Source organism: Thamnophis elegans, chromosome Z (genome assembly GCF_009769535.1).
Source record: "Thamnophis elegans isolate rThaEle1 chromosome Z, rThaEle1.pri, whole genome shotgun sequence".
Classification (NCBI taxonomy): domain Eukaryota; kingdom Metazoa; phylum Chordata; class Lepidosauria; order Squamata; family Colubridae; genus Thamnophis; species Thamnophis elegans.
This window is the reverse complement of record NC_045558.1, coordinates 132,725,006-132,865,106: the sequence shown is the minus strand read 5'-3', so window position 1 is coordinate 132,865,106 and position 140,101 is coordinate 132,725,006. Positions and strand designations below refer to the sequence as shown.

The window sequence follows — 140,101 nt, the reverse complement described above, 5'->3', positions numbered from 1 at the left end:
CGGTAGTGGAAATCACCGGGTTTTAACCCTTGCTTAACTCTGCTCGAGTGATCATAAAGTCAGACTAGAGGAGGCACGTGGTTCTCCTGCCTCATCCTGTAGAGGGCACTTTTTAAGAGGCTTTTTTAAACAGTTAAGCACTAAGCAGAGTCATCCACTGTGACTCTGGCAGCAACTAGCTCAGCCTTTTTCCTTTTACATTTCCCCCCCCCTTTTCATGATGACAGTGGTGAGGCTCTGGTGCGGCTAGCGGTGCTGGTGCGGCTGGTGCAGCTGGCGGTGCTGTGGCTGGTGGTGCTGGTGACTGCTTTGGATCAGCTGATTCCTCAACTCTTGGGGAAGAAAGCGGTCATACTCTGTTGCCTCTTCTTCATTGTGCTAGGTAGATCTAACTGCTGCCAAAGAAATAAAACAATATTGGACTCAATTGTGGTTGTAAGCTGAGGACTCTGTAGGTAACAAGAAGGGACCTCTGCTTTCAACGAACAATGTACAGTCTTTTCAGGAAGGATGAGAAACAGGAAAGATATAAACAAACAGGAAGGATATAGTCTTTCATCCAAGAAGATAGTTCAAGAATGAATGTCCCCTGCCTCCCTTGACTTCACGCCACTGGTGCAAAGCTGGGTATATGAACGGAAGGAGCATTCATGCCCATGAAGCATGCCTGCACCTGAGAAGCAAGTGTGCGCACCAGTGGTGGGTTTCAATTTATTTTATTACCGGTTCGCTCGTGCAACACTTCTGCGCATGTGGATGAGTGGGTGGAGCCTCCTGCTACCGCCACGACCGGTTCGTCTGATCCGGGCCAAACCGGCAGAAACCCACCTCTGGTGCGCGCTCAGGTCGAACCGGCGGTAACAAAATGTGAAACCCATTGCTGTACATAATCCCTCAATTGATTGATTGGAAGTAGGGACGTTAAGAGAGATTTGAAACCAATTTCTTTGAGGAGATATAACCTTACCTGGCAGGGAAACCCGCGTGAAATAGAACCGTGTTGAAAGCTGACTCAGCGGCCTTGGACTAAGCGGCTGTTAAACATGGTTAGCTGAGCAAACCATGGTGATGGATCATACATGTAAGGCCAAGTCTACATGGGGCTGCCCCTGAAAAGTGTTCGGAGACTTCAATTGGTCCAGAATGCAGCCGCACGAGCGATATTGGGTGTACCGAGATACACCCATGTTACACCCATCCTCCGCGAGCTGCACTGGCTCCCTATTGGTCTCCGAACGCGCTTCAAGGTGCTGGTTATCACCTTTAAAGCCCTACATGGGACCTGGATATCTACGAGACCGCCTCCTGCCACATACCTCCCAGCGTCCGATAAGATCTCACAGGATGGGCCTTCTCCAGGTGCCGTCGACTAGACAATGTCGTCTGGCGGCTCCTCGGGGGAGAGCCTTCTCTGTAGCTGCCCCGGCCCTATGGAACAATCTACCCCCGGAGATCCGGACCCTCCCCACTCTCTTGGCCTTCCGAAAGTCTACTAAGACCTGGCTATTCCGGCAGGCCTGGGGCTGTTGACCCTTGATTGAGTTCCAGCCCCACTAAGGTTGAGTGCATGTTGTGTTCTTTTAACTTGCTTTGTCTTTGTATTTTAAATTTTTTTAGTATTTTTAAAACTATTTTTATGTAAGCCGCCCGGAGTCCTTCGGGATTGGGCGGCATACAAATTCATTAAATCTTAAATCTTAAGTCACAAATGAAGCTTTGGTTCCTACCTATCAGTGGGAGTCACAGCCTGGTTTCTTCTCTCTCTCCTACATCTGAACAGAACAACGGAGTGAATCCAGATGTTGTGGTTAGTTGTTGGTTTGGCAGGTTGTTCAAAAACACAGCCGCTTCTGGAGAATTGATGATGATTAAACAAGCAACAGTTTTAGCATAATTACAGAATATCAGTTTTTAAGGGCAAGCGGTTAAGCTTTGCCAACAGATTCCATCTTTTAATTTGAACTTTTCTTACCAAGCCGGGCCTCTCTTCCTGCATGCTAAAAACTACAGTATGTTTAGGTTGAAAAATGATGTCTGGTGAATTAAACCATTTCCTAGCTTGATATCACACCCAACCTCTCCAGTAAGAGGTTGTGTGATGTCTAGACACAACGACACCGAAATGAACTTTAAAGCATTCATTCGCAACGGTGTTTTGGTTGCAGAAATACAAAATTGAAATCCTTTTTTGATCATTACCAATTCATCCCACTCAGAGGTGGGTTCCTACCAGTTCGCACCAGTTCAGTAGAACCGGTTCATCAAATCTACCAAACCGGTTAGAAGAGGTTCCACCAGAAATCAGGCCACACCTACAGAAGAGGTTCTAAATTTTTTTGAAACCCACCACTGACAGAGAGAGACAGAGAGAGAGAGAGAGAGGGAGGGAGGGAGGGAGGGAGGGAGGGAGGAAGGAAGGAAGGAAGGAAGGAAGGAAGAAAAAAAGAAAAAAAGAAAGAAAAAGTGAGAGAGAGATGAAAGAAAAAAAGGAAAAAGGGACAGAGAGACAAAAGGAAGGAAAGAGAGAGAGAGAGAGAGAGAGAGAGAAAGAAAGAAAGAAAGAAAGAAAGAAAGAAAGAAAGAAAGAAAACACATGGCCGGCAAGCCACTCCCACCAGGTCACATGGCCGGCAAGCCACTCCCACAAAGGAGGCCACACCCACAGAGTAGGTTTGAAAAAATTTTGAAGCCCATCACTGATCCCACTTGAAAATGGACGATTATTATACCGTGTTTCCCCAAAAATACGACAGGGTCTTATTTTCTTTTGACACCTAATATAAGCACTTGGCCTTATTTTCAGGGAAGTCTGATTATTTTTGAGGTGCAGAAGGCGGTGAGCGTGATCACTTCATGGCTGCTGCTGTGTTGCAATATTTTTCGGGAGGGCTTATTTTAGCACATGCGCTCAAAAACCCGACTGCCTTGTTATCTGGGGAGGTCTTCTTTTCAGGGAAACGGGGTACTATATAGCTGTGATGGCAAACATGTGGCATGCGTGTCACAGGTGGCACACGGAGTCCCCTCTAGGCGTGTGAGCTGTTGCTCAGTTTTGTAGTTTTGTAGTTTTATTGGGATTTATATGCCGCCCTTTTCCCTGAGGGGACTCAGGGCGGCTTACAACCACAGGGGGGGGGAGGGGGGGTGCAAGGTCAAAAACAAAACAATATGTGAACAAAGAAAAAATAGTAAAACACAACTTTCATTCAACAATCAAACACTCGGGCGGGTGAATTGGAAGCCTATCCCCAGGCCTGCTGGGAGAGCCAGATCTTGAGGGCTGCGCGGAAGGTCTGGATAGTGGTGAGGGTACGGATCTCCATGGGGAGCTCGTTCCACAGGGTCGGAGCAGCAACAGAAAAGGCTCTCCTCCGTGTGGTCGCCAGTCGGCATTGACTGGCAGATGGGATTCGGAGGAGGCCCAGTCTGTGCGATCTAATTGGTCGATTTAGGGAAGTAATCGGCAGAAGGCGGTCTCTCAAGTACTCAGATCCACTACCATGGAGTGCTTTAAAGGTGGTCATCAGTACCCTGAAGCGCACCCGGAGACCAACAGGTAGCCAGTGCAGCTCGCGGAGGACAGGTGTAACGTGGGCGAACCGCGGTGCGCCCACTATCACTCGCGCGGCTGCATTCTGGACTAGCTGCAGTCGCCGGATGCACTTCAAGGGCAACCCCATGTAGAGCCCATTGCAGTATTCCAGTCTAGAGATCACAAGGGCTCGAGTGACTGTTGTGAGAGCCCCCCGGTCTAGGTAGGGCCGCAACTGGCGGACCAGGCGAACCTGGGCAAATGCCCCCCTGGTCACAGCTGACAGCTGGTGATCAAAAGTCAGCTGTGGGTCCAGGAGGACTCCTAAGTTGCGGACCCTATCTGAGGGGTATAAAATTTGACCCCCCAGCCTAAGCGTTGGTATATTAGCCAAATTCTTGGGGGGGAAGCACAACAGCCACTCGGTCTTGTCCGGGTTGAGTACCAGTTTGTTAGCACTCATCCAGTTCTTAACGGCCTCCAGACCCCGGTTCATCACGTCCACCGCTTCATTGAGTTGGCACGGGGCGGACAGATACAATTGCGTATCGTCCGCATATTGGTGGTATTTTATCCCGTGCCTCCGAATGATCTCGCCCAGCGGTTTCATGTATATGTTAAATAGTAGGGGGGATAAGACCGAACCCTGTGGCACCCCACACGTTAGGGGCCTCAGGGACGATCTCTGCCCCCCGACCAACACCGACTGCGACCTGTCCGAGAGGTAGGAGGAGAACCACCGCAAAACAGTGCCTCCCACTCCCACCTCTCGCAGTCGTCGCAGAAGGATACCATGGTCGATGGTATCGAAAGCCGCTGAGAGATCAAGGAGAACCAGGATGGACGCATAGCCTCCATCTCTGGCCCTCCAGAGGTCATCGGTCAATGCGACCAAAGCGGTTTCTGTGCTGTAACCAGGTCTGAAGCCGGACTGGAAGGGGTCTTCTTTTCAGGGAAACGGGGTACTATATAGCTGTGATGGCAAACATGTGGCATGCGTGTCACAGGTGGCACACGGAGTCCCCTCTAGGCGTGTGAGCTGTTGCTCAGTTCAGCTCCACAAACATCCATGGTGCAGGAAGCCGAGTAGGCCCTGCCCGGGGTGGGGGGTTTCCGTGGGGATATGCGGGGGGGGGATCCCACATTGGAATTGGGCGTGGGCACGCATGCACGCCTGATAGTGGAGGCACACACGATTTTGGCATGTGAGGAGAAAGAGGTTAGACACCCCTGCTAGAGAGGAATCATTTTATTGATGGTTAGAGAATAGATAAAATACAAACCCGAAATCTTTCTACTGGGAATAATCAAAGAGAAATATACAAAGAAAATTAAGTACATATTAACACATCTGCTAACTACAGCTAGAATAGCATTTGTCCAATGCTGGAAACAAAATAATACCCCCTCGGACGAATTAGTGATAAAAAACCCTTTGGATTGTGCAGAGATGGACAAATTAACACTGAAATTAAAAGATACAGAAGAGTCGGATTATTATGAAATTTGGAACAATTGGTACAAACGGCTGCAAAACAAGAATAAAATTAATTAAGCCGAAAAACAATAATATATAAATATATATAGAACTGTGTATAAAGGTGTGTAAATATAGAAGCGAAATATATACATGTACAGGTATGATGACATAACAATGTTGATGTAATGACTGTAAGGTGTTGTAGAAGGGAAAAAATAATTTAAAAAATCTGCTAACAAAAAAGAGAATAAATACATGAACTAGAAGTAAAAGGAGTTGTGTAAAATATAGAAAATGTATCAATAGAGTTAACATAATTAATAAGAGCTAAATAAACGATGAAGAGGATTGTTTATAGTATTAGACATTTAAGGTATTGGTATTAAGCTAGGAATAGATTAAATAATGATTATGATTATAAATTTTAATTGTTGGCACAAAATATCTGTACCCAGACATTTTGTACCCAGACACACACTGTTTAATGGAAGATGGATTGTTTATATTAAAATAAAATAAAAACTTTCAAAAAATGAATATGGGTAGTCCTGGAGTTACGGGCCCAACTGAGCCCAACATTTCTAGTGCTTAGTGTTAAGTGAGTTGCCCCCCCCCTTTTGTGACCTTTTTTGCCATTATTGTTAAACGAATCACAAGAGTTGTTAGGGGCATCATAGGGCGTCCCCCATGGATTTTGCTTGTTGGAAGCCGGCTGGGAAGGGTGATCACATGACCCTCGGAATGGTGCAACAGTCATAAGTACATGCCAGTTGCCAAGTGCCCCCAATTTTGATTATGTGACTTTGGGGATGCTGCAATAGGGATGTGAAAACTGGTCATAAGTTACAATTTTTTAGCGCTGTTGTGACGTGTAATGTTGTAACTGAGCGGTGGCTCAGTGGCTAAGACACTGAGCTTGTCGGTCAGAAAATCGGCAGTTCGGCGGTTTGAATCCCTAGTGCCGCATAACGGAGTGAGCTCCCATTCCTTGTCCCAGCTTCTGCCAAACTAGCAATTCGAAAGCATGTACAAATGCAAGTAGAAAAATAGGAACCACCGTTGGTGGGAAGGTAACAGCGTTCCGTGCGCCTTAGGCGTTTAGTCATGCCGGCCACATGACCATGGAGACATCTTCGGACAGCGCTGACTCTTCGGCTTTGAAACAGAGATGAGCACCGACCCCCTAGAGTCAGGAATGACTAGCACATATGTGTGAGGGGAACCGTTACCTTTAACTTCGACTGGTCACGAATCAAACGGTTGCAAGTTGAGGACCACCCGTATTCTCAGGCAGGGAAGGGGAGATAAAGGGGGTCCCGAAACAGAGATCTTACCGCACAGTTTTCGGGATCTTTCATTCTGTCAGCCTCTTTTTAATCAGAGAGACAGCTTGACTCAGGCCCTCAGGCCAAACAAAGGAAGTTGAGATTTGACATGCTCAAAATGGAATCCGTTCAAGCCGCCTTCAGTCCCTTGGGGAATTTGGTCACCCCACAAAGCTTGTAATTAAACTCCCGGGCTTAACAGAGCAGCTGCCTCATTGCAGTCGACTATAATTCATTCAGGATCGGGGAAACTCTGCCAGGGACGAGATAATAAGGCTGGGTTTGCCAAGAGTTTCAACCCTAATGGGTGGATCCGGGGGGGGGGGGGCTGCTGGGGGTTCGCATAGGTTTGGGCAATCCTCTAATTAGGATTCTGCCCAGTTTGATGAACCCTCAAAGGCCACCTCTGGCTGGCTGTGCCCTTCCCACTCCTCCCAGGAGTCTCATCATGCCAGATAAGTGTAGGGTCTGCCTGGAGGCTCGGGAATGGGGGGGGGAACGGGCCTACTGAGGCAGTGGTGGGTTCCTACCAGTTCGGACTGGTTCAGCTGAACCGGTATGTACTTGGCGGCCTGGGTCATGGAACCAGCAGTGACCCAGGCCTGCCATGCCCCCGAACCAGTTGTCCCAGAAGTGCCATAGTTGCCACCATCTTGTTTTTTGTTTCTGAGCAAGCGGGTAGCAGTTTTAGTTGTACTACACATGCACATGGCGAATCGCTGAGCGAATCAGCACTCATCTCTGTTAGTTGTACTACACATGTGTAGTTGTACTACACATGCGCATGGCAAATCGCTGAGCGAATCAGCAGTCGTCTCTGCCAGAACCCACCCCTGAACTAAGGGTTCTGGAAGCCCTGAAATGGGCCTTTGTCTGGCCTCCAGAGCCCAGGGGAAGCAGCTTTTGCCCTCCCAGAGGCCCGTGGAAAGCCTCTGGAGCCTGGGGAGAGCAAAAACCGGGCTTCCCAGAAGTTCCAGGCCTCTGGAGTCCAGGGGAGGCCATTTTTGCCCTCCTGGAAGCTCAAGGAAAGCCTCTGGAGTCCCCCCGCCGCGGTGCAGGAGGCCAACTAGGCCATGGCCATCACGGCCACGCCCACCCAGCAAGGGGGCAGCGAACCAGTTGCTGCAATTTTCGAAGCCCACCCGTGTGGATCCCTAGTCCTTTAGTGGTTTCCCTGCAATAGTTCACTCCTGAATCAAGCCTGTGACTCCCAGCTACACGGAGGATGTAATGGTATGTGGGGAAGATCTTGGACAACAAGGCTAAGAGATCTTGCCTAGGGAATGCAAAGTTTATTATCAAATGGAGCAAAAGCAACGGTCTTGGCAAACGGCAACGGAAAAATCTGGACTCAATTGCGGTTGTACGTCGAGGACTGCCTGTACTTACTCCAAGATATCATCCAGCTCCCTTGGTATCATCCATCCCTTAAGTGCAATCTTTAAAATTTTGCTGGCACTGTTATTACATGTTGCATGATTATCGCTGAGAATGTTGCCATTGTTCCAGCGGGCAGTCAGAGGTTGAGGACAAAGGAATGACTACCCAGTCATGTCTCAGCACCTAACTTTACGTCAACGCTCACAGGCTGGTTGGTGAGTTCCTTCTCCTGACATGAGGGCTTCATCAACTCCTGCCCTGGAGCGAGGGAACCGAGATGACGTCTTGGGAACAGGCTCTAGCTTGCCCCGTGTGGGGTGATTCATCCCTGTACACTCGGAAGGAAGTACAAATAGGAGATCCAAGTTGGAAGGCGTTGTGTTTGCAGCTTCCTTACTATGACCGTTCCCTGGGGATACAAAGGCACAAAACAACAAGGATTTACAAGGATAAGCATCACTCTAGCACCATCCAGCAGCCCATCAAAAGTGGCCTTCTTTGTGCCAGCTGAAGATCTTCAGATGAACTCCAGCGTAGAAGAAGCATGGCCAGTTTGCAGAGGACAATTCGTCTACTTGAAAGCAGAGGATTTGGCCCAAGGGCCTACCAGTCCAACCATGGAGCCTTCGACCACAGCTCGGCCAAAGTCTTTGGAAGTCTTCAACTCCTTCCAGCTAAGTCCAAAGAAAGAAGATGAGGTGGTCTTGGATTACTTAGAAGGTCATTGCAAGCCCCTCCACAGCAAAGCTTACGAGCGCTTCCTCTTCCGTATCCGTTTCCAGGAACTGCACGAGCCATTTGAAGATTTCGTGGCCGACCTACACTACAAGAGCCACTTCTGTAACTTTGGAGACCAGCGGGAGTCTATGGTGAGGGACCAGGTGATTGTGGGCTGCCGAGACAATCTAGTCAGGCAACAGTTGCTTGATCGTGACAATCTTGGCGTTGAGGAAGTGCTGGAGATTTGCCGTTGGGCAGAGAAGAGGCAACCTCAGCCGACTGAGGATTCCTGTAGACATCCCAATACGAGTTCAGATGAGGAGAGGACTTCATTCCAAAAGGGGTTTGCCAAAGAGAAGAAGCACCAGATCTCACGCAGGAAAGCACGGCGTGTCCGGAAGACGGCCAAGAAGCTAAACCAGTGCTCTCAAGAAGGGTGCAACCGCCCTAGGAAGGAGTCCTTCAAAACATACGTTTGAACCAGAGCACTAATCTGAATGAATGGAATATTGAATGAATGAAGTATTGAGTGAAACGCAGAAGCCATGGACAGTTCATTCTTCTGCCATGTAGAGATAGACCACTGAATCTTCTCTGAGCATCCGTTTTGGTGTGAAAGCAATAGATGGAAGGAAGATGGTCTTCTTTGGGTCACTGAAGGGGGCAGCCGTTGTGTAGTGTGTAAAGTACAGGCTCTTGTGCAAAGTTGGGTAAGTCTCTCAGCCTTGATTCTCTATCTAACAACCTCCAAATACAATCTCTACCGAGTAAATTGACTTCAAATGTCACGCGCTGGAATTCCAGAAGAAAATTAAGCCTGAGAAGATTATAGGGAGGCACCCTCTAAAGTTGCCTATTTATGTGATATGGTTGACTTAAACTTGGGCTGTTCCATTTTTTTAAATTCTCGTGGCATATATCTTAAAAAGCCCAGCCGCAATTTTCAAATTGGGAAATTTAGCTTCTGAATGACTAAGCCTTATGTTCATTTTGTCGGGAAAGGGGGAAGAGAGAGTGACTTTTAAAAGGAAATTAAATTGCTTGAAACATAACCTAGTTTTGCTGGGTTAAAGTTCTGGGAAACTAAGCCACAAGGTAAAGGTATAGGTTCCCCTCGCACATACGTGCTAGTCGTTCTCGACTCTAGAGGATGGTGCTCATCTCCGTTTCAAAGCCGAAGAGCCAGCGCTGTCCGAAGACGTCTCCGTGGTCATGTGGCCGGCATGACTAAACGCTGAAGGAGCACGGAATGCTGTTACCTTCCCATCAAAGGTTGTTCCTATTTTTCTACTGACATTTTTACGTGCTTTCGAACTGCTAGGTTGGCAGAAGCTGGGACAAGTAACGGGAGCTCACTTTGTTATGCGGCGCTAGGGGTTTGAACCGCCAAACTGCTGACCTTTCTGATCGACAAGCTCAGCGCCTTAGCTACCGAACCACCTCGCCGAACAGATTTCCTTCTCCCAATTCTTAGAGCAAGTAAAAGCTGTAGAGAATTATGGGTCAGTTTTCTCTTTTATAGTGTTAAATTATTCAATAAATTATTGTTTGCCCTCGTGGCTGCAAACCTACTGATGTCCACTTATATTTCTCTACCAAGTTATTTATTATCCAAAATAAAATTTTGGCTTTATTACTAGCACGGTTTGGTCCTTGGGTGTTTTAATTATTTATGTTGCCATCCTCTACCACATGCAAACACTCAGAGGAAATTAGTATTGCGTGCGCTTGGACATAATTTTCGATAAAGTAAATTAGGGTAGGATGGTTTTCTATTTCTGGCTGCATTTTTTCCCCCTGAATCCACCCTTCACAATACCCTTTTTACCTGAACAGCACAAGATGGGGTAAGTATAATTTATTAGAAAGGGATAGTTTCTCAAATAAGCAGGAGAAAATGTTCAAAAAAGTCTTCCAACATTGGGAAAAAATACACTACTGACAATATCAGAACGTAAACTTGGAGAATATTCAACAATAGCAATATGAACAGAATATGTTCGCCACAGAAGTGTAAGCGAGAATGGTTTCCATATACTGTAATACTGTATCTATCTATCTATCTATCTATCTATCTATCTATCTATCTATCTATCTATCTATCTATCTATCTATCTATCATCTATCTATCTATCTATCTATCTAATCTATCTATCTATCTATCTATCTATCTATCTATCTATCTATCTATCTATCTAACATCTATCTATCTATCATCTATCTATCTATCTATCTATCTATCTATCTATCTATCTATCTATCTATATCTATATCTGTTCATCTATCTATCTATATCTATATCTGTTTATATCTATCTATCTATCTGTCTGTCTGTCTGTCTGTCTGTCTGTCTATCTATCTATCAGCCTCTGTTTTGCTGCTTGCTTTTCAGCTGCCATTGAAATGGGGAGGGAGGGCATGGTATTTGGGTGTGGGAAATATTCTGTACCGGAGGACTGTTAATTGGGAGTTGTTCTCGCCATTTACTGCATACGTGGAAAGGAGGGAGTTTCCTGCCAAGGCCAACTGTCCGGCATACCAACCTGATGATGGGTTTTGAAGATGTCTCCCACCTGACAGCTGTGGAGATATTGAATTGGACTATGGACTGGGGTTACCAAGGGGAGGGGATTGGGTCATGTATTGATATCTAATACTTACGCGCGCTTTTGCTCAGATCCAGCTTTGCTTAGCTTCTATTTACTTATAATCAGTAAAAGTACTCTTAATTCTGCAAAATGGAGTTGAGTGGTTTCTTTCTTGGTTATTAAGTGAAACAGCCCTGACATTAAGCTGGATCTGAGCAAAAGTGCACGTAAGCATTAGATATCAATACATGACCCAATCCCCTCCCCTTGGTAACGCCAGTTCATCTGTCTGTCTGTCTGTCTGTCTGTCTGTCTGTCTGTCTGTCTGTCGGTGGGTGGGTGTTCCAGCATAACTCTGAAACGCCTTGAGCAATTTCAACCAAACTTGGTACCCAGATGACTTACTCTCTGGAAACAAATACTGTGGGGGTAAGACACATCTAAGACCATTCGGAGCCTGTGTTCTGTTAAGATGCAGCCTGTTGTGCCTTAAAATGGCTTCTACTGTACTGCCGTAAAATGGCTCCTACTGTAAAGTGCAGTGGAGTTGCCATGGTAACGGCTTCAAAGTACTCTATAAGGGGGCTCACTCTGGTAAGGGGAAAAATCCAACATTAGAAATTACGTTTAGTCTGGACATTTTCTCCCTATAAATAAATACCCGGGTAAAGCCGGGTTATCGTCTAGTAAAAAATAAAAAATGGTAATTTACAAAAAAGGTCGGCTGTACCCTTTTTATATTACACAGTCAAGGATTATATTTAGAGTACGTTTTTGAAGGGAGAAAGTAAATTAACTAAAGTGAAATCTGAAATACACAAAAGACATGGAAATGTTTAGAAATATTGTATATCAATTAAGTACAACAAAGGGGAAATTAAATTATGGTGGCCTGCTTTAAAAATGTCGTGAGTTATGACTGAAATTGTAAGCTAAATTATGGTCATAAGTTGAGGGCTGCCTGTATGCTTAGCAATTGTAGCACATTAATTCATTCTTCAGAGAATGAATAAAGTAGAGCTGGTCCTTGACTTACAACCACTTGTTTACTGACCGTTTGAAGTTACAATGTAGTGGTGGGTTCCAGATCCCATTGTAACTAGTATGCTGCAATGGGGCCCGGTGAACGCGAGTAGCGCACGCATAGCGCATGCATGCATACTTACCGCCACTGATGCTCCAGCTGCTCATCGGAGCATCACACAGGTGCCATACACTTTGTGCGCATGCACGAAAACCCCGATCAGCTCAAATAGTAGTAAGGAGGGCGGGCGGGTTCCACCACAAAACCACGTTCGACTAAACCACACTCGACGAAACCGCGTAGCTGACGTCATCAACAGGGCGACAACAGCACAGAGACAGAAGCACACTGTAAACGCTAAACCTAAAATTAACCCCTAAACCTAAACCTAACCCCCTAAACCTAATCCTAAACCTAACCCTTAACCTAACCCTAAACCTAATCCTAACCCTTAACCTAACCCTAAACCTAACCCTAAACCTAACCCTTACCTTAAGTTGAATCGGCTTGCTTTCAAAGCGCTATTTAAAGCGCCCTTCTTTCTCCGCGCTCACTGTTGTCGCCCTGTTGATGGCGTCAGCAACGCGGTTTAATCGGGCGCGGCTTAGTCGAGCGCGGTTTTGTCGTGCCACGGGGCGGATGGATGGGCCTTCCGGAGCACTGTACTGGAACGGTACCTGGTGCTCCCAGCAGGCAATGGTACCCCCGTACTGGGGCGTACCGGTCGTATCCCACCAGTGTTACAATGGCAGTGAAAAAAAATGTCTTGTCACTAATTTTCACATTTATGACTGTCACAGCATCCTCATGGTCACATGATTAAAATTCAGGTTCTTGGCAACCAGCCTGTAAATTATGACAGTTGCAGTATCCTGGGATCGTGTGATCATCCTTGGTCACCTTTGACGAGTAAAGTCAATCTGGAAAGCCAGATTCGCTTAATGACTGCATCACTCACTTAATGACTATGGTGACTTGCTTGATAAAAAGGTCGTAAAATGAGGCATACTTCAAAATCAGGAAGCCAACATAAACATTGCTTTTATTGTCGCAATGTGAATCCTTTCTCTTCACCCAAAATGTCCATTGCTAAACAAGGCAGTGGCAACTGTGAAACCTCCAAGGTGGCCTCAGCCAGGTTCCCTTCAGGGTTGTCCCTGCCTCGTTTATTTTATTTTATTTTATTTTATTTTGTCAAACATGTACAGGATAGCAGGATATAAGTATGAACATGGATATGAACAAAGGAAATGAGTACAAATAAATGGGGACAGTAGGACATGGACGGAAGGTACGCTGGTGCGCTTATGCACACCCCCTTTACGGACCTCTTAGGAATGGGGTGAGGTCCATGGTAGAAAATTTAAGGTTGAACCTGTAAGGGTTTGAGGATGTAACAACGGAATCAGGTAGAGCATTCCAGGCATTGCGTGACCCGACAAAAGCACGCACGACAAAAGCGCGCCGACAAGACCGCGTTGCTAAAACCGCGACATCATCACCGCGACGTCATCACCGTGGGGACAACAGCGCGGCGACAGAAGGGCGCTTTAGAATAGCGCGGCGACAGAAAGCCGATTTAAGTTAAGGTAAGGTTTAGGTTTAGGTTTGGGGTTAGGTTTAGGGTTAGGTTTAGGGTTAGTTTTAGGGTTAGCGTTAGGTTTAGGGTTAGGGTTAGCTTTTGAATGCTAGAAGGCGCGGATTTACCCTCCGCGGTTATGTCGGCGCGCTAGGGTCGCATTTTGCTTAGTGCTTCGGATGGCGTGGATTTGCCCTCCGCGGTTATGTCGGCGCGGAAAAGGGCTTCGTGGTTTTGTCGGTGAACCCAGGCATTGACCACTCTGTTGCTGAAGTCGTATTTTCTGCAATCGCGTTTGGAGTGGTTTACTTTGAGTTTGTATCTATTATTTGCCCGTGTATTATTGAGGTTGAAGCTGAAGTAGTTGTTGACAGTTAGGATGTTGTAGCAGACAATTTTGTGTACTATGCTTAGATCGAACGGCAGGGGGTGTAGTTCCAGATTGTCCAAGGCCAAAAATTTCAAGCCTGGTGGCAGGAGGGATTCTATCGTGAGCAGAGGAGTGGAGGACTCTTCTCGTGAAATACCTCTGGACCTGCTCGATTGTATTAATGTCAGATATACAGTGTGGGTTCCAGGCAGACGAGCTGTATTCGAGGATTGGTCTGGCAAAGGTTTTGTATGCCCCAGCTCGCAGTACAATGTTACCGGAGAAGAAGCTTTGCAAAATTAAGTTAACAACTCTTAATGACTTTTTGGCAATGCTGTTGCAGCGAGCTCTGGCACTTAGATCGTTTGAGATGTAATAGCAACGGAAATTTTGGGGGAAGAGAAAGGATTCACCCTGCGACCATAAAAGCAATGTTATCTTGGCTTCCTGATCTCCCTGCCACAACCTCTTGCACCAGACTGTTCCCACCCTATCTAGGAGTCTTTCGTTTTCTCCGCAGGTGGCTGTGAGTTCTGGGCATCTCCCTTTCCCATTTCACCTTTGGGGAAGTGCCCAGGCAGGTTGCGGAGCTGAGCTGGAGAAGGTAGAAGTTCATCCAAACCGTTGAGAAACATTGCCCGTGGGACATCTACGCATGGGAACCTGGAAACCCGCCTTCACCACTGCCTGAGCATGAAAAGACTTTGCCTGGAGCAAAAGGGGAAAATGAGAAGTGACTTATGTTAATACTCCCATGCTGAGTCTACAGGATGTGTTTAGGCACGTGCCTTCAAAATAGTATCTGGTCCTGAGAAGCTGGACAGCCGTCAAAACTGGCTTGACACAAAGGAGACCGACCCAATCATTAGCCACTTCCGACTCGTTGTCGTTACGGCTCGTGTCTGGCAATTAATTCCCAGAAGATGGATGTTTCTGATTCAACTCCCATGGAACATAGAGACAGAGAGAGAGAGAGAGAGAGGAAAAAAAGAACTCATTACGAGTAGTCCTCAACTTACAACCACAATTGAGCCCAAAATGTGTGTTGTTAAGCAAGACACTTGTCAAGTGAGCCTTACTCCATTTTACAACCTTTCTTGCCACAGTTGTTAACAACCTTAGTTGTTATGTGATACTGGCTTCCCCAGTGACTTTGCTTGCCAGAAGATCACAAAAAGGGGATCATGACCAGCAATGGTATCCTATTATCTTCACACTACTGGTTTGGTAGCAAGAGCACGCGCTCCTCGGGGCATGCACTGAAGGTCTGTGATGACATCTGGGTAGGTGGGCGGAGCCTCGTGCTGCCACGACTACGGTTCACCCAAACTGGCAGAATACCACCTCGGATCACGTCCCCCCCCCCCCCCCGGACACTGCAACCGTCATAAAAATGAACCAAGCGTCTAAATTTTGATCACATTGACTGTAGGGATACTGCAACCGTTGTATGTGTGGGAAATGGTCGTATGTTGCTTTTTTCAGTGCTGTTGTAACTTCTAACAGTCACTAAATCTATGTCGAACGGTCACTGTTGAAGTCGAGGGGTACCTGTGTTTTGCTCAGCGCCATGAAAACAGAGAGGGAGGAGAGAATTCAGCACCAGGGCTGACCTCTTTGTAGATTTACTACAAGTGTGGACCTTTTTGAGATATTTCACCCTTGGATTAAAGAACCAGAATTTCTGATAAAGCCACAGCAATGGTGTTGGCTCTTAAAAATTTGGAAAATAAGTTTGAGATGAAGATGGATTCATCCGAAAATTGCATTTAGGACCTGTGGGATTTCCCCCCTCCACAAAAAAAATTGTTTAAAATGATGGTCACCAGATCTTTTTAAAAAAATATAGAAGTATAAGGTATAAAAAAAAGGAATGGTGCTGGGCCTGCATTATATGGTCCTGTGATCATGTAGTTTCTTTTGGAGTTAATATATGAATGCATTAATTATATTAAACCTAATTAATTATGCTTATTATTTTGTTGATATTACTATAATATGTAATATTAATTTTAATATAAAATACATAATATTAATTATATTACATAATTAATATACTAAGCTGAGGTGGACTAGTTGAGACTCAGCACTTATATACAAATATAGTGTGTGTATATATAGACATACATACATACATACATACAGACAGACAGACAGACAGACAGACAGACACACACACACACACATATGCATGTTTTGGTGTATTTGGGTCTTTTCCCGTGTACGATTAGATCCGGGAAAAGACTCGAATACGCCAAAATATGCATACCTGTACCCATGAAAATCTATGAAAACAAATACATATACATACATATAGGCATACACATACACATACACACTGTGTTTCCCTGAAAATAAGATATGGTTTAACTTGCTGGAAGACTCTCTGTCCGGAAGACTCTCTGTCCGGCAGCTGGCCCACAACTATAGAGCACAGTCCTAGAGCGGCCGCTGCTGGAAGACTCGTCAGCCGAGTTTTGGAGTTTGGAAGCCGGAGAAGAAGTTATGCTCAGAGCACGGCGGCGGCGCCATGCAGTGAGAGCTGGGCCAGGGCATGGTGAGGCTGGGAGGCATGCTTGCTGGGGGCGGAACAGGGGCTCGTGCAACCCCCCTCTCCAGCCGGGTAGCGCTCCATGCACTGGCCTAGGGGGTATCCCTAAGGTGCCAAGCCGCGGGAGCTGGGGGGCGGGCAGAGCGCCACATGGCTTGGCACCTTAGAGATACCCCCTAGGTCAGTGAATGGCGCTCTGCCCGGCTGGAGAGGGAGGTTGCCAGGTGGCTGCTCGTGAGCATGGTCACTTCATGGCTGCATCACCCCTGAGGCTGTGCCCGGCTCTTCGGGAGCCTGCTCGCAAGGGAGCAGCTGCCCGGCAACCCCAAAACAATAAGCCCTCCCACTATAATAAGCCCAAGGCCATAATATGTGTGTGTGTGTGTGTGTGTGTGTGTTCTATTTGTGCTGATAAATAAATAAAGGGAGACTAGTATAGATCTATTTCAAGTTATTTAGCTCTCATCAGCTAGCCATACCCTTACTGGGATTAGAACCTGTGCTGTATTGCATCTTAGGCAGATGTGTTAACCACTAAGCCACAAGGTCCTTCTCCTTATCAGCTGAGACAGGAAGATAGGTATATATTTAAAGTCACAACCCCTGGTATGCCCAAACATACATACATACATACATACATACATACATATATTTATATTTATATTATTTATATTTATATTTATATTTTTATGTGTGTGTGTGTGTGTGTTTATGTATGTATGTATGTATATGTATGTATGTATGTATATTTATTTGTGTGTGTGTGCGCGCGTGTGCGTGCGTGCGCATGTGCGTATACACACACACACACACACACACCGTATTTTACGGCATATAAGATGACTTTTTAACCCCAAAATATATTTCAAAAATCGGGGGTTGTCTTATACGCCGGGTATAAGAAAGGCCATACCAAAAGATCAAAACAAAAGATAAAGCAATGCCGCCAAGCAAAAACCTGCACCACCACCAGCACAGACACCAGCCTTTCAATCGATAACCTCGGCGCTCCTCACCTGGGCATGTGGATGGATGAGCACTGGGATGGCTTAGTAAGGTCTGGCTTGAGGTCTGGAGTAGGAAGGCACTCAGCTCAAACTAAAAAAGCCCAGCAGCACGGAGGTCTTCAGCTGGCTCGCGGGAACCTGAAAGTAGGGGGTCGTCTTATATGCCCAGTCGCCTTATACGGCAGAATATACAGTATATATATATAAGAAATTGCATAGCCGCTGTCAAGATAAAGTGAGAGACACTAGCACCTTGTAGTCAGAGGTGGCCATCACATAATGTAATAACCAGTTCGTCCAGCACCGGAAATGTGAGCGCATCATCCGTGCATGCACACAGCTCCAAAAACATAGCGATATAGGACGAAATAGCACTGGTCAGAACTACTGGTTCACCACACTGAACTGGCAGCAGCCCACCACTGCTTGTAGTCTTTTATATGCCAGTATATATAAATCTATGTAACATTCAAATTTGCAAGAGTCTTTGTCATCATATAGAAAGGAAGAACGCAAGAGAGTCACAGGACCCGGGAATATCAGGAGGTAAATTAATAAGTGTACAGAACGTACCAAAGAAAAAGGCGGGAGAAAAGGGAAACACCCTCTTTATACTGAAGGCAACCAATCATAGCATAGATTACCTCATACATGACTCGGCACTCTTTAACTAATCAACTCCTGTGTGTTCCGACCTATTCCACACTTTAGGGTTCCAGTTACTAAATTGAAATTTAGGGTTCCAGCTACTAATTCAATATATATATAAGTGAATATATACATATATAAACACGCCCACACACACAGGCGCACACACACACACTGCTGAACTCTTTTTTGAATGTTATTTAATGGAGTCAAATTATTCTCCAAAGCACCAGAAGGCGGGGGGAAAAAAAGAAACAATAGTTGGAAACTAATCAAAGAGAGAAGCAACCTAGAATTAAGGAGAAACTTCCTAATTGTGAGGACAATTAACCAGTAGAACAGATGGCCGCCAGAAATCGTGGCTTTTAAGGAAAGACTAGACAGCCACTTATCTAAAATGGTATAGGATAGGATCCCTTGCTTGAGCTGGGGGATGGACTAGAAGACCTCAAGCAGTGGTGGGTTATGACCGGTATGCCCTGGTACGCACGTACCGGTGCCTGCTGGGATCATCAGATACCGTTCCAGTACAGTGCTCCGGAGGGCCCACCTGCCTGCCCACGCTTGGTATTGCCGGTATTTGAAGTTTTCAGGGCTTCCGCGCTTGCGCACCTAGTGTATGGCGCCTGCACGACGCTCCACCGAGCAGCTGGAGCATCACGGAGGCACCACAAAGTTTGTTCATGTGGTGGCCACCCGGCCCCATTGCAGCGTACCCTTAGCACCGGGATCCAGAACCCATCACTGCAGTGGTGGGTTTCAAAAAATTTTCGAACCTATTCTGTAGGTGTGACCTGCTTTCTGGTGAAACCTCTACTACTATCATTGATAGTTATCAACCGTTATCAACTATTAATTTTTCTTCAATATCAAGAAAACAAAAGGAAATGTTTTTATCCTGAGTCTGCCAGGAAGCATGCTCTCAAACCCCAAATATAGGTAGTCCTCAACTTACGATGGATCACGTAGGGAGCATTAGAAGTTACGACAGACCCCCCCAAAATGGGACTTACGACCTGGATTCGAAGTCCCAACATCTGCTTCCCTATCCCAGGGTCATGTGACCACATTTTGAGCGCTCATCAACTCATTTCCCCTTACGGCCATTTGCGACATCCTGACAATACGACAGCCATTTACACTGTTTTTGCCAAAAATCGGTGTTTACTTTGGGTTTCCAGCTGCCCCATGGGAAACAATCAGTTCATTTAATGAGCGTAGCATTCGCTTAATGACTGCAGTGGGGGGAAAGGTCATGAAAATTGGATGTGGTCACGTGGTGATCTGCTGTACGACCGTCGCACCCTATGACCAAAACCATGGGCTCAGTTATAATTTTAAGTTGAGGACGACCTACGGTATATCACTCTTTAAAAAATTGTTTATTACAGTTCTAAAGTGAATGCCAATCTTCGATAAAGTTAAGAGTTAAGGTAAAAAGTGTAACTATTCAGCGTCACTTCCAGACTTAACTGACCCTGCAGTTTTACTGGAAATAACATCTTTTTAAAAAAAAGGCTTCCTCAAAAACTTTCACATCCAGAGGTTTTCAAAGAAGAACTTAACTGGCTCTCTCCAAGAGCATTCTTGATTTAATATTTAGGACGATATTTTATTTATATAAATAAGGAGCACACAAATACGCAACACAGAGATATCCAAGAGCAAAAAAACTCTAGCGAAATTTATTTCTCAATTTTTATAAAAAAAAACCCGTCTTGCCTCTCTCAAGGAGGGAGCGTACAAGTAAAATGTTAGAAACATAAAAAGTTATAAAGAGGAGAAAATAGATTATACAGGTGGTCCTCGACTTACAACAGCTTGTTTAGGGTTAGGGTTCATGGCATCCGTGTGGTCACTTGATCAACATTGAGAGGTTGGCAACTGACTCATCTTTATGACGGCGGCAGTGTCCCGGGGCCATGGGATCAACTTGGGTGACCTTTTGATAAGCAAAGTGAATGGGTCAAGGGAACTGTGTCACTAATTTGACAACTGCTGCAGTGATTCATTTAACAACGGTGGGAAGAAAGGTCATAAAATGGGGCAAAAGTCAGTCGACTGAGGTCTGAAAGACAGAAATTTGGTGTTCAATTGTGATCGTAAGGCCACAATTGCCTGTCTAATCAATAACAATTTTTTTTAAAAAAAATCTTCGATTAAAATTTTAGTTAAAGAAAACGTACAAAGAGCCGCAGAGCAAAGCCGAACATTTCCTAAAAACAACCCCTCAAAAAAACCCAAAAAGTCATTCTCGACTTTTTTTACAGGGTTGGGCTGCTTGGGGTTCAATACAATACAATACAATACAATACAATACAGTACAGTACAGTACAGTACAGTACAGTACAGTACAGTACAATACAAAAGCAGAGTTGGAAGGGACCTTGGAGGTCTTCTAGTCCAACCCCCTGACTAGGCAGGAAACCCTATACCATTCCAGACAAAAGGCTAGTCAACATCTTCTTAAAGACTTCCAGGGTTGGGGCATTCACAACTTTTGGAGGCAAGCTGTTCCAGTGATTAATTATTCTAACTGTCAGAAAATTTCTCCTCAGTTCTAAGTTGCTTCTCTCCTTGATTAGTTTCCACCCATTGCTTCTTGTTCTACCCTCAGGTGCCTTGGAGAATAGTTTGACTTCCTCTTCTTTGTGGCAATCCCTGAGATATTGGAACACTGCTATCGTGTCTCTCCTAGTCCTTCTTTTCATTAAACTAGACATACCCAGTTCCTGCAACCATTCTTCATATGTTTTAGCCTCCAGTCCCCTAAACATCTTTGTTGCTCTTCTCTGCACCCTTTCTAGAGTCTAGAGTGTGGTTGGTCAGCCAGTTACGAATCCATCTGGTGGTGATGCTCTCTAACCCACATTCTTCTACTTTATCTAGTAGTAGGTTATGGTCTACCTTATCAAATGCCTTACTGAAGTCCAAATAAACTATATCGATGGCATTCCTCTGGTCCACTAATTTTGTCACTATGTCAAAGAAGGCAATAAGATTAGTCTGGAATGATCTGTTTTTGACAAACCCATGTTGGCTTTTGGCTATTACTTTGTTTACTTCTAGGTGTTCGCTAATTCGTTGCTTGATTATTTTTTCCAGAATCTTTCCTGGTATTGAGGTCAGGTTGATGGGTCTGTGGTTTCCTGGATCTATTTTTTTTCCCTTTTTTGAAGATGGGAACCACATCAGCTCTTTTCCAGTCCTCTGGTAGTTCCCCGGTTCTCCAGGATCTCTGAAAGATATAGTTCAGTGCTTCTGAGATCTTGTCTGCCAGTTCCTTCAGAACCCTGGGGTGTAATCCCTCCGGTCCTGGTGATTTGAACTCATCTAGGGTAGACAGGTACTCACTTACCATTTTCTTCCCTATTTGTAGTTTGTAGTTTGTAGTTTTATTAGAATTTGTAGGCCGCCCTTTTCCCTGAGGGGACTCAGGGCGGCTCACATAAAACTAGGGAAGGGGGAATACAGACAACAAAATAGAGACATATACTAAAAGTAGTAGGCAACATCCATACAACATTCGGGAGGGGCAACTATCCTTATCCCCAGGCCTGACGGGCGAGCCAGTTCTTCAGGGCTGTGCGGAAGGCTTGGACGGTGGAGAGGGTACGAATCTCCACAGGGAGCTCGTTCCAAAGGGCCGGGGCTACTGCTGAGAAGGCCCTCCTCCTTGTGGTTGCCAGCCGACACTGGCTGGCCGATGGAATACGGAGGAGGCCTAATCTATGTGCTCTTATTGGTCGCAGGGATGTAATTGGCAGAAGGCGGTCTCTCAAGTATCCAGATCCACTGCCATGTAGGGCTTTATGGGTGATTAATAGCACCTTGAAGCGCATCCGGAGATCGACAGGTAGCCAGCGCAGCTCGCGGAGGATAGGTGTTATGCGGGTGAATCGAGGTACACCCGCAATCACTCGCGCGGCTGCGTTCTGCACTAGCTGAAGTCACCGGATGCTCTTCAAGGGCAGCCCCATGTAGAGCACATTGCAGTATTCCAGCCTGGAGATCACTAGGGCCCGAGTGACTGTTGTGAGCGCCTCCCGATTCAGGTAGGGTCGCAACTGGCGCACCAGGCGAACCTGGGCGAATGCCCCCCTGGTCACAGCCGTTAGGTGGTGGTCAAATGACAGCTGCGGATCCAGGAGGACTCCCAAGTTGCGAACCCTCTCTGAGGGGTATACAATTTGACCCCCCAGCCTGAGTGATGGTATACTAGTCAGATCTTTGGGAGGGAAACACAACAGCCACTCGGTCTTTTCTGGGTTGAGCACAAGCTTGTTAGCCCTCATCCAGCCCATAACGGCCTCAAGACCCCGGCTCATCACATCTACCGCTTCATTGAGTTGGCACGGGGCGGACAGATACAATTGAGTATCGTCCGCATATTGATGGTATCTAATCCCGTGCCTGCGGATGATCTCTCCCAGCGGTTTCATGTAGATGTTAAATAGTAGGGGGGATAAGACCGAACCCTGAGGCACCCCATAATTTAGGGGCCTAGGGGACGATCTCTGCCCCCCCACTAACACCGACTGCGACCTGTCCGAGAGGTAGGAGGAGAACCACCGTAGCACGGTGCCTCCCACTCCCACCTCCCGCAGTCGTCGCAGAAGGATACCATGGTCGACGGTATCGAAAGCCGCTGAGAGGTCAAGGAGGACCAGGATGGAGGAATGTCCTTCATCTCTGGCTCTCCAGAGATCATCCATCAATGCGACCAAAGCGGTTTCTGTGCTGTAGCCGGGTCTGAAGCCTGACTGGAAGGGGTCTAGGTAGTTTGCTTCCTCCAAGGACCGTTGGAGCTGGAAGGCCACCACCTTCTCAACAACCTTCCCCAGGAAGGGAAGGTTGGAGACAGGGCGATAACTTTCAGTTTGTGTTCCTAATCTGATTTTTGTGGTGCTGTTTTTGATAGGTTGGACTGTTTTATCCCTTTGTGTAAAGACAGATGCAAAAAACGAGTTAAATAGTTCTGCTTTCTCCCTGTTGCTTGTCACCTTCTTGCCATTTTCTCCCAGCAATGGACCAATTGTTTCCTTAATCTTTTTCTTGTTTTTAATACGTTGGAAGAAGCTTTTTTTGTTGTTATTTTTTACTTTTGTGGCAAGCTTTTCTTCATTGTGAGCCTTAGCTTTCCTTACTTCATCTTTACAGGCTCGGCCTATTTGCTGATATTCTGCCTTAGTTATGTCCCCCTCTTTCCACTTTTTATACTTAACTTTTTTGTCTTTCAATTTGTCACAGAGTTCTTTATGCAGCCATGCTGGTTTCTTTTGAGAGCTGTTATTTTTCTTCTTCATTGGTATTGTGCTAGACTGGGCTTTTGTAATCTCCTTTTTCAAAATTTCCCAAGCTTCTTGAGTTATTTTCCCCCTGAGGATTCTCATCCATGGAATTCTTCCCAAGCTCTCTCTAAGTATTGAAATTGGCTCTCTTAAAATCCAAGACTATAGTTTGACATTGTTCTACTACTTATGTTTGCATAATGTTGAATTCCAATATTGCATGGTCACTTGCCCCCAGGGTTCCTATGACTTCAACACCTTCTATCATTTCCTCTCTGTTAGTGAGAATTAAGTCTAATATGGCTGATCCCCTTGTTCCCTTCTCTACTTTTTGGGAAACAAAGTTGTCTGCTAGGTTCATTAGGAACCTGTTGGATCTTCCACTTGGTGCAGAGTTTGCTTCCCAGTTGATGTCGGGGTAGTTAAAATCCCCCATTACTATTGTGGTGTGCTTCTTGCATACCTTAGTTAGATAACTAGCAAAAAGTTTATCTACTTTTTCTGCTTGGTTGGGTGGCCTGCAGTATAGACCTATGGCAATGTCATTTTCCCCCCAACCTTTAATATTGACCCAAATGCATTCAAGATAGTTCTCATCATTGTTGTGCTCTATTTCTGTAGAGATGTAGTTATTTCTTATATATAGTGCAACACCACCTCTTTTATTTGGTCTATTTCTTTTAAATAATTTAAATCCTTCTAGCTGTACGTTCCATTCCACCAAGTTTCTGTAATGGCAACAATATCGTATCTGCCCTCATTTACTTGAATTTCTAATTCACCCTGTTTATTCCTCATACTCTGTGCATTGGTGCATAGACATTTGAGTCCATTTTGATTGGCCCTGTGTTTACTGTCTACATAACCTGCGTTATGCCTGACTGCCCCTATTTTCTTGCCACTTGTATGATTCATGCACATGGTAAGGCACTCACTATTAAATGCTTGGTTTTGCTTGACAGCAGGAGTGATAATCTTGCCCACACAAAGATCTATGCTACATGCACTAATAACCCTATGAGTTTTAGATTGCTGGGGACATAAATGTTCTGTATCAATTAATTCTCTGTCCCCGCTGTTCAGTTTAAATGTTTATCCAGAAAATCTGTGGATTTAATGCCAAGTAACTCAGTCCCTTTCTTGGATGGGTGCAAACCATCTCTTTTGTACAGTTTTTCATTGGACCAGCTGCAGGCATCATGACTAATAAATCCAAAGCCTTCCCTTTTATACCACTCCTTTAGCCACACATTAAACTCTGCTACATGCTGGTCCTTCCCTTTTTGTTCCTTATATACTGGTAAAACCTCTGAAAAGATAAGCCTACAGCCTACACTACTAAGTTCATACCCCAAGCTCTGGAAATCATTCTTCACAGAAAGTACATCTTTTTGGGACAGATCATTTGAGCCAAGATGTATAATAGCATCAACCTCCCAAAGCCCCGTCAGATCTCACAGGGTCGGCCTCCTCCGGGTTCCATCCACCAGCCAATGCCATCTGGCTACTACCCGGGGGAGGGCCTTCTCTGTAGCAGCTCCGGCCCTTTGGAATGAACTCCCCGCGGAGATCCGGACCCTCACCTCTCTCCAGGCCTTCCGGAAAGCCGTCAAAACCTGGCTGTGCCGGCAGGCCTGGGGTTGATGAGTTCCCCTCCCCTCTCGACTGGTATGGCTGTGTGATTTTCGTGTATTTTAATTATGTGTACTGTTGTTTATGTTCCCTTTCCCCCCTGAGTTGTTCGCCGCCCTGAGTCCCTCCTGGAGAAGGGCGGCATACAAATAAACCAAATACAATACAATACAATACACAGTCCTTACTTGCATTCTTGACTATCTTAAGAATACGCCTCTTGTCTCTGCTGGCAGTAGCACCTGGCAGACACTGGAAACCTGGAGAACCTACAGCTAAGATTCTGTGCAGGTCGAGGAACCCCCAAATCCCACTCCTGGCTGGCCACGCCCAGCCCATGCCGCCCCACCCAGGAGTCCCCAGGCGACCCGTTTTGGATGCAGGTAAGTGTAGGGCGCGCATCAGTGGTGGGTTCCGGATCCTGTCACAACTGGTACGCTGCGACGGGGCTGGGCGTCCACTTTGGCCACGCACACATACACACCCAGCTGGTCACGCAGGTGCTTTACACTGCGTGCACATGCACAAATGGCCCAACTGGCTTAAATACAGGTAAGGAACGCCCTTCCAAACACTGTTCCGTGTTGTGACTCAGCAGAAGTTTGCTGTGAGTTGAGTCGGGATGCAAGATTAACAATGCAGCTGAGGCTCGTTAGTGATAAAAGGACGGATGGTGTCACGCCCTCATTGCAGGAGTCAACGTTCATTCTTTCGTTCATCATTGATCGGTCGTGGTTTGTTTGTGAGAGACACTTGGAGAAGTGATTTGCTTTCTGTAACCCTGATTCAAGGAGAAACTTGGAGAAGTGAATTGCTTTGTAAGAGTTTTGTTTTGCATTTCTGTTATCTTCTTGTCAGAGACTTTATTTATGTTTATTTTTGGGCTCGCAGCCAGTTTGAGCTGAGGACTGATAAAGTTCTTTCCTTTTAGGTTTGTCTGCCTGTCGTCTGTTAACGAGCGAAGAAGGGGGGGGGCTGAACAGTTCCGGTACGGTGGCGCTGCTCCCAGCTGCCACCGGTACGCCTGTACTGGGCCACACCAGCCGGAACTCATGGATACTCAGGGAGGACAAACAACAGGCCTACTGGAAATTTGGGAAGGCCAGAAAAGGGGCCATTTCTGGCCTCCAGAGCTTCGGGAGGCCGTTTTCATCCTCCTGGAGGCTCAAGGGAAGTCTCCAGAGCCCGGTGAGGGCAAACCCTCCATTGTGGTGCAGGAGCCATCTAGGCCACTCCCATCATGGCCACGCCCACCCAGCAACTGTGCAGAGAACCCCTTGCTAAAATTTTTGAAGCCCACCCTTGCTTACAGCTACAATTGGGAACAGAATTTCCATTGTGAAGCAAAGTGGTTGCTAAGTGATTTATACCCAATGTTATGACCACGTTTGCCACGTTTTTAAGTAATCACTTCAGTTGTTAAGCGAATCATGCCATCATTCAACAAATCTGGCTTCCTCCATTGACTTGGCTTGTTAAAAGATAGCTTGCAAATGGCTATTCAAATGGAAAACTCATTTTGATCACATGGCCATGACAATGCTGCGACCATCATAAGTGTGAGAATCGGTCATCAGTGCTGTTTTAACGTTAAATGAATGGTTATAAGATAGGGACTACCTGCAATCATCTGGATTTGAGCATAACTCAAGAATACCTTTATATTTTTAAAGGCACGATCAATTCCTAATTTAATAACCTTGGAAGAACCTTAGATTCTTTACCAATTGGAGGTTGAAACTCTGCCTCTGATTAGCCCACCTCTGTATCAGAGGCGCAGTGGTGGGTTGCAGGCGGTACGTCCCGGTACGGGCTTACCGGAGCCAGCCTGGAGCACCGGATACTGTTCTGGTACGGTGCTCCAGAGGGGCCACCTGCCCGCCTGAGCTCCTTACCGGTCTTTTAAGTCTTCTGCGTTTCTGCGCACATGCACATCGCTTACAGCGCCTGCGTGACACTCCAGAGTCACGGAGGCTCACGTAGGCAGTAAGATGCATGGTCACACTGCACACGTGTGCGCGTGTGCTGCACGCGTCTCTGTGGACGCCGCCGGGCCCGTTCCAACCGTACCGATTGGAACGGGATCCGGAACCCACCACTGCAGAGGTGGTATTCAGCCGGTCCTGACCGGTTCGGGCGAACCGGTAACGGAAATTTTAACCAGTTCGAAGAACCTGCAAATACCACCTCTGACTGGCCCCACCCCTTCTGCCCTGCCCTTTCCAGGAATCCCCAAGCATCCCATTTTGGCTCTCAGGTAAGTGCAGGGAGGGTTGCTAGACTAAAATGGGGGAGGGGGCTCCTCCACCCCCCATTATGGCTCCCAGAGGCTTTAGGGAGGCTTGCTAGCCTGAAGACAGGGGCAGGGCGCCCCCTTTTGGCTCCCAGGAGAAAAAGGAGAGGAAGGAAGGATGACAAACCCTGGCATTAGAGGCAGCTTCAGAAGATGCTTTGAAACAGCACAGCATTCCAGGGCTAGACGGGACCTCGGAGGTCACCTAATCCAACACCCCTGCTCCAGCAAGAGACCTTATATCAGCTTGCCCAAAACACACATACACACACACACAGTGTCCAGTTTTCGCCAAAAACAGTTTTCTCCAAAAATGGAACATCCAGAGGGTTTGGGAGGCCTGCAGAGTGCTCCTGGGAGCTGGGGAGGGGGAAAATGAGATGCGTGGGGGCTTCGGAACAGTGGTGCAATTCAGCCGGTTCTATCCGGTTCAGGCGAACCAGTAGCGATGGCGGCGGGAGGCTCCGCCCACCCGCCTGGACATCTTCACGTCTTGTTTTTGACGCTCTGCGCTTGTGCCGAGGTGTGTGCACATTTGCGAACCAGTAGCGAAGGTAAGTTGATGTCACCCCTGGTTCGGGAGGCCAAAAACGGGCCTGTTTTTCGCAAAAAAAGAGATGCACAAAGGGTGTGGGAGGCCTGTAGAGTCCTCCTGGGGGGCTGGGAGGGCAAAAACCAGACACACGAGAGGCCAAAAACTTTTTTTCTTGTTTTCCTCTTTGAAATCTAGGTTCGTCTTATCCTCCGGTGCGCCTTATAGTCCGAAAAATACGGTATTTTTTACTTAGGCCTTATTAGCTGACCAGAGTCATCTTATGGGAAAATAAGTGACAAAGAAGTTTAATTTTTTTTTTAATGTAGTTAAGCAGAGCCTGACTTGATGGAGTATTTGACCTCATCACCACTCATGGTTGAGATGCTGTATGTTCCGCTCTCTGCAATTCTTTTACCATCCTAGAAGACATTTGCAAATACTTGGAACCCAAGACCAAAGAGAGATTTGGAGATTTTCTTTTGTGTAAATGGTTGTGAATAAATTGCTCTGTAAGTCTTTGAAGACATATTAAAACATTCGGTGTTAAGAGTAAGTACTATTCTATGGGGTTTTATTTTTATTTTTATATATGCTAGGCACATATCTCCCACATTATTCAGTTTTAATCCTAAAATCAATTTTTCTCTCTCTCTCTGTCCCTCTCTCCCCCTCCCTCCCTATATCTATCTATATTTATATCTATATCTATACCTATCTATCTATCTATCTATCTATCTATCTATCTATCTATCATCATCATCATCTATCTATCATCTATCTATCTATCTATCTATCTATCTATCTATCAATAACCAATATCTACATCTACCTACCTACCTACCTACCTACCTACCTACCTATATCTATCAATCTATCATCAATCTATCAATCTCACATCTATCTATCTATCTATCTATCTATCTATCTATCTATCTATCTATCTATATCTATCACCATTATCTCTATCTATCTATCATCTATCTATCTATCTATCTGTCTGTCTGTCTGTCTGTCTGTCTGTCTGTCTGTCTATCTATCTATCTATCTATCTCTATCTATTTATCTATTTATCTATTTATCTATCTATCTATCTATCTATCTATCTATCTATCTATCTATATCTATCTGTCTATCAACCGCTATCAATCAATATATATCAATTATCAATCAATATCTGGCTATCTATTAATATCTATCTATCAATCAACATCTATCTATGTATCATTTATCTATCTATATCTAATTATCAACAGCTATCAATATCTATCTAGCTAGCAATAGTTATCAATCAATCAATATCCATCCATCCATTGTGGCAAACATACCTAATACTGTCCTATTTTCCCCACCCAAGAAACCTGTAAGGTGGCTTGGACCAAGAGAGAAGGGCTTGCCCAAAGTCACCCAGCCAGCCTTCATGTCCAAGGGAGGCCTAGAACTCACCATCTCCTGGTTTCTAGGCCTGCATTATGTGTTAGTTGAAGGGAGACGATTTCAGCCTTGGTGTGCAATTAGATTTCTGTCCTTGTTTAATTGTTTGGTTGCTCCTCAAATTCATGACCCCCGTGGACATCATCAGTTCATCAGGAGTGCCTGTCAGGTTTGTGCTTGTCTGAATTCTTGAACTGCTTGTGCTACCAGAGATGGTCAGTATGCCGACCTCCTTTTGTTTGATGTCTCCAACGATGTCCAACTTGTCACCCAAATATTCAAGCTTTAGCTTTTCTTACTGCTTTTGGGGTGAGTTACCCCGTTTGACTTCCTCTTGTAGTGAAAGATCTATTCTTCTTGCAAACCAAGGTATTTTCAACCATTTTTGTCCCTCCCCGCCTTAGTTTCCATGCAACATTTTCTGTGGTGGTCCCTGAGCTTGGCTGTTTTCTTGAAGACATTCAATTACCCAACATGGTAATATCATCAGTGCTAAAAGGGTGTGGGATTTGCTCTCTCTATATATGTACAAGTGGTTTTCCTTGCCAATGTTGGTGGCATGTGCTTTTCTCTTTGGTAGTTCCTTTATTAGGGAACGACTTAATTAGGGAGCTAACTATTTTAGCTGTGGGGTCCTTGGTGCTCTCTGAACTCAGCTGTTTTCTTGCAGACGTTTCATTACCCAACTAGGTAACATCATCAGTGCATGTTACCGTTGGGTAATGAAGCCTCTGCAAGAAAACCACCAAGCTCAAAATGTATCAAGGGCCATTCACTTCAACTCTGCGCTACAAATATTCCCTTCTACCAGAATATTTTATTTCGTCAGCTTTTTCTGATTATCCTGCTTAATTCTCCTTCTGCAGGAATTAAGTTCACAATTAATCATCCTGATCGTCTTCCCAAGAATCAGTGGTGAGATTCAGCCAATTCGGGCTGATTTGGGTCAATTTGGGCGAACTGGTTGTTAAATTGCTGGCTGGCCTCACCCCTTCCAGGAGTCGTCCCCCCCCCCCCCCCGGCCACGCCATGGCCATGCCCACCCAGTCATTAGGGCAGAGAACTGATTGTTAAATTATTGGAATCCCACCACTGCCAAGAATGTTTACCTGGGAAATTCTCTTTGCAGGGCCCCAGGCTGGGACACAACGTGGCCGGCTGGATGAACAGACATAAATGGATAGAAGATTTCTATCTGGGAGGCAGAAACTGCCAACTGCACTCAAATCCGACCTACAAAAGACCAACAACACAGGGGTGTGTGTGATGAACATTTCATGCCTTGGCACCCACCCAAAAGCACACGTTTTAAGGAAGGAAGGATGGCCAGCTGCCAGGGTAGTGAAAGATGCTTTTGCGGTGCCAAGCCCAGCAATGGTGCCAAGTGTCGAGTTGGCACCGGGTAGCAGACTGGTGGGCAAGATGCCCGCGCGAGTAAAACAGGACATATTGCAGACGACCATGAAAAGATCAAAAGCTGGAAGAATCACGGAACAAGCACAGAAGTCAAATCGAACAGCCAAGTGGAAATGGGTTAATATGTGATGTGGATTCCTGATGCTGTGAAAAGGGCTTTGGGGTTAGGAGGAGGCATCCTGATTAAAACTCACACATCTGGGTTGCAAGGGTAAAAAGGACCAGCAGATGGCAGCAGTGATACAGAAAATATCCAAATTTTGGTTGCCATCTAGTGAGTATCCAGATTTTTCCCCCCAGAACAATCCAGATCCATAGTGGGAATACGGCTACTAGGCCCATAATGGCGAACGGTCACCCCAGCTCTGCTTTGCCACACATGCCAGCCAGCTGATTTTTGGGTCTGTGCCACGCATGCGAGACGCATGTGGGATAAGTGAATGCATATGCGGGGGGAATGGCAGTCGCAGGGGCATGTGGGGGGGGGGGAACGCGGGGTGTGTGTGGCGCTTCCCCCCATACCCCGTTTTTTGTCCCGGAAGGCTGCAGGGAGGCCTGTTAGGCCCAAAACAGAGTGCAGTGGGGGGATTGTGTGCACATTCACAGGGGGGGGAGGTGGAGGGGGGTCATGCGTGCATGCACAGGGGGGCGGGGGCGCACAGAAGGGGTGTCGTACATTCATTGCATTGTGTGTGTGTATGTGTGTGTGTGAGAGAGAGAGAGAGAGAGAGGAGAGAGAGAGAAAGAAAGAAAGAAAGAAAGAAAGAAAGAAAGAAAGAAAGAAAGAAAGAAAGAAAGAAAGAAAGAAAGTGGCTCCTCAGGGTGGACACCGGTGTTCAATCTATAAATCCATTATTAGGTCCTCCTTTGTGTGTGTGTGTGTGAGAGAGAGAGAGAGAGACAGACAGACAGACAGACAGACAGAGACTACAATATCCATGTGGCTCCTCAGGGTGGACACCGGTGCTGAATCTATGAATCCATTATTAGGTCCTCCTTTGTGTGTGTGTGTGTGTGTGTGTGTGTGTGTGTGTGTGTGTGTGAGAGAGAGAGAGAGAGAGAGAGAGAGAGACAGACAGACAGACAGACAGACAGACAGACAGACAGACAGAGACTACAATATCCATGTGGCTCCTCTGGGTGGACACCGATGTTGAATCTATGAATCCATTATTAGGTCCTCCTTTGTGTGTGTTTGTGTGTGTGTGTGTGTGTGTGTGTGTGAGAGAGAGAGAGAGAGAGAGAGACTACAATATCCATGTGGCTCCTCAGGGCGGACACCGGCTGGATGGCAATCCATGCGCCCATCCACGAATCCCTCATCCATGATCCAAGAATCAATCCATCAATTCATCCACCCATCAATCAATCATCCGGAAATCCTGGCGCTTTCAGCTTGGCCACAATCACCCTTCGCTAAGGAATCAGAGGCGACCGGACGGCGGCTGCCCACGGAGGAAGCTTCTGCCAGGCTTCGCTCGCCGGCGCCTTCCCTCCTCTTCCTCCTCCTCCTCCTCCTCCTCCGCAGGGACCAGCCCCGGGCCAGATCAGGGCGGGGGCGCCTGCACGGGGGCGGATCTCTGAGTCAACTGCGCTGGAGAGGCGGCGGCAGGAGCAGCAGCCGGTGGCGACCGCAGCGGCGGCGGAGGGGATCGGCTTGGCGGCATGAGCCGGGCGGGACAAAGAACGGCTGGGCTCGGCGGCCACCGCGGCGGGTGAAACGACCCCCCCAAAAAACCCCAATCCCAGCCGGGATCGGCTCTCGGAGAATCTCCGCTGCCTGCTCCGGTTCCCAAAGGGGCTTCTATGGTCCGTCCGCTTGCCTGGATATCGTGAGGCTCGGCGGAGGCTCCGGATGAACGTCCAGGTGGGTTGCGGGGGGGAAATCGCTGCACCGTTGGGCTTCCCGGGAGGAAGGACGGAGGAAGGACGCGCCGCCCTTCCCCCGATCGACGCGGGGAATCGGGGGAGGTTGAGCCCGGGGGACGCTGCTAGCCTTGCCTCGAACATGTGCAGAGCGCCTGGAGGGGGAAATCGGGAATCTTGGATCCAGAAGCGGCTTTGGCTAAATCTCTGCCCAACCAGGCTTCGGGAACGTCTGGATCGGGTCAGGCCTCGCTTAGCCGAGCCGGCTTCAGACGACTCGCGAAACCCCCGAGTCGTGGGTTCGGGAGTTTCTTCCGGTTGTGTGAAGGCGAACGGCTTACTTAGCATTCCTGGAGCAGAAACGCCCCGGGAACGAGAGACGCTGAGCGGGTGGGTGAAAAGGAACCGCGTGGCATCCAGAGAAGTCTCTTTTTGAGGGGTGGGCTATCAAAGCGGATGCGGTCCCATTCATCAGCCTGGCATTTCCAAACCCGTCCTTTTTTTTGCCAGTCTTGAGGAGGGGTCCCTAGGGACGCACCATCTGTTGAATTTCAAGGCAGCCTTTCCCCCCACCCCCGGTTTTGGCTGGGGAAAGTGGTGAGCAAGGCTTTAGGGAAGCCAAGAAAATTGGTTTTAGCTTCTTGGAAACAACCTTTTTCATAAATCCTTTAAAAATAAAATGAAAAATGCAATTGCATCCTGTTGTTGGGATTCCTGTTGGACGAGAAGACCTCCAAGATCCCCTTCTGTTTGATGAAAGAAATGTCCTTCTGGGTTCAGCTCCAAGTGGGGGGAAAAAAGACACTGAAGACATGGAGGCTGCTTGGAAAGATGGTTTTAATGGTGGACAGGACCACATGGCTTGAGTCCTGAACAGAAAAGGTGATCACATGCTTCAATGTTAGTGGAGAAGAAGAGAAGGACTGAGATGCTGAGTCCCTGGTTTTATGCCCTCTCTGGCCTTTGATCTTGAGCTTGTATTCTGATTAGTTGTCAGACTCCCATGAGGCCATACAGGGGAAACTCTCTAGGCTGCGTTTTGAATCCAGGCTTGGTTGAGCTCTCAGATGCCATGTGGTGAGTTGGGTAAAGTGCCAATATTATCATGCCTTAATCCCATCCCCCTGGAGCTGAAGTGGAGAACTCTTTGTTATGTAAAGGGAAAGCTTGGCCTTCTTAATGGCCCATTAACAAAAGGGGGGGGAGGCAGGAAGCTGCAGGAAGTTTCTCTTTAAAACGTTTCTCCCTTTCATATCCAGGGAAAGTGCCAATATTATCATGCCTTAATCCCATCCCCCTGGAGCTGAAGTGGAGAACTCTTTGTTATGTAAAGGGAAGCTTGGCCTTCTTAATGGCCCATTAAAAAAAAGGGGGGGGGAGGCAGGAAGCTGCAGGAAGTTTCTCCTTAAAACGTTTCTCCCTTTCACATCCAGGGAAATATAATATTATAATATCAACATTTCCTAGGATATTTCATTTCTCTGGGAAGACGGCTGGGTGATAACTTTCCACATGTTCTTTCTAGAGTATAGAATTATTTATTCTTTCTTGGCCAAATGTGATTGGACACACAAGGAATTTGTCTTTGGTGCACAGGCTCTCAGCGTATATAAAAGAAAAACAAAATACATTCATCAAGAACCGTAAGGTAAAGAATCGTAAGCGATAGTCATAGGTTACTAATAAGCAATCCGTTCGTACTAGGAAAGAAATAAAACAATATAAATGGTACAAGATACAAGCAACATGGTTATAGTCATAAAGTGGGAAGAGATAGCTACTAGGAAGAAAGAGAAGAATAATAGCAATACAGTCTTATTAAATTATTTGGCACTTATTGGGCAAGAAATTAAAGGACGCTTGCTCCTGGGGAGGAAAGCTATGGCAAATCTAGACAGCACATTAAAAAGCAGAGACATCACACTGCCAACAAAAGTGTGCATAGTTAAAGCTACAGTATAGTTTTCCCAGTTGCAATGGATGGCTGTGAAAGTTGGACCATAAGAAAGACTGAGAGCCAAAGAATTGAGGCCTTTGAACTCTGGTGCTGGAGAAGACACCTGCGAGTCCCTTGGACTGCAAGGCGGTCAAACCGGCCAGTCCTAGAGGAGATCAACCCTGACTTCTCTTTAGAAGGCCAGATCCTTAAGAGGAAACTCAAATACTTTGGCCACCTAATGAGAAGGAAGGACTCCCTGGAGAAGAGCCTCATGCTGGGAAAGTTTGAGGGCAAAAGAAGAAGGGGACGAGAGAGAATGAGGTGGCTGGATGGAGTCACCGAAGCAGCCAGCGTGAGCTTCAATGGACTCCAGAGGATGGTAGAGGACAGGAAGGCCTGGAGGAACGTTCTCCATGGGGTCGCGATGGGTTGGACACGACTTTGCAACTAACAACAGTACTATTAAGGAATCAATTTGCACTAGGAACAAAAATAAAACAATATAAGTTGTAAAGATGCAAGCAACGTGGTTATAGTGGGAAGAGATAGGTACTAGGAAGGAAGAGAAGAATAATAGTAATACAGTCTTAGTAACTAATTTGACATTAGGGTGGGAATTAGTTGTTTAGCATGGTGATGGCATCCAGGAAAAAGCTGCCCTCGTGTCTAATTGTTCTGGTGTGCAATGCTCTAAAACGGCGTCTTGAGGATAGAAGTTGAAACAGTTGATGTCCAGGATGTGAGGGGTCTGTGGATATTTTCACAGCCCTCTTTTTGATTCATGCAGTATACAGATCCTCAGTGGAAGGCAGGTTGGTAGCAATTGTTTTTTCTACAGTTCTAATTATCTGTTGAAGTCTGTATTGTTCCAGTGTTCTGTCGGTGGTGGGAAAACCTGGATCGGTTGGATTGATTGATTGAACATTTCTAGCAGAGACCCGGATTTGCGTTGGCACGAGAGAGCCGAGCTGCTTCTTCTTGAGGGTTTCCTTGGGACAATTCCCTGGGATTTGACTCCGGAACAAGGTTTATCTAGGATGGAGTGTTTGTGTGATGTGGTGTCAGTGCAGCGAGAGGCAGTGGGCCAAAAGAAAATAAACAGTAGTGCAGAGAAACCACAGACAGCTTCGTTCTGGGGCTCACAAGAATATCTTGGTGGTCTGGTTGCTAAGTTGGATTATTTTAGTTTATTTGAAGGGTGGTTTGTTGACTGGATCGGGAAGCACTGAGTTTGCATGCGGTACTAAGCCAGGATCCGACGATGCATTTGATTTTACTGTGTTGTATCTTGGAAACAAATTCTCTAGAGTACAAATAGATGTTCGTTTAAAAATCCAGGGCTGCAAAAATCCAAATTATCGGTAGAGGTCAGCAAAGAGTTGGTTTTTTTTTTTTAAAAATTTCTTTACTGTCATCTGGTAGATCTTTCTGATTTTTTATTAAAAAATATTTTTATTAAACAGTTTTGTAAAAAGAATTTTTATTTTTACAATTTCCTTCTATCCAACATTTCCACATCGGTATACATCCATTGTCTATGCATTTCTCCCCCTCCCCTTTTCAATTTCTCTTTGTCTATAGATATAATACTAATATATCTCTTTCTCTATCTCTCTCTGTATCTATCTATCTATCTATCTATCTATCTATCTATCTATCTATCTATCTATCTATCTATCTATCTATCTATCTTCCTTAAATTACAATCCTTCATTGTGTTTCTTTTCCATTTATACATGTTTATTCATCTCTACATATACATTGCTAATTTCTAATTCCCGTGTCTTCTTCATTTAGTCTTTCCTTAAGCTTTACATCTATCCTCTAACCCAGGGGTCGGCAAATGTGAACACTCAAAGAGCCATTTGGACCCGTTTCTCACAGAAAAGAAAACACTGGGAACCACAAAGGTCCTAACTGGAAGCCCCCTGTTCAATTCTGGAGCTGACCAGAAGTTCAGTTCCCCCACCATAGAGTCTCCTCCTAGCACGGCGTACTTTTTCCTCTATCTGTCATAACCGAAAGCCCTATCAATTGTAGAGACAACTGGAAAACCCTCCTCTTGCCATAGAGTCTTCTTCTGGCGCACTGTGCTTCTCTCCCCTCCCCCACCGGAAGCTCCTCTCAAAACTGTGGTGTCGACCAGTGACGGAGCCACAGCAGAGGGAGGAAAGAGCCACATGCGGCTCCAGAGCCGCAGTTTGCTCACCCCTGCTCTAACCATTTGTACCACTCGTTCCATACCATATAATAGTCTGTTTCCTCCTTTCTTTTATTTCTTTTATGAGTCTGTCCATCTCTGCACACTCTAAAACTTTCCTTATCACATTTTCCTCTGTCGGTATGTTCAGTTTTGTGCAAATATTGTTTTCGCTACCATTACAATGTGTAAAATTAAATATTATCGTATTTCCTTGTAGGTATTCCCAATAAAAATAGTTCCAGTTTCATATCTATTTGCTGTCTAGTTATCTCTTCAAGCCATTTTCTTATTCTATTCCAATATTGTTTAACTTTTCGGCACAACCATCACATGTGGCAGTATGTTCCCTGATCTTGTCTACAGTTTCAACATCCTGGTGATGTATTTGGGTACATTTTAGCCAATCTCGCTGCGGGAAGGTGCCACCTATGGCATATTTTATACATATTTTCCTTGTAGGCTACTGCCATTGTCAATTAAGAATTCTGTTTTTATAACTCAGATCTTCTATAATTTTTACATTCAGTTGGGTCACAGGCTCACACACGAGAACCCTTTGTTAAATAAATTGCGACTTAGTGAGGTATGTCTATAGTTTAAAAGGACCCCAGAAGCCATCTAGACCAGGGGTCACCAACCTTTCGGACCTCAGGGACTACTAAATTCATAATTTTAAATCCTGCGGACCACTAATATGATTTTTTTTTAAAAAAGGACGAATGGTATTTAGTGCAATATGAAAAAATACAAATATTTTTTCTGCAGGCCACCAAAATTTTCTCACGGACCGCCAGTGGTCCACACACCACCAGTTGGCGACCATTGATCTAGAGTGACTCCTTGGCAATCTATTATTGCATCAGTGCAAGTCCTTGCTTGGAAACTGAGGAAGGCAAATCCTATTTCGAAAAACTCTTGAGTAGGTGTGATTAAAAGAGACTACCATATTTTTCGGAGTATAAGACGCACTGGAGTATAAGATGCACCAAGGTTTTGAAGAGGCAAATTAAAAAAAAAAGTTTTTGCACTCTGCAAACCTCCCCAAAACAGCCCCTTTTTTTTTCGTGAAAACGGGCCTGTTTCCCCCCCCCTCCCCAAAAGGCATGAATAGCCTTTAGGGGGCTTGTAGAGTGCTCCTGGGGAGTGGAGGAGGCCCCAAAATGAGCAAAAATAATCAGTTTTTCACAAAATCGGGCTCATTTTTTGTCAAACAAATTGCATGCATAGCCTTTAGGGGGCTTACAGAGTGCTCCTGGTGGCTGGGGGCAAAGTTGAGCACAAAATGGCCCATTTTTCACTCATTTCTGCCTTCCCCAGCCCCCAGGAGCTCTCTGAAAACCTCCTACAGGCTCTGCATGCCATTTTGGTGAAGGGGGCAGTGTTTCCGGAGGCACAAAAATGCTGTATTCAGTGTATAAGATGCATCCAGATTTCCAGCCTCTTTTTTGAGGGAAATTGTCTTATACTCCGAAAAATATGGTAATTCTCACAATATATCTTGGAATCCATGATGGATTGTAGTATTTTTCAACCTTGGCCACTTTGAACTGTAAAGACTTCAACTCCCAGAATTCCCCTTTGGCAGGAGGATTCTGGGAGTTGAAGTTCAAACAGTTAAAGTGGCCCAGGTTGAGAAACCCTCAACTGATTGTCTGTTTTGCTTGCCTAGCCTAGAAGGTTTCAGCTCCTTAAATTAGAATTTAAATCCTTTATTTATTTTCTCCTTTTCATGTCCTTTGTTCCCTGTTATCAATCTCTTTCAGCACTTCGTGTAACATGGTTTCACCTGCAAGAGAATAATGGGATGTTGGGCAGGTCTGCATGTAATTATTACTATTGTTTTGCTTTTTAATTCAACTCTCAATTAGTTGCCTTAAGGAAACTCCCAAAACTTTTTCTTTCCACAGCACCAGTGGAGATACTTAAGAGAAAATAAAATTAGGGGGGGCCAGTAAAGAGCAAAGAGAAAGGGACGCAGTGGCTCAGTGGCTAAGATGCTGAGCTTGTCGATCAGAAAGGTCAGCAGTTCGGCGGTTCGAATCCCTAGCGCTGCGTAATGGAGTGAGCTCTCGTTACAGAGTCCCGATGGGAGTGGGCGGCATACAAATTTTAATAAACCTTTAAACCTTTACTTGTCCCAGCTTCTGCCAATCTAAAAGTTCAAAAGCCCGTGGAGATGCAAGTAGAAAAATCGGAGCCACCTTTTGGGGGAAAGCAGTGGTGGGATTCAGCCAGTTCGCACCAGTTCGGGGAGAACCGGTTGTTAACTTTCTGAGCAGTTTGGTGAACTGGTTGTTGGAAGAAATCATTAGGGCAGAGAACTGGTTGTTAAATTATAGCAATAACAATAGCAGTTAGACTTATATACCGCTTCATAGGGCTTTCAGCCCCCTCTAAGCGGTTTACAGAGTCAGCATATCGCCCCCAACAATCCGGGTCTTCATTTTACCCACCTCGGAAGGATGGAAGGCTGAGTCAACCTTGAGCCGGTGAGATTTGAACAGCCGAACTGCAGAACTGCAGTCAGCTGAAGTAGCCTGCAGTGCTGCATTTAACCACCACTTCCCACCACTGGGGGAAGGTAACAGCGCTCCGTGCGCCTTCGGCGTTTAGTCATGCCAGCCACATGACCACTGGAGACATCTTCGGACAATGCTGACTTTTTGGCTTTGAAATGTAGATAAGCACCGCCCCCTAGAGTCGGGATCGACTAGCACACATGTGTGAGGGGAACCTTTACCTTTATTTTAAGTCGTGAAATGAGCTGGGGGGTCCTTGCGAAATTCATTTGTTGCTCGTCTAGTTGACAGCCAACGCTCGGGGTTCCTGAAGCTCATTTGCTGAAACTCATTTGCATCGTTTCACAACTTTACAGCTTGCTACTTCTCGTGCATGGCCTTTCTGCCAAGGAACGCCAGTAGACACACTCCAGGTGACGTTGTTTGCGAAAGGTTCTGGACAAGCTGTTGCAAGTCTCTTCCTCTAGCACAGAACGTGTATGCCTGGAGGACGGGTTTCATGCGCCGTCGAAGTGGCCTTTTTTGGTTTGGGGTGGAGAAGAAGGAAAAAAGCTCGGGGGGTGAGAGATCAGCCTGATTTGCAAGGAGATCGAAGGCTGAGTTGGGTCAACTTCAGAACCGGAGGATGTCATGAAGCCTGAAGCAAACCGGGATGACGGAGGAAACAGTCATTTGGGGCAGGGAAGATAGCGAAATAGACTACAGTGGGAGAACAGTCAGATCCGTCTTTGGATGCATTTGGTTTGGTGAAGAGGAAGTGTATCGAAATCTTTCCCAGTTGCAATGGATGGCTGTGAAGGTTGGACCCTACGAAAGGCTGAACGCCAAAGAATGGAGGCCTTTGAAACTCTGGTGCTGGAGAAGACTCCTGCGAGTCCCTTGGAGTGCAAGGTGATCCAACTGGTCAGTCCTAGAGGAGATCAACCCTGACTGCTCTTTAGAAGGCCAGATCCTGAAGAGGAAACTCAAATACTTTGGCCACCTAATGAGAAGGAAGGACTCCCTGGAGAAGAGCCTCATGCTGAGAAAGAAACACTACACCAGGACTGTCAAACTCCCCGCCCACGGGCTGGATGTGGCACGCACTGGCCACGCCCACACCCTGTTTAGCGAAGGGGGGGAAAGTCCCAATATGTCATGTGATGCTGCAGTGACAATCTGAATTTGACACCCGTGCAATATACTATTTCAGACAAGTGGCTGCACAATCTCTTTTTCAAAGTCTCTAGTGATGGAGCATCCAAAATTTCTAGAGGCAAGCAGTTCCACTGGTTAATTGTTCTCACTGTCAGGAAATTTCTCCTTAGTTCTAAATTGCTTCTCTCCTTAGAATAGAATAGAATAGAAGAGTTGGAGGTCTTCTAGTCCAACCCCCTGCCTAGGCGGGAAACCCTACACCACTTCTGACAAATGGTTATACAACATCTTCTTTAAAACTTCCAGTGTTGGGGCATTCACAACTTCTGGAGGCAAGTCGTTCCACTGATTCATTGTTCTCACTGTCAGGAAATTTCTCCCCAGTTCTAAGTTGCTTCTCTCCTTGATTAGTTTCCACCCATTGCTTCTTGTCCTACCCTCAGGTGCCTTGGAGAATAGTTTGACTCCCTCTTCTGTGATTAGTTTCTTCCTTGATTAGTTTCCATCCATTGCTTCTTTTCCTGCCTTCAGAGGCTTTAGAGAATAGTTGACCCGCTCTTCTTTGTGGCAGCCCTAAGATATTGGAAAACTGCATGTCACCACAGTCCTTCTTTGCGTTAATCTAAAAGGTAAAGATAAAGAATCCCCCGCACATGCGTGCTAGTCCTTTCCGTCTCTAGGGGGCAGTGATCATCTTCATTTCAATGCCGAAGAGCCAGCGCTGTCCGAAGGCATCTCCATGATCATGTGGCCCGCATGACTAAACGCCGAAGGAGCACAGAACACTGTTTCCTTCCCACCAAAGTGATCCCTATTTTTTCTACTTACATTTTTTACATGCTTTCGAACTGCTACGTTGGGAGAAGCTGGGACAAGTAACGGGAGCTCACTCCGTTACGCGGCCCTAGGGATTCAAGCCGATGAACTGCCAAGCTTCTGATTGACAAGCTCAGCATCTTAGTCACCCCAATTCCTGCAATTGTTCTTTGTATGGTTTAGCCTTCCGCATCCTCATCCGTTTTGTTACTCTTCTCTCCACTCTTTCTAGAATCTCAACATACAATACAATACAATACCAGAGTTGGAAGGGACCTTGGAGGTCTTCTAGTCCAACCCCCTGACTAGGCAGGAAACATACCGTTTCAGACAAATGGCTATCCAACATCTTCTTAAAGACTTCCAGTGTTGGGGCATTCACGACTTCCGGAGGCAAGCTGTTCCACTGATTAATTGTTCTCACTGTCAGGAAATTTCTCCTCAGTTCTAAGTTGCTTCTCTCCTTGATTAGTTTCCACCCATTGCTTCTTGTTCTGCCCTCAGGTGCCTTGGAGAATCGTTTGACTCCCTCTTCTTTGTGGCAACCCCTGAGATATTGGAACAATGCTATCATGTCTCCCCTAGTCCTTCTTTCTATTAAACTAGACATATCCAGTTCCTGCAACCGTTCTTCATAAGTTTTAGCCTCCAGTCCCCTAATCATCCTTGTTGCTCTTCTCTGCACTCTTTCTAGAGTCTCCATATCTTTTCTACATCGTGGCGACCAAAACTGAATGCCATATTCCAAGTGTGGCCTTACCAAGGCCTTATAAAGTGTTGTTAACACTTCACGTGATCTTGATTCCATCCCTCTGTTTATGCAGCCCAGAACTGTGTTGGCTTTTTTGGTAGCTGCTGCACACATATTTTTTTCTTTTATATTGCGATGACCAAAACCGGGTGCAATATTACAAGTTAGCCTCTTCCACCTTATAAGGTTGTTGCGTGTTGAGTGGAATGCAATGAAGGCAGATCTTTATCTAAGTTGCCTTCAGCTGCTGGAAGGAAAACAGGATACAGTCCCTTATCGTGGACCCCAAAGGGATTTTTGGTTGGCCGTGGAAAAAAAATGCCTTTGTTTTTAATTTGTTATTTTGCTCGCCTTGTCTGTCGGTTCTGTCAATACAATTGAAAAGAGAGAGATGCTCATTGTTAAGCCGCTTGGGTTGTTGACAAAAAAATTGACAGAATTAAACAGTCACATGGCGATGCTGTTGAATTTGGATCCTCCTCTTATTGGCTTCCTCTCTTGGTGCAATCCATTTTTGTTTTTTTTAAAAATCAGTTTCACTTTCTTCTTATCGGTTGCATTTTTTGGATTCAACAGCCGTTCGGTTTTGTTTACTGAAGTTGAAATTATTATTGCTGCCTAAGCCACATTAAAAGGAAAGAGAAGTTATTTCGGCTCAGTACCTCGTTTAAACACATGGTTGAAATTTACTTTAAATTACTTTCTTGTCCTGTTGAAGATTCGTAGACCTTGATAGATTGCCGGTAGTAGGAACTGCATTGAAAATCACTTTTTGATTGTTGTCAACTTCTGGAAGCAAGTTGTTCCACTGAACAATTAGGGTTTTATCTCCAGAAATTGAGGCTGTTCCATCAGTGGAGGTTTTAAGAAGAGGTTGGACAACCACTTATCCGAAATGGTATAGGGCAGTGCTGGTGAACCTTTTCAGCACTGAATGCTGAAACGGGAGCGCAGGCACCCCCAGTGTGCATGTGCGCCCTGGGAAGATTATCAGTTTCGGGCATGCGTGTACGCACCAGCCACCTGGTCTTCCGGTTTCTGCACCGGAAGCGCCCCCCCCCTCCCGTTCAATTCTGGAGCCAACCAGAAATCTGGTTCCCCCACCATAGAGTCTCCTCCTAGCACAGCATCCTTTCTGCATAGTGAGGGGAGGAGTATCCAGGATGGGTTGACCGTATCCTCTCGTTGATTGGCCTGAGTCGGATAAGCTCTTGGTATACGCCCCTGGTCCACCAGGCACCGCCCAGTTATCGACTCAGTCCCTCAACTGGATGGTTTGCCATCCTGGATCTCCGATAAATCTGAAGAAATTTAAAGAAAGCAAAAAAGATTCAATTGTTTCCCTACAACAGCAGCCGCGAGCGAGCTGGAAGCTCCCTGAGCTGCGAAAGGATTGCCAAAAGCCCCCCTCCGGGGGTGGCACGCTACCCAGGACTCTGAGTGAGACAAGTATCACTCAGAAAAGAAGTCTGCCAGGCAAGCAGGAGACAAAGGCCACAAGCCTTCCAAAGGCATGCCCTGCTGCGTAGGCACGAGCGGCGCCGCAGTGCTCCGCCGCTCCCCACAGGGTCGAGCCCCCGGGAATCCTCTATGCATACCCACCCTTGCCCCTGATTCCCAGGGTCATTCAAAGAATTCTTCGGGAGGGAGTGGAGGGGGTGCTGATTGCTCCCTACTGGCCCAGGAGGCCATGGTTTGCAGACCTCCAATCGCTCTCGATGGGCAGAGCTTGGAGGATTCCCCAGGAAAGGATCTCCCTCAGGCAGGGATCACTGGAGCACCCAGAACCCCAATGGCTCCAGTTGACCGCTTGGCGGTTGAGCGGAGCATCCTGAGGGAGGAAAGATTCTCCCCCAGGGTAATAGAAACTATCCAGGCCTCCCGAAGACCCTCCACGGAGCGCATTTACCGCACAAACTGGCAGCCCTTTTCCACATGGTGTAACTCCTGGGGACAGGACCCAGTGAGAGCCACCGTTCCCTTAGTGCTGGAATTTGTCCAGGCAGGCCTGGACAGGGGGTTACAGTAGCTCCCAACACGATTAGGAGACAAGTCTCGGCCATCTCATCCGTGCTTCTGTGCGGCAGAGCCCAGACACTCACCAACCCTTAGTCAGGCAGCTCCTGAAGGGGGTGTCCAACCTCAAACCACCCATGGTACACAGGTACCCTTCCTGGGACTTGCACAAGGTGTTGGGCCCTCTGACGGGGCCCCCGTTTGAGTCATTGCGAACAGTGTCTCTAAAGTTTTTAACCCTTAAGGTGGTGTTTCTAGTGCCCATTACATCCGCCAGACGGATATCAGAGCTGCAGGCCCTGTCCGCTAAGGAGGACCTCTACGTATTTCACCAGGACAGAGTGGTGTTGCGGTTGGACCCCTCCGTCATACCTAAGGTGTGTTCATGCTTCCACAGGCCGCAAGAGCTGATTTTGCCCAATTTTTGCCCAGAACCTTCTCACCCACTAGAGAGGAAGGGGCACACCCTAGACGTAAGGAGGGCTCTGAGGATTTACCTCAGAAGAACCCGGCCGAATAGAAGGTCCAAGGCCCTGTTTGTCTCATTCCAACCGGGGTCTCTGGGCAAGAAGGTGACCTCCACCACCATAGGCAGGTGGTTGAGAACCTGCATTGCTATGGCCTACCAGTCCCAGGGCATACAGTCACCGAGCCCCATCACAGCACACTCCACACAAAGTGCGGCCACCACTGCGGCCTGGGCAATGCAGGCCTCATTGACAGAGATATGTAGGGCTGCCACGTGGTCTTCTCCCTCACCCTTCGTGAGGAACTACAAATTGGATTCCTTTGCCTCGGCGGAGGCTTCGTTGGTCGCAGAGTATTACAGGCGGTTCATAGAGCAGGGGACACACCCCACCAGGCATAGTTTAGCCATGGGACCTCAGTATGTTACCCTCCCTAGGGACGTGTTAGCTTTGGTACATCCCATCCTGGATACTCCTCCCCTCACTATGGAGAAAGGGCATTGGTACTTACCTGATACGCCTCCTCATAGTGGGGGAGGAGTATCCAGACCCTCCCTGACATGGTAATGTAATGTGTGTTATGATGGATGTTGCACTAATATGTTCAAGTTATAATTCAATAAAAAGTTTGAAACCTTAACAAAGGTCTGGAGTGGATGGCACAATGGGTAGGATAAAGTTCTTTGCCGATAACTGGGTGATGCCTGGTGGGCCAGGGGTGTATACCAAAAGCTTATCTGACTCAGTCCAATCATCGAGAGGATAAGGTCAACCCATCCTGGATACGCCTCCCCCACTCTGAAAAGAGGTGTTACCAATGCCCTTTTTCCTCTACCTGTCCTAACTGAAAGTCCTATCAATTGTGGAGACAACTGGCGACAGGGAGCCGCAGCAGAGGAATGAAAGAGCCACATGCGGCTCCAGAGCTGCAGGTTGCTGAGGGTCCCTTCCGACTGTTATTCTGTATTCTAAAATCTCAGAGGATGCCAATTGTTGTTCAGAAACAATTAACAACAACAATTCATCTTGGAACAAGCCAAAGCATTGGTCTGGGTTCTGAAATAATGTAGGATGTTTCCAAGAAGATTTGGGCTCATGAGGCAGAAGGGAACAATGAGGACAAGCGATAAATCATCACAAATTACATAATTGTGTTTAGAAGTTGGAACTGAAGGGTGGGATTTGTGTTGTGGTGTCTCAAAGACTTGACGTGCGTGACCTTGTCTGATCCTCTCCATTTATCCTTCAGCTGTGGGATGTTCTTTCTGCAAGATGGAATGGCTTTCTTCCGATATAGGTCTAAGGTTCTAAGGTTGAGATCCAGTTTGGTTTTGGGCCAACTTAGGTTCGAATCTCCTTAAGAAAAGTTTTTAAAAAGTCGGGCAGCGGGAGAATGAGAAGGATCAGAAGATCGGCTAATGGTTAAATTGAATATTTTATTTAAAGAGAAAAATATGTTCTTATTTGGATATCATTGCTGCTTGTGAGGACAAAAAAAAAAGGAAACTTTGATTTTGCTATTGTTGATTAGAAAGATTTGCTGTTATAGAAATGGCTGGTTATATATTAATGTGTAAAAGTGAAACATTGAGGTTGGAGTGTATTTATCTTGTACTGAGCTAGGAAAAGTAGGAAGTCCCCTTTTCTTTCTTTTTCTCTTCCACCTTGTATATTTTACACCCCCATTTCCCGTTCCTTTTCCTTCCCTTAATTTCCTATTTTCTTTTCTTTTTTGTATTTTATACAATATCTACTATCATCCATCCATCTATCTATCTATCTATCTATCTATCTATCTATCTATCTATCTATCTATCTATCTATCTATCTATCTATCTATCTATCTCTATATATAATGTTATGTTATGTTATATCATATGTATATGTATGTGTATGTGTATGTATGTATATATCATATCATATATCATATCACATATCACATCACAACCACATATTATATTATATTAATTATATTATATTATATTATATTATATTATATTATATTATATTATATTATATTATATTATATTATATTATATTATATTATATTATATTATATTATATTATATTATATTATATTATATTATTATATTATATTATATTATATTATATTATATTATATTATATTATATTATATTAATTTTACATACATACATATATACACATAAAGGATGCATGTATGTATGTTCCAGCATAACTCTGAAACACCTCGAGCAATTTCAACCAAACTTGGTACAGAGATGACTTATCCTCTGTAAAAAAAATATTGTGGGAGTAAGCTACCCCTAAAATCCCTCCGGGATGTGTGTTCTATTAAGATGCAGTCTGTTGTGCCTTAAAATGTCATCTACTGTACTGTCGTAAAATGTTATGTCAGGTGTGTTGTGAGCCAAGTGCCTGTCAGTCTGAATTCTGAAGTCCCACAAGATCTTGACTTTCTCATTCTCTAAAACCTTCTCAACGTGATGTTCCCAGTGGTTTTTGCTATACTCAAATCCAAACTTTTGGCACAATTTCCAGTGAATGATCTTAACAACGCAGTCATGGCGTTGTAGGTAGTCAGTTTGTGAAATTTTGCTGCACCCACTGATCAAGTGGTCGACTGTCTCGTCTTTCTCATTACAGAGGTGACATTTGCTGTTGGTGGTAACATGTTGAATTTTTGCCTTCATGCAGTTTGTGGCTAAGGCTTGTTCTTGAGCTGCCAAAATAAAGCCTTCTGTTTCTTTTTTCAATGCTCCTGATCTTAACCAGTTCCAAGTTAGCTTTTGGTCAGCTTTGCCTTCAATACTTTTCAAATATTGGCTATGCATAGCTTTGTTAGTGTTGTTGTTGTTGTTATTATTATTTAAAATTCATCTCAGATCAATGTTGGTTTTGATGCTAGTTCTACCAAGAGTGTTTTGTTGATTGCCGTATGTTACCGCAGTGCAGAGGGAACCTGCCTCTTAATGCAACATTTTGCTTAAAATTAGCCATTACAAGACAATTATGGACAGTGATGGAAAGGAATTGTGATATGAATCTTTCCTTTTTCCTCATTGGAAAATTCTCCCTTCCCTTCCCTCCTTCTTCCCCTTCCTTCCTTTTCTTCTTTCTTTCCTCCCTTCCTTCCTCTCTTTCTTTTTCCTCCCTTCCCTTCCCTTCCCTCCCTTTCTCTTTCTTTTTTCTCCCTTCCCTTTCCTCCCTTCTCCTTCCTTCCTTCTCTTCCTCCATTCCTTTCTCTTTCTTTTTTCTCCCTTCCCTCTTGTCCTTTCTTCCCCTCCCCTTTTCCTTCCTTCCTCTCTCTTTCTTTTTTCTCCCTTCCCTTCCCTTTCCTCCCATTCCCCTCCTCTCCCTTTCCCTCCCTCCCTTCTTTCCTTCCCCTCTTTTTTCTCCCTTCCCTTCCCTCTTGTCCCCTCCCTTCCTCTTTTCCTTCCTTCCTTTCTTTTTCTTTCTTTTCTTCCTTTCTTTCTCTCTCTTTCTCCCTTTCCTTCCCCTCTCTTCCCTGCTCCTTTTCTTTCATTCCCTCCTTCCTTCCTGCCTCTCTCTTTTTCTCCCTTCCCTTTCCTCTTGTTCCCTTCCTTCCCTTTCCCCTTCCTTCCCCTCCCCCTTTCCTTCTTTTCTTTCTTCCCTTCTTCCTTCCTGCCTCTCTCTTTTTCTCCCTTCCCTTTCCTCTCATCCCCTTTCTTCTCTTCCCCTCCCCTCTCCTCCTCTTTTCCTCCCTCCCTTCCCCTACATAATGAAGAAAACGGAGGGAGCAATTTCTCTTCGGGGTCTCAGCCTCCAATTTCCACCAAGCCGGAGAGATGAAAAAGAAATCTTCTTCTGTGGGAATCATATTCCTCAATTTGCATTCAACTCCAGAGCCACTTCAAACAGAGCATAAAATCCAAGATGATGCTCAGAGAGAAACAGTGGACAATGATGAATAGGGAACAGAGATGAACAATAAATAGAGTGCTTGTGCTATGGCTTGTAAACTTCTTCAGAATTTCTATACTGGGGGGGCGGGGAATTGAGCAGGCTTTCCTTATCATGCTTCAGTTTGAAAATACCAAACATGCGCACGCACACACACCAGAGGTGGGTTCCTACCAGTTCGCACCTATTCGGTAGAAACGGTTCGTCAAATCTATCAAACCAGTTAGAAGAGGATTCACCAGTGGACCTGGAAAGCAGGCCACACCTACAGAAGAGGTTCCAAAAAATTTTGAAACCCACCACTGGCATAGAGAGACACAGAGGGAGGGAGGGAGAGAGAGAGAGAGGCAAAGACACACAGACACAGACACAAACACACACACAGAGACAGACAGACTCACACAGAGAGAGAAAGAGAAAGAGAAAGAAAGGAAGAAAGAAAGAAATAAGAAAAGAAAGAAAAAGTGAGAGAGAGATGAAAGAAAAAAAGAAAAAAGGGACAGAGAGACAAAAGGAAGGAGAGAGAGAGAGAGAGACAGAGAAAGAACACACATGGCCGGCAAGCCACTCCCACCAGGTCACATGGCCGGCAAGCCACTCCCACAAAGGAGGCCACACCCACAGAGTAGGCTCGAAAATTTTTTGAAACCCACCTCCCTCCCTCCCTCCCTCTCTCTCTCTCTCTCTCTCTCTCTCACACACACACACACACACACACACACACGCACATACACACACACACACACACACTATATTAGGGATTCTTTGTTGGAGGGTCCTAAGCTTATTGTGTGTTGGTATTGTCAAAAGTTAGCACCCACCCTTCTCCTAGAACTGTGATGGTGAACCCATGGCACGCGATGAGCTGCCCTGTCAGCTGGCCAGCCTTCCGGAGGCTTCCCTGAAGGCTCCGGAGGGCAAAAAATGGCCCTACAAGCAAACCGGAAGTGACTTCCAGTTTGTCCGTAGGTCCGTTTTTCGACCTCCGGAGCCTTCAAGGGAAGCCGGAGGTCGAAAATTGGCCTTACGGACAAACCTGAAGTCACCATTCTCGAACTTCCAGGTTCCCCGTAGGTCCGTTTTTCACCCTCTGGAGGCTTCAGGGCATCCGGGGCGGGGGAGGCTGTTTCCACCCTCCCCAGGCTCCTAGAAAGTCTCTGGAGCCTGGGGAGGTGGAAAAAAAACGCAGCAAAAGCAGGGTGTGTGTATCTCGCATGCATAGCATTATGGATGTGGCACGCCAGTGTACGACCCCCCCCCCCCCTGTGTTTCCCCAGCTTTTGGCACAGGAGCCAAAAAAGGTTCACCATCACTGTCCTAGAAGAATAAAATATTTTATGAAATATTAAAAAGGCAGAATGTTATATTTCCCTGAATGAGAAATGGAGAAACATGTTTTTTTTAGAGGCAGGAAGCAGACTCTCTCTTAATAGCCCCCACCTTTCCTAATAGTCTTCAGCAGATGTCAGCACTTAAGAGATAGCTAGCTCTATTCATAAGGAAGTACCCTCACCCAAGATCCAACAAGGGTAGGATTAGCCCTCCGCCGCAATAGGAATTGCCCAACAAGCCCCTTTATTGCATCAGCCCAAACTTCAACCAAACGTAGCTCAGACAAACTCCTAGGATGGAAGTCTGACAGCAGGCAATAGAGTACATGCCCTTGTATAGGAACAGGAAACTCAAGTGCAAAACCCAAGAGAAGGTATAAAGCGCTCCCACTCTTAGCTCCATGTGGTCAGCTGCACCAGAACCGCAACTTATGTGGACCTGTCCATCAGTAAATGGACCCTCTTTCGAATCAGCCTCCAGCCTCCATTTTTCCAGTGCCTTTCTCCCGGCTTGGACCTTGACCCATATATTTCTTCCAACGGTATCCTGTATCACACTGAATGGCACCCAGCCAACATCTGAATTGCTGTCAATTTCCCATAATGCCCTTTATTGTAGCTGTGCCAGCGGCATTGTGGGAAAGAGGCAGCACAACTAGATTCCCCACCCATCACTGCTCAATGCAATGGGTACTTCTCTTTATTTGTAATATCTGAGGACTTTACCCTCCTTCATCACCTGCTAATTCCGGCTCCAAGTTAAATAGATTTTATAATGACCACACGCTGTGAAAAAAATGAGGGGAGAAGGAAAGGGCGGGCGAGATCTCTGTGCCGTTCATCCGTTTATGGCGTTTATGGCCCCTGCATGTGTTTGAAGGAGGAAAATTGGGCAGTCATAAATCATTCTCTCTCCAATCTTCGGGCAAAAGAGCTAACAAAGGGAAATGCAGTCTTGTAAAATGGAGAAAGCTCCTCAAAGCAAACATTTTGCTAAGAAAAATAATAATAATATAAACCCATCCCTGTTGGTCACCGTTGGAAACAGTTGCCTGGACCCGCTTCCAAAACAAAGAGACAAATACTGATTTTTTAAAAATAATTTAATTATTATTTTTTTCCCATTTGGAATGAGGAAGAAGTTACCGTGTTCCCCTGAAAATAAGACCGGGTCTTGTTTTCTTTTGATTCCTCTAAATAAGCGCTTAGCCTTATTTTCGGGGAGGTCTTATTATTATTATTTTTTATTATTATTATTAATTTTTTTTATTTTGTTACATAAACAACACATGCCCACACCAGTGGGAAAAGAAAAAATCAAAACACAAAAAAGACAAAAAAAAAAAAAAAAACAAGGCAGGGGAAAAAAAAGAAGAAACAAAAGGGGGAAAAAACACAAGTATATGTTATAAAAAAGTATATCAGCTGGTTACAACATGTTTTGGTGCATCTCTTCCATTAATTCATATTAGTTCAAATATCTTGACTCAAATGTTTACCATATTGACATCATTATACCTCCACTTTTAGTTGACTACAGTTATTTAAACATCTTTCATCCTTAACTACGCCAAAGATTTAATCCATAACCACATTTCATTTACTTGTTTGTAAAATCCTCTATTAACATCAAATCCTCATATCCTGTTTTAGCTAAACATCCATAGTATTTAATACCAAAAATTCCATCTTCCATGTATATAGTTTATTATCATTCTCCTTTCTTTATGTAATTATATCGTATATCATAACATTTTCCCCATATTAGTTAACATTTAACTGTATATAGTTTTATTTTATTTTTTAATAGTGATAATTATTGTGATTAATAACCTTTGTATAAGGTCCAAAAGTATTTCTAACCTTCCCTTCTGATATCCAATTATTATTTATCATATCAGCTCCACATTATATACATTACTGTCATTATCAATTAAGGGGAGGTCTTATTATTTTTGAGGTGCAGGAGGCCCCTTAACCTCGGCCGCGGCCCATAGATCAACTGATTCAGAGAGGGCCGGAAGTTCGGTCTCTGTTTCTGGCACACTCTTGCCAGCCCTAGCGTCACTGGGCCCGTTGATCTTTTGGTGGCCGTCACTAAGAGAAGGGGCGCGGTAGCTCGGGTTTGTGGTAGTGGCCTCCACAAGGCTGTTCCACGTGGATGGTTGATGCATGTTGGGCGCGTGGAGCATATTCCTCCCTTTTCTCCCAGGAAATGGCGGAACCGGCTGCACATGCGTTGAAATGTTTTAGGGGAGGGCTTATTTTCAGGGGAAGGTGTATTTTAGCGCATGCACTCAAAAGTCTGATTGGGCTTATTATCGGGAACATCTTATTTTCGGGTAAACAGGGTAGGGACATTTAAAGTTACAATGGAACTGAAAAAAAGTGACTTGTGCCCTTTTTTCACACTTAGGGCTCTTATGGCATCTCCAAAGTGACTTGATCCAAATCCAGATGCTTGGCAATGACTCCTATTTATGACGGTTGCAATGTGATCTCTTTTTGCGAACACCTGACAAGCCAAGTCAATGGAAAAACCAGATTCACTTATCAGCCGTAATACTAGTATAACAACTGCAGTGATTCACTTGAGAGTTGTGGCAAGAAAGGTCGTAAAACAGGGCAAAATTCACTTAGTAACAGAAATTGTGGCTCAGTTGTGGTGCTAAATTGAGGACTATCTGTAATATTAGGCCTCTCTGGCAGAGTTTTGAACTGCGAATGGAATTCAGGGAGACCCTTTATTAATTCAATGACAATGTTCCTGAAGTCCTGTACAGGTAATCCTCGACTTACAACCACAATTGAGCCCAAGATTTCTGTTGTTAAGTGAGACATTTGTTAAGTGAGGTTTGTCCTCTTTTACGACCTTCCGTGCCTCAGTTGTTAAGTGAATCACTGCAGTTGATTAGTTAGTATCCCGGTTGTTAAGCGAATCGGGCTTCCTCATGGAAGCTTGGCTTGTCAGGTGGTCGCAAAAGGGGATCACATGACTCTGGGACACTCTAACTGTCATAAATATGAGTCTGTGTCCAAGCATCTGACTTTTGATCACGTGATCATGGCGATGCTGCAAAGGTCATAACTGTGAAAAGCAGACATTTTTCAGTGTCACTGTAACTTTGAATGGTCACTAAATGAATTGTTGTAAGTCGAGGACTACCTGTATGGACTTCCTGTCAGCCTCAGGGATACATCACTGATAGGGCTCTACACAATTTATCTGTGTAACCTTTGGCACTGTAGATATACCTAGGTACAGTGGTGGGTTCCAGATCCCGTTCCAACCGATACGGTTGGAACGGGCCTGGCGTTGCCCACATTGACGTGCGCGGTGCACGCATGTGTCATATCTGCCTGTGATGCCACCGCGATGCTCCAGCTGCTCAGCGGAGCATCGCACAGGTGCCATATGTGCCATGCGCATGCGCTGAAGCTCCAAAAGCTTAAAGGACAGGTAAGGAGCTCGGGCAGGTGGGTGGGCCCTCTCGAGCACCGTACCGGAACGGTACCTGGTACTCCGGGCAGGCTCCGGTATTCCCATACCGAGGCGTACCGGCTGCAACCCACCACTGCCTAGGTACCAATACCAAGAGCCGAGGTGGCACCGTGGTTAGGGTGCAGTACTGCAGGCCACTTTAGCTGACTGTGATCTGCAGTTCAGCGGTTCAAATCTCACTGGCTCAAGGTGACTCAGCCTTCCATCCTTGCGAGGTGGGTGAAATGAGGACCCGGACTGTGGGGGCAAGTTGCTGACTCAATTTGCTAAAAAAAATTGTAAACCGCTTAGAGAGGGCTGAAAGCCCTATGAAGCGGTATATAAGTCTAATTAATAAATACATATATAATGTAACCTGTAACCACAGAATGTAGCCAGTCCTTGATTTATGACCGCAATTTGGATCAGATTTCTGTTTGTGTTACAGTGTCGTAAGTCAAAGCCCCCACGGGACCTGTTTTAATGACATTTTTGTGGCAGTCATTAAGTGAATCCCCACAGTTGTTAAGCGAGTCTCTTTGCTGTTAATGAAACCCTGCAGTTGTCAGTGTAAAGGCCATTCTTCTGAATTGGCGTTTTTTTTGTGTTTTTTTTTTGCCAGAAACGGGTAAAAACTCGTCACAAATCGTGTTTTGTGTGACTTCAGGACGTTGCTCACAGGTTGCAAAGCCGAGTACTTGAAATTGGACCATGGGGCCGTGTGTGTAGCATGACAGTGTATGGATGAATAGCTGCAAAAACGGAGGGAGTTGCAGAGATGGCTAAATTGGCTGTTTTGATCGAAGAAAAAAAATACAAATACTTTTATTTCTACTTGGAAACCACTTCTGGACTTTGTGCTTGTGGTGGGGAGAAAAAAATGAAACTTTGATTTGGGGTTTTACCAGTTAGATAGATTCATTGTTATAGAAATGGCTAGACTATTACCACTACTGCTATACCCCCACCCCCCCACCACTTTACTACTACTTTACTACTAGTAGTATGTAAAAGTAAAAAGTTGAGGTATGATGTTGGTGCCTTATTCTACTGCACTAAAGGGGGACGGAAGTCAATGCCTTTTCTTTCTTCTTTTCCCCTTGCTTTCCCCCACTCTTCTCTTACTTATTCCCTTTCCTAATTTTCCTACTATTTACTTCTGTATTTTCTTTGTATGCTATTGATGAAAGAAATGTCCTTCTGGGTTCGGCTCCAAGTGGGGAAAAAGACACTGGAGACATGGAGGCTGCTTGGAAAGATGGTTTATTGGTGGACAGGACCACATGGCTTGAGCCCTGAACAGAAAAGGTGATCACATGCTTCAATGTTGGTGGAGAAGAAGAGAAGGGCTGAAGGAGGGGCTTGCTAGGCTTTTTATAACCTGTTCAGTCCCACCTCTCTGTTTCCTGTTCCTGTGTAAGAAATGTATTCTGATTGGTTGTCAGACTCCCACGGGGACATGCAGGGGCAACTCTCTCTAGGCTGCATTTTGAATCCAGGTTTGGTTGAGTTCTCAGATGCCATGTGGTCAGTTGGGGCCAATATTATCATGCTTTCCTGTAGCTGAAGTGGAGAAGTCTTTATTATGTAAAGTGGACTAGCTTGGCCTTCTTAATGGCCCATTAACAAAGTGGGGATGGGCAGGAAGCTACAGGCAGCTATTCTGTCTTTTAAAACGTGTTTCTTTCTTTTCACATCCAGAGAAATATTCTGCCATTTCAATATTTCCTAGGATATTTCATTTTTCTGGGAGAGGGCTGGGTGATAACTTCCTGCACTATATTATAAAGTAATAAAATTGTTTAAATTGACATTATGTGCTGACGAGCCATAAAGCCCTTATCCTGGGCCTGCTCTAATTTTGAGCGCTCAATTAAGCAATCAGTTATGAGTTAAGGACTTCCTCTACGATAACTAAAATACGTAATCACATACTTTCTCCTTGCTTATCCGTGTCTCTGTTCCCCCATTCTTCAGTTTCACTTCTGCAGGGTTTTCGATTGTAAATTCTATGGGCAGGGACTTCTCTTCCAGTAGTCTGTGAATTGTATGTCTGCTGATACAACATCAGGAGCAGTTCGAATCAAACACCGATCAACAACAAATTGTAAATTCATCCTGTGTCTTCATTCAACTCTATGAACGCATGGACATGTCTATCCGGTTTCTTTGGTGTTTTTCTCTTCCTCTTTCCAAGCGGCGGCTCAGTGGCTAAGATGCTGAGCTTGTCGATCAGAAAGGTCGGCGGTTCGAATCCCTAGCACCGCGTAACGGAGTGAGCTCCCGTTACTTGCCAACCTAGCAGTTCGAAAGCATGTAAAAATGCAAGTAGAAAAATAGGAACCACTTTTGGTGGGAAGGTAACAGCGTTCCGTGCGCCTTCGGTGTTTAGTCATGCCAGCCACATGACCACGGAGACGTCTTCGGAGAGCGCTGGCTCTTTGGCTTTGAGACGGAGATGAGCCCCGCCCCCTAGAGTCGGGAACGACCAGCACATATGTACTAGTTAGCCTTACCTTCCAAATTGAGTTTAGGATTCCTTCATTTAATCTTGGCCTTGGAATGTCCTTTACCTTACCTTCCAAGTTGAATTTAGAAGTTCCAAGTTGAATTTAGGACTTCTTCATTTAATCTTAGCCTTGGAATGTCTTGATCACCTAGTGGTCTCCTTTCCTTACTGATTCCTCCGCTGATGTATTTTTAATTCAGCCAAGGTTGCCTTGGTGCCACAACGGACCAATAACAGAAGTAAGCCACACAAAGGCCCAGTCCCCTGTAATATGTGTTGGCCCCCCCCGCAGATTTGTGTGCAGGAATTATATTAAGCAACAGGAAGCAGAAAATATTAAACATGACTGAGCCAAGGGCAAAGTATTGATATTAGATGAATGCAATTAATTTTAGCCACGTCACTGCTTCGCTAGAATTTTTATAGCCTGCTTCAAAGTCTCCACGGCCATAAGGAAGTGTTTTTTTAATCATTGGCACTTTCTGATATTAAAATAAAATAAAGTATATTACTTCGTTGCTTTTTCTACCTTCCTGGTCAAATCTGCAGCTTTGGGATTTTCTAATGGGGGGGGCTGGACTAGAAGACCTCCAAGCTCCCTTCCAGCTCTATTCTGTCTTAATGGGGCCCTATCCAGTCCAGGTAGTCCTCAATTTACGCTCACAATTGAGTCCAACGTTTCTGTGGCTAAGTGAGACATTTCTTAAATAAGTCCTGCCCGTGATTGCAACCTTTCTTGCCACGCGTCTTAAGTGAATCACGACAGTCGTTAAGTGAGCAAGACGGTTGTTAAGTGAGTCAGCCTTCCCCATTTTTTCTTTGCTTGTCAGAAGGTCGTCAAAGCGGATCGGGAGACCCCAGGATAAATATGAGTCAGTTGCCAAGTGGCTATAAATTTTAATCATCCTGGAGATACTGCAACAGTCATAAGTGTAAAACATGACCATAACTCACTGTTTTTCAGTGCCGTTGTAACTGTGAACGGTCCCTAAACCGTTGTAAGTTGAGGACTACCTGCATTATCTGGGCCCTACCCTGCTGAGTTTCTAAATCTAATCCATCTACAGTTTTTAGATTGATGTAAACAAAACAAAACAGAAGCCTTGGACAGAGGCCTCTGCCAACAAACTATTCTCCAAGGCACCTGAGGGTAGAACAAGAAGCAATGGGTGGAAACTAATCAAGGAGAGAAGCAATTTAGAACTGAGGAGAAACTTCCTGACAGTTAGAACAATTAATCAGTGGAACAGAAATTGCCTCCAGAAGTTGTGAATGCCCCAACACTGGAAGTCTTTAAGAAGATGTTGGACAGCCTTTTGTCTGAAACGGGACAGGGTTTCCTGCCTAGGCAGGGGGTTGGACTAGAAGACCTCCAAGGTCCCTTCCAACTCTGCTATTGTATTGTATTATATTGCATTGTAATTAAATCATTACCTGTGTGTTTTAGGCCAATTTACGAGGATTAAGCAGATCGCTTTCTAGGCTTAGGAAAGAGTGGTTGAAATCTTAGGCGGATTGGTTTCCAGGACAAGAGACATTAATGGCATTGAACCGAACATCAGTTGAGATATTTACTTACAGATTCGTGCTTCGATTGCATAAATTGTGAGGTCTGGATTTTGCTATTATAGCCAGAATCATAGACTCTGCAAGGGACCTTGGAGACCTCCAGTGATGGCGAACATTTTTTTGACAACAAGCGCCTAAATTGGAAGGTATGTGCACATGCGAGTGTCGGAAACCCGAAGATGAGGTGATGACGGCACGCATGTGCAGAGAGAGGGCTCTGCCTGCCACCTCTGACACAGGTGTCATAGGTTCGCAATCATGGTATCTAGTCTAACGCAAGGATGGATAGATATAGATGATAGATAGATGATAGATGATAGATAGATAGATAGATAGATAGATAGATAGATAGATAGATAGATAGATATAGATGATGATAGAGAAAAAGATAGATAGATATACTGTAGATGATAGAGAGAGAAAGAGATAGATATAGATGATAGATAGATATAAATAGAAAAATAGAAAGAGAGATAGATAGCTAATGATGATAGAGTTAGATATAGATGGTAGGTAGGTAGGTAGATATAAAGATATAGAGATATAGATGGAGATGGAGATAGATAGATAGATAGATAGATAGATAGATAGATAGATAGATAGATAGATAGATAGATAGACTGTAGATGATAGAGAAAGAAAGATTTTGTGGATTTAGAATATTCTTGATATTTAACAAAAGAGATAGATATAGATGATGATAGATAGATAGATAGATAGATAGATAGATAGATAGATAGATAGATAGATATAAATAGATAGATAGAGAGAGAGAGAGAGAGAGAGAGAGAGATAATGATGATAGAGTAAGATATAGATGGTTGGTAGGTAGGTAGGTAGATAGATATAAAGATATAGAGATATAGATGTAGATAGATAGATAGATAGATAGATAGATAGATAGAAAGAAAGATAGAGAGATAGAGAGAGATATATAGATGATGGAGAGAGAAAGATAGATAGATATACTGTAGATGACAGAGAGAGAGAGAGAGAAAGAGATAGATATAGATGATGATAGATAGATATAAATAGAGAGAGAGAGAGAGAGAGATAATGATGATAGTGTTAGATATAGATGGTAGGTAGGTAGATAGATATAAAGATATAGAGATATAGAGATATAGATGTAGATAGAGATAGATAGATAGATAGATAGATAGATAGATGATAGATAGATAGATAGATAGATAGATAGATGATAGAGAGAGAGAAAGATAGATAGATATACTGTAGATGATAGAGAGAGAAAGAAAGAGATAGATATAGATGATATAAATAGATAGATAGATAGAAAGATAGAAAGAGAGATAGATAGATAATGATGATAGTTAGATATAGATGGTAGGTAGGTAGATAGATATAAAGATATAGAGATATAGAGATAGAGATATAGATGTAGATAGAGATAGATAGATAGATAGAAAGAAAGATAGAAAGATAGAAAGGGAAAGATAGAAAGATAGAAAGATAGAAAGATAGATATAGATGATGATAGAGAGAGAGAAAGATAGATAGATATACTGTAGATGATAGAGATAGAAAGAAAGAGATAGCTATAGATGATGATAGATATAGATAGATAGATAGAAAGAGAGAGAGATAGATAATGATGATAGATATAGATCGTAGGTAGGTAGATAGATATAAAGATATAGAGATATAGATGTAGATAGAGATAGATAGATAGATAGATAGATAGAAAGATAGAAAGATAGAAAGATAGAAAGATAGAAAGATAGAGAGATAGAGAGATAGATATAGATGATGATAGAGAGAGAGAGAGAAAGACAGATATACTGTAGATGATAGATGTGCCTCCGACACAGAGCCCTCATCGGAGCCTTCCCCAGACTCCAGGCCTGGCCCATGTTCCTCCCCAACCTCCTCACTGTCCGAATCTGTTGCCAGCTCCGCAGACTGCTGGTGCGCCACAACGAACAATTTTAGCAAACCAGCCATCTAAGGTTACTCTAGTCTCTGATTTTCCCTCTCTCTCTCCAACCAGCCTATGGCTCACGGGAGTTGTAGTCCTGCACCTATCGTGGGTTTGGGGAAAGCTTTTTTGATCAGAAGAGGAGGAAAAGTGGACAAGAGCAAAGCTCAGAAGATGCAGAAGATGTCCTTGCCCTCCCCACCCCACATTTATAAAATAGCCACAAACCATTCAATTTTGAATCAATTGTGAATTTGTGGGCATCGAATCTGTCCAGAATAAAAATAAACCTTGCCACCTCAGCCCCCTTTCGATTTCACGTCCTTCTTGTGGTTTGTTGGCGCCTGCTTCATGTGGGATGACTCATCCCAGCCGCTGGATTTTTCAAACGAGAGGGGAAAAAAACTTGTGGAAAAGGCACTGGGAAAGGGTGGGGCATCCGATACAAGCTGGGAACTGGGAGGAATTGTTCTGGCGATGAAAGGACGGGGAAGTGTGCTGCGCGTGGCTGGGCTCATGTAAGGCTTGCATGACTCAGTGGCCTGCAGTAGCATGAGAATTGAGAGTGCCGCTTTACAAATGCCCTGGTAAGACCCCACACCAATTTTGGTCCCCACCATACGAAAAAGATGTCAAGGCTATGGAAAGAATGCAGAAGAAAAAAGAGTGACAAAGATGATTGGCAGGTGGGTTGAAGGCTAAAACATACAAGAACGCTTGCAGGAACTGGGTGCGTCTAGTGAAAAGAAGGACCAGGGGGAGACATGATAGCAGTGTTCCAATATCTCAGGGGCTGCCACAGAGAAGAGGGAGTCAAGCTATTCTCCAAAGCACCAGAGGGTAGAACAAGAATCAATGGGCGGAAACCAATCAAGGAGAGAAGCAACTTAGAGCTAAGGAAAATATTTTTGACAGTTAGAACAATGAATCAGTGAAACAACTTGCCTCCAGAAGTTGTGAATGCTCCAACACTGGAAGTTTTTAAAGAGAGATTGGATAACCATTTGTCTGAAGTGGTGTAGGGTTTCCTGCCTAGGCAGGGGGTTGGACTAGAAGACCTCCAAGGTCCCTTCCAACTCTGTTATTCTATTCCTATTCCATTCTATTCCATTCTATTCTATTCTATTCCATTCCAAAAGAGGGGCGGGTGCTACAGTGGAATAATTTGCCTCCAGAAGTTGTGGGTGCTGCAACACTGAAAGTTTTTAAGAAGATGCTGGATAACCATTTGTCTGAAATGGTATAAGGTTTCCTGCCTAGGCAGGGGGTTAGACTAGAAGACCTCCAAGGTCCCTTCCAACTCTGTTATTCTATTCCTGTTCCTATTCCCATTCCCATTTCATTCCATTCTGTTCTGTTGTGTTCTATTCTATTCTATTCTATTCTGTTCTATTTCAGGAGAGGGGTGGGTGCTACAGTGGAATAATTTGCCTCCAGAAGTTGCTCCATCACTGGGTTTTTTTAAAGAAGAGATGGGACAACTATTTGTTGAAAATGGTGCTTGAGCAGAGGGTTGGACTAGGATAGCGGTGGGCCACGAGAAAATTTGGGTGGGCCACAGAAAAACTATGTGCATTTTTTATATTGCACTAAATCAGGGGTCCTCAAACTACAGCCCCTGGGCTGGATATGTACAATGAATGCTTGTGTTGCTGCAGAGAGTTTCCCCCTTCGGGTGTCTTTTTGTGCGGGTCGGAGGGGGGCAGCAATTCCATCTTGGGGTCTGCTTCAGCTCCCTGGTGTGAGGCTTTGGGCGAAGGCTGGAGGGAAGCACCGCTGGTGGCGAAGAGCCGGAGGGCCTTCTTCCAATGGGACTGCATCATGGCCTGGAACCGGCTGACCATTTCAGCCCGCTGAGCCACCAGACCCCAGCACCTGGCCTTGCACTCGCACAGGTCTTCCCTCTGCTTGGAAAGCCTATGCTCCTAGTCCTCAGTGAGGTGCTTCTGCTGAGCCTCCTTCTCGCTCAGATCCAATTTGAACCGCGCCAGCTGTTTTGCCAACTCTTTCTCACGGTGGCTGCTTAGCTCCAACAACTGCTTTCTTTTGGCGGGGTCCCAAGGAGCCTAGGAGGGCAGGCGAGGAGTGGGCTTAAGAGCCAAGGTGGCGAAGTGGTTAGGGTGCAGAACTGCAGGCCACTTCAGCTGACTGTTATTTGCAGTTCAGCGGTTCTAATCTCACCGGCTCAAGGTTGACTCAGCCTTCCATCCTTTCGAGGTGGGTGAAATGAGGACCCAGACTGTGGGGGCGATATGCTGACTCTGTAAACCGCTTAGAGAGGGCTGAAAGCCTTATGAAGCGGTATATAAGTCTACCTGCTATTGCTATTGCTTGGAGGGGAGGGGTGAGTAGAGGCTGGTGAGGCGCCCCCTCCCTGATGTGAGTGACATCAAGTTGGCCATGCCCACCCAGTCACATGACCACCTAGCCACGCCCACCCAGCCAGTCGTTAGGCAGATCATATTAGTGGTCCGCGGGATTTAAAATTATGAATTTAGTTAGGTATAATCACAGATTGTACAGTTATAGAGACTAATTTGATTCTGAACTTAACAACGGCAGCAAGACTGTTGGTGGCACAGTACTGGAAGAAGGAGGAATTGCCTACTATTCAAGAATGGACGTTAAAAGTAACAAACGTAGCAGAGATGGCTAAAATATCAGCATACCTCAAGGACCATTCAGATGAGAAATATAAGTTGGAAGGGAGAAGATGGACTGATTACATTCAAAATAAATATTGGACTAATAAATTTCAGATAGCTTATGAATGAATGAGCAAGGAATGTTACAACTTATCTAAAGTTAGCTTTACAAAAAGGGAGTTAAAGTACAAGCGAGGGATGACGCTAAATTTAGTTAGTTTATTTTAGTAATATGGTTGCTAAATGTTTATACCCTGTATTTGCCCTGGGAGATTGGGGGGTGGGAGGGGATATGGGATTGGGGGGGGGGGGAAGGGGAAAGGTATATAATTGTAAAACTCATTAAAAATTTTAATAAAAAAAATTATGAATTTAGTGATCCCTGAGGTCGAAGACCTCCAAGCTCCTTTCCAACTGGGTTATTCTGTTATTTGGTTGTATTTTGCAAAGTGTAAAGCCAGGAGCATTTTCTCTTGAGTTACAGGGCTGCCCTTTCAATTCTAATTCGGCAGCACAGTAGCTGCCTAAAACGCCTATAAATGAACTTCTCTGTTGAAGTTCATAATTTTTTTTTTGAACCACTTTGGGTTAAGCATGAGTCACCCCGTTCCTCTAGTATGTTTCTTCCTCCTTCCTGTGGGGAAAACCTTCGGCATTTCCCCTGCAGCTCAGCCCAAGGAAAAAGGGACCTTTTTCACTGAAATGAACAGGGATTACCCCTGATGCACGATTGTTCATTTAATGCCCGTTCAAAGCATTTTTCACGCTTACGACCGTGGCTGCATCCTCAGGGTCACGTGATGATCAAAATTCAGCCGCTTGGTGACAGGGCTCATATTTATGACGGTTGCAGGGCCATTCCACTCCAGTGCATTCCATATTTTCTATTCCATTCCACTCCACTCCACTCCATTCCAGTGCATTCCATATTTTCTATTCTATTCTATTCTATTCTATTCTATTCTAGGGCCGCGTGGTCACCTCTTGCGACCTTTCTGACCAAGCAAATTCAGTGGGGACGCCAGATTCACGTTGTTGTTACCATGTTCCTCCCAAAAAAACATGGGTCTTTTGACCCCCGAAATAAGCCCTTGGCCTTATTTTCGGGGAGGTCTTATTATTTTTGAGGTGCAGGAAGCGGCAAGCGTGGTCACCTCATGGCTGCCGCTGGGTTGCGCATCACTGGGCCTGCCACTCTTTTTGTGGCGGCCGTTAGCGTGATGGAAGGGGCGCGGTGGCAAGGGTTGCAGGAGGGGGGGGGCGTTAGGTAAGGACATGTGGGGTGCCTGGGGCAAGTTCCCCCTTCCCTCCCCCCCCCACTGGCCTCGCCTCCTCGGTTTGTGTTGTTTGCATGGCAAGCAGCCAAAGGAAAAGGCAAGGAAGGGCTGCGCATGTGTTTAAAATTTTTGGGGGTGGGCTTATTTTAGCACATGTGCTCAAAAGCCCAATTGGGCTTATTATCTGAATGGAATGGAATAGAAAATATGGAATGCAATGCAATGCAATGGATTGGAATGGAATGAAATGGAACAGAACAGAAGAATAGAATAGAATAGAATAGAATAGAATAGAATAGAATAGAATAGAAAATATGGAATGCACTGGAGTGGAGTGGAATGGAATGGAAAATATGGAATGCACTGGAATGAAATGGAACAGAATAGAATAGAATAGAATAGAAAAGAAAAGAAAAAAATGGAATGCATTGGAGTGGAATGGAATGGAAGAATAGAATAGAATGGAATAGAAAATATGGAATGCAGTGGAGTGGAGTGAAATGGAATGGAATAGAAAATATGGAATGCACTGGAATGAAATGGAATAGAATAGAAAATAGAATAGAATAGAATAGAATAGAAAATATGGAATGCATTGGAGTGGAATGGAATAGAGTAGAATGGAATGGAATAGAAAATATGGAATGCACTGGAGTGGAGTGGAATAGAATAGAATAACAGAGTTGGAAGGGACCTTGGAGGTCTTCTAGTCCAACCCCCTGCCTAGGCAAGAAACCCTGCACCACTTCAGACAAATGGTTATCCAATCTCTCTTTAAAAACTTCCAGTGTTAGGGCATTCACAACTTCTGGAGGCAAGTTGTTCCACTGATTCATTGTTCTAACTGTCAAAAATATTTTCCTTAGCTCTAAGTTGCTTCTCTCCTTGATTAGTTTCCGCCCATTGTTTCTTGTTCTATCCTCTGGTGCTTTGGAGAACAGTTTGACTCCCTCGTCTTTGTGGCAACCCCTGAGATATTGGAACACTGCTATCATCTGGGGAGGTCTTATTTTGGGGGAAACTGGGTACTTGCGAAGTCGTGTCCGACCCATCACAACCCCATGGACAACATTCCTCCAGGCCTTCCTGTCCTCTACCATCCCCTGGAGTCCATTTAAGCTCATGCCTTCAGCTTCAGTAACTCCATCCAGCCACCTCATTCTCTTCCTTCCCTTCTTCTCTTGCCCTCAATCGTTCCCAGCATGAGGCTCTTCTCCAGGGAGTCCTTCCTTCTCATTAGGTGGCCAAAGTATTTGAGTTTCATCTTCAGGATCTGGCCTTCTAAAGAGCAGTCAGGGTTGATCTCCTCTAGAACTAACCGGTTTGATGACCTAGGAGTCCAAGGGACTCGCAGGAGGAGTAAAGGATTCACTTTACAACTGAACAATTGCACTGATTCACTGAACAACTTTTGCAAAATAGGTGGGGGAAAAGACGCAAAACTCACTTAACAAATTATCTTACGTAGCTCAGTTGTATCTGTAAGCCAAGGATGACCCGTATTCATCTATTTTGAATTATTTATTATTAAGAAAGATTTATTACTTCTGCCGCAGGATTGCTTTGGTAAACTTTGAGGCACCTTAGCATCATTAAAGCAAGAGAGAAATTGCAAACTGCGAGAACAAAAGAAGAAGAGCTCAAACGGTAGTTGATCTCCTTAAAATCAAGTAGTGATGCATTTAGTCCTCGACTTAATGCCCACAATTGGGAATTTCTGTTTCTAAGCGAGATGGTTGTTGTGAATCATGCCGAATTACAACTAAATACAGTTGTCAAGCTCCCTGATTTTGATCACAAAGGTTTACTTTTTAAAAAGTTAAAGAAAAAGGTTCCCGCCATTTTTTTTTACTACCGGTTCGGGCAAATAAGTAATTAAAAATGCTTTTAAATCACGCAGCAGAGCTGATTGTCACAGCTGATCCTGTGTGAGATGATGGTGTGTGAGTCAGTTGTCTAGCTTTTGTGTTATTTTTGTGCAAAGTGCGATGGTTTGTTGTTGAGCTCTCTGTCGAGTTGCTGCTTGTTGCAGGGGCCATTTTGTGTGTAGTCCACCTGCTTTTGCATTGTGTGCCAGTCAGTTGTGTAGCTTTTGTGTTATTTTTCTGTAAAGTGGGATAAGTTTGTTTTTGAGGTTCCTACTTGTTGCACCAAGCCACGCCCATCCGGTAACACGCCCACCAAGCCACACCTACCCGGTCATATGACCACCAGGCCACGCCTACAGAAACACTAGAGAAAATTTTTGAATTTCACCACTTAGTCCAGGTAGGTATTGCAATCGTCCTGCGAAGGGTGCATATATAAGTCACTTTTTTCAGCGCCTTCGTAACTTTGAAGAGACGTTAAACAAATGGTTGCAAGTTCAAGCAGATAGCATTACAATCGATGAACAATCAATGAACAATGTAGAAAAGATGTGGAGACTCTAGAAAGAGTGCAGAGAAGAGCAACAAAGAGGATTAGGGGACTGGAGAAACGAACTCCCCGTGGAGATTCGAACCCTCACCACCCTTCAGGCCTTCCACAAAGCCCTCAAAACCTGGCTGTTCCGACAGGCCTGGGGCTAAAGAGCTGTTGCCCCCGTCTCGAATGGTATGACTGTTGTGAGTTTTAAATTATATATTGTTATTGTTATGCTTGCTGTTTTTTTTTTGTTTTTTTTTTTAATCTTTTGTCTGTATCCCCCTTCCCCGGTTCGAGTTGTGAGCCGCCCTGAGTCCCCTTCGGGGGAAAAGGGCGGCATATAAATTTAATAAACTGAACTGAACTGAACTGGAGGTTAAAACATATGAAGAACGGTTGCAGGAACTGGGTATGTGTAGTTTAATAGAAAGAAGGACTAGGGGAGACATGATAGCAGTCTTCCAATATCTCAGGGGTTGCCACAAAGAAGAGGGAGTCAAACTATTCTCCAAGGCACCTGAGGGCAGAACAAGAAGCAATGGGTGGAAACTAATCAAGGAGAGAAGCAACTTAGAATGGAGGAGAAATTTCCTGACAGTTAGAACAATTAATCAGTGGAACAGAAGTTTCCTCCAGAAGTTGTGAATGCCCCAACACTGGAAGTCTTTAAGAAGATGTTGGATATCGATCTGTCTGAAACGGTATAGGGTTTCCTGCCTAGGCAGGGGGTTGGACTAGAAGACCTCCAAGGTCCCTTCCATCTCTGCTATTGTATTGCAAATAAAACGTAAGACACAAAAATAGTGTGGGAAGAAATATCCGTCTGGTTCAGTGCCAAGTCAGGAGAAAGACACTGGAAACATGGAAGCTGATTGGAAAGATGGTTTAATGATGAAGCAGAACCATTGAGCATGTGGGATTCTGGGCAGCTGACTACATGGAATTGAGAGAGGGGGGGTATACATTCTCTTGGATTTTGCACTTGAGCTTCCTGTTCCTGTGCAAGAGCATGTCCTTTAATATTCTATTGGCTGTTGTCAGATTCCTGTGAGGTTCATGTAAAGGTCACAGCTGGCTCTATAGGTTGTCTGAGCTCCCAGATTTGGTTGAAGTTTGCAGGGGATGGAGGAACGGAAAGGGTGCAGGGCAATTCCTCTTGTGGCCAAAGGCGAATCCTACCTCTGTTCAGACCTTGCTGCAAGGAATTTCAAAATATCTTGCCTTGAATGGATTTCTGCCTGCAGTGTTTGCTGTGCCTATGAATAGAGCTACCTAGATACTTGGCTTCTTTCAATAAGCTCTTTTGCTCTTTAAGTTAGGGCTATTAAGAAATGTTTTACATCCCCCCCCTCTCTGTATCTATATCTATCTATATCTACATCAATGGTGGGATTCAGCCAGTTCGCACCTATTCGGGAGAACCGGTTGGTAACTTTCTAAGCAGTTCGGAGAACCAGTTGTTGGAAGAAATCTCCTTTTATTTTTTTCCACTTTACAGGGCTAATCCTGTAAGGGAGGCAGTAAGGAAACATTCTGGTGTTGTTTCTAGCCTAATCTTTATTGCCCTGCTTACAAAAACTGCTTCTCCAGTTAACCCTTATGACATTGTAACAGCTAAGGCGAAGTGCCCATTGACCTGAGTGACATTGACTTGGCCACGCCCACATGATCACATGACCACCGAGCCCCGCCTACCCAGCTGGTCATTAGGGCAGAGAACTGGTTGGTAAATTATTTGACTCCCACCACTGATCAACATCTATCTGTCTATCGATCGAGCAAACGACAGGCAGGCAGATGGACAGACGAGTGGTGCGGTAGCTCAGAGGTGGAGCTCACACCTCACAATCAGGAGGCTGTGAGTTCGATCCTTGGTAGAGGCAGGTATTTCTCTCTCTGGGAACACTGAGAATATATCTGCTGGGGGGAAAAACCCGCATTGGCAACAGGAAGGGCATCCGGCCAGTTCAGTTCATCTCCATTCAGTTGCCCAGACTCCGGAGAGCCTAAAGCTGGGAAAGATGGAGGGCAAAAGAAGAAAGGGACGACAGAGAACGAGGTGGCTGGATAGTGTCACCGAAACAGTTGGCATGAGCTTAAATGGACTCCAGAGGATGGTAGAGAAAACAGGAAGGCCTGGAGGAACGTTGTCCATGGGGTCGCGATGGGTGGGACATGACTTTGCAACTAACAACCACAATGCCCTCCATTGCTTTGTGCGTAAAGTCTTTATTTTACTGTGTTTTTTTCCTCCTGGTCCAGAATCATGCCTGTGGGCGTGCAAGCACCCATGCACACACAGGAGTTAGGAAAAATTACTTTGGGTTATGATTCCTGATTTTTTATTTTTCTTTCCGGTCTCTTTGGCTTTTTTATTTTTTATTTTTCCTTTTCTCTTGACAGTGGAAGAGTATTCTAAATTAAACATTGCTATTTCCTGGTTCAGGAAAGACGCATTTCCCCTCTTTTATCAGAAAGGGATTGAGGGCTGAGAATTCCTGGAGGGGCTGTAGCTTGTGTGGGGTTAGTCCCCCATCCCATCACTCCTGTTTGTTAAGGAGGCAGAATCAGCACAGCCCTGACTACTGTTATTGACGGAGTATTTGATTGAGAGGGAAAGGAATAAAAATCCCAAGAAAGTACCGCAAAGAATTGCTTCAGGAAATGGCTTCCTTTGTTTGCAATTTTTACAGAGAGGAGGAATTATGGGAGTTGAAGTCCACAAGTCTTAAAGCTGTCAAGTTTGAACACCCTTGGGTTTTTTTTTCTAAAGGGTTAGGGGTTCAAGGGTCTTGTAACTTGACAGCTTTAAGACTTGCACACTTCAAATGCCAGAGTTTCTGAGCCATTGTGGTTGCTAAGTAAGAGTGTTGTTAAGTGAGTTCCACCACATTTTACAAGTTGGCCATGCGCACTCAGTAACATGGCTGGCAAGCCACTCCCACCCAGTCACATGGCTGGCAAGCCACTCCCACCCAGTCACATGGCCAGCAAGCCACTCCCAGAAAGCAGGCCACACCTACAGAAGAGGTTCTAAAAAAATTTGAAACCCACCACTGGAGCCACCACAGAGAAGGCCCTTCTACACCAGGTGTATCTCCCTCGGGGATGGGACTTGCAACATTCCCTGCCTCCCTGCTCTGATGGGTCAGGTAGATGTGACCGGAAAAGATGTGACCTCAGATCACCTGGTCCCAAGCCATGAAGGGCTTTAAAGGTGACAACCAGCACCTTGAATTGCCTCCGGAAGCAAATCGGCAGCCGACGCAGCTCCCTCAGGAGAGGTGATACATGTGCACATCAGAGTGTGCAGAAAACCAGAGGGCCGCTACATTTTACACCAACGGGATGATCTTCAAGGGCAGCCCCATGTAGAGCATGTTGCAATAGTCAAGACGGGAAGTGACTAGGGAGTGACAATTGCCATGATCCGCTTAACAACTTAACAACACGATAGGTGGTAAATCGCCATTTGTAACCTCCTTAGTTGGCTTCTAACAAGCAATGGAGAAAGCCAGATTCGCTTAATGACCACACAGTTCACTTAACAACTGCAGTGATTCATTGGACCACTGTGGCAGAAAGGTTGCAATCATGGGGGAGAAACCTTTGTTTTGTTTAGTGGTGAAAACGTTGGTCAATTGTGGTTGTAAGTTGAGGATTAACTTAAGAGCCGAGGTGGCGCAGTGGTTAAATGCAGCACTGCAGGCTACTGCTAGATCAGCAGTTCAGCGGTTCAAATCTCACCGGCTCAGGGTTGACTCAGCCTTCCATCCTTCCGAGGTGGGTAAAATGAGGACCCGGATTGTTGGGGGCAATATGCTGACTCTCTGTAAACCGCTTAGAGAGGGCTGAAAGCCCTATGAAGCGGTATATAAGTCTACTGCTATTGCTATTGCTATATGGAAAACAGCAATATCAATAATGCAATGTGGTTAAAAACTCAAGCCATTGGGCTGGACTTGAAAAGGAGAAGAAAATGAGAGAAAATCAGCCAGTTATGGGGGAAAACACACACACACACACACACACACACACACACACACACACAAAGAGGAAAAATAAGTACAACAATGAACACAGGCTATTTGGGCACACCAAACCAAATAAAAGAAAGAACATAAAACAATGTTCAACCTAGGTCATACACTTATGAATCAGTATGGCTCAGCTAAAGAATTTGGCAACAATCTGTGTCGGGTTTTTTTTTTTATGAACTTCGATTTATTAAAAGTAAAATACCAGTCAGAGCACTAATATAGACAACCAATTTTGTTGTATGCATAATGCACAATGGCAATAAAGGCTATACTTTTATGGTATTCCTCTATAGAAATTGCATAAGAATCTCAGCCAGTGGTGGGTTTCAAAAATTTTTTGAACCTACTCTCTGGGTGTGGCCTCCTTTGTGGGAGTGGCTTGCCGGCCATGTGACCTGGTGGGAGTGGCTTGCTGGCCATGTGTCTTTCTTTCTTTCTTTCTTTCTTTCTTTCTTTCTTTCTCTTTCTCTTTCTCTCTCTCCCTCCTTCCTTTTGTCTCTCTGTCCCTTTTTCCTTTTTTCTTTCATCTCTCTCTCACTTTTTCTTTCTTTCTTTCTTTCTTTCTTTCTTTCTTTCTTCCTTCTTTCTCTTTCTCTCTCTCTCTCCTTCCTTTTGTCTCTCTGTCCCTTTTTCCTTTTTTCTTTCATCTCTCTCTCACTTTTTCTTTTCTTTCTTTCTTTCTTCCTTCCTTCCTCCCCCCTCCCTCCCTCCCTCTCTCTCTCTCTCTCTCTCTCTCTGTCAAAGGTGGGTTTCAAAAATTTTGGAACCTCTTCTGTAGGTGTGGCCTGCTTTTCGGGTCCACTGGTGGAACCTCTTCTAACTGGTTCGGTAGATTTGACGAACCGGTTCTACTGAATAGGTGCGAACTGGTAGGAACCCACCTCTGAATCTCACTCTAGCTCCGCGATTTGATTGCATCATTCCTTACAGGGTTATATAGAATATAATCTTTAATTCGCTGACACCTATTTCAGCTTTCCCTCCTGTTTAATGAAAAGGTCAGTGGAAATTACATTTAATAAAACCCTAGCCACTCTGCTGGGATCGCGTGGGCATAAGTTTAAAATAATAAATGAATGAAATGTTTTTCAAGCCACTTATTATGGAATTCTTCCAGGTTGCAGAATCTAGGACAGTGTTTTTCCAGCTCAGCAGCTTTCAACTCCTTCAAGCCAGTGTGGCATAAACCATATACTTGGTAGGGTTCATTTATTATTTGTAGCTTGTGGATTGGTCAGGACGAGGTGGCTCAGTGGCTAAGACGCTGAGCTTGTCGATCGGAAAGGTCGGCGGTTCGAATCCCTAGCACCACGTAACAGAGTGAGCTCCCGTTACTTGCCAACCTAGCAGTTTGAAAGCATTTAAAAATGCAAGTAGAAAAATAGGAACCACCTTTGGTGGGAAGGTAACAGTGTTCCATGCGCCTTCAGCGTTTAGTCATGCCGGCCACATGACCACAGAGACGTCTTCGGACAGTGCTGGCTCTTCGGCTTTAAAACGGTGATGAGAACTGCCCCCTAGAGATGGGAACGACTAGCACATATGTGCAAGGGGAACCTTTACCTTTACCTATGGATTGGTTAGTCTGACAACTACATCAAAACATAAAATATAGGGTATAATTCCAGGGTAAAATAGATAAATGAAAATGAAAAAAAAAATTACATTCATCCTGTATGTGGCAAATACAAAAATCAGCAATCAGATAAAGACATCACTTTTGAAGGATTACCTGATCTATTCAATATATTTATATATTTAAAGGGTTCTTATTTTTGCAGTTTAGAATGTGTACATTAAAGACCAGGAAGAAATAGGGCAACCTGCAATTTATATCCCAGTGGGCTTTTTTCAAGCATTTTATCCCGTCTTCATTATGAATAACTCAAGGCAGCGAAAATACCTGATACTCTTTTTTTCTTCCTGTTATCCCCAAAACAACAAATGAGAGAGAGAGAGAGAGAGAGGGAGAGAGGGGAGGGAGAGGGAGAGAACACCAGAACAATATCCATGTGGCTACTCAGGGTGGATACCAGCTGGATGGCAATTCATGGGTTCAATCTATAAATCCATTATTAGGTCCTCCTTTGTGTGTGTGTGAGAGAGAGCGGGAGGGAGGGAGGGAGGAAGGGAGGGAGGGGGAGAGAGAGAGAGAGAGAGAGAGAGAGGGATGGCCAAAATCACCAGCTGGCTTTCACAGCTAAGGCATCACTTGAACTCATACCCTGTTTCCCTGAAAATAAGGCCTTCCAGATAATAAGCCCAATCGACCTTTTGAGCGCATGTGCTAAAATAAGCCCTCCCCGAAAATATTGCAACACAGCAGCAGCCATGAGGTGACCATGCTCACCACCTCCTGCACCTCAAAAATAATAAGACCTCCCCTAAAATAAGGCCAAGTGCTTATTTCGGGGGCTGGGGTGTCAAAAGAAAACAGGACCCTGTCTTATTTTCGGGGAAACACAGGTAGTTTCCTGCTTTGATAGCTTGGTGACTTAACCACTATTAGACCAAACTGGCTCTCACTAGACCAAACTGGCTCTGTAATAAAGATAATAAATAACTTTATTGCTATGAATCACTGCCGTTAAAAACCTGAATTTCTGCACACTTTCGAAAGGGTTCCAAGCGGCTTTGCCAATTGCACCAGAGCAGGGGTGTCAATTTCATTGAGGGCCGCATCAGGGTGGTGTTTGACATTGGAGGGGGTGGGGGGAGAGAGGGTGCATGGCCAGCTTGCCGTCACTCGTGTCAGCACAAGCGAAATATGGCTCCCGAGTTCCGTTTTCAGCTGCGACGGCTTGCCGCAACTCTCTGCCAGTGAAAACGGAGCTCGGGAGAGCCATGGGCCCGTTGTTCGCTGTTTCTAAATCACCCCCTGGGGACAGATCTAAGCACCCCGCGGTCTGGATCCGGCCCTGGGGGGAGGGTTGAATTTGGCACCCCTGCACCAGAGCATAACTCCTCTGTGCAAATTTAAAAAAAACAAACCTAAAACTGAAAAATCTGGGAATCGGAGTCTTTCTCTTTCTCCGCCATCGGCTCCCCGCATAGATTTGGCTGTGAATTCTGCAGCTTCCAGGGCCTCGCTGTAGTAGGCTGAGCAACTGGGTGTAAAAAAAAACTCCTTCAGAGTAATCACAGGCAGAAATTGAGCCAGACAGGCCCCATTGCAGAGATTTCAGGTTGTTCGGTTAAACCATCCCACCCCCAAACAGCTGTCAAGGAAGTCATTCCTCATTTGGAAATCTCAAGGTACCACTCGGGTGGGTGGATGGGGGGAGAGGTCGCCATGGCAACCTTGATACTTTGCCGATGCTCCTGTTTCCAACTCTGTTACTCCTCAGAGCAGATCCTGACAGATAAATAAAGCTAATGACGCCCTTTCAATAGGCAGGGGACTTGTTCTTCTCTTTCCTGTTCTAGCCTTAAACGGGGACTTCCGGCTAGCATTTACTGCAGTGTTTCTCAACCTTGGTGACTTTAAGTCCTGTGGACTTCAACTCCCAGAATTCCCCAGCCAGTTATGCTGGCTGGGGGATTCTGGGAGTTGAAGTCCATAGGACTTAAAGTCACCAAGGTTGAGAAACACTGGTTTACTGTCTCTAAAGAGCCTCTTTTCCTGAATGCTTCATTCCACCCTGTGGCGGGTTTTATCGGCCATTGTGTTCGGACCTAGGCTTCCCCAAAAAGCATGAAGCAGATTCCTGGTCCCAACAAAAAACCCCTTTTATTAAACGAATGTGAATCCCCCTCAATCACATTCAGCAAAGGCCTGGCAAATGGTCTTCCAAAGGAATATTTATGAACACAGACCTTATCTATCTTGGAAAGCTGCCATGTAAATATTTTCCAAATGTGGTACAGTGCAAGAAAAGACCGAGCACAGAGTCTCTGAGATTCACGGACAGACCTTCACACTCTTGAAATGAATCTAATGACCGAACGAAGCAATTGTTTCCTGCAAAAGCCCACTCTCCTTTCGCTCCTCTTTTATTTCCCATGGGAGGGGCCATTCACCATCCACCTGTGACTTTATTCATAAGTCTACTCTGATTTCTGAGTTGTTCTTTTCTCCTGGCAGCTCTGCACATGCGCACACTGGGAACAGGCTCCAGGTGTTCCTCTGCCTCACTCTAAAGGCCTTGCTCCCGTCTCTGCCTCTGATACAGAGTCCTCCTCCAAGCTTTCCCCAGCCTCCAGGACTGGCCCATGCTCCTCCTCCACCTCCTCACCGTCCGACTCTTCTGCGAGCTCCACTGGTGGGCCACAACATATTGTTCCTCCTCCTTCAAAATGGAGCTATGGTGGCAGACAGAGCAGAGTTCTCCAGAGGTTGAAGGAAGAAAGCATTTCCTTCTACGGTATCAGCTTTACATTCTCGTCCCCCGTTCCCCTCCCCCCCCCAGCATGTCTGAATGGGGAGAAATCAGGGGTGAAATGCTACCGGTTCGGGCCGGTTCGCCCGAACCGGTAGTAAAAAAATACTACTAGTTCACAGAACTGGTGATCATGCGTCACACAGATGATCTTCAGAACTTTTTTAAAAAAAAAAATTTAAGCATTATTTTTACTATAGGTTCTCCGGAAACGTGGGGGTGGCGGGGGCCCGTTTTTGCTCCCAGCAGGCTTCCCTGAGGCCTGCTAAGCCAAAAATGGGTCTGTGCGCATGTGTGCTGAGAAAGAAAGAAGAAAGAAAGAAAGAAAGAGGGAAGGAAGGAAAGAAGGAAGGAAGGAAGGAAAGAAAGAGAGAGAAAGAGAGGGAGGGAGGGAGGGAAAAGAGAGGAAGGAAGGAGTACAAACTTGGCACTAGACTCAGATTCAGAGGATAATCCAGGGCTGGAAGGGACCTGGAGCTCATCTAGTCTAACCCTGCTCCAGCAGTTCATTGTTACAGTGAGTTTCTGTATTACATGACTACATAGCCATGGCCACCCAGTCACATGACCCCCACAAAGCCACGCCCCACCAAGCCACACCCACAGAACCGGTAGTAAAAAAAAATTACATTTCACCACTGGGAGAAATGGTTGCTGGGATCCAGGGAGGGAGGGTAGGTGGAGGGTCAGCCTCTAGGCCTAAAATCATGTTGTTGAATTTGGCACCCCAGTGTACCAAAACGTGGTCGATAGAATCCTCCTTTTAGTGACCGTTCACGAAGTTATAACAGCAGCCCTGAAATAGATGACTTATAGCAATAGCACTTATATACTGCTTTACAGTGCTTTTACAGCCCTCTCTAAGCGGTTTATAGAGTCAGCCTATTTGCCCCCAACAATCTGGGTCCTCATTTTACCCACCTCGGAAGGATGGGATGCTGAGTCAACCTTGAGCTTGGTGAGATTCGAACTGCCAAATTCCGGGCAGCCGGCACTCAGCAGAAGTAGCCTGCAGTACTGCGCTCTAACCCCTGCGCCACCACGGCTCTTATGACCGTTTCTCTCCCTGATGTCCGTTGCAGAATCCCCCCTGGTCGTGTGCTCAAAATTCAGATGCTTGAACAGCTGACTCACATTTATGACGGGGGGAAGTGTCCTGGGGCGTCACGTGATCCGTTTTTGCCACCTTCTGACCAGCAAAGTCAACGGGGAAGCCAAATTAACAACTGTGTGGCTAACTTCGCAACGGCAGTGATTCACCTGGCACGTTTCCTGCACCAACCTGGAAGCCAAAACTGGGCGAGGAGAGGGGAGGGCGCATACGCAGGGGGCGGGGCGCATACACTTGTGGGACCTCGCCATCACACTGAGGGGTGAATACTGTGTTAGCCTGGCAGCAGATTCAGACAGTGAGGAGGTTGGGGAGGAACCTGGGCCAGTCCTGGAGTCTGGGGAAGACTCTGATGAAGGCTCTGTGTCAGAGGCAGAGATGGGGCCAGAGCAGGGGTGGGTTTCTCGCCCCATTCCAACCGGTTCGGTTGGAAGGGGGCCGGCGGCGTCCTCGTGCACACGTGCAGCGCACGCATGCGTATTAGCGTCTGTGAGATGCTCCAGCTGCTCCTGGAGGATCGCGCAGGCGCTGTATGCATCCTGCACATGTGTGAAAGTGCAGAACTCGTCAAAACCGGGTAAGGAACACAGGCGGGCGGGTGGGCCCTTCGCCGTTCCCGGAAGTTACTTACTTCAGGGTTCGCCGACCAACCGGTTCGTGGGGACCGCCGCGAACCGGTTGAAACCCACCCCTGGGCCAGAGCCATCTGCCAGTTAGCAGCTGCCTTCAGACATCAGTGAGGCAGAGGAACAGCTGGAGCCTGTTCTCAGTGTGCGCATATGCAGAGTTGTCAGACGAAGGGAACAGCTAAAGAACAGAGGTCGACTTGGGAGTAAGGCCACAGGTGGACAATGAATGGCCCCTCCCAAAGGAAATAAAAGAGGAGCAAAAGGGGAGTGGAGTTTGCAGGAGTAAATTAATTCGCTTCATTGGTTCGCGAGACTCCTTACCAGGTTTTGCAGATATCTGGCTTTATCGAGCCAGATAAGGTCTGTGACTATAAATCCTCCCTTGAAAGACTTTGATGTGGATGTGAATGAGTAGAATTCACAGTCAATTAATAAAAAGGGGTTTTTGTCAGGACAAGGAGTTTGCTTCCGGCTCTTGGGAAGCCTCGGTCAGAACAAATACTATGCCCCATTTATACACCATGTGAGGTGCAAATCCTATTGGCCATTGATGGCATAGTAGTTCACAATCTGGCACCTTTCCAAAATGAGGGTGATATGCCCTTACTTAAGATGTTTTTCTGCGTCCCTCCAGAGTCTTAACTCCTCTCTTTGAATCAATAAACCAAAGGGAATGGTCCTATAGGATTTATACTGGGGCCGGTTTTCATTTGAAGGGCCGCCAGTTGCCGACCAGTCACCTCAGCTTCCCTTCCCTGCAGCCGTGCTGAATCTTTGCCTCCCTTGTTCTATTTCTTGACCCAGTCTTCAGACACTAATCCCGAGTTTCTCCACCCCTGTGGCTGGGCCAAAAATATCTCTCTCTCACACACACACCCCGGGGCAGCTGACATCCCCCAACTGTCTCCTGTGGGAGCAGCTGTCTTGAGTTCATTCTTGTAGCCATCTCAGCTCAACCGAGGAGAATATTTTGTCAGTCTTCCCCCAGCAATCCTCTCGGCTTGCAACGGTAAGGTGTTGAAATCCCCCCCACCCACCCCCGTCCTCCGTTGGAACAGAATGGGCAGGCTGGGAATTCATCTGCTGGGTGGGAGGAAGAAGTTGGAAGGGGGGGGGGAGAGGAGAGCGCTGCATTTTTTTTTTCCCAGCCCCATCCAGCCTGAAATTATTTTATTTAGTGCTTGTGAAGCAGAGGTGGGTTCCTACCAGTTCGCACCTATTCGGTAGAACCGGTTCGTCAAATCTACCGAACCGGTTAGAAGAGGTTCCACCAGTGGACCCGGAAAGCAGGCCACACCTACAGAAGAGGTTCCAAAAATTTTTGAAACCCACCACTGTTGTGAAGGCACATACGCCTGATGTGATAAAGTTATTGGAAACCAATTACTTGTAGATTGGAGTTTGTTTTTTTAAAAAAAAGCAATATAGGAAGTCCTCAACGTACAACCACGATCCAGCCCCGAATTTCTTTTTCTGTTTTGGAAATTTTTTAATTGTTTTAATTAAACAAAAACACACTCAAAAAAAAAGAATCATCCTTCGTTACATCTTGTAGAAAGTGTATCAATTGGTTACAAGTACATTCCGTGCGTTTCTTCCATAATCCTTACACATACGTGAGTTGTACATTTTAAATCAAAAAAGAAAATTTATGTATTTTACTGTCCCTGTACCACAATTCTCATTTAATTACAGTTATTTAAACATATTTTTATTTGTATTTAAAGATACAACCACCATCGGCATTCATTTGCAGTTTCAATAAACCTCCAATAACATTACATCTTTATAACATATTCTGAAACAGATTCAGTTAAGTAAGATATCTAAGCATTCCCCCCCCAACACACCTGTATGTATCATTAAATATCCATTGACATTTCTTTGTTATTATTGTAGTTGACTAAAAATTATTTAGTGTTTATCTCACCTCTCCTCTCCACAGGCCCACACGAGATTATACCTTTATAACCATCTTTAAACAAAAATTTATTAATAAGATTTATAGGTCTTTTTCCTCAGTCCCAAAATTGGTTAGTTACGTGTTAACAAGATAGACATTAAAAATCTAAGACAATCTAAGAGATGTTAACATTTCTACTTAATAATCATCAGAGTATAACCAGCCCCAAATTTGGCCATCTCGCTAAGCGAGACCCTTGTGAAGTGAATTTTGTTCCGTTTTACCGCCTTCCTTGCCGCCGTTGTGGACTGAACCGCTGCAGTGGTTAAATTAGTAACACTGTCGTTGAAGTGAACCTGGTTTCCTTTTAGGCGGTTGCTTGTCAGAAGGTCGCAAAATGGGGGTTTGCGTGACCACAGGACACGGCAACGGTCGTAAAGGTGAGCCAGTTATCTTCGAGACCGTCTTCTGCCGCACACCTCCCTAAGACCGATAAGATCGCACAGGATGGGCCTTCTCCAGGTGCCATCAGCTGGACAATGCCGGCTGGCGACGCCTCGGAGTAGGGCCTTCTCTGTTGCTGCTCCGGCCCTATGGAACGAGCTACCCCCAGAGATCCGGACCCTACCCACTCTCATGGCCTTCCGAAAAGCTATTAAGACCTGGCTATTCCGGCAGGCCTGGGGCTGTTGCCCTCTGAATTGAGGTCCAGCCCCGCTTAGATTGGGTGCATGTTGTGTCTTTTTAAATTTGTCGTGTTCTTATCTGTTTTTCTCTTAATTTCTGTTTCTGTAAGCCGTCCGGAGTCCTCTGGGATTGGGCGGCCTATAAATTTAATAAAGAGTTAAACAGTTAAACCGTTGCCAAGCGCTGAATTTGGTTGACATGACCACGGGGACATTGCAATTGTTGTAAGCAGAGGTGGTTCTTTCTCCAGTTTGGGCGAACCGGTGGCGGCCGCTGCGGGAGGCTCCACCCACCCGCCCCGATGTAATGCGCGAGCGCTGCACATGGACAGAAAGTGGTGCACAGATGCGATGTGTGTGAGCAAAGCCAGCGTGCGTGCAAGCACGCTCACATTTGCGAACTGGTAGGGAAGGTAAGTGAATCTCACTGCTGGTGGTAAGGGTGAAAAACGGCCATAAATCACTCCCCCCCCCCCCGTGCCATTGTAACTTTGAACAGTTGTAAGTTGAGGGTTACCTGTATCTTCCAAGTTTTGGTGCACTGAGCTACCAAATCCAATGACAGGGTTTTAGGCAGTGTTTCTCAACAGGGAGCGATAGAGGATGGCGGCTGCAGGGACAAGAACTGAGCCTCGAAAATATCAGCATTTTTCCTTCCATTTGCAAGAGCGGTGCAAGTCAGCCTCGAACCCTGGTCTCCTACATTGGGGCCTTTATACATCTTTGGGAAAGAGACTTTTGAACATACAGCCCGCTAACCTCCACCAGTGGGGTAGGACTACATGGCTACCGTTTACGAACTTTGGAGCTTTACATTCAATCTTATTCGTATACAGCCACCTTATATACTACGTACTTTTGATTTGGTGGCTAAGGACATTTCCCCAGGACATAAGAAGGGAGAGGAGCAGACCATCGCTTCCTCCACTGTTTCCATATTATTATATATTATAGCTGCGCAATTTTAAATAGTATGTTGAGTGTATGGGAGTTGGCTGGACTTGAATGAATGGCCCACTTTTAGTAATTGTTACCCTTGTATTTTATATGTTTTAAATTTTTACGTGGGAATTGTTAGTGTGGATAAATGAGAATGTTTGACTCGGAGGACCTGCTGGGGAAGGCGGGGGGTACCGGGGTGGTTGGGGGGACCATGGACATGGGAGTGGGTCGGAGCATAGCGGTCGTGACAGGGAGAGGCAGATACGGCGGGGACCTTAGGGCTGGCCATTACCGGGGAAGGAGGGTTCGCTACATTACAGAGATCCCTCCTTCCGGCCCTAGGAGTCCCACTCCAAGACCAGATGGCGCGAGTAGTCAGGACCCTGGTCTCAGGCTGTTGTCGCTAAATGCCAGGTCTGTTGTTCACAAAGCTCCCCTCGTCCGGGACTTAATTGTTGACGAGAGGGCAGACCTGGCATGTATTACTGAAACCTGGCTGGGCACAGAAGGAGGAGTCCCCTTGTAGAGATGTGCCCAGAGGGATTTCAGGTGCTTCATCAGCCGAGAGCCCAGGGAAGGGGTGGCGGTGTGGCTATTGTAATCCGGGAGTCTCTGTTACCTCGTAGGGTCCCTGCTCCGGAGCTTGTCGGGTGTGAGTCTCTGCTGATAAAGTTGGACCTCAAGGGTCAAGTGGGTTTGCTGCTAGCGTACCTGCCTCCCAACTGCGTTGCAGCATCCCTCCCCTCGCTCCTCGAGTCAGTAGCCGAGCTGGCGGTTGAGTTCCCCAGGCTTATAGTTCTGGGGGATTTCAACTTGCCATCGCTCGGTGAACGCTCTGATGGGGCGCAGGAGTTCATGGCTTCCATGACAGCCATGGGCTTGACCCAAGTAATTCGGGGCCCAACCCATGCAGCGGGTCACATGCTCGACCTCGTATTTCTCTCGGAGCAGTGGATGTGTGATCTTGGTCTGAAGGGTAATGAGATCATACCCCTGTCGTGGTCAGACCATTGCCTACTGAGGCTTGACTTCCGGAGGCCAAACCCCCACCGTAGGGAGGAGGAACCGACCAGGTGGTTCCGCCCCAGGCGACTTATGGACCCTTTGAGGTTCCAGACGGAGCTTGGGGTTATTCCTGATACTCTCGCCCACAGTTCGGCAGAGACTCTGGCTGCCGCCTGGTACTCGGCGGCGTCGGAGTCTCTCGACCGGATTGCGCCACTACGGCCCCTCCGGGTCAGTGGATCCCGGAGAGCTCCCTGGTTCACCGAGGAACTCCGGGAGAAGAAACGCCGGAGGAGATGCCTAGAGCACCAGTGGAGGTCCGATAGGTCCGAGGCGAACCGAGCACTCTTCACTACCTGCACCAAGGACTATGTCCGAGCATTAAGAACCGCAAAAAGATCATATATTTCTGCCTTGGTTGCGTCCGCCGAGTCGCGCCCAGCCGCCCTGTTTAGGATAACCCGCTCCCTCCTCAATAGGAGGGATGCGGGAGACCCCTTGCAGGGTAGGGCTGAGGATTATGCTCAATTCTTGGCGGACAAAGTAGCTCGGTTTCGATCGGACTTGGACTCCACCGCAGTAGGTCCAGCTGAGTCACAGGAGGATCATTTGTTACATCAGCTCTGGGTTGAGTTCCAGGAAGTTGCCTCTGGGGATGTGGACAAGGCCATTCAAGCTGTAAGTGCCTCCACTTGTATTTTGGACCCGTGTCCCTCCTGGCTGGTGGCTAACAGCAGGGAGGTGACGCATGGCTGGATCCAGGCGGTTGTCACCGCCTCTCTTCGGGAGGGGCACTTCCCCGCCGTACTTAAAACGGCGGTGGTGAGACCCCTCCTGAAGAAACCATCGTTAGATCCAGCCATCTTAAACAACTTTCGTCCTGTCTCCAACCTTCCCTTTATCGGGAAGGTTGTCGAGAAAGTGGTGGCCTTTCAGCTTCAACGGGCCTTGGAGGAAACTAGCTATCTTGACCCCTTCCAGTCCGGCTTCAGACCTGGTTACAGCACAGAAACCGCTTTGGTCGCATTGACCGATGATCTCTGGAGGGCCAGAGATGGAGGCTATGCGTCCATCCTGGTTCTCCTTGACCTCTCAGCGGCTTTCGATACCATCGACCATGGTATCCTTCTGCGACGACTGCGGGAGGTGGGAGTGGGAGGCACTGTTCTGCGGTGGTTCTCCTCCTACCTCTCGGACAGGTCGCAGTCGGTGTTGGTCGGGGGGCAGAGATCGTCCCTGAGGCCCCTAACATGTGGGGTACCTCAGGGTTCGGGCCTATCCCCCCTACTATTTAACATATACATGAAACCGCTGGGCGAGATCATTCGGAGGCACGGGATAAAATACCATCAATATGCGGACGATACGCAATTGTATCTGTCCGCCCCGTGCCAACTCAATGAAGCGGTGGACGTGATGAACCAGGGTTTGGAGGCCGTTAAGAACTGGATGAGTGCTAACAAACTGGTACTCAACCCGGATAAGACCGAGTGGCTGTTGTGCTTCCCCCCCAATAATTTGGCTAATACACCAACGCTTAGGCTGGGGGGTCAAATTTTATACCCCTCAGATAGGGTCCGCAACTTAGGAGTCCTCCTGGATCCACAGCTGACTTTTGATCACCAGCTGTCGGCTGTGACCAGGGGGGCATTTGCCCAGGTTCGCCTGGTCCGCCAGTTGCGGCCCTACCTAGACCGGGGGGCTCTCACAACAGTCACTCGAGCCCTTGTGATCTCTAGACTGGAATACTGCAATGGGCTCTACATGGGGTTGCCCCTGAGGTGCATCCGGCGACTACAGCTAGTCCAAAATGCAGCCGCGCGAGTGATAGTGGGCGCACCGCGGTTCGCCCACGTTACACCTGTCCTCCGCGAGCTGCACTGGCTACCTGTTGGTCTCCGGGTGCGCTTCAGGATACTGATGACCATCTTTAAAGCACTCCATGGTAGTGGATCTGGGTACTTGAGAGACCGCCTTCTGCCGATTACCTCCCTAAATCGACCAATTAGATCGCACAGATTGGGCCTCCTCCGAATCCCATCTGCCAGTCAATGTCGACTGGCGACCACACGGAGGAGAGCCTTTTCTGTTGCTGCCCCGACCCTGTGGAACGAGCTCCCCATGGAGATCCGTACCCTCACCACTATCCAGACCTTCCGCGCAGCCCTCAAGATCTGGCTCTCCCAGCAGGCCTGGGGATAGGTTCCAATTACCCGCCCGAGTGTTTGATTGCTGAATGAAAGTTGTGTTTTATTATTTTTTCTTTGTGCACATATTGTTTGTTTCTGACCTTGCACCCCCCTCCCCTGTGGTTGTAAGCCGCCCTGAGTCCCCTCAGGGAAAAGGGCGGCATATAAATCCCAATAAACCTTAAACCTTAAACCTTAAACCTTAAACCTGGGCGACTTTAAATCCTGTGGACTTCAACTCCCGGAATCCCCCAGCCAGCTGGCTGGGGGATTCTGGGAGTTGAAGTCCACAGGACTTTAAAGTCACCAAGTTTGAGAAACACTGGTTTTAGGCCTAGATGCTGCCCTGCCACTTACCCTGCTCCCTCCATTCGCACAGGAAATCAGCCGTATGTAGTCAAACACATATTTGCATCCCATAAAATCACACGTGTTCCTTAAAATGAGGCCTGATGTTAAAAGAGACGTAATTGAAAGGAAAAGGGTTATTTGGAGGTCACAAGAGAGATAAACAAACCCCAATTTGTGCTAACAATATTTTTTTGGGAATGTTAACAGCTAATAAACCTGAGCCTCATTTTAAAAGAGAGAAAATAAATCAAGTTCAGCTGTGTTGCTTGACGTTGCAAAACCCATGTCTTCTGCCCCTCAGTACCCAGGCCTTTAATCTTTTTCTGATAAGATTCCTTGAGGGCTAGAAACCTGAAGGTTGTTTTCCCAAAAGGTCTTCCGCAGCAGGTGATGCTCATTCCAGGGCATGAAAGATGCTGCTGTTTGGTTTACGTTTCATTTCAGTTTCTCAGCTTCTCGCCGGGGCTCTGACCAGGCTGAACGCAGTTTCTCCCAGCTGGATGGGCGTGCGAGAGCCGCACCCTGGGAAAGTTTGGCAGGAGGAGGGAGAGCCAGTTAACTACAGGGCAGGACGTGCTGCCAGAAAACAGGGCAGAAATAAACGAGATTGCAGAGGTCCATTCCAAGCGATGAATCGGAAGGATCGTGCATGGGCGAACCCTTGCCGAGGAATTAACCCCGTTTCCAGCTTTGCAAGGAATTTGGCTCCCAGCGGATCGCAGGCCTCATCCCTCTGAGTTGTGTCGCAGCCTGCCGCTGAGATTTCCCTGCCTTGGCTTGCAAGATGGCGATGAAAGATTGTAGACTGTACAAATAATAATAATAATAATAATAATAATAATAATAATAATAATAATAATAATTGATAGGATTCCGTGTTCGGCATCTCCAGGGATAAAGGCCGGGAGAATTTGTGCGCAAGTTACAACGTGGGGTTGGAAGAAAAAAAAATCCACCTGGTTCCATTCCAAGCTGGGAGAAAGACACTGGAAACTTGGAGACTGATTGAAAAGATGGTTTAATGATGAAGCAGAACCAGGGGTGGGTCCCTGCCAGTTCTAACCTCTTCTATAGAAGAGGTTCCACAAATCTACAGTGCCGTTTAGAACCAATTCCAGCTCCCTCCCCCCTCCCGTCCGCACAAAGGAAGCCATTACCTGAAGCAATTCTTTGCGGTACTTTCTTGGGATTTTTATTCCTTTCCCTCTCAATCAAATACTCTGTCAATAACGGCTCAACATTGTATACATTACTATCATTATCAATTTTTATTTAACTATACCTATTACCAATGGATTTAACTAGGTTTAGCTAATTTTGAATTATACTCTTCCATCTATCAACCGACTACTCTTATTGACAGAGTATTTGATTGAGAGGGAAAGGAATAAAAATCCCAAGAAAGTACCGCAAAGAATTGCTTCAGGTAATGGCTTCCTTTGTTTGCAGTTTTTACAGAGAGGAGGAATTCTGGGAGTTGAAGTCCACAAGTCTTAAAGCTGTCAAGTTTGAACACCCCTGGGGTTTTTTTTTCTAAAAGGTTAGGGGTGCAAGGTTCTTGTAACTTGACAGCTTTAAGACTTGCGTGCTTCATATGCCAGAGATTCTGAGCCAATATTTTGATTGCTAAGCAAGAGCGTTGTTAAGTGGGTTTCACCACATTTTACAGATTGGCCATACCCGCCCAGTCACATGACTGCCAAGCCATTCCCACCCGATCACATGGCCAGAAAGCCACTCTCACAAAGCAGGCCACACCTACAGAAGAGGTTCTAAAAAATTTTGAAACCTTCCACTGAGCAGAACCATTAAGCATGTGGGATTCTGGGCAGCTGACCACATGGAGTTGAGAGGGGGGGTATGCATTCTCTTGGAGTTTGCACTTGAGCTTCCTGTTCCTGTACAAGAGCATGTTCTTTAATAGTTGATTTATTGATGAAGCAGAATCACCAGCAGTGTTTAGTTGTGGGGCAGCTGCAGAGGTGGGTTTTGCATAATTTTACCACCGGTTCCCCACGCACCAAAAATGCTTTGCTCCCCTGTGGGGCCTTGCACGAATGCGTGTGGGTTAGAAAATGAGGCTAAATAGGACAGCATAGCATCCAGGCAGGTCGCCACTATTGATTCGCCCGAACCAGCTGAATACCACCACTGGTCAGCTGTCCCAGAACCACACACTACCAGTGGTTCTGCTTCATCAATAAACACTCTTTCCAATCAGCCTCCATGTCTTTTCCCCAGCTTGGAATGGAACTAGATAGATTTTCCTTCCAATAGTGGGAGGGGTAGTTCAGTACCAAATGGAATGAAAAGGAAGGGAATCCTGTGTAGAAAGTTAGCACCCACCCCTCTCCTAGGATAGAAATAGAAATAGAAAAGAAATAGAATAGGAATAGAAATAGAAATAGAAATAGAAATAGAAAAGAAATAGAATAGGAATAGAATAGAATAGAAATAGAATAGAATGTAAATAGAATAGAAATAGAAATAGAAAAGAAATAGAATAGGAATAGAAATAGAAAAGGAATAGAAATAGAAAAGAAATAGAATAGAAATAGAATAGAATAGAATGTAAATAGAATAGAATAGATTAGAAATAGAATAGAAATAGAATAGAATAGAAGAAATATTATAGAATAGAAATATGAATAGAAATAGGATAGAAATAGAATAGAAATAGAATAGAAATAGAAATAGAACTAGAATAGAAATAGAATAGATTAGATTAGAATAGAATAACAGAGTTGGAAGGGGACTTTGGAGGTCTTCTAGTCTAACCCCCTGCCTAGGCAGGAAACCCTACACCGTTTCGGACAAATGGTTATCCAGCATCTTCTTAAAAACTTCCAATGTTGGAGCATTCACAACTTCTGGAAGCAATCTGTTCCACCGATTAATTGTTCTACCTGTCAGGAATTTTCTCCTCAGTTCTAAGTTGCTTCTCTCCTTGATTAGTTTCCACCCATTGCTTCTTGTTCTACCCTCAGATGCCTTGGAGAATAGTTTGACTCCCTCTTCTTTGTGGCAACCCCTGAGATATTGGAAGAATGCTATCATGTCTCCCCTAGTCCTTCTTTTCATTAAACTAGACATACCCAGTTCCTGCAACTGTTCTTCATATGTTTTAGCCTTCAGTCCTTCAGTCATAGAAGAATGAAATGTTTTAGGAAATGATTTAAAAAGGCAGAATATTACATTTCCCTGGAAGAGAAAAGGAGAAACATGCTCTTGGAAAGCAGCCTCCACCTTCCTTAATAGCCCACCGCAAATGTCAGCACTTAAGAGATGGATAGCTCTATTCATAAGCAAATACCCTCACCCAAGATCCAATAAGGGTAGGATTAGCCCTCAGCCACAATAGGAATTGCCAAAAAAGCCCCTTCATTCTATCAGCCGAAACTTCAAACAAACGTAGCTCAGACAAACTCCTAAGATTTGTACATGGAGCCCATGAGAGTCCGACAAAAGCAAATAGAATGCATGTTCTTGTACAGGAACAGGAAGCTCAAGTGCAAAGCCCAAGAGAAGGTATAAAAAACCCCACTCTCAACTCCATCTTGTCAGCTTCCAGAATCACATGTGGTTGGTGGTTCTGATTCATCAATAAATGGGCCCTCTTTCCAATCAGCGTCCAGCTTCCATTTTGTCTCCAGTGCCTTTCTTCTGACTGGGAACTGGGAACTGGATATTTCTTCCAATACCTGTAAAGAAAAAACTCTCTTTTTGTCATTCTTGCCATGTTTTTTATTTGAAGAAAAAAATAATAACATGCTTTGCAAAAATCAGGAATGTTCGAATCTAAACCTATTCCCCCTCTGGTATCTTCAATGGTATAGTCCATGTAGGGCAGACGAATGTTCTAAGCTTGCAGGCAAAATAGACCGGACTGGTCCATCTCAGATTGCAGGGGATGCTGTCTGCATTAGAGCATCAACAAAAGTTTCTGAAGGGAAATCTCAGCTCGAAAGCAATTTACAAATTACAAAATATAAACAGACAGGAAGAGGATTTCAAGCCAGAGCCTCTAGCGAAAGAGGCTGTCCCCACAGATGATTTATAATTCAAGGTTGACTCAGCCTTCCATCCTTCCGAGATGAATAAAATGAGGACCCAGATTGTTGGGGAGAATAGGCTGACTTTGTAAACCACTTAAAGAGGGCTGTAAATGCACTGTGAAACGGAATGTAAGTCTAAGTGCTTTTGGTGTGTGCAATTTCAATAAAACTTGATACATAGATGACTTACTCTCTGGAGAAAAAAATACCTCTCGGGGTGGGTGTTCTGTTAAGATACAGCCTGTTGTGCCTTAAAATGGCTTCTACTGTACTGCCGTAAATTCTACTGTACAGCGCAGTGGAGTTGTCATGGTAATGGCTTCACAGTAGTTCACAGGAGGCTCCCTCTGTTAAGGGGGAAAATCCAACATTAGAAATTGTGTTTGGTCTGGACATTATTATCCGGGTATAAATAAATACCCAGATAACACCGGGGTATCAGCTACGCTAGTAATAAATATAAATAATTATCCGGCTCAACAATTTAAATAAGAGTTTAAAAGGCAGTCATTTAAAGAGCAGACTATCGTCTTTAGGTGGAACATAATTGAAATTAGTAGAGAGGGGAAAAAACCCCAACAAACTAAAAGACAGTTGTAAAAAACACTTTGGGAAAAGCCCTTTCATGGCTTTTAGAAAGGAATTCACAGAACTGGAGCCACCACTGAAAAAGCCCCGTCTCTTGTACGTGCCCCTGTATAGAATAATACATATAAATCATTTCTCCAAAAAAGCTGAGAAGGATGTCGGCTACTTCTTTCTTTTTTTCTTGCGGCTTTTATATTGCTGTTTTTTTTTTCTTTTTAATGTGAGAAGTACGTGAAAAATGCATGCTAAAACTATTGCACAAGAACCTAAAGCACAGATAAGTGTTGGGCCGAAACTAGAAGGTTCAGATCCACTCTAAAGTTTGCAAACTCTGACTTTGGGCCAATCTCTCCCTCCCTTCTGTCCTTCAGGAGGGCTTCATGAACCTGGGGGAGGAAGGTTTCACCCTCCCAGAGGCTTGAGGGGAGCCTGGGAGGGCAAGAAATGGGCTCCCGGAAGTTCTGGAAGTCCGGAAATGAGCCTGTTTCTGGCATCCAGAGGGCCTCCAGAGCATGGGGGAGGCTGTTTTCCCGCCTCCGGAGCCTGGGGAGGGTGACGGCACCACCTCCCCGTGGTGCAGGAGGCCAAGTAGGGGTGGGAGTCACATGTGCATGTGCAAGGGGTGGGCACGCATTGTGGGTGTGGGCATGCGTGCGCACGTCCATGATTTCGGCACGCGAGGAGGAAAAGGTTAGCCATCACTGAACTAGATCAATAGGGGAATTCCTGATTCGCTTAACAACGGCATGATTCAGTTAACAGAAGCAACCTTCACACCTCTGGTCAAAAAGGTCGCAAAATAGGGCATAACCCACTCAACAGCTGTCTTGCTTTAGCAATGGAAACTTTGGGCCTCCATTGTAGTCTTAAGTCGAGGATTCCCTGTACAGATGTAATATGGACATTACAAGGAACATTATAGGTCTCGAACGTCATAAAATAACATCCCCCTTCCTTTCGGCACAGCACATAGATTCAATTAGATATCGCCATTTTTTTCTCCTTCCCCTGCAGGAAATGAAGCCACAGAGGAGCTGTTCCAGATGACCTTCCTGGAGTGAAGATGTCCTCCTTAGACCCCCTGCCTCCCGCCACGCCTCCCTCTCAGAAACCCACTCGCATTATCAAGCCACGTCCGCCCACCAGGCCGCGTCCTTACCTGCCCCCCAGGCCGGACTCCGCCAAGCTGCTCCGGGTTCCCACCCCTCCTTTGCCGCTGGAGAAGGACGGGCGCTCTCCGGCCACCGAACACCCGGGCGGCACCGCTCAGCCCTTGCACAAGCTGCAGAAATCTGGCGCCGTTCGCAAGATCGTGGTCCACTTCGATCAAACGAGTCCGCCGGAGAAAGAGGAAGCGGGGAAAAGTGTCCGATCGCCGCCTTCCAGCTGCCAGCAAGATGAGAACAAGGAAGAAAAAGCCATTGGAGAAAAAGAGATCCTGGATCGATTGGGTAAGAAGGCCAGCTTCGACTAGGGTTCAAGAAAGTAGAGTTTGCTATGATCCTTTGGATGGCGCCATGCATCCTAGTAGATTCCTTCTAGATCAGGCTCAAAGTCATCCAGCTGGCTTTCACGCCTAACGTTCTTAGGCTGCCCCAAAAAGTACGAAGCAGAATCCTGGTCCCGAGAAAACCCCTTTTATTAAACGAATGTGAATTCCTCTCATTCACATTCAGCAAGGCCTGGCAAACAGTATTTCAAAAGAATATTTATGACTACAGACCTTATCTATCTTGGAAAGCTGCCATGTAAATATTTTCCAAACCCAGTGCTGTGCAAGGAAAGACTTGGCACAGAGTTTTTGAGATTCACGGACAGATCTTCACACTCCTGAAACGAATCTAATGACCAAACGAACAAATTGCTTCCTGCAAAAGCCCACTCCCCTTTTGCTCCTCTTTTATTTCCTATGAGAGGGGACATTCACTGTCCACCTGTGGCTTTATTCCCAAGTCTACTCTGATTTCTGAGTTGTTCTTTTCTCCTGGCAGCTCTGCACATGCGCACACTGGGAACAGGCTCCAGGTGTTCCTCTGCTGGTGGGCCACAACACCTAAGGCAGGATTAGAATTCAGAACTCTCCACACTCCTAGTCCAGCACTGTCAAACAGGCTTGCTTGGCAGATCCTGGACATCCTTGAATCCAAAGTCCAGCTTCGAGCAGATTAGATTTCAATGCTGTGCTCTTGCAATCCTAAAAAATTGTAAGTCACTAGGTAGAGAAAAATCACATACCGTATTTTCCGGAGTATAAGCGCTCCAGAGTATAAGATACCTTAGTTTTTGGGGAGGAAAATAGGGGGGCGGGATTCTGCCTCTACCTACCAGGTATTCATCTGGCAAATGTCCTTAGCCTCGTCAGCTTCAGGATATTAGTTTGCTGGTTGGGAGCGCGTGGAGGCGGCGATCGGCGGTAATGTGCTTTGGCGATTCCAAATAAGTGTGAGCCGCGCAATCATCAAAAACTATTTTTTAAAGATTTTTAAAGCATTTTCAAAATCTGGCTGGTTGACTTTGGACCAATCACCACGAGGCTGGGAGTTCTAGTCCTGCCTTAAGTATGAAAGTTGGCTGGGCAACCTTAGGTCTATCCCCAGGAGTTTGTGAGTTCTAGTCCCGCTCTAGGCACAAAAGCCGGCTGGGTAACTATGAGCTAAGCCAAGTCTTTGTCTTAGCCCAGGGGTTGGCAACCTGCAGCTCTGGAGCCACATGTGGCACTTTCATCCCACTGCTGTGGCTCCCTTTGGCCGGTCGGCTCCACAATTGATAGGGCTTTCAGTTACGACAGGTAAAGGAAAAAGGATGCCGTGCTAGGAGGAGACTCTATGGTGAGGAAACTGGACTTCTGGTTGGTCCAGAATTGAATGGGAGGCTTCCGGGTAGGACCTTTGTGGCTCTTTGTTTAAGGTTGCCGACCCCTGCCTTAGCCCAAGCAACCTCACAGGGTTGTTGTTATAGGGAAATTAGGAATTGTAAAAGCAGTTAAAGTGGGGTATAAATAAACAAATAAAACAAATAACAATTCTCTCTCTTCCTCTGCTTCCTCACAGATCTTTGCAAGGAAACCAAGCCATCTGTATTATCGGAGGTGGAGCAAAACGGGGTGGATTTTCCCACGTCCTGTCCGTCCGGCTGCCCCTGCCTTTGCCATCAACAGAACCCGGGCATGGTTTTGGTTTGGGTCCCCGCAACATCCCAGCTGCAGGAGATGGAGAACGGGCTGGCTTCGGACCTCTCATCCTCTGCCGACGAAGGGGGAGCCTCTTTCCAAAAATCCCTGGGAATCGGTGCCTCGCCTGCCCAGCCTTCCTCCATCGCAGCGGGCAGGGTCCCGAAATCTCGCCGCTTGTCCCGAAGCAAAAAGCCCCTTGACTCCCCGCCGTCCACCAACGGGCACCCCGAAGGGGGTGTCGTGCTGACCAGCTACCGTTCCACAGCCGAGCCCCTTCCCTTACGCTGCCCGCCGTTGATGCCCAAGCCGCCCCGTCGCAACAAAGGAGGTGGCTCCGTCTCTCTGGATGGCGAGCTCCTACCCCCGGCCATCCCACCCAAAGCCCCCATGAAACCTCCTCGCAACTCCTTGGGGTCCTCGGCTCGCCGGAGTTCCCTCCAATACCCGCTGGAGATGAATCAGCTTCCTGGCCGTGTCTCTCCTTTTGGTGTCGGGGAAGGCTTTCTCATGCTGCCTCCCCCCACTCAGCCACCCCCACCTCCCCCAACTTCCCAGACCCCTCCGCCTCTCCCCATTTCTCAGGCTCGCCCCCAGATGTGCACAGCACCCCCTCCGCCCTCCCAGCCCCCTCCCCTGCTGCCTCAGGGTCTCCCTCCTCCGCCAACTCAGCCGCCTCCACCTCTGGAAGGTTCACCTCTGGATGACAGCCCTTGTCAAGGTACCATTTGAATCCTCTTGGGGTAAAACTTCTTTAAGGTGTATGGACTTCAACTCCCAGAATTCCCCCAGCCGGTTTTGCTGGCTGTGGGATTCTGGGAGTTGAAGTCTACACATCTTAATATCATTGAAACAGAAACTTTGTTTTAGCTGGCTTAGAATTCTGGGAATTGAAGTCCATCCATGTTAATGTGGTTGAAATTGAGAAATGTTGTGGTAGCTAATTGTAGAATTCTGGGAACTGAAGTCCATCCATCTTAATATGGTTGAAATTGAGAAACGTTGGTGTAGCTAATTGTGGGATTCTGGGAATTGAAGTCCATCCATGTTAATATGGTTGAAATTGAGAAATGTTGGGGTAGCTAATTGTGGGATTCTGGGAATTGAAGTCCATCCATGTTAATATGGTTGAAATTGAGAAACGTTGTGGTAGCTAGTTATGGAATTCTGGGAACTGAAGTCCATCCATGTTAATATGGTTGAAATTGAGAAACGTTGGGGTAGCTAATTGTGGGATTCTGGGAACTGAAGTCCATCCATGTTAATATGGTTGAAATTGAGAAACGTTGGGGTAGCTAATTGTGGGATTCTGGGAACTGAAGTTCATCCATGTTCATATGGTTGAAATTGAGAAACGTTGGGGTAGTTAATTGTGGAATTCTGGGAACTGAAGTCCATCCATGTTCATATGGTTGAAATTGAGAAACGTTGTGGTAGCTGGTTGTGGAATTCTGGGAGTTGAAGTCCACACAGCTTAACGTAGTTGAAACAGAAACTTTGTGGTTGCTGGCTTGGAATTCTGGGAGTTGAAGTCCACACTTCTTAACGTAGTTGAAACTGAGAAGTTTTGTGGTAATTGATTGTAGAATTCTGGAAGTTGAAGTCTACACATCTTAACATAGTTGAAAGTGAATAGTGAATTTGTGGTGAAAGGGCAGGGAAGAGGGATGTTGTGTGGTCACCCACTTTCACGTTTTTCTTAGCTAAGGGGCTATTCAGAGGGGCTGGATTCCAAAACCAGAGGGGGCATTTTTGGCTGGGGGGGGCAAGGAGCACCAGAGGCCATTCAATTCAAAAAGTACAAAGTTTGAAATGTCTTTTTTTTTTTTTTTCAAATGCAGCAGCTCAGTTTTGCTGCTTGGAACGCTTTCCCGTTTCCCCAAATATTTCTCCCTCAGCAGCCTGTTGTGGACTAGAAACTGGGCAACCGAAAATAAAATGTGTTTTGACTCAAAACATTTGTTACAGGGCAAAGGTCTTGTTTTCTAGACCTTCAGGAAAGTTTCACTATCTCTGATCCGATTGGAGAGGGATATCTATCTGTTCCCTCTCTTACTGATAATGGGGCTTGGCTCATTTACTTTGAGTTGCACATAGTCCTCCACTTACGATCATCTTGGAGCCTGCCTCTTATGGTCGCAAGTCCAGTTTTCAGCAAAAAAAAAACAACATTGTAAAATGGCTGTCAATGCAAGCCAGTTGTCGAACACCCAAACTACATTGTTGTGGCCCGATAGCGGCCAGTGGATCTGGCAGCAGATTCAGACAGAGAGGAGGTTGGGGAGGAACATGGGCCGGTCTTGGAGTCTGGGGAAGGATCTGATGAGGGCTCTGCATCAGAGACAGAGAAGGAGCCAGGGCCGTATGCCAGTTATCAGCTACCTTCGCAGTCAGACATCAATGAGGCAGAAGAACAGCTGGAGCCTGTTCCCAGTGTGCGCATGCGCAGAGTTGCCAGACCAAAGGAACATCTAAGGAACAAGGGTCGACTTGAGAGTAAGGCCACAGGTGGACGATGAATGGCCCCTCCCAGAGGAAATAAAAGAGGAGCAAAAGGGGAGTGGAGTTTGCAGGAGACAATTAGTCCATTCCTGTATTCTTGCCAAGTATTTTGGCGTCTGAAAGATATCGGCCTGGCTGCTCTCCAAGCCTGATAAAAGTCGGCAATTGTGAACCATCTTGAAAGACTGTGGGAGAGGAAAGACTTTGCTGGATTGGAATTCACTGTAATTTAAATAAAAGGGGTTTATCGGGACGGGGACTCAGCTTCGTGCTACTGGAGAAGCCTAGGTCAGAACATACATGTCCATGCTGGGGACAGGGGGCAACCATTGGAACTTCAGAAATGGGTCATAAGCATCCCTGGGGAAGTGCATGGTAAATTCCAAGGGTTGCTACACAATCGGTTGTAAGTTTAAGACCACCCGTGTTTGATTCACACTCCAGAAGTGTTACACTGTAGCTCCCATCCTCTCAATCCAAACCGAAAACAGGGCCAGATGCTTTATGTGTTACAGGAGTGCCGAAGTCTTCCCCAGTGTCCATAATCTGTGCTTGTCTGTATTATAAACTTAAATGTCCTTTTCTGTTAACCCGTTCCTGGTGATTCACTGAGTCTACAAACTTTTCCCTCTCCAGGTGGCTGTGAAAATGAAGAGAGCAGTTTCAGCGAGTCGGAAACGGACAAATCAGACAACAGGTGTGTGTTCCTTCCCTGACCTTCCTTTTTTTAAAAAAAGTTTTTATTTTTAATTTTCAAAACAAACACAACACATAAAATCTTCCTTTTTTTACATACTGTAGAAAGTGTGTCAGTTGGTTACAAAAGACTTTCGTGCATCTCTTCCACAATCATCAAGCATAATTCATATTAACTCAAGTACTTTAACTCAGATATTTATACATGTTACCGTCATCATACCTCCATTTTCATTTGACTATAATTGTTTAAACGTCCTTCATCATAAAATATACCAAGATTTAATACATAACCACATACTGGCATTTCATTTACTATTTCTAAAATCCTCCAATGACACTAAATCCTTATGTCCTATTCTAGCTAAACATCCATAATATTTAATAACAAAGTTTCCTATCCTTCTTTCCAAATCACTGCTTACAATTTACATCTCATTTCCTTATATTGTACCCATACACACACATATATATATATACACACATACATACATACATACATACATACATATTTAAAGTCACAACCCCTGGTATGCCCAAATATGGGAGGAGGTTCACTGCTTCCATTCTCTGTCCATCGGCTCGTCATAAGAGACCATCCAGACAGAAAACCAATATTTTTACTGTTGCCTTTGTTACATTTGTGTTGTGACGTGGGGAAGATGAGAAAGATAAGGAGGAGTGGATTGTAGAGAGAGGAGTCTCTCCTTCCTCTTCAAGAGGAACTGATGTAATTATTATTTAATACCATATGATAGGGCTACGTATAGTATACATGTGAGTGTGTGTTATGAAAATGAAAAGGGAAATAAAAATATTCATTTTTTTTAAAAAAGGAATAAAAAGACTTAACTGAATCTAACTTAATTCTTTATTATTATTATTATTAATAATAATAATGATAATAATAATAATAATGATAATAATAATAATAATGATAATAATAATAATAATATAATGTATATAATCTGAAAGGGTTTCTAATCTTCCTTTCCTGGGTACCATTCAATATTCATATCCAGTCATTACTTATCATAACACTACATATTGTATACATTATTATCATTATCAATTATTTATTTAACTATATCTATTATCCCTAAATTTCACTAGGTTTAGCTAGTTTCCTTCCCTGACCTTTCTAAGGGAGAAATTTACCTGGGCGTGCAAACCAGGTGTCAATTTAGCCATTGAAGAGCATTACATAGGTAGTCCTTGACTTACGACCATTCTGTTCGAAGTTAGAACCGCACCAGGGGTGGTATTCACTTACTTTCCCTACAGGTTCACAAATGTGAGCATACGCACTCGGCCTTCCACGCATGCGCTTTGGCTTGAAAACGTGCCTATATGGGATGGCATAGAGCCCGGGTGGGGGCACCCGCCTCCCGATTTCCACTACCGTAAACCGGTCCGAACCGGCTGAATACCACCTCCGAATGCACCGAAGGAAGTGATGTAACCGTCGCATTTACGACTGTTAACAGCATTCCCATGGTCACGTGATCAAAATTCAGACTCTTGGCAACTGACTCATATTTATGACAATTGCAGTGTCCTGGGGTCGTTGTGTCCTTTTGACAAGCCATGTCAAGGGAGAGGCCAGACTCACTTAACAGCCGCGTTACTAATATAGCAACTGCACTGATTCACTTAACAACTGTGGCAAGAAAGATTGTAAAATGGAAGAAAACTCAGTGAATAACTATCTCAGTTAGCAACATAAACTTTGGGGCTCAATTATGGTCCTATTACTGTATTGTATCTTGATAGTGTCTGGTGCTCATTATCAACGATCAAAGGGTTTATTGCTTCTGAACAAGGAGGAAAATGGTGTAAAAGCTGATTTTAGCTAGTGCTCCCATGCCATTTGTTCAACAATTTGGCTGGCTGCAGTTGTGAGAAGTTGCTGCACATTGCTCCATATATATTACTAAAACTCTCATGTCTAATTGTCTGTAACCTTCAGTTGGGCAAATCAGGGTATCCTAGGGCAATACTTTTTCAATCAGTGTACCTCAAATGGTCTAATTTACAGAATGCAACCACAACGCTCTCTACATGGGGCTGCCCTTGAAGAGCACCTGGAAGCTTCAACTGCTCCAGAATGCGGCTGCGCGGGTTGTCATGGGGGCACCTAGGTGCTCCCATGTTACACCCCTTTTAGGCGGCCTGCACTGGTTGCCAGTTGTCTTCCGGGTGCGATTCAAGGTACTAATTATGACCTTTAAAGCGCTCCGTGGCTTAGGCCCAGGGTACCTGCGAGACCACCTACTGCCACCGGTAGCCTCCCATCGTCCAGTGCGATCCCACAGAGTTGGCCTCCTCAGGGTGCCGTCGGCCAGACAGTGTTGGCTAGTGACCCCCAGGGGGAGAGCCTTCTCTGTGGGAGCGCCTTCCCTCTGGAATGAGCTGCCCCCAGAGCCTTGTATAATCCCCAACCTCCGGTCCTTCTGACACGCCCTAAAAAGTTGGCTTTTCTAGCAAGCCAGCCTGGCCTGAACAAAACAAAATAAATTATTGATCACTGTTAATTTTAATTTGAAATTTTTTTAAAAAAATGTATTGTCAATTTTAATTGGGTTTGGGATATTCCATTTAATTTTTTTTTAACTTTTATGTTATGTGTTTCTTTTAATTGTTGTACGCCGCCCTGAGTCCTTGGGAGAAGGGCGGCATATAAATCTAATAAATCTCAATCTCTCAATCTCACAATCTGGGATACATGACTCCTGTGAGATTGAAATGTGGCAAAATTGTGGCCATTTCAGTGCTGCCTCAATCAGCCATGGTGAAGTGATCATCATTTCCATTGCTCCCTGGCAGCTTCCTTTAAAGGAAAGTCAATGGGGAAGCCAGCTGGAAATTGGAAGTCATTCCCGCTGCCTTTCTGCCTGCCCACGGTCTTTCTGTCATTCTCACCCATGACTCCTGCGGGATTGAAATTTGGCAAAGACATGGCTGCTTCAGTGCTACCACGCCACCACACTGCTGTGCTAGCCATGGTGACGTGATTGTTAATTTCCCCCACTCCCTGCCAGATTTCTGCAAGGAAAGTCCATGGGGAAGCCAGCAGGAAGTCAGAAGTCAGTCTCACTGCTCTTTTGGCTGCTTGTGGTCAGTCTTGTTTCTCTGTTTTAGTAAGGAAATATCTTTGAAATGACCCAATGAGGCGTGGGTTGCTTACTTTTAGCAAAATCCTGAGCTTCTTAGAATGGGTAGGCCAAGCCTACCAGCCCATTTCTCCCACAGGAAGTGCCACTGTTCAGCATGCTCGATCATGTCTTCGGCTTCCTGAAATATAATCTGTCAGTTATTCATTGTATTCTTCTTAAATAACTGATTTATACAGACTGAGAGAAAGTTATATTTTTAAAAAAGAGGTTTCCAAAAGTCTTCAAGAATATGGATTTTGATTATTGTTTGTTTGACACAAGAATGGGGGATTAGATATTTAATTAATTATTTGAAAAGGATTTCCATTAGAGAAAGAATATTCTTTAATCATTGCTGTCAAACAAGACATACGAATTGAGTACCGTATTTTTTGGAGTATAAGACGCTCCGAAGTATAAGACACACCTAGCTTTTGGGGAGGAAAACAAGAAAAAAAATCTGCTTCTGCCTCCCAGCAATTTGCCTCCTTGCAGCAAACAGCAAACAGCAAACAGCCAGTTTCAGTTTCACCACAGACTGATTAGCACAAACAGCTGATTGTTGGTTGGATTGGCCTCCTGACGATAAGCTGTTTTAGGCTGCAGGGATTGCGATAGTCTATTGCCACCTCCCCCTGTACCATTTTCAGCCTCCGCATTCCCCATTTTCGGTGTCCGTGCACCCCTTTTTCTACCCATTCCTGGCGGCAGTAATTTTGGCGCAGATGCCAAAAATGGGATACGGAGGCAGAAAATGGGGTGCATGGAGGCAGGAGTAGGCAATGGCAATCCCTGCAGCCTGAAACAGTTCATTGTCAGGAGGCCGATCCAACCGACAATCAGCTGTTTGTGCTAATCAGGCTGTGAAGCTGAAACTGAAACAGGCTGTTTGCTGCAAGGAGGCAAATTGCTGGGAGGCAGAGGCCAAAGGGCTGGTGGGTGGTGGGGCTACATTTAGTGTATAAGACGCACCCACATTTTCAACCTATTTTAGGGGGGGGGGAAAGGTGCCTCCTATACTCCAAAAAATATGGTAGTTATGAAGAAAGTACCGTATTTATCGGCGTATAACACGCAGTTTTAAAACTAAAATTGCAAGCTTAAACCCTGCCTGCGTGTTATACGCCGATACTGCGTGTTATACGCCGGGTCCCAAACTGCCTGCTCCAGCTGATTCACCGGCGCCCATGATACTCATAGAAGTGCAGCATCCATTTCATGGCAGCGTCGGCGGCTCTCCAGCTACCCTGCCTGATATAACCCCTACCTTGCAGCAGTGGCGGCAGCTCTCCAGCCACCTGCTGTTCGCTTTAACCCCATCATTGAACAAGCGGCGGCTGGAGAGCCGCCCGCTGCCTGATTTAACCCCATCCTAGCAGCAGCGGCTCGCAGCGGCCAGAGAGCCGCCCGCTGCCTGTATTTTTTCTCCATCATTGCGGGTGCTTACCTTCCCGCCCGCCTGCTCTCTGGTCCCAAGTGTACGCGCCGGCATTCTCCCAATCAGCTGTGAGTCCGCAGCCGCCCGCGCTGCTGTTTTAAAGGCTGCTCCTCAGGACCCTCCGAGGCCACCGTACTTCTGACGAGTGACGTCCCTGACGTTACGCTGAGGACGTTACTCGTCAGCGCAATTAAAGAGTAACCTGAGTCTGCTAGCGACACAGGCCAGGTACTGTGGTGAAAACAAAAACATATAGAAATAGGGGTTTATGTGGGGGGGGCTTGTTATGTGGCACAGGGGGAAAGAGTATGTGATATGGGGGGTGGGGTTATATGGTACAGGTGGTATCAGGACTATGTGGTACAGGGGGATTAGGTTGTACAGGTGGATCTGGGGGGGGGATTAGGTGGTACAGGGGGATCAGAGGGGGGAAAATGATGTGACAGAAGAGGGTGGGGAAGTAATTCATGTTCTAATGTTATAAATTTTAATCCAACATTAAGTTCCGAGCTTCCAAGTCATTTATTTTTAATGAAAAAAAATTTTACTCAAATTTTTGTGTTAAAATGGGGGATGCGTGTTATACGCCGGTGCGTGTTATACGCCGATAAATACGGTAATTTGATGAGAAAGGAAAATCCAGAGACGGAATAGAACCTCTTTTCCTGAACTTGTGGTTTTTCGAACATCTCTATTTCTGAATTCTGGGTTGATGGGTTTTTCTAAACCATTAGCAACAACAAAAAAATCTTCCCAGTGACATCAAAATTAAAAATTTGGGGGGAAAACCAAGAGGTTTATCCTATATTCAAGGTTCTCCATTTGATGCTAGATAAAAAAAGATATTTTTGTTTCTCCAACATTGCTCCAAATGTGGCATCCAGGGGTGGGCTGTGAACCCATAGCTAACATTATGGGCAGTTCAGAGAACCTCCAAATCACACCCCACCCCTCCCAGAAGTCTCTACGCGGCCCATTTTGGATTTGAGGTAAGGGCAGGGCCTGCACAGAGGCTCGGGGAGGGGGGGGAACGGGCCCATTTTCGGCCTCTGGAGCTTGGGGGAAGCCTCTTCCAGAGGCTGAAAGCAAGCCTCCGAAGCCAGGGCAAGGCGAAAATGCCCCCCCCCACTGTGGTGCAGGAGGCTGACTAGGCCATGCCCACCATGGCCATGCACAACCAGACAGAGAACCCGTTGCTGAAATTTTTGAAGCCCTCCCCTGGTTAACAAATCTTCATCGCTTCCCTTGGGTCATTCAGGGACTTTGCGATGTCTCTGAGACCAGCAAGGCTTTGTCTTCCTGTTCACCATCTCTACGGGACGGTTTACGTCCAACTAGACCGTCCAGTGGCAAAAGTGTCAACGGCGGTCTCGGACTGACGAGACCGCATGTTGTATTGTCGCGACATTGGCTCCTCCCCTCCATTGCTGAAATTTTTGAAACCCTCCCTTGGTTAATACATCTTTTTAGCAAATCAACAACTGCAGATTTGTTGTGTTCATAGGATTGCTTATCATTGGCTTTTTCTGCTTTGCTCCTATATCACAGGCATTCTTCGGTGCTATCTTCCAAGAGTCCGGACTGGGGGCTTTGCCTGCAGGATGGTAAGTGGACAGCACTTTTTTTAAAAAATTAAATTGAGAGCAAAGACAAACCCAGGAAAAGTGACTCGGTTAAAGACACGGAACAGCCCTTGACTCAATGTCTTTTCCTTCTTCTCAAATCCCACGTGAAATTCTCTCCCATATCCCAAAGCGGTGTTTCTCCTACTTTTAAGGTCAATCAGAACAGAGCTGGGAGGGTCCTTGGAGGTCTTCTAGTCCAACCCCCTGCTCAAGCAGGAGACCCTGTACAGTTTCAGACAGCTGCCCTTCCTAACTTTAAAAACTCCAGTGATGAAGCACCCACAATTTCTGGAGGCAACTTCTGTTCCACTGGTTATTTGTCCTCACTGTTAGGAATTTTTTCCTCAATTCCAGGCTGCTTCTCTCCTTGATTAGTTTCCACCTGTTGTTTCTTGTCTTGCCTTCTGGTGCTTTCAACTCTGGGAGTTGAAGTCCGCAAATCTTAAAAGTTGACGACGTTGAGAAACGCTGCCCTGGAGGCATAGTTCACTGCTGAAGTGGTTTAAAAGCCTGATTAGGGCGCCTGCCTCATTGCTAAATCCTTGTGCTACCATTCCCTGGTAGTTACTCATCCAGATTTCCTTCTTTAGGTTTTCAAAGTTCACTTACACAGATTCTAGGTGTGCTGGAGACATTCCTAGGAACTTACTATTCCAGTGTTTCTCGACCTCAGTCATTTTAACCTGCGTGGACTTCAACCCCCCCAGAATTCCACAATCAGTCACCACAAAGTTTCACAGTTTCAACTACTTTAAGATGTATGAACTTCAACTCCCAGAATTCCAAGCCAGCTACCACAAAGTTTCTGTTTCAACTCTGTTAAGATGTGTGGATTTCAATTCCCAGAATTCCACAATCAATCATCACAAAGTTTCTCAGTTTCAACTACGTTGAGATGTATGAACTTCAACTCCCAGAATTCCAAGCCAGCTACCACAAAGTTTCTGTTTCAACTCTCTTAAGATGCGTGGACTTCAACTCCCAGAATTCCACAACCAGCAAAACTGGCTGGGGGAATTCTGGGAGTTAAAGTCCACACATCTTAAAATGGCTGAGGTCGAGAAACACTGCACTATGCCCTTTACTTCACACAACTTAAAATAGATTTTCAGATACACTTATAATATTTAACAGGAAACTGACAGCTTTCTGAGAACTCCAGGGCAAAACCTGGATGATTGCAACCTTGAAGGATTTTTTTTTTTAAATGACATGTAGATAGTCTTCCACTTATAACCATTCGTTATTCAGTTCAAAGTTACAACAGCACTGAAGAAAGTGACCTATTTTTCACACAACCTTTGCTGCATCCTCATGTGATCAAAACGCGATCAAAATTTGGATGCTTGGCAACAGGTTCATATTTGTGACGGTTGTAAGTTCCAGGGTCAAGTGATCCCCTCTTGTGACCTTCTGACAAGCAAAGTCAATGAGGAAGCCAGATTCACTGAACAACTGTGTCGCTAATTTAGCAACTACAGCAGAGGTGGGATTCATTTACTGTTACTGCTGGTTTGCCCAGCACTGGAAATATGAGCGCTTCAGTGATGGGTTGCAGGCGGTACACCCCGGTACGGGCGTACAGGTTCCTGTTGGGAGCACCGGGTACCATTCCGGTACAGTGTTGCGGAGGGCCCACCCACCTGCCTGCCCTCCTTACCTGTATTTGAGCTCTTCGGCGCTTCTGCACGACGCTCCGCCGAGAAGCTAGAGCATCACGGAGGCGTCGCAGGAGCTAAGGATGCATGCGCGCGCTGCACACATTCATGTAGAGGAGGCCAGGCCTTGTTGCACCGTAGTAGTTGCACCAGGATCCGGAACCCACCACTGGCGTGCATGCATGCTTCGCTCGTTCGTGCGCCATCAGCATATGCATGCGGCATTACAAAACACAGCAATTAGCTCACATACGCCATCTGCACATGCGTGCGGCATCATAAAACACGGCAAATAGCTCTCTAGTTCACGCTGTCTATACATGCATGCGACATCAAAAACACAGTAATATAGGATGGGATTGCACATGGGCGAGTGGACTGGCCCACCTGCAGGTTGCCACTATCGGTTCGCCTAAACCGATCAAAACTGTCTGAATACCACCTCTGAACTACCGTGATTCAATTAACAGTTGGGTCAAGGAAAGCCGTAGACTGGTTCAAAACTCACTTCACAACTCTCCGTCAGGCCTGTAGCCATCTTTTCTTTTGGATCTTTGGCCTGCCACTTTTTCTATTATTCTACTATGTATTTTCTATTGTGGGAAAATGAGAGGGAGGATTGTAAGGAGTTGCGTACTTTGTAGCCACAACAAAATTCTTTCTAGAAAGCCAAGGTCATCCTTTGTCTCTGCATCTCTGCACCTGACCGGAGCTGGATGGGTGGAACTGCCAGCATGGCAGTGGAAGATTGGACCATGTGATGGGCTTGTGGGTGTGGGGGCAAGATCTTGAACTTTCAAGTGGGTGGGGAAAACCGGGAAGCTTTCAGATTCGGGTTTTCCCAGATGTGCCAACATGTCTCTCTTATTAAATTGGAACTTTGGTGAAAGCAATGCCTTGGACTCTGATTTAATTCTGGATGCCATTTGTAACACTGACACTCTCCTCCTTAGCAAAAGAAATTTAGGGCTCAATTGCAGTTGTAAGTCGAGGACAATCGTTCATTTGGTGATGGCCCGTTATTCCCCCACCGAGGTTCATTGTGTTGTGTCTTTCTCTGCCTTCTGTTGTCTCGCAGAGCCTTTGTATCAAACCTATCGCCAGGCCGTCATCTCCAAGGAGATCAAGCGGCAAACGGTGCCACGGAACAGCAGTTTCAGCAGCTCGGACTACAGAGCCCCTTCTCCTGGGGAAGGGTCAACGGGACCCCAGGGCCCCGTCCCTCATAGCACCCTTTGGCAGGAGCTGCCAGCTGTGCGAGAAAGTGGCGTTTTGGAAAACATCAGCCCAGAAGAGAGGAAAATGCAAGAGGTGAGTTTAACAGGACTTAGGTAAGGAAGGCGTTTCCCACCAGGCAGAATTAAAGGTGTCCGAAACTGGCATCAGGGCCATTCCATCTCAAGTGGTCTGCTTTCAGAAAATTGCCCAACAGGTTTGATGTGGGTAAAGGAATGGATAACATTAAGAAATTCTAGATTATTGACTGTAGAAAGAAATGATTTGCTGTTAGGATGACACGCTTTCCTATGGTACAAGGCAACTAAAACACAGGGGGTATTTAATGATTAACAAGATTTGGGACAGCATAGAAGATTTTATTCTTGGCTGTTCAGTCAAATTCCCCAAAGCTGCAATAATTATAGGGGGGGGGGACTTAAACGCTAGGATGGGTCCAAATGATCAAGCATTATATAAGCAGTTTAAGATTCACTATGATGAAAATGTAACAGATGAATCTTTGCATGCCAGACAATCTAAAGCTAATTGGGCAGGCTTATGTGTAAGACAAATGACTGAACGTTTGGATCTTTGTATCCTTAACGGGTCCCCATGGGGCGACTTCCCAGCAGAATATACTTATTGGGGAGTAGGAAGAAAATCCACAGTTGACTACTGGATAATATCATATGACCTCCTGAAGTTCTTACAGAAGATTGAGGTAGACTCACGACTGGAAAGTCATAATACAATACTCCTTACTCTCACATTGCACCAGAATTCTTTAAGGGCAGGCACAGCCTACCTACCCAGGTTAGAGACTCAAAATACCCAGGTAAAAATTAAATGGAAGAAGAAAAACGCTAAGGAAGTTACCAAATGGATGTTAGCCCCTGAAACCATAGAGTTACGCACATCTCTTTTAAGAAATAACTGTGGGGGGATCTTACCTAGAAGGGCTTGTATCCTTAATTTTAAATTTGAATTCGGTTCTCAGTAACAGATGACTAGCTCACCCTAACAAAATGCTAGTTTCAAAAAACAAAAAATTGTTTGATAGAGATTGCGTTCAACTAAAAAAGATATATAATGAGGAATACAAGAAAAGTAAAAGTGCCCCTCCGAGGAGCACACTTACTACTTAAAGCAGCTGAAAGACATTACAAACATGAGGCTTTGTTATTAAATTGGGAGAAGATTAAATGGCAGCACTACTTAAAAATTCCAGCCTGGTTATCAACTATTGAAGCTTTTTCCCTATCCAATAACATACAAAAAGGAACAAACAGTTAGATATAGTGAAATATTGAATGCAGAGGGTGAACTTAAATCTATGCAAGAACTGGAACAGCAAGGTAATAAAGATGAACTGGTTTTCATATGTGCAAATACATTCTAGATATGATAAAGATTTCAAAAACGGAAGGTTTCCGTGATAAAAAGACTGTGTTAGATAAAATTTTGATAGGTACTGATGAAAAGGTGATTAAAAAACTGTACGGATGCTTATTAGAGGTTAAGTCAGAAGAAGAACAAGTGAAAGAATCTATGATTGTTTGGGGGGAAAATTTGGAACATGGGATAGACTTAGAGAATTGGCAGAAATTGGGGTCTCAAAATTATAAAATGACCATGTCAACAGCATATAAAGAAAATTTGTATAAGATGTTTTACAGGTGGCACCTATCCCCAACGAGAATAGCAAGAATGTTCGAGAATAAATCGTCCATCACGGATTTTGATGAAATGTGGTGTGAATATGCACAATACGAACATTGGTAAAGTGTTACAGAGTTTCCAGAAGGTGGTTTGAAAATGCCCCATTTTTGGCGTTTTTACAAAAACTGTCAACTTTACACTCAATTTGCGAACTTTGGGAAAGCAGTAGCAGAATGAAATTTTATATTCGTAAACCTTGTGTTGCTAAGTTATTGCGCACAAAGTTTCACGTGTCTCATACCTTTACTTCCAGAGAAATAATAAAGGCAAACTTTAATCTTTTTTCATTTCATTTCATTTATTAAATTTAAGGACTCTGGGCGGCTTACAACGAAAGAAGAAAAAAAGAAAAGCAAAATAAGAAAATAGTTTAAAATTCACAACACACATACGTTCTAATCGGGGCTGGACCTTAACACTAAGGTCAACAGCCCCAGGCCTGCCGGAACAGCCAGGTTTTAACGGCTTTCCTGAAGGCCATGAGAGTGGGTAAGGTCCGGACCTCTGGGGGTAGCTGATTCCACAGGGTTGGAGCAGCCACAGAGAAGGCTCTCCTCCGGGGGCCCGCCAGCCGACACTGTCCGGCTGACGGTATCCGAAGGAGGCCCACCCTGTGGGATCTTATCGGCCGTTGGGAGGTGTGTGGCAGTAGGCGGTCTCGCATGAAATGAAATGAAATAATCTTTTTTCGAGCTGCAGTCATTTTTGGCCAACTTTGGTCCAACTTATCTAGATGGAGATCGCTCATGAGAATGTTTTTTATTATTTTCTTTAATGTACCCTGTTTCCCCTTAAAATAAGATCTCCCCGGATAATAAGCCCAATCGGGCTTTTGAGCGCATGCGCTAAAATAAGATCTCCCCTGAAAGGAAGCCCTCCATCCCTGCCATTTCCTCTGGTCACTTGCCACGCAAACAAAATGAAGTGAAGAGGCGAGACCGGAGGGGAGGGGAGGGAGAGGGGAACATGCCCCATGCACCCCACAAGTCGTTACCTAACAGCCACTCCCGCAACTCTAGCCACCGTGCCCCTTTTGTCACGCTAATGGCCGCCACAAAAAGAGCAGCAGGTCCAGTGACGCGCAACACAGCAGCAGCCATGAGGTGACCACACTCACTGCCTCCTGCACCTCAAAAATAGTAAGATCACGCCGAAAACAAGTCCAAGTGCTTATTTTGGGCGTCAAGCGAAAATAAGACCCTGTCACAGGGATGTGTAGTCAGGGGAGGCAGGGCCTCACCACTGTCATCCTGAAAAGAAAAGAAAATGTAAAAGGAAAAAGGCTGAGGTAGCTGCTGCCAGAGTCACAGTGGATGACTCTGCTTAGTGCTTAACTGTTTAAAAAAGCCTCTAAAAAAAGTGCCCTCTACAGGAGGAGGCGAGAGAACCACGTGCCTCCTTTAGTCTATCTTTATAATCACTTGAGGAGAGTTAAGCAAGGGTTAAAAGGCGAAAAATTCCTTATGCAAAGGAGGCACGTGGTTCTCTCGCCTACTCCTGCAGAGGGCACTTTTTTTAAAGGCTTTTTTTAAACACTTAAGCAGAGTCACCCATTGGGGCACGTTCCGCTGCCTCGCTCCCCGCCGCTGTCCCTGACAGAGGCGTCTCATATCTATGGCGGACATAAACGCGAGACGCCTCTGTCGGGAACAGCCGCGGGAACGCTGCTTCTAGCCACCGCCACGCTCTTGCCTCACCAACTGTAAACCTCGCCGCATGTCACTGCCCTGTCTTATTTTCGGGGGAAACACGGTGGCACAAGAAGTTGTGCAAGATGGGCAATTTTGTTTCTCTCAACATAATATTGCCGGAGATATTATGTCTCAAAGTTGTTGAAATCTCAGTCGAAGGCTACAGTATGGGGTCAAACAAATGACTATATCTCCTCAAGTATTGCATCTGCAAACACAACATTTTGCCAATGTTCATTGGGGACGGGTGTGCAAGTTCACACCAAATTTCATCAAAATCCGTGATGGTCGAGCAGGGAGAACCACTAGACATGGAAATGACCCTTCAGAAGTTTTCCTGGCCGTCGGAACAATTCATCGGTGGGACAATTTCTTTCCAGATGTCCTGGGTGCTCCAACACTGGAGGTTTTTTAAAGAAGAGATTGGACAACCATTTGTCAGAAACGGCGTGGGGTTTCGTGCCTGTGCAGGGGGTTGGACTAGAAGACCTCCAAGGTCCTTTCCACCTCTGTTATTCTGCTTTGAGAACGATCAGAACATGCAAAGTTTTATTGAACACCCTAAGGAGTTGTGTTGGCGGGGTTCTCCCCCCCCCACCTAGAAAATGAGATCATTTTAAGTTGAGAGCCATCTTTATTTGCAGCTTGGGACTGGGTGTTTCACGCGTGAATTATGACCCAAGCTATATCAACAGATTAATATTATTTTTCCAACTGATGTGGCACTAGGGAGACAGAATATCCTAATGTTGGATGAATTTTGTGCTGATATGTGTGTACGAACTTTCCGTGTGTATGTTAGTGGATTCTGACACACACACACACACACACGATAACACAAGACATAATTGTAAATTGTGTTAGCGATGGAATAAAGCAAAATATGAGCCATTCCCAAGCACAGATATGTCCCTGGCGACTTTTTTTTTTTTTTTTTACCTCTGCTGTATCTTCATGATGCAGAATACATCTTGTTCCAGCTGTTGCCAGCATTGTGTTGTCTCCTTTAGGCAGCCAACAGGTTGTTGCAAGGTTCCCCTGGGTGAAATCTGACTCATCAACTACAGGTAGTTCTTGACTCACAATCGGTTGTTTAACAACCCATTGGAGCTACAGTGGCCTCAGAAAGAAGTGCGTTTTATGCCGTGCAAAACACTCCTAACTGTCGGAAAACGTTGCGCTGCTCTCTTTTCCCCGTGATCACAAAACCACATGTTGGATTCTTGCCAATCGACTCACATGTTTAACAGATTTAACAGAGTTGGAAGGGACCTTGTAGGTCATATAGTCCAACACCCCCCCCCACACACACACACCTAAGCGGGGAACCCTACACCATTTCTGACAGATGGCAGTCCAGTCTCTTCTTGGAAGCCTCCAGTGATGAAGCTCACACATTTGCAACCAGTTGCAGCATCCAGTATCAATGGTTTTTGTCAGTTTTCGGCAAAAGATGCCCATTTGGGAGAGTGAATTCGCTTAATGACCACATGATCGGCTTAACAACTGCTTTTAAAAATTGGCGGGGGGGGAATCAGGTCTGGTCATGTGGATGTCTTCACTTAAGAGCCGAGGTGGCGCAGTGGTTAAATGCAGCACTGCAGGCTACTTCAGCTGACTGCAGTTCTGCAGTTCGGCTGTTCAAATCTCACCGGCTCAGGGTTGACTCAGCCTTCCATCCTTCCGAGGTGGGTAAAATGAGGACCCGGATTGTTGTTGGGGGCAATATGCTGACTCTGTAAACCGCTTAGAGAGGGCTGAAAGCCCTATGAAGCGGTATATAAGTCTAACTGCTATTGCTATTATGACCAGAACAACTTAACAACCACAATTCTGCTCCCAGTTGTGATCATAAGTGAAGGCCTTTCAGAGTTTGTTGCATAAATTCAAATCCAGAAGTACAGACAGATAACTGATGCAGCTGGATTCATTAACTTCTTTATATACATAAGAATAGATGAATAAATGTACAATACCAACAGGTGGTTCTTCCCAGTAATCACAAGGCAGGAGAGTTACAGGCAAACACAAGCAGTTAGATTCATTTCAGCAGACCAGAAAGACTGCTAGTTTACTTCACAGAGCAGCAGACTGCTTTCTTCTTACGTTTCTGTTTCAATTCTCTGCACAGACTCAGTTCTGTTTAAGTTCCCATTGGCTGGCTTAGTTGCTATGCATATTCATTGGCTGACCTTGCTCCCATGTCTCTCCCAGTCATGAATATTTTAACAAGGCCTGCTTGTATTGTATTGCAAATAGCAGATCACCATTCTTAAACGATGGACTCTAAGCCTCACTCTGTCCATTGATCTGGTAAAGATTCCCGTGGCCTATTCTTTAAGATATATAAGATAAAGTTGGGAGAACATATATTGGGTGGTAGAAAAATGGAATCCAGTAAACCTAAAAATATTTTTGGAAAAAAGACAGAGGATTGGGTGGAGTGGCAGCAAAAAATAGCGGAGATGGAGATAATGATTGGGTTGAAAATGAAAGCTGTAGATGAGGACCCATGGGAGGCAAGTTAAAAAGAGAGGAAGTGAAACTTCCAAAAGGGTGAGAGATGATGGATAGAAAAAGATCTTTCTAACAAGATTGGCGGTACTGAGAATTAGAATAGAGTAAGAAATTAGAAACAGGGGGGGAACATTGTTATACATATTTTTGCATAACACATTTATGGTGAATGTAAGAGGTTACTCATTGTGTCTTCTTTGTGGGTCTGGGCCTCTGGGTTCAGAGTCTCTTTGAGGTGGTGACCTCTGAAGCTTCCTACCTACGCTCGCTTGCCCTTCTGATCGAGCACTTCATGGAGTCTCGGGAGCTGGCTGGCACCATCCTTCTGCGCGAGCACCGGATTCTCTTCTCCAACATACGCAAAGTCCAGGAAGTGAGCGAAAGGTCAGGTTTTTTCCCTTTCTTCCCATCTTTCATCCAATCTTCATTGCTCTGGATCATTCTCCAGAATGAATGAAGGCAGCCAATTGTGAAATCCTCAATTTGCTACTGATCACCTTGAAGGGAGGGACGCTAAGACGCTGAGCTTGTCGATCAGAAAGGTCAGCAGTTCGGCGGTTTGAATCCCTAGCGCCGTGTAACAGAGTGAGCTCCTGTTACTTATCCCAGCTTCTGCCAACCTAGCAGTTCGAAAGCATGTAAAACTGTAAGTAGAAAAATAGGAACCACCTTTGGTGGGAAGGTAACAGCGTTCTGTGCGCCTTAGGCGTTTAGTCATGCCGGCCACATGACCACGGAGACGTCTTCCGACAGCGCTGGCTCTTTGGCTTTGAAACGGAGATGAGCACTGTCCCCTAGAGTCGGGAACGACTAGCACATATGTGCGAGGGGTGATGGTCATTATGAAGGATGACATGATAGCAGTATTCCAGTATTTGAGGGGCTACTATAAATAAGGGAGGTGTCAACTTATTTTCCACAGCATCAAAGCAGAAGGACGAGAAACAATGGATGGAAACTAATCAAAGAGAGGTGCTTTTTCAGGAGGCACCTAGACTTCCTTCATTTTTCTTTTGAAGACGTTTCGCTTCTCATCCAAGAAGGGAATCTCTACAGACTTTTCCCTATACAATTTGGGATGAGCACCCTTGGAATGGGGTGGGAGTAGGAATGGATTTTCAGAGGGGAAAAATAATTGCAGACGATAGGAACCAGGAGCACTTCTTAGGTGACCCTGAGGACACAGATAAACCTCACAACCCTCTAAAACAGGGGTGTCAAACTCAAACCCAGGGGTCGGATCTGGCCCGCAAGGAACTTAGATCTGACCCACAGGGCCATCTTGGAAACAGCAAAGGACTGGTTCACAGCACTTCTGCCAGTGAAAACAGTCTCCCGAGCTTCGTTTTCCGCTGCCACAGCGACCATTTTCACTGGCAATAGGTTGCAAGAGGCTGTGGTGCAGTGGTGGGTTTCAAAAATTGTTCGAACCTACTCTGTGGGTGTGGCCTCCTTTGTGGGAGTGGCTTGCCGCCCATGTGACCGGATGGGAGTGGCTTGCCGCCCATGTGACCGGATATGAAGATGCCGATGACTCTTGTCAGAACCACCTTAAATTACCTCACACACAGCACTGGCATGCATCAGAATATGATGTACACTTGTTTTTTAAAAGGCATCTTTGGTTTGCGTTAAAACAACTTCAACACACGCAATGTTCTGATTGCACCACAAACGCAGTAGTCATCCTTACCTTTCACAGAGGCACTGAGTTTTATAAATATGAGCATGATAGTGTAGAATAATCATATCCAAGGGCCAGTGGTGGGTTTAAAAAAAAATTGGGACCTCTTCTGTAGGTGTGGCCTGCTTTCCGGGTCCACTGGTGGAACCTCTTCTAACTGGTTCGGTAGATTTGACGAAGCGGTTCTACCGAATAGGTGCAAACTGGTAGGAACCCACCTCTGCTGTGGCAGCCGAAAACGGAGCTCAGGAGCCCGTTCTCTCTGGCAGAGCACTCGGGTCGCGACAGGCACTCCCAACACGAGTGACATCAAGCTGGCCACGCCTCCCTGGCCTCCCTGAGGTCAAACATAACCCTGATGTGGCCCTCAATAAAATCAAGGTTGACACCCCTGCTTGAAAAGGATGCAAATGACCAACTGTCTGCAAGGAATATCTATCCTTCCATTTCCCACTATCCTGTCAGAACTGAAGCAGCTTCTTGAATGGGAAGCGAAAGGCCTTCGAAAGGGAAAAAAAACAAGAAAGTCCAGTTGCCTCCTGAAAAAAAGCACCTTTGGGGCAACCATGCCCTGGATGACTGAGATTCTCGATAGACTTTTGATTAAAGAGAGAAGCAACCTGGAATTAAGGCGAACCTGCCTAAAAGCGAGGTTAACTAACCAGTGGTACAGTTAACCTTCAGACGTGGTGCTCCAACCCTGGAGGGTTTTAAGAAGAGACTGGACAACTGCCGTATTTTTCGGAATATAAGACGCACCGGAGTATAAGATGCAGCAAGGTTTTGAAAAGGAAAATTAAAAAAAAAAGTTTTTGCACTCTGCAAACCTCCCCAAAACGGCCCATTTTTCACAAAAACGGGCCTATTTTTTTTTTAAAAAAAGGCATGAATAGCCCCTAGAAGGCTTGTAGAGTGCTCCTGCGGGTTTGGGGGGCAAAAATGAGCAAAGAAATGGCCCGTTTTTCACAAAAACGGCCCCGTTTTTTGTTTAAACAAAGGGCACGGATAGTCTTTAGGAAGCTTATAAAGTGCTGCGGGGGCTGGAGGGAGGTGAAAAAAGAGGCCGTTTTTTGCTCATTTCTGCCCTCCCCAGCCCGCAGGCGATCTCTGAAAGCCTTCTAAAAGTTATGCATGGCCATTTTGGTGAAGGGGAGGGCCTTTGGGAGGCCAAACATGCAGTATTCAGTGTATAAGATGCACCCAAGTTTTCAGCTTTTTTTTTAATGAAAATTTTGAAAAACAAACTTTTACAAATATTTACTTTTAAGAACATTTTGCATAATCCACCATATTTTTATCCAAAATGCATTAACCTTTTTACAAGTCCACCATATATGAAAGTAAGTAGCATCAGCACAATCACATCTCCAGCATTTAGGTTGTAAGTTCGGATACATAGAGGCCAGTTTTTTAAGGATCTAAATGCCATCTATAAAACATCTTATAAAAGTTTTCTCTCAAATTTTGGGCTTGTGTAAATTTTACATTTCTTACCCAAATCTTTTCCCATGTACCCAACATTATTGGTTCTTCAAAATTTTGAGCCCGCTTTATCATACAGTCTTTAACTAATTCTGTTTCTGAATCCATTTCTATTAATGCATTATATAGTCTCTTTATATGCATTGGACTTTGATCTCTAATTTGTTTTAGTAAATTATCCTCGTCTTGCATAAAACCGATTTTTTGATCTTTTTTTCCATCTGGCCTGTAACTGCCCATACTGAAACCATGATTGAATTGCCTTTTCTTTTTTTCTTTTTTTTTTCTTTTTTTTTCTTTTTCATCTTTTTTTTTTTCTTGTTGTGAATGTGTTTTTATTTCCATTTCATTTTCGTACAGTCACATATACTGTGCATAACCGGGGCCATATAACATTAAACAATAAACACAGCCATTCCTCTTGTCGACAAAACCCCCCAAAATAGAAACCCAATGTACCTCTTCGACCCTCCATACACCCTTTCTTTCGCCCCCCTCCAACTTCCCTTCTTCCCTCCATCATTCCCCTCTACCCTACTTCCCCTCCCCCTTTTGAGCCCACTTTATCATACAGTCTTTAACTAATTCTGTTTCTGAATCCATTTCTATTAATGCATTATATAGTCTCTTTATATGCATTGGACTTTGATCTCTAATTTGTTTTAGTAAATTATCCTCGTCTTGCATAAAACCGATTTTTTGATCTTTTTTCCATCTGGCCTGTAACTGCCCATACTGAAACCTTGATTGAATTGCCTTTTCTTCTTTTAGTACATTCAAGAGTTTTAACTGTAATACACCTTTTTTTTTTTTGAGGGGAAAAGGTGCGTCTTATACTCCGAAAAATACGGTATTTGTCTGAAATGGAATAGGGCAGTGTTGGTGAACCTTTTTTGGTACCGAGTGCTGAAACGGGAGGGCGTGCACTTTAGGGAACACTGGAAACTGGAAGAGCAGTTCCTCTGTTCGTGCGGGTGCCGGGAAGCTGAGCTTCTGGTTCCTGGCATGCATGTGCCCACAAAGACCAGCATGCATGCCCGGAAGTTGCTCTTCCAGTTACTGGAAGACCAGCTAGCCAGCGCGCATGTGCGCACCGGAACCCAGAAAAGCAACAGGCAATAGCTGGCGTGCCCGGAGAGATGGCTCTCTGTGCCACTTCTGGCACATGTGCCATAGTTTCACCAGCATGGGTATAGGGGCTCCTGCTTGAGCAATGGTTGGACTAGAAGACCTCCAGGGTCCCTTCCAACTCTGTTCTTCTGATTCTGATTAATCTTCGCCTTCAGAAGGAAGCATACCCATAGGGCTCACCCCTATTCGTCTGATCATGGTGTCCATCTGTGATGAACAGCAGGCTAGTTCTGTTCTCCAGGTGCACGATCATCTGTTTAATGATTACTTCCCCCGCTTCAAGAGGTGGAAATAGATCCCCGTCTGGAGACACAAGGGCGCTATTTTTGCTGGGGCTTCTCTGAATAACCCAAGTGCCATCTGATGCCAGTCCTTCCTCTTGGCAGGTTCTTACAGGATCTGGAACGGCGGCTGGCGGAAAGCCTGCAGATCTCAGACGTTTGCGATATTGTGGAGGACCACGCTCAGCAGAGCTTCTCGGTCTACATTGATTACGTCCGCAACCAGCTCTACCAGGAAAAGACCTACAGTAGCCTCATGTGAGTAAAGAAGGAGGAAAGGCAAATAGACTGCTGGATCATCCTTGGGGAGAATGAGTTCAGCTGTTGTGGCCCACCAGCTGTTTGTCGAACACCCAAACTACATTGTTGTGGCCCGGTAGCGGCCAGTGGATCTGGCAGCAGATTCGGACAGTGAGGAGGTTGGGGAGGAACACGGGCCAGTCCTGGAGTCTGCAGAAGGCTCTGACAAGGGCTCTGTGTCTGAGGCAGAGAGGGGGCAAAGGCCGTCTGACAGTTCTCAGCTGCCTTCAGAGCCAGACATCAGTGAGGCAGAGGAACAGCTGGAGCCTGTTCCCAGTGTGCGCATGTGCAGAGTTGCCAGACGAAGGGAACAACTAAGGAACAAGGGTAGACTTGGGAGTAAGGCCACAGGTGGATGGTGGATGGCCCCTCCCAGAGGAAATAAAAGAGGAGCGAAAGGGGAGTGGAGTTTGCAGGAGACAATTAGTTCATTCCTGCATTCTTGCCAAGTATTGCGGCATCTGAAAGATATCGGCCTGGCCGCTCTCCAAGCCTGATAAAAGTCGGTAATTGTAAACTGTCTTGAAAGGCTGTGGGAGAGGAAAGATTTTGCTGGGGAGGAATTCACTCTAAATTAAATAAAAGGGCTTTATCGATATGAGGCCTCGGCTTCGTGCTGCTGAGAAAGCCTAGGTCAGAACATGAGAAATTATTTGGAGAAACTCCTCAGGCTGTTTTCCGAACCTGTTTTGGCCTCGCTGAGAATTCTGAGAGTTGTAGTTTCCCCTCATTTGGCAGTCTGGTCACCATTTTGAATTCTAAGCTGCTGGTATCACCAATATCTCCAAAAGATATTAACCCACCATGTCTTTCAACAGCAGCCATCCAGCTACCCCTGCAGAACTTGTTAGTGGTTGATCATGGCCATCCCTTGGGCTGTGAATGTAACTTTGAAGTGGAAATCCAGTTCTTAATGTCATGGATAATGGATGCGGATGTACCTGTGCCCCATAAACATCTTTGTTACGTGTTTCTGCTTAGTCTAACACATTGATGGCGAACCTTTTTGTAAACGCATGCCAAAATTGTGTGCGTCCGCGCAATAGCGCACGTGCGTGCCCCACACCCACAATGCAATGTGCCCCACCCACCTGCGTATGCGCGCACGACCTCCTCCCCTGCATGAGAGGGGGGGATGTTTTCACCCTCCCCAGGCTGCAGGAAAGCCTCCAGAACATGGGAACCAGCCAGAACCAGCCAGCTGATTTTCGGCTTTCTGGAGGGCCATAGAAAGCTGTTTTCGTGCTCCTCGGGCTTCAGGAAAGTCTCCGGAGTCTGGGGAGGGCGAAAAATGCACCAAAAGGGCCCTTCCGGTTGGCCCATTGGGCCTGTTTTTGCCCTCCCCAGGCTTCAGGAAAGTCTTCAAAACATGGGAAGGGTGAAGAACTGGCCCAACGGGCCAACCAGAAGTTCGGAAAAGATCCTTTTCTGGCTTCCAGAGGGCCTCCGGGTGGCAGGAGAAGGATGTTTTTGTGCTCCTCAGGCTTCAGGAAAGCTCCGGGAGGAGCTCCGGAGCCTGAGGAGCATGAAAACAGCTTTCCATGGCCCTCCAGAAGGCTGAGAATCAGCTGACTGACGCGCACATGCGCGCTGGAACTGACAGCTCACGTTCTGGCATGACCAGATGCTTTGGCCCTTCCGTATTTCCCTAGCCGTCCCGAAGCCCCGAATTCAGGCCCGATGCTCTTGGGTGCAGCTTCCCTTCCTTTTCCCTCTTAGGGAGAAGAATGCTCAGTTTGCCATCGTGGTTACCCGACTCCAGGAGCAGCCCCAGTGCCAACGCCTCCCCTTCATGTCCTTTCTGCTGCTTCCTTTCCAGAGGATCACACGTATCAAGATGCTCTTGGAGGTGAGAGCCGGGCGGAGCCAAGAATCGGGGTGGCTATAAGGACAGAGGAGGGGGCTTCTGGGTCGAAGGAAAGCATCCCTTGGAGGGGGGGGGGCTGGGGTGGTGGCAGATTGGGACAGCAAGTCCTAACCCAAGATGACATATGCCTGTCAGTTTTCTCTTTAGTGCTAATTCTTTCTTTCTTCCTTCCTTCCTTTCCTCCTTCCTTCCATCATTCCTTCCTTCCTGTCTCTTTCTCTCTCCTTCCTTCCTTCCTTTCTTCTTTCCTTTTTATCTCTCTCTCTCTCCCTATATATATATACACACCACACACATATGCACATATACCTTCCTCTGTGTGTATGTATGTGTGTGTGTTTGTCTGTCTGTCTCTGAGTCTCTATACACACACATACACACATACACACACATCTTTCTCTGTCTGTCTGTCTGTCTTTCTGTCTCTCTATCTCTCTATCTCTCTCTCTATCTATCTATCTTGCTATCTCTATTTCTCTCCTTTTTCTTTTTCTCCATTTTCCTTCCTTTCTTCCCTCCCTCTCTCCCTCACTCCTCTTCCTTTCTTTTCCCTTTCCTCATTCCCATCTTATCTGTCCTTCCCTCCTTCCTTCCTTCCTTCCTTTCTTTTTATCTCTCTCTCTCTCCCTATATATACATACACACCACACACATATGCACATATATCTTCCTCTGTGTGTGTGTGTCTGTCTGTCTGTCTGTCTCTGAGTCTCTATACACACACATACACACATACACACACATCTTTCTGTCTGTCTGTCTGTCTCTCTCTCTGTCTATCTCTCTATCTATATCTATCTATCTATCTATCTATCTATCTATCTATCTTGCTATCTATCTTGCTATCTATCTTGCTATCTATCTTGCTATCACTATTTCTCTCCTTTTTCTTTTTCTCCATTTTCCTTCCTTTCTTCCCTCCCTCTCTCCCTCACTCCTCTTCCTTTCTTTTCCCTTTCCTCATTCCCATCTTCTTCTGTCCTTCCCTCCCTCCTTCCTTCCTTCCTTCCTTTTTATGTCTCTCTCTCCCTATATATACACATACACCACACACATATGCACATATATCTTTCTCTGTGTGTGTCTCTGTCTCTGAGTCTCTATACACAAACATACACACATACACACACATCTTTCTCTGTCTGTCTGTCTGTCTCTATCTATCTATCTATCTATCTATCTATCTATCTATATCTTGCTGTCTATCTCTATTTCTCTCCTTTTTCTTTTTCTCCATTTTCATTCCTTTCTTCCCTCCCTCTCTCCCCCCTCCTCTTCCCTTCTTTTACCTTTCCTCATTCCCATCTTCTTCTGTCCTTCCCTCCTACCTTCCTTCCTTCCCTCCCTCCCTCCCTCCCTCCCTCCCTCCCTCTTCTTTTGGCTACCTCTCCTCCATTTTATTCCCCAGCCTTTTGCATTTTTTTTCTCCCACTTTCTGCATCTCTCTCTCCCTCCCCCGCCCCTTTTCTCTTCTCTGGATATTTGAGGAGAGGAGAGGAACTATTGACATCTTTTGGCAAGGTCTGTTGAAATTAAAGCGCTGAAATATTGCTGGCTTCAATTTCTCCTCCATCTAATGGGCAGCGGTTAAATTTGTTTGATTAGAGCAGCAGTGCCGTCTATGCCTCTGGGTGCAAATGAGGATCCAGCTACAGGGAATCTGAGGCAGGGATGGACTAATCCATTTGTTATCACTATATTTTCAATTTCCCCGGGAGCTCATTTCAGGCCCTCACCCACAGAATCTGCCCTGAGCAGAGAAACCCATTCATATCTCTTTTTTCCTTGGCAATGTGGACAGTGAGGAGGTTGTGGAGGAAGATGGGCCAGTCCTGGAGTCTGGGGAGGGCTCTGACGAGGGCTCTGTGTCTGAGGCAGAGAGGGGGCAAGGGCCGTCCGACAGTTATCAGCTGCCTTCAGAGTCAGACATCAGTGAGGCAGAACAACAGCTGGAGCCTGTTCCCAGTGTGCGCATGGGCAGAGTTGCCAGATGAAGGGAATGGCTACAAACAAGGGTCGACTTGGGAGTAAGGCCACAGATGGACGGTGAATGGCCCCTCCCATAGGGAATAAAAGAGGAGCGAAAGGGGAGTGGAGTTTGCAGGAGACAATTTATTCATTCCTACATTCTTGCCAAGCATTGCAATGTCTGAAAGATATCGGCCTGGCCACTCTTCAAGCCTGACAAAGGTCGGTAATTGTGATCTACCTTGAAAGACTCGGGGAGAGGAAAAACTTAGGGAGGAATTCACTGTAAATTAAAGAAAAGGGGTTTATCGGGACAAGGACTCGGCTTCGTGCTGCTGGGGAAAACTAGGCCAGAACAGGCTATTGTGTGAATGGGGTATTGGCTATGAAGCACACATTTCTAAGCAAGCCAGAAATCCAGTTGGAAGAAGGGTTTTAGGATTGTGAGAATGCGATGCTGAACCAGAGGAGTGCCGAAAGTTTCACATTTGACTCTGCCCTTATAATTTAAACTCCAAACTTTTCCGGTCTAATTTTTACAGTTAATGGTCCAACACCAGCCTGTTCTCTCTGGTTGTGTTTGAACCTCAACAGATTCCTCTTTTTTCAGCTTGGAATATTTTCAATAATTGGGATTACCTGAGCTTCTGTCTTAAATTCAGGGCATGCCCAGTTCAAACTCTTCTGAATTCAGGGTTTTTGCTCCCTTCTAACCAGAAATTCCTTCCTCTTGGTTTTATTTTGTGTGTGTCCAGAATATCCTGCGCCGGACGGAAGAAGCGTCTTTGCGAGAACAAAACGCTCTGAAGGCCCTGGCTTCTGTTTCCAAGGTAAAAGTAGCCATGAATAGAGACAAGCCCTGATGATGTTACCTAGTTTGAGTAATGAAACATCTGCAAGCAAATAACCAAGCTCAGAGAGCACCCTTAGGCCCTCATTTCAACCCTGAGCTACAAATATTCTCCTTGAAAGGCATCAGGGACTAAGTCGGATGGATGAATGGACGGACGGACGGACAGACAGATTGATTAGATAGATTATAGATAGCAATAGCAGTTAGACTTACATACCGCTTCATAGGGCTTTCCGCCCTCTCTAAGCGGTTTACAGAGTCAGCATATTGCCCCCAACAATCCGGGTCTCATTTTACCCACCTCGGAAGGATGGAAGGTTGAGTCAACCTTGAGCCGGTGAGATTTGAACAGCCGAACTGCTGAACTGCAGTCAGCTGAAGTAGCCTGCAGTGCTGCATTCTAACCACTGTGCCACCTCGGCTTCGGATGGATAGATGGATGGATGGATGGATGGATAGATAGATAGATAGTTATCTATCTATTTATCTATCTATAATCTATCTACCTACCTACCTATCTACTTACCTACCTACTATCCATCCATCCATCATCCGTCGATCCATCCATCCATCCATCCATCCATCCATCTATCTACCCACCCACCCATCTATCTACTTACCTACCTACCTACATATCCATCCATCATCATCGATCGATCGATCGATCGATCGACCGACCTACCCACCCACCCACCCATCCATCCATCCATCCATCCATCCATCCATCCATCCATCCATCCATCCATCTATCTATCTATCTACCTCCCTACCCATCCATCCATCTACTTACCTACCTACCTACATACCCACCCACCCACCCACCCACCCACCCATCCATCCATCTATCTATCTATCTATCTATCTATCTATCTATCTATCTATCTATCTATCTATTTACCTACCTCCCTAGCATCCATCCATCTACTTACCTACCTACCTATATATCCATCCATCATCTATCTATCTATCTATCTATCTATCTATCTATCTATCATCTACCTACCTACCTACCCATCCATCCATCTATCTATCTACTTACCTACCTACCCATCCATCCATCCATCCACCCACCCACCCACTCACCTACCTACCCATCCATCCATCCATCCATCTATCCATCTATCTACTTACCTACCTACATATCCATCATCTATCATCTATCTATCTATCTATCTATCTATCTATCTATCTATCTATCTATCTATCTATCTATCTATCTACCTACCTACCTACCTACCCACCGACCTACCGACCTATCTACTTACCTACCTACCTACCCATCCATCATCTATTTATCTATCTATTTATCTGTCTATCTTATCTATTCATCCATTTGTCATTCATCTATCTATCTATCTATCCATCCATCCATCCAACCTGGCGCCCTCTAAAACAGCAATGTCAAACTCAAGGCCCACAAGTAAGATACGGCCCGTGAGGTGCTTAGAACTGGCCTGTGGGACCCCACCCTGGGAAACAGCGAAGGACCGGCCTACAGTGCCTCTGCCAATGAAAACGGAGCTCCGGAGGGTCGCACCCAGCTCTGTTTTCGGCTGCGACAGCCTCCTGGAACCGTCTGCCAGCAAAAACGGAGCTCCGTTTTCGCTGGCAAAGCACTCAGGCTGCCACAGGCACCCCCAACATGAGTGGCATTGAGCTGGCCACGCCCACCCAGGCCCCCCAAGGTTAAACACAACCCTGATGCTGATGGGTTTTTTTTCTCTTCTGCCTCACACCTGCCTCCAAATCTCTGCTTTAGATCATTGAAGAATGTAACTCCGAGGTCGGCCGTATGCGTCACATGGAAGAACTCATTTACACGGCGAGCAAGATTGAGTTTGATAAGCTGAAGGTCAGAAGGGGTTTGGCCCGGGCCCGTTTTTTGGCCTTGCTGTAGCCTGCCACAGCTTGTCCCTGTGGGCTTGCAATGAATTTGGGGATTTAAGAGAAGAAACAGCTGCCTGTTTACTTTATTGTCCCTGCACATCGTACAATGAAATTAAATGCCATCTTCAGTGTAAATGTAAAAACACAAACACACATCCTTCACGTGCCATATAATTGAAATTGAAAACCTGGCATTGCATTAATATTGCACTATACAGTAGAGTTCAGAATAGTTACTGCCCTGGCATAGAAGCTGTTTTTCAGCCTATTTGTCCTGGTTTTTATTATTCTGCATCGTCTGCCAGATGGTAATACTTTAAAAAAAGAGGTTCACTGACAAATGCGAGCTTGACAAAAGCGCGCCGACGAAACCACGGCGAGAAAACCGCAAGTTCTAAATTGCGCTGACGAATGAGCGCAGAAGCGCGCCGACAACAGCGCACCGACAAAAGCGCACCTTCAACGAACAAGTAATAACCGCGAGTTCTAAACCTAACCCTAAACCTAACCCTGAACCTAACCCTTACCTTAACTGAAATCCCTAAACCTAACCCTGAACCCCTAACCCTTACCTTAACCGAAATCGCGGTTTTGGGGGTGCGGTTTTGGGGGTGCGTTGTTGTGGGTCCGTTTATGATATCACGGTTTTCTCCCCACGGTTTCGTCGGCGCACTTCTGTCATGCGCGCATTTGTCAGGTCACGAAAAAAAGGGGTGTCCAGGATGAAATGGATCTTTAACAATGTTTTGAACTTTCTTAAGGCAGCAGGAACTATAAAGCTCTTCCAAGGAGGGGAGAGGGCAACCCATGATCCTCTGGGCAACGACGTTGACCCTCTGGAGTGCTGTCCTATCTGCCACTGTGCAATTGGCAAACCACACACAGGTGCAATAAGTTAAAATACTCTCTATGGTGCAGCAATAGAAGGTCACCAGCAGTTTTTCACTCAGTTGTTGTTTCCTGAAAAGCCTCAGGTAGTATAATCTCTGCAGGGCCCTTTTGACTAGGGCTGCAATGTGAGCAGCCCAGGTCAGGTCCTCTTTTAATGATAACACCCAGAAACTTAAAATTGCCCACTTGCTCCACTCGGTCTCCATTGATAAGCAAGAGCTGGATGTCTGATCTATTCCTTCTGTCGTCCACTTGTGCCTCTGGGAGGTGGCGTGGTGATATTTTTTCTGCAAGGGATCCTCAGATCACCCAATTCGACAGGTATAACAAACTAGATTTGACACATTAAATAAACAAACAAATAAATAAATAAATAAATAAAATATGCGTGTGACCCCAGCGCGCATATGCGTGTGACCCAGCCTTTGTGAATTTGCTCAGAGAATCTTTGTTCTCTGATTTTACCAGAAAATTATAATAAAGAAAATGTATATTTGATTATTCATTTTATTTTAAAAAGCTAGGTTTTTTTCTTTCGTTTCTGTTATAATTTTGCACCAGTGAGGTTAAAACCAATTTCGTTGTATTTAAGTACAATGACAATAAAGATTATACTTATGCTTAATAACAGCAGCTAGGACTGTATTTGCACAAAATTGGAAAAGCAAAGAGATCCCTATCGAGGAGAATGCGATTAGAGAAATATTAGAATGTGCAGAAATGAACAGATTGACACTGGCTATCAAAGTGAAAGAACAAATGGATTATTATACAATTTGGGAATATTTTTACTGGTGGTTAGAGAATTGACATAAGAATTAATAGTGAAAGAAGTTATCTAAAGTATAGAAAATGTATTAACAGTTAATATAACTCGTAGAGTTAAATAAATTACAATGGGATTGTTATAATATTAGATTCTTAAAGTATTGGAAATTAAGCTAAAATGGGATTAAATAATTAATAAGATTGCATGTTTTAATGTTGGCACAAAATATTTGTACCCAGACGGTACCCTGGTTAATGGAAAACGGATTGTTTATATAAAAATAACATTAAAAAAAAATCCAGGTGGCTTCCAGGAACTTTTTTTTAACGATTCTCTTTCCAATTTAGGCCGTTCCCATCATTTCCCAGACCCGACAGCTGTTAAAGCAAGGAGAACTCCTGGAAGTTGTGCATCGTGGCACCATCTTTGGTAACAAGCCCAAACTGATCCCCATCTACCTGTTCCTCTTCAACGACCTGCTGTTGGTCACTCAACGTAAGAGGTGAGAGAAGGACCAGAAGGCCTAGGCTGAAAATTCTCGCAACAGGGCGACTAGTCTGCATTTAAAGGGGTATATCTATAGAAGAAGCAGGAAGCAGTGGTGCAGTGGCCTAAAGGTGGAGCTCTTGCCTCCCAATCAAGGGGCTGTGAGTTCGATCCTAGGGAGAGGCAGATCTTTCTCTCTCTGGCCACAATGAGAATAATATCTGCTAAACAAAACTCCGCATTGGCAACAGGAATGGCATCCGGCCATTAAACCCTCTGCTAGCTCCATTTAGTTGCCCAGACTCCATCCTGCAAGGGATTATGGGGTTGTTAAATGATAATGGTTTACAGCAGGAGGAGGAAGAGGAGGAGGGCAAACTTGGCCTCTGCCCCAAGGTCAAGTTTTGAGGGGGGATGGAGAATTGGGGAGACCACAAAGTTTAGGCTATGGTTCTGCTTCTGCAAATTTTGCAATAGCAATAGCAGTTAGACTTATATACCGCTTCATAGGGCTTTCAGCCCTCTCTAAGCGGTTTACAGAGTCAGCATATCGCCCCCACAGACTGGGTCCTCATTTCACCCACCTCGGAAGGATGGAAGGCTGAGTCAACCTTGAGCCGGTGAGATTAGAACCGCTGAACTGCAGATAACAGTCAGCTGAAGTGGCCTGCAGTACTGCACCCTAACCACTGCACCATCTCGGCTCTTGGTTGAGAATGGATTGTTTTCCAAACCTCCTGCTTCAAATCTTGAGGGCTAGAAAAAAACAACAACAGATGTTGCAAAAAGACTTCTGCCTCTGCGGCGAAGTGCTAATCCATCTTGCCTAGAGGAATGATTACAGGAGCCGTGGTGGCACAGTGGTTAGAATGCAGTATTGCAGGCTAATTCTGCCGACTGCCAGCTGTTCAATCTTGACCAGCTCAAGGCTAACTAAGCCTTCCATCCTTCCAAAGGCGGTAAAATGATGCTCCAGCTTGTCGGTAGCAATACACTGATTCTATAAACCGCTTCAAGAGGGCTGGAAAGCCCTATGACGCGATATAGAAGTCTTAAGTGCTATTGCTATTGCCCCAGGTTCTCCTGGATGAGAACTGTAGCGATCTAAACCAGAGTCCTCTGGTTGGGAGCTTCCAGATCTATTCATCCGCGGGGGTAGGCTACTGGGGGTTCGCACGGGTTCGGGTAATCCTCTAGCGAAGATTCTGAGCAGTTCAGTGAGCCTCCAAATGCCACTCCTAGCTGGCCCCACTCCTCCCACCCCACCCCGCCTCTCCCAGGACTCTCCACGCAGCCCATTCATCATGCCAAGTAAGTGCAGGGCCCACGTAGAGGCTCAGGGAGAGGGGGCGGAAACGGGCCTACCGGAAGTTCCAAAAGTCCAGAAACTGGCCTGTTTCCATTCTCCGGTGGGCCTCCAGAAGGATTCACCGACAAATGCGTGCTCGACAAAAGCGTGACCGACAAAACCACGGTTCTAAATCGCGCCGACAAATGAGCGCAGAAGCGCACCGACAACAGCGCGCCGACAAAAGCACGCCTTCAACAAACAAGTAATAACCGCAAGTTCTAAACCTAACCCTAAACCTAACCCTAAACCTAAACCTAACCCTTACCTTAACTGAAATCCCTAAACCTAACCCTTACCTTAACTGAAATCTCTAAACCTAACCCTGAACGTAACCCTTACCTTAACTGAAATCACACTTTTGTGGGCATGGTTTTGTCGGCGCGTTGTTGTGGGTGCGTTTATGATGTCGTGGTTTTTGTCACCACGGTTTCGTCGGTGCGCTTTTGTTGTGCGCGCATTTGTTGGGTCACGCTCCGGAAGCAGGGGAAAGCAGTTTTCACCCTCCCGGAGGCTCAAGATAAGCCTCTGGAGCCTGGGGAAGGTGAAAATGCCCCCTCGCGCTGTGCTGAAGGAAGCCAACTAGGCCACGCCCACCACACTTACACCCACCCAGCAACGGGGCAGCGAACCCGTTGCTGCAATTTTTGAAGCCCACCCTTCTAAGTCTCTGCAGTGGTTGACCTTGATCCCATGTGCAGGCCCACTGATCTGGGAAACAGCCATTTGGTGGGGGAGATCAGCTGTCGCTAGTCACATGTCTTTGAAAGCAATTGATCTGGGATTTGCTACTAAGTTTTCTTTGCTTCCGTTTCCGGATCTGCTCCTGCAGCTCAGAACGCTTCGTGGTGCTGGATTATGCCCATCGCTCACTAGTCCAAGCCCAGAGTTGCGAGGACACCACTGCCGGCCCAAACGCAGAGAACAGCTTCTACCTGACGTTGATGGAGAACCACCAGGGGCGGAGTGCCGAACGCCTCTGTCGCGCCCCGACGCAGTGAGTAGCATAGGGGGTGAAGAGAGTTAGCAAAGGTGGTAGTAACTGTTCTGACCTAGGCTTCCCAAGATTGTGAAGCAGACTCCTCGTCCTGATAAAGCCTCTTTTATTTAGCTGAAAGGGAATTCCTCTCCAGCAAAGTCCCAGCCAACAGTATTTTATGAGATTTCACAACTACAGACCTTGATCAGGCGTGGAGAGTTGTCAGGCCGATATCTTCCAAACGCCATGCTGTAGCAGCAATTACTTGGCAAGAAGTCAGGAACAGATCTTCACCCTACTGAAGTGAACTCATTGTCTCCTGCAAACTCCACTCCCCTTTCGCTCCTCTTTATTCCCTATGGGAGGGGCCATTCACCGTCCACCCTGTGGCTTTACTCCCATTTCGACCCTTGTACCTTAGCTGTTTCCTTCTCCTGGCAGCTCTGCGCATGCACACATCAGGAACAGGCTCCAGCTGTTCTTCTGCCCCACTGATATCCAACTCCGAAGGCAGCTGATAACTGTCGGACGGCCCTGGCCCCATCTCTGCCTTCGACGCACAGCACTTGTCAAATCCTTCCCCAAACTTCAGGACTGGCCCATGTTCCTCCCCAACCTGCTCACTGTCTGACGCTGCGGCCAGCTCCGTTGGCCACTGGTGGGCCACAACAGTAACTGCATCCCATTTATAAACAGAAAAGAGAGATCATCAGAGCAGGCTGCTTTTTTCAGAGGACTAGAACATAAGATCTAGATCTAGAAATATATGGAGATTCACAGTCATTCCAGGTCATGCTTGTCCCAAAGATGCTTTTTTTTCTTTTCAAGAGGCAACTGGACTGTTTTGGTTTTTCTTTGAAGGCGTTTCGCTTCTCCTCCAAGAAGCTTCTTCAGCTCTGACTGGATGGTGGGGAAGGGAAGGATTTATAGGCCTTGCAAGCAGCTGGTCATTTGCATCCTTTTAGAGGGTCCTTGAGCCATTTGGAGGTTTATCTTTGTCCTCAGGGTTGTGTTTGACGTCAGGGTGGAGGGGTGGCCAGGGTGGGCATGGCCAGCTTAATGTCACTTGTGTTGGGTGCGCCTGTGGTGGCCCAAGCACTCCACCAGCGAAAACGGGCTCCCGAGCTCCGTTTTTGGCTGCCATGGCCTTCTGCAACCCTCTGCCTTGCTGGCAGAAGCACCACGGGCTGGTCCTTTGCTGTTTCCAGGGCGGCCCCACCGGCCAGATCTAAGTACCCTGCAGGCCGGATCCGGCCCCTGGGCCTTGAGTTTGACACCCCTGTTTTAGAGGGTCATTGATAGGTTGTAGGTTTATCGTTGTCCTCAGAGTCACCTGATTCCTGTTGTCTGCAATTTTTTTCCCCTCTGGAAATCCATTCCTACACAGGGGGGCATGGCGCGTGGGGGAGGTTGGAAGGGTGTTCATCCCAAATGGTATAGCGAAAAGCCTGTAGAGATTCTCAGTCATCCAGATCATGATTGTCATGAATGAGGGAGGGAGGGAGAATGAATGAATGAAACCCAAACAGGGCATCTCCAAAATTGTCTCTTCCAGATCCGATATGCACCGCTGGATGGGTGCTTTCCCATGCCACGAGTCCCAGCCTAATAACAAGCAGGAAACCATCTATGAAGATTGGGGTGAGAGTTTTTGGCTGTCTTCCTTTTAAACCGTCCCCCTCCTCACTTTCCACTGCTTATTGTTCAAAGGCTAGTAAATTTTTTTTTTATTAAAAAGTGTTTTATTAGATAAACATTAAAAACATTAGACATAGTGCAACATTTCTGACCTAAACGTTTCCATATAGTGATTAGATCTTACAATAATTACATTTTATATCCATTACATAGGTGTATGTAGTCAGTCAGATTACCTGTCCGTTGACCCTTTCTTTTATATAATTACTAATCAGCGGTGGGTTTCAATTTTTTTTAGAACCTCTTCTGTAGGTGTGGCCTGTTTGTGGGAGTGGCTTGCCAGCCATGTGACTGGGTGGGAGTGGCTTGCCGGCCATGTGACTGGGTGGGAGTGGCTTGCCAGCCATGTAACTGAGTGGGCATGGCCAACTTGTAAAATGTGGTAAAACTCACTTAACAACGCTCTTGCTTAGCAACCAAAATTTTGGCTCAAGAACTCTGGCATTGAAGCGTGCAAGTCTTAAAGCTGTCAAGTTACAAGACCCTTGCATCCCTAACCCTTTAGAAAAAAAACCAGGGTTGTTCAAACTTGACAGCTTTAAGACTTGTGGACTTCAACTCCCAGAATTCCTCCTCTAGTCATGTTGGCTCAGGAACTCTGACATTGAAGCGTGCAAGTCTTAAAGCTGTCAAGTTACAAGACCTTGGCAACCCTAACCCTTTAGAAAAAAAAACCAGGGGTGTTCAAACTTGAAAGCTTTAAGACTTGTGGACTTCAACTCCCAGAATTCCTCCTCTCGCTCTTCATCTTGATGATGTGCGGACGGGCGGGGGGAGATTTGTGGAACCTCTTCTATAGAAGAGGTTAGAACTGGCAGGAACCCACCCCTGTTACTACATACAAATACATATCCAATTCCTACCTATCACACATTCTTAATACGGTATTTTCCAGTGCATTAGACGGCTTTTTAACCCCCAAAAATTATTTCAAAAATCGGGGATCGTCTTATACGCCAGGTATACCAAAAAACCAAAAGAAAAGAAAAAGCAACACCGCCAAACAAAAAGCCACGCCACCACCAGTGCAGACGCCGGCCTTTCAAACATTAACCTCGGCGCTCCTCGCCTGGGCACATGGATGGATGAGGGCTGGGATGGCTTAGTAAGGTCTGGCTGGCGGTCTGGAGGAGGAAGGTGCTGAGCTTAAAGTACGAAAGCCCGGCAGCGCAGAGGTCTTCAGCCGGCTCGCGGGCGCCTGAAAGTAGGGAGTCGTCTTATACGCCCAGTCACCTTATGCAACGGAATATATGGTACAATATATATTTCCAATTCTTAACTTGTCTGAGTTTTTCTGTCCCAGCCTTTTCCCCTCATTTCTAACCATCGGTATCATTTCTCCCAGATTTTGTAATAGTCCGTCTCACCCTTGTCTCTGACCTCTAGAGTCAGTCTGTCCATCTCTGCACATGACAGTATCTTATTTCTTGTTCCGAGGAAGTCTCCTTTATTTTTCCATTTCTGTGAAAAAAAACAGCTTGCCACCATTACAATATGAAGCATCAAATACAGTCCATCTTTGCCATGTTTTTCTTTTGTGGTTCCTAGTAGAAATAATTCTGGCCTCAGCTCCATCTTTTGATTTAGCATCTCTGCCAAATACTTTCTTATCTGGTGCCCAAAAGCCCTAGCTTTTGTGCACTCTCACCACATGTGGTAGAAGGTCCCTAGTGCAGCATTACATTTCCACCATCGTGGCAATAAATTTTTGTTCATTTTAGCTAATCTTTTGGGTGGGATGTGCCACCTGTAGAACATCTGGTATAAATTTTCCTTATACGAGGTGGCTAAAGTTAACTTTCTGTTTCTTTCCCGTAAGTCTTGCCAATTGTCCAAATCTATGCTGTAACCAAAGTTCCTACTCCACGCTAACATGGTTTCCTTTATCTGCTATTCCGAAAGGCTGAAAAAATTGAGGAACATCACATTCTGGATCAGTCAACGGTAGCCTCCACCAGACCAGGCTAAAATAGCCATGATTTAAATGCACAAAGCAATTTCTCATATCTTGAGCTTTGAAACAGACTTAGGACATTGCCTTTCAGGCTAAATTCGTTGTTCTGTGACAGGGCTGATTTTTTTCCCCTTTCCCAATTTGCAATTTTACCTAAAGCCCAGTTATCTTTAGTGGTGAAGGCTGGAGGGTAGAGGAAGCAGGAGAGCAACAAATTTGATTAAAGGACTGGAAGATGAAACTGTTCAGACCTAGGCTTCCCCCAAAAGCATGAAAAGCAGATTCCTGGTCCTGACAAAACACCTTTTATTCCTCTCATTCACATTCAGTAAAGGCCTGGCAAGCAGTCTTTCAAAGGTGAATTTATGAGCACAGACCTTATCTATCTTGGAAAGCTGCCATATAAATATTTTCCAAACGCAGTGCAGTGCAAAGAAAGACTTGGCACAGAGTCTCTGAGATTCACGGACAGATCTTCACACTCCTGAAACAAATCTAATGACCAAATGAACGAATTGGTTCCTGCAAACTCCATTCCCCTTTCGCTTCTTTTATTTCCTATGGGAGGGGCCATTCACCATCCATCTGTGGCTTTACTCCCAAGTCGACCCTGATTTCTTAGTTGTTCTTAGTTGTTGCCAGGAACTTTATTCCCTACCACCACAGAGAGACTTAATACCTTTCCCTATGTTGTCTTTCCTTCCCTCTTTTGATGATGATGATGATTATTATTATTATTATACAATTGTATCACAGCGGCCAGTTGTTTTGCTGGATTTGGCATTGGTTACTAATCGGGCCCCACCCAGGGGCCTAGGACGTCGTAACGTATTTTCGTAATATGCGTGCAGATCCAAGCAGTGCGGCTTTTTGCATTTGACTGATGGTGATTTTGTCAATTTTTAACTGTTTTAAATGTAATTCCAGTGCTTTTGGAATAGCACCCAATGTGCCAATTACCACTGGAAATACCACTGCTGGTTTGTGCCATAGTCGTTGAATTTCGATTTTTAAGTCCTGGTATTTTGCGATTTTTTCATGTTCCTTCTCGGCGACCCTGCTATCACCTGGTATTGCGATGTCTATGATTGTGACCTTATTTTTCTCAACCAGTGTGATGTTTGGTGTATTATGCGCCAGTATTTTGTCCATTTGTATACGGAAATCCCGCAAGATCTTGACCATCTGATTTTCGGTGACTTTTTCAGGCTGATGTTCCCACCAGTTTGTTGCTGTTTTAATGTTATAATTTTTGCACAAATTCCAATGGATCATTTGTGCTACTGAATTGTGCCGCAATTTATAATCAGTCTGGGCAATTTTTTTACAGCAGCTGAGGATGTGATCAATAGTTTCATCAGCTTATGATGATAAGCTTATTATGATCAGCTTATTATTATTATAATTATTATTTTCGTAAGAAATAATTCATTCAGTTGTTGTTTTTCTCTCTCTTCCCTTTCCGCAGATTGTCCCCAGGTGCAGTGCACAGAGACTTACAGGGCTGCCCAGGCAGACGAGCTGAGTCTCGAACAGACGGACATTGTCAACGTGGTGCGCAAAACCGAGGGTGAGCTTGGGGATGTGACCCTCCCTAACGGTTGGGACCAAATTGTGGCTTCTTCCCCTTCTTTCTCTGAACGATTTTAGAAATTGGGAGCCTGGGCTGTGGGGCTTCCTAACCCAAAGATGGTGGCTTTTTTTTAGCGGAGTTCTCTGCTAAAGGATTCTCTTCCGATCCTTCAAGGTCCTTTCGGTGACTCCGGCACCTTCCCAAATTCTCAGCCATCTGGAAGCTAAAGTCCCCAACATACTCAGGGAGAGACAGCGGGGTCTCCTTGAAGAAAATGGCCCTCCACCGTTTAAAACCTTGGCCGTCTCGACGGTGTTAATGCTGTGGTGCTCCAGCAGGACTTGAAAGGGAGACCACCAAGTGATCCCAGGCTAGGCTGTAAGCATCTGAGGAAAAAGTGATAGCAAATCACTTCTGAGAACTGCAGGGGTATTGTCTGTATTGTCCCCTTGAACTAAACTCAACTTTAATCTGATGTACTGGGTAACATCGAGCCGTAATCAGTCTAGAGCAGCGCCCCCCAACCTTCTGTTTCCGCGGAGAGAGGTTTTTTCCATGGACCAAAGAAGGCGTGGCTTCACATGCTGCTTGCACCTCATGGATGGGGCTTCCCCCTTTGTGCAGCCCAGTTTCCGGCATGCTGCGGTCTGGGACCCCGGGCCACAGAACGGGGGCTGGGGACTTCTGTTCTTATAGTCTTACAACCTTATAGCCACGCTCAACCCCCAGCTGTAAGCCCATGATGGCAAACCTGTAGGCACACGAGCCGTCGCCCCAGCTCAGCTTCACTGTGCATGCGCCTCCCGCCAGCCAGCTGATGTTTGGATCTCTGCCACGCATGCACGGTGGGTGGGGAGTACAGGGGGTGCGGTGTGCCCCCCTGCGGCCCATGTTTAGTCCCAGCAGGCTGCAGGGAGGCTTGCTAGGCCCAAAATGGGGCGCAGAGGGTATTCCCCCCCCCCATGGCCTGTTCTTGGTCCCAGGAGGCTGCAGGGAGGCCTGCTAGGCCCAAAATGGGGCGCAGAGGGTATTCCCCCCCCATGGCCTGAGGACTAATGGGATGAAGGGGGGGATGATTCAGCAGCAATGGGCTTGTTGGAGTTTCACAAAGCGGCAGGACGGACTCCCAATAAATTTTGAGGCAAGAAAAAAGGTGCAAAGGTCTTGACCGTTTCCTTTTTTTAATCTCTTCCTCTCCTTTTTTGTCTTCCTCTCCTCTTTTCTGCCTGCTTCTCCTCTCCTCTTCTATTTGCTGCCTACCTCCTCTTTCCTGTGTCCTCCCCTCTCCTCTATTTTCTCTCCTCCTCTCCTCTTTTCTGCCTGCCTCTCCTCTGGTTTTCTATTTTATATCTTCCTCTCCTCTCTTGTTCTCTTCTATTTTTTGTCTTCCTCGCCCCTCTCTTCTTTTCTGTCTTCTTCTCCTTTTCTATTTTCCTCTTTGCTGTCTCTTTTTCTGCCTGCTTCTCCCCTTTTCTATCTTTCTCTTTTCTCCCTTTTCTGTCTTCTCTGTCTTCATCTCCTGTTCTCTCCTGTTCTCATCTCTTTTGTCTTCCTCTTTTCTGTCTCTCCTTTCCTCTTTTCTGCCTGTCTCTCATTTCTTTTTTGTCTCTCTCCTCTCTTTTGTCTTTCTCCCCTTCCCTCCTTCCCTTTCCTTCTTTCCTTTCCCTCCTTTCCTTTCCTCCTCTTTCCTTTCCTTTCCCTCCCCTCCCTCCCCTTTCCTCTCCTCTCCTTTCCTCTAACTTCCTCTCCTATCCCCCATGCTACAGGCTGGTATGAGGGCATACGCCTAGCCGACGGCAAGAAGGGCTGGTTCCCCTCTTGCTATGTGCAGGAGATCACGAACGAACACGTACGCCGCCGCAACCTCCGGGAGCGTTACCGCGTCCTCCAGGTGGCCCGCCAGCTCCAGCTGATGCGCACCAATTGTGCCAAAAGCAAGTACAGCTCAGCCTGAGACCAAAAGCGCACAGACAGTGGAAGCCAGTGACGGGATCCCTGGACTGCGATCAATCTCATGGCTGGACTCGAAGTTCAAGTTTGATTTCGTTGGGCATGGAGCAACATTTGCCTCAAGGGGGAGGGGTATGCTGAAGATGGGGAGGAGGGCCGAGAGCAGTTGCGTTTTGGATCGAAGGCCGCTGAAGGATGAGAAAGCAGAAGAGGCGAAAGATGCCCTAATTAATTCATGAGCCTCGAGCAAAGTTTGCCTGATTTAACTGTCCGGCGCTGCAATGCCAGCAGCTAGCCAGCGGAGGCACTACTTCAAATGTGTCCCTTCTGCCAGAAGGGGGCGACAGACTGCATTTTTCAGTCGCCCTGCAGTGTTTACAGACTTTGCAATGTCCCGTTCTTACCGTTCCCAAGTCACATCCTAAATTCCAGTGAATCTGCGTGGCAGCTCGGTAACCCCAAGCGAGGACCATGAACCTTCTCCGACGATTGGGGTGAAGAGGTGCCCCCCCTCATCTTCTATCTTAAATAGCGATGGTGCCATATTTCAGGAGATGCCCTGATCCGAGATGAACGATGAAATGGATTGCCTCGGGTTTAACCAGAAGGGTCGGTTCAACACGAGCAGCAGTTCTACCTGCCCCCCACATTTTGCAATGACTTATCCATTAATGATTCAGGCCTACCACCTCGTAGCCTTCTTTTGGGGCTGGTTGCAGGCTGGTTTGTATTTCACCCACGTTGACAGATGGGTGCGCCTTGCGCTTCGTTGGCACAACTCTGCTAGGCAGAACACACTCCCCCCCCCTCCGCCCCCAATAAAATGTGTTTTGCAAACAGGATCCACACCGGTATTACCAGTTTCCTAATCCCGATCAAAGTGCTGTGGCTGCCAATACTTCAAAACCTTCCCGACAGTCCTTAACCTGGGCTCAGGGGATGTCCCTTTTCTACCTCAATTCCTTTCCTTTCTGGTGTCGGGAATCTGGGACTCCTACAAACTGTGGACCCAGCTACCCTGTTTCCCTGAAAAGAAGACCTCCCCGGATAATAAGCCCAATCGGGCTTTGGAGCGCATGCGCTAAAATAAGTCCTCCCCCCCCCCGAAAATAAAACCTCCACGAAAATATTGCAACACCGCAGCAGCCATGAGGTGACCATGCTCGTCGCCCCCTGCACCTCAAAAATAATAAGACCTCCCTGAAAATAAGGCCAAGTGCTTATTTCAGGGGTCAAAAGAAAATAAGACCCTGTCTTATTTTCGGGGAAACACAGTAATTCTAACTCTTCCCACAACCTCACAGCTCAACAGTCCTTTCTCCCTCAGGGTAACCTGCCTGAACATCTTGGATTTTCTCCTTTGCGAGAGAGGAATTCCTGTTCCTTCCTTCCAGCTTGGAAATCTCACTACAGACCCGTCTTGTATTTATTAATGCGTTGCTGTCTTTAGCTCTCAAGCTGGGAGAGTTTTGGCTGTAGGGGAGAGGGGGGGGAGCAGGGATTGTATTTTAATTTATTCTGTGCCATATTTGCTTACGCCGTAACTTCTCTTGTGTTTTTCTATCCCCAAATGGCCTTTTTAAAAAAATAAAAAACAAAAAGTCAAACAAAAGGTGCCAGTGCTTGCTTTCAGTTTTTCTTACTTCTCCCTCACTCACTCACTCACTCGACGCCTCTTCACCCAACGTGGGTATAGGCGACTTCCATGGAAAGTTATGGCAATCCATGGAAGCTGTTTCGGCTGGATATACCCAAGGGGACGCCAGTCCCAAGGGTCTTACTTCTCCCTACTAAATATAATAGGGATATGGTGGCTCAAGGTCTCCGATGCTGAGCTTGTCAATCAGAAAGTTTGGCGGTTTGAATCCCTAGCGCCGCGTAATGGGGTGAGCTCCCGTTACCTGTCCCAGCTGCTGCCAATCTAGCAGTTCGAAAGCACGTAAAAATGCAAGTAGAAAAATGGGGACAACCTTTGGTGGGAAGGTAACAGCACTCTGTGCCCCTTCGACATTGAGCCATGCCGGCCACATGACCCCGGAGACATCTTTGGACAGTGCTGGCTCTTCGGCTTTGAAACGGAGATGAGTACCGCCCCCTAGTCGGGAATGACTAGCACATATGTGCGAGGGGAACCTTTACCTTACTAAATACAAGAGTGTCTTAATGTTGTGCCTTGCCGGCCGCTGGCCCCTCCAGCAGCCAAATCAGATGAGGAGGCGGACGCATGGGAATCGGAGCCAACATCAAGGCAATCTGAGAGCTCCGAGGGGGAAGTGGGAATGGAACTGTCTGAGATAAGAGACAGGCTGGGCCGTCCATCAGCCCCCACATGGAGAGGCAACATCCCCCAGATCTGAAGGTGGCTGAGGAAGGAGGAAGAACAGCTGGGTCCCGTGCCTGATGCAGATGCGCAGAAGGGAGAGGAGAGCAGTGGGAAATCTATGGGCTGGTCCTCGGGACAGAACAGCCACTGCTGCTAGCTAAGCCCAACCCTAGCTCTGGGGATAAAAGGCAAGGGTCAGAGACGAATGGGTCTCCCTGGCTGTCAGCCACTGATCATCCAAACTTCTGAATCCTGTTTGGAGCTGTGTTGCAATTTTTTCTGGTAATCTACAGCAATGAGATTCGAGCGCGCCTTCGGAGTGTGTGTGTGTGTGTGTCCACTGCTGGAAAAAGTCCTTCCAGGACTTACATTACAAGTGTGGTGAGAGAGAGAGAGAGACTCTCCTGATGTGTTGAGAGTCAGTTCAAGGTAAAAGGGAGCGCTTGCTCTGTGTGTGTGTGTGAGAGAGAGAGAGAGAGAGATACAGAGACACAGTGAGAGACAGAGATACACACACAGAGACAGAGAAAGAGAAAGACACCAGAGAGACAGAAAGACACAGAGTGAGAAAGACGCACACAAAGAGAGATACAGAGAGACAGAGTGAGAGATAGAAAGACAGAGAGAGACAATAGACAGAAAGACAGACAGAGAGAGACAAAGACACAGAGAGACAGAAAGACAAAGAGATAGAGATACAGTGAGAGACAGAAAGACACACAGAGACAACAGAGAGACAGAAAGACAGAGAAAGACAGAGATAGAGACACAGTGAGAGACAAGAGAGACAGACAGACAAAGATAGAGAGACAGAGTGAGAGACACAGAGACAACAGAGAGACAGAAAGACACAGAGACAGACAGACAAAGACACAGAGAGAGATAGACAGAGAAAGACAGAGATACAGAGACACAGTGAGAGACAGAAAGACACAGACATCAGAGAGACAGAAAGACAGAGAGAGAGACAGAGACACAGAGTGAGACAGAGATAGAAAGACATACATACATGCAGAGACGACAGAGAAAGACACAGAGACAGAAAGATACAGAGACAGACAGACAAAGACACAGAGACAGACATAGAAAGACACAGAGAGATAAGAGACACACAGAGACAGAGATAGAAAGACATACACACACACACACGCAGACAACAGAGAGACAGAAAGACGGAGAGAGAGAAAGACAAAGACACACAGAGAGACAGAAAAAGACACAGAGAGAGAGAGAGACAGACACTTGTCGGGTTTGGGAACCGGGTCAGAACACTTAGTGCCAAAGCTGATATTTGCTGCAAATAGCCAATCCCCCAAACTAGAATAGTTCCCTTCGACAACTCACAAAACCAAGAGGGAAAATATTGCCAGTGGGATAAATAGATTGTACGAAGAAGGCCTTTTACCTTAAATGGGAACCTTCCAGCTTCAAAACTCAGCTGGAGCACATGAGCCTGACATCGGAGAAGTCCTAATATTACAGCTCAGGATTGGGTTTCAAGTCTCTGCAACTGGAGATAATAATAGAGGCCTCTGTGTCAAAATCTCTTCTCCGGATTGAGCTTGGCTCCTGTTGGCTGGTGCTGAAAGGAGTATTATTCAATTGCCTCAGCAGGGAAAGGCTATGAACGGGTGGCTAAGTTTTCCAGTTGCAGAAACAAGAAGGGATTTAGCTGGTTCCAGAAGGAAACATCAATGATGGGGTATACTGAATGGCTGGGCTGGTTAACTCGTTAATTAACTCATTGTTAATTGATAAATAATTATGAATTCAAAGAAATAAGGATTATTACAAATGAAGGAATATTCATGGTAATTTGAACACATAATGCTCAATGACAGCGAAATATTCAGTTATGTTTAATGCAAAATCAGTGATGTTATTCTTAATCTTAAGAATCGATGCACAAAAACTTGTAACCAATGACATGCTTGATGAAATAGATGGAAGTTGTTTTTTTTTCTTGCTTTTGTTTTGTATGTGTTGCTTTTTTTTCTTTTAAGAAAAATAAATATATATATATATATAAAGAAGCTGGGACAAGTAACAGGAGCTCACTCCGTTACACGGCGCTAGGGATTCGAATCGCTGAACTGTTGACCTTCTGGTCAACGAGCTCAGCGTCTTAGCCTCTAAGCCACCGCGTCCCTCCTGTATCATTACAAATATCTAAAAACAATGGCTTAACAAGCTAGTTCCCCCCCAAAATAAGACCCTGCCTCGTGTATTTTTGCCACCAAAAAGGGCAACAGGTCTCATTTTCGGGGTGGATGTTGTCCACCGACCAGTGGTGGGTTTCAAAAATTGTTCGAACCTACTCTGTGGGTGTGGCCTCCTTTGTGGAAGTGGCTTGCCGCCCATGTGACCGGATGGGAGTGGCTTGCTGCCCATGTGACCGGATATGAAGATGCCGACGACACTTGTCAAAACCACCTTAAATTACCTCACACACAGCCCTGGCATGCATAAGAATATGATGTAAACTTGTTTTTTAAAAGGCATCTTTGGTTTGCGTTAAAACAACTTCAACACACGCAATCTTCTGATTGCACCACAAACACAGTAGTCATCCTTACCTTTCACAGAGGCACTGAGTTTTATAAATATGAGCGTGATAGTGTAGAATAATCATATCCAAGGACCAGTGGTGGGTTTCAAAAATTCTCTGGAACCTCTTCTGTAGGTGTGGCCTGCTTTCCGGGTCCACTGGTGGAACCTCTTCTAACCGGTTCGGTAGATTTGATGAACTGGTTCTACCGAATAGGTGCGAACTGGTAGGAACCCACCTCTGCCACCGACGCACCTCACTTGTGTGCATTGTCCCTGGCCTCCTTTTCGCTGTCAGAGGCCTTCAGGAACTTCTGCAGCTGACAAGGCTTTCCTGAAGGCATCTGTAGCCGAGAACAAAACTCTGGATCGATCCGGAGCTCTGTAGAAGTGGGCTGAGGTGTGCAAATCCTGGCGACTATCCAAAGGTAACTAGTAGGACAGCTCCACCATCACCCCATTCCCACCCTAGCTTAATTTTCACTCATGCACCCTGGAGTGGGCGGGGTCTTAATTAGGGCTTATTGTGGGGGAAGGGCTTACATTGGGTACACGTGTAAAAATGAAGCTCTGACTTACTTTCTGAGGTCACATTTTTGGGGGAAACATGGTAGATGCAAGCTGGGTGTCAAGAAGGATAAACTATAGACCCGTGATGGCGAACATATGACACGCATGCCACAGGTGGCACATGGAGCCATTTGTCAGGGCACGCGAGGCTTGTCCCGTAAGCTGGCCAGTGATTTCCGGGTTGCTTGTAGGGCTGGTTTTAGCCCTCCAGAGCCTTCAGGGAAGCCTCCTGAGGGCTCCTGAATGCTTTGAAGGGCTAAAACCGGCCCTAAGAGCAAACAGGAAATCACTTCCAGTTTGCTCATAGGGTCGTTTTTTTGCCCTCCAGAGCCTTCAGGGAAACCTCCTGGAGGCCCCTGAAAGCTCCGGAGGGCTAAAACCGCCCCTATGAGCAAACCGGAAGTCCGTTCCCAAACTTCTGGTTTGCCCATAGGGCTGGTTTTTCACGCTCCAGAGGCTTCAGGGAGGCAGGGGAGGCTCCGGGGAGCAGGGGAGGCTGTTTTCGCCCTCCCCAGGGTCCTATAAAGCCTCTGGAGCCTGGGGATGGCAAAAAAAGCATGCCAAAAATAGGGGGGAACGCTGGTTGTGTGTGCTTGCGCACTGGGGTCGTGCACAAAGCATTATGGGTGTGGCACGCCCACGCACGACCCCCCCACTTTTGGCATGTGAGCCAAAAAAGGTTTTTCATCACTGCTATAGACCTTGAACTGTTAGCCAGTGGAACAGACAGCCACATGAATACCCTGTTTCCCCGAAAATAAGCCTTCCCTGGATAATAAGCCCAATCGGGCTGTTGAGCGCATGCGCTAACATAAGTCCTCCCCCTAAAATAAGCCCTCACTTAAAATATTTAAATGTAGGCGCAACCGGTCCCCACCATTTCCTGGGGGGAAAGGGGGAGGAAACATGCCCCAAGCACCCCACATGCACCTGCCATCCACGCGGAATAGCCTCACAGAGGCTGCTACTGCACTCTAGCTACTTCTCTTAATGGCGGCTGCAAAAAAGAGTGGCAGGCCCAGCGACGCTAGTGCTGGCAAGAATGTACCAGAAACAGGCACAGAACCTCTGGATCAGCTGATCTGCAGGCCACGGGCCATGGTTATGTGGCATCCTGCAGCTCAAAAATAATAAGACCTCCCCCAAAATAAGGCCAAGCACCTATTTTGGGGGTTAAAAGAAAATAAAACCCTGTCTTATTTTTGGGGAAACACGGTAGCGACCGTATTTTTTGGAGTATAAAATGCACCAATCTGGGTAAATCTTATACACTGAATACAGCATTTTTTGCCTCCTGAAACCCCGCCCCCTTCAGAAAAATGGCCATGCATAGCTTTTAAAAGTCTTTCAGAGAGCTCCTGTGGGCTGGGGAGGGCAGAAATGAGCAAAAAATGGCCCATTCCCCCCCCGGCCCCCAGCAATACTCTATAAGCTTCCTAAATGTTATCAATGCCCCTTTTTTGACAAAAAATGGGGCATTTTTTGCTTGCCCCCCCCCCCCCCAGGAGCACTCTACAAGCCTCCTAAGGGGTATTCATGCCCTTTTTGGGGGAAAAAACAGGCCCGTTTTCTCAAAAAACAGGGCGTTTTGGGGAGGTTTGCAGAGTGCAAAAACTTTTCTTTTTCATTTTCCTCTTTAAAACCTTGGCGCGTCTTATACTCCAGTGCATCTTATACTCCGAAAAACAGGGTAGTCTTCATTAAAGATCTTCAAAGAATAGAGCTAGATGTGTTCCTGTGCATTCTTCCTTGAGCAGCTAACCTCTAAAGTTTCTTTCAATGATCCTGACTAACCAAAAGTTCTTCAGCCAAAGAACACGGGTTGCAAAACTTCCATTCCTCCCTTCTTTTTCGAGTGAAGCTGAGTGTACTTGCCTCTTTTAAAACGGAGCTTTATTTAGTACGCCGTCCGACAGGAAATAATTTAAAGCACGCTTCGTGCTAGCACCCTGCTGCCCCTCCGTCCGCCCAGACCGCATAGCCCACGAGGTACAGTGGGAGAGGCTATGCGAGGCCGCAAGCTCCCACCGAGAGCCACGAGGCTCGAGGAATGGGAAGAAGCCAAGATGAGGATCTCTTAGCTATCAAATACATAGAAGTCAGCATGACGACCGCAACACTTTTTTAGCCATGGGATAGTGCCCGTCATTGGAAAAATAAGATGTGAATGATGTCTCTGCTCCTATTACAGTGCTTAACATTCCTAGGAATTTGAAAATGCATTGAGAGCTTTTTTTTTGGGGGGGGGGGGCTGATTTGTAACTATAGTTGGTTTCCCATGTCTTCTTCCCTCCCTCTTTCCAGCCCAACCAAGCCAAGTGGCATGCCCCAAATTCTCCCTCTCCAGCATCAGGAATGAAGAAAAACCAATTCTATCTTGTCCTTGGTCGTCTTCCTTCTTCATTGCTTCCTTGGACTTCGAGTTGTTTTTTTTGTAAACAAAGGAAGAAGCCTCCCAGGACACAACTTCCGGCCCTGTCCTGATCTTCTGGTGCACGGGAGTTGGGATGAAGTCCCCTTCTCGTTTCAAATCTTGAGTCCCCCCCCCCCCCATTCTTCCGAAATCAAATTCGGAAAGAACCTGGCAGATTGTAGCCCAAGGAAGGGGTTTGGCAGAAAAACGGGCGTGGAAGAGAAAATCAGGAGCTGGAATTCTGGACAGGTTTCTATCCATCTTGGGGTGTTGGAGAAGACTGCAAGGAGATCCGATCTGAAAATTCT

The 140,101-nt window shown here is 45.9% G+C and overlaps 1 protein-coding gene across 1 annotated transcript; it reads left to right on the top strand.

Annotated features, from left to right (window-relative positions):
- The first annotated feature begins 32,424 nt into the window (after window positions 1-32,424).
- On the top strand, window positions 32,425-133,025 carry ARHGEF15 (Rho guanine nucleotide exchange factor 15). The gene is made up of 16 exons (XM_032234482.1): window positions 32,425-32,669; window positions 88,466-88,902; window positions 90,502-91,341; window positions 93,759-93,819; window positions 99,960-100,015; window positions 102,773-103,005; window positions 109,063-109,223; window positions 113,523-113,675; window positions 115,437-115,566; window positions 118,308-118,382; window positions 120,165-120,257; window positions 122,300-122,454; window positions 124,619-124,783; window positions 126,321-126,406; window positions 129,886-129,987; window positions 131,757-133,025. Exons 2-16 carry the CDS (start codon window positions 88,515-88,517, stop codon window positions 131,942-131,944), a joined length of 2,886 nt encoding a protein of 961 aa, XP_032090373.1. The 5' UTR covers window positions 32,425-32,669; window positions 88,466-88,514; the 3' UTR covers window positions 131,945-133,025.
- Window positions 133,026-140,101: the final 7,076 nt, after the last annotated feature.

Bases quoted from the DNA above. Each gene is read 5' to 3' on its own strand.
- ARHGEF15 (XM_032234482.1), top strand. From the start codon at position 88,515: ATGTCCTCCTTAGACCCCCTGCCTCCCGCCACGCCTCCCTCTCAGAAA. The intron at 100,016-102,772 runs GTAAGTGGACAG...GTTGTCTCGCAG, and splicing joins GGGGCTTTGCCTGCAGGATG to AGCCTTTGTATCAAACCTAT. The intron at 103,006-109,062 runs GTGAGTTTAACA...CTCTGGGTTCAG, and splicing joins AAGAGAGGAAAATGCAAGAG to AGTCTCTTTGAGGTGGTGAC.